Source organism: Rhagoletis zephyria, unplaced genomic scaffold (genome assembly GCF_001687245.7).
Source record: "Rhagoletis zephyria isolate East Lansing unplaced genomic scaffold, Rhagoletis_zephyria_1.1 Rzeph_scaffold_00111, whole genome shotgun sequence".
Taxonomy (NCBI): Eukaryota; Metazoa; Arthropoda; class Insecta; order Diptera; family Tephritidae; genus Rhagoletis; species Rhagoletis zephyria.
In genome coordinates this window covers 399,810-519,970 of record NW_016157195.1, presented here as the reverse complement: position 1 = coordinate 519,970, position 120,161 = coordinate 399,810, and the positions used below count along the sequence as shown (strand labels likewise).

At 35.0% G+C, this 120,161-nt stretch overlaps 1 protein-coding gene across 2 annotated transcripts; it reads left to right on the top strand.

Annotated features, from left to right (window-relative positions):
• Positions 1 to 10,018: 10,018 nt before the first annotated feature.
• Positions 10,019 to 61,507, top strand: salm (spalt major). Of its 2 annotated transcripts, none has more exons than XM_017634104.1 (6): positions 10,019 to 10,773; positions 10,895 to 11,108; positions 50,767 to 55,422; positions 55,736 to 55,872; positions 56,079 to 56,155; positions 61,165 to 61,507. In XM_017634104.1, the coding sequence occupies exons 2-6, from the start codon at positions 10,958 to 10,960 to the stop codon at positions 61,166 to 61,168; spliced, it is 5,025 nt and encodes a 1,674-aa protein (XP_017489593.1). In that variant the 5' UTR covers positions 10,019 to 10,773; positions 10,895 to 10,957; the 3' UTR covers positions 61,169 to 61,507. The 2 variants fall into 2 exon arrangements, with proteins under 2 accessions (XP_017489593.1, XP_017489587.1); XM_017634098.1 differs by having other exon boundaries at positions 56,079 to 56,159.
• Positions 61,508 to 120,161: the final 58,654 nt, after the last annotated feature.

Here is a 120,161-nt window from a genome sequence, read left to right as displayed (position 1 = left end):
TCAATTTGGCTCGTAGATATCGTCTTTGGTTTCATCTTCAAGTTAAAAATAATTGTTATTTTGGATTTAAAAAATTAATGTTAGAAATAACAGTTATCTAAGGAGTAATAAAATAAAAGTCAAGATATAATTGTTAAAGGGCGATGTTTTTAATAAAATTTGTAATGTTACGGTCCCTGGGTAGAACGCTTGCTGGAGATAGTCAGCCCTTTCATTGCCTTCAAACCCCTTCATGTCCGGGGTGAAAATTGGCAGACTTTTTCTGAATCTTGGTCCAAATACGTCTGCCCAAATACTCTCGTCGTCCATCTTTGATCCGTCGTCGGTATACCATACTTGGGACCCTTCGTCAATCAATTCACAGCAGTCCTTTTCAGGAATTCCGACCTTGTTGGGTTTATAGAAGGATAACTCGAGATTATCCAGGAATGTCTTTAGAACAGACCTGGGCAGCGTCTGCTCGGCGGGCGTCGTCGCGTCGTATTCGCGTATACATATACGCTCTGCTTGGAAAGGCAGCGACGGCTTCATTCAACTGCACGACTTGCTCGCACGCACACAGTGACATCAATTGCACGCATACCACAAAAAAGCTCTGCCGAAGCTGCCCCCACCTCTGCTTTAGAACCACCAAATGACCCAGAAGATCTCCAATTTTTCTTGCTGATCATATTGGGAAGAAACGTAGGGCCCTCCAAAAGGTCTCTTTTTCAAACAGATTAGAGAAAAGAAGAATACCTTTAATGAAATAAAGGGCACCTTTGGACAGGTGCCCATATCTCCTGTGATGGCCACGCGGACCAGAAGGCCCAGCTTGATCAAGGTCGCAGCCGCCTTTATTTGCTTAGCTTTTGGCTATCAGGACAGCGCCAAATATGTTACAAAACGGGCCTTACTACCGTATTTTGGTGGTATTCCCCAAGTCTTACCATGAAGTCTCATGCCGGTGGACACGGTGGACTTCAGTGAGTTTATTAACAAGCCATTTTCAGCACACCAGCCTTCAGGACATATACATACATAGACGTGTGGTTTCTAGTTGAGTTCAATTAAAACTAAGTTGTAGGCACATAAAGTATATACCTTGGATGTGCATATAGTGTATTGGCAATATTGTACTTACGAATCAGGTATGAGGGAATTTTTGAATTTCCAAGTTTTCCCAAAAAGTTTCGTACAATCAAAGAAGAATCTCATCGCCTTGTTGACGGTTGTTGACTGGATCCCGGTGAGTGTCTTAGCCAGCATCACCTCAGGTATTTTGCTTAATTTGAAACACTTTTCTAGCGCCGCCCAGGGTAAATTCAGTCATGGATAACTGTTTCCTCCGAGTAAACGGAATCAGAGTAGCTTTAGTGGGATTAATTGATAATCCTTTAGCAACACACCATCTTTTGGCAATGCGCAGGGCTTGTTGCATCCGGTTGGAGATTGTTTCGCCATGGACCTATGTACATATGTACCTGTATAAATATGTCTTGCTAATTTACTATTAAGACTTTATGCTTATTTGAAAACCATTGACTAGATACTTTTTTGGATTTGCGAGTGAGATTAAAACACCAAAACGCCCCACTCTTCGCTGGGTATGCCAGGCGCATACTAAAAAGTACTAAATACTACATACATACATAGATACATACATACATACATACATACATGAATACATGAACATTAGATGAGCGAATGAAGTCATTACTCTTTGAATTTTTTTGCACAGAAATCGACACACGCGCTTGAATTCTTGAATACCATTACTAAAAATTTCCAAGCTACTCGATTTCGCAACTTTCTCGTAGCTATAAATTTACAAAAGTATTTAATTTAAAATTTCACATAGTACAATTTTATATTCCAATTGTGTTTGGTAATGTGTTTTTAATGCTAAACAAAGTTCAACGCAATAAAAATAAATATACATAAATATATATATTGTTTTTTTTTTTTTGAACAAGTAAGCTATGCATAAATATGTAGATATGTATGTATGTGCATGTATATACATAGATGCATATATGTACATATGGGGTGTTCCATACCAAAACGGATGGGGTTCGCACTTCACGATTTTTTTTTACGCCGAAGTGGAGTACAAAACAAATTTACAAATGGGCTACAAAACTGCATACTCAAAAAATTAAAAAAAAAAGAAAATTAAAAGATTTTTAAATTTGTAGATAATGTACTCATTTTACTCAACTTCGGTGTAAGAAAAATTCATGACTCAAATTATTGTAGAGTGCACTCCATAACACTAAATATTGCGCCGAGCTACCATTGCAATTTTTTTTTTTAATTTTTTGTGAGATGGCATATTTTCCAAAACTATTTTTTTCTTTTTAATGTGTATGTGAAGAATTTTTCAAGAAAAAAATTTTAAAAATATTTATTTTCATAGAGAATTTTGATGTGTGTATGTGTAATTTTTTTTTCAAATTTTGTCCTCGTCCCGTTCTCGAAATATTTGGAAAACTATTAAATCAATTTGTTTTTATTTTCGAGCTGTAAAATTTTTAGCTCAATTTTATATTTATTTATGCAGTGTGAATCCCGTCCGTTTTGGTATGAAATGCCCCATATATAAATACATAAATTATTTATATGTATATTTAAACATTACTATGCAAAATGTATAGAAAATTTAATTTACTCTACAATTTCAAGCACTTTCTGCTTAACGGTACTTTTATGGATAGCAAAACAGATTATTTTAAACAAATCGCATTCTGCGAGCGTTTGGAATGAAAAATAAAAAATAAATTAAATAAAAAATTTAAATCAGAGTCAACATAAAAATATGTACATACCATGTACTTATAGATACTAAATATGTATATATGTATGTACATATGGAGCAGCTAAAATGTGGCCGTTTAAAATTCAAAGTAGGTACATACAAAACATTTCTGGGTAAAAATACCTACACAGGTGCTACAACCTGGCAAAAATGGTATTAAAGGCATTGTTGGATGGGCAAAAATGGAAGAGAAGAATGAATGTTTTTTTTTGTTATATGTACCTATGTATGTAGATATGTGTGTATGTACATACCTAAGTGATTTTTGCACTTATAAGCGAAAAAATGAAAATGAGCAATGAAGCAAATCTGAGAAGAGAAAAAAAAACAAAAACTTTGCACAGCCAATTGGCAAAAAAGCAACAACCGAAATATACATACATAAAAAAAAAATAAAAATAATAATCAAGAAAGTGGCGAACAATTAAGAAAGTGGGAGTTACCTTTTGCGCGAGCAATGAAGGTAGAGCAAAAACAACAACACTGATAAACCAGCCACAGCCAGCACCGAAGCAACCTGTATAACAAACGTACAACCTTTGTGCTGTTGATGGATGGCTCATAATATTCATATAAACAGCACAATAACAAAAGCAAAAACATGACAACAAACAACCTGCACAAGCTACAAACGCATAACACAAACAAAACAGTGGACTGCGCTGCTAAAACACAGCCAACGGCAGTGAGCGCCGAGTTGTTGAATGCAAAATGAAATAATCAGAAGAAAAAAAAACAAATGACTTCAACATTGTTGTTATTGCTTTTTTATAGCTAGCTGCGTCTCAAGACAAAAATCTTATAAGCCGAATTATTAAAAAAAAAGAGGAAAAAGAGGAAGAAGAAGCAGCAGCAATCCACAAGTTGTAGCGCTAGCAAGAGCGCACAAGAGAGAGAGAGAGAGAGAGAGCGCGCGCACAAATAGCATGCGCTCTCACTCACTCACACTCACACAGCGACAACGACCGATGTTGCGCCAGGAAAGAAGGTTGGGCGCGCGCATACAAACGGTAAAACGGAACCTGTCTGCCTGCCTGCTAGCCAGCGAACCAGCCAAGTCAAGGCAAGCCGCCATATGTGTGTGTGTGTGTGCGTGTGGGTACGTGCGTTTGTGTTCTGCGCCTGGCGCATAAGACATGATATGAATGAATTATGATAAATTATTAATCGTAGGGCGCTACTGTGCGCATTGGAGTGAAAGAGTGCGAGCAATCTATGAGTGGCTGAGTGAGTGAGTGAGTGAGTGCTTGCTGTATGCTTGCTGGTGGTGGTCGGGTGCCGATTGTCTGGCCGTCGCCGCCATTGGGCCACCACGAAACGTGTGTAAGCGAGATGCGAGAATTTAGGAGAACCTCAGCTTTTGTTGTAGGTATGAGTATGAAAATGATGGAGCCGTTAAAAAATGTTTGCTCAGAACATTGGAAAACATTAAGGAAATATGAAAGCGCTGCAACAACAACAACATACACACACAGCATTGCGCTGTAGTAGTAGATATGTATGGGATGTGAAGGCAGTGGCTGGCTAAGGCAATGCCTGTGGTAATGGCACCAACGGCATCAGCGACTTCAACAATGCAAAAGCCAATAAAAATAACTTGTGGATTTTTTCGTTCCTTTGATGCATTGGTAGGTAGCTACCCGGATGGAGGCTTGAATGTGGAGAACTTTGCAAGCTGAATTATGCTTTACAGTGTGACGGAAATTAGAAAAGTGAAATCTTTATAATGGGATGCCTTCAAATGAAATTCTCTTAAATTACATTACATACAAATTTGTGTTTGTTGAACTAACTGGGAGGCATTGTTTCTACGGGGAATTATTTATCCCAAATCCCAATAAAAATTGAAAGTTTCTCTGTTATGTAAGAATAGGGTCATTTATGACACTTGGTACCAATGCACAAAAAGTATTCCAATTACAATGTAAAATTCGATGGAAAAGTAAATTTTTAAATTTTAGCAGACAAAATTAAAATAAAAAATTGGTTTGATCGTGCTCAAGACAAGTGAGAAAATCGGAGTAAAGATTTAAAAAGGTTCATGGCACGTTTCAAGCTTTGTAATAGTGGTACAGCGCACTCTCGGAATTCGCGAATGATGGAAAAACAGAGTTGTCGCGCACACTGAATTTTCGCAATAACCGAATCCATAATTTTATTGAAAAAATTGTATTGATAATTGATAAAATCAAAAATGTTTTTATTCACACATTTGTGAAAATTTTAAATGTTTTTAAATTAAATTTTTCATAGATTATTTTAGTTTATCAAAAATCTCTAATTTCCAAGTAATCCTTGTTTCTTAAATTCTTTAAACTTCTCCCATATTTAAATATGCTCTGCAAACACCACAAGAAACAGTAACAATGTGATAAAGTGAAACACTAAATTCTCCAAATAGGATCGAATCACGAAAAAATCTGAGCATTTTCGTTTGTTACTGCTTATGTTTAGACAGAAAAAAATGCATAGCATTGCAATAAAACCAGTGAAGAAAATAATAAAAGTCGCAAGGATGATAATACCTACAATGCTAACGCGTACACTGTACCAGAGCTGTGATAAAACAACAAAAAAAATGAAAAATAGGAGGACAGAAGAATAGCTGAAGCTTAATAAGGGTCACCGACAGGGACAATAGGGGATATTCTTAAAGGGCCTAGAGACTTCTACTTTGACTTAAATTAAAGGTCTTGAATAGCAATAAAACCAACAAACAGTGGACTCGTTTTTCTCGTCTCAAAATCTGTAATATTAGTAAATTAAAAATACAATTTTTTTTATTTTTTTAATATATCCGTTGGATTTTGCATTTTTTCGAAGAACACAATTTTTTTAAGGTCAGGGAGTGATTGTGGCTCAATGGCAATATTTTTCCGTTAAAGGCAATTACATTAGCTTTCAAATCCAAATCAAAAATATTTAACTCAAAACATATGATTTATAGAAATATAACTCATTTATAAACAATATATAATATAATAAAATAAAATGTCTATCATACTTATACAGGTCTGCAAAGCCACCTTTCTTTTTTGCAAATGTTCCATGGTTTAAAATCCAACATTTTACAACAATGCCACTTTCGCCACACTGTACATAGAGCAATATGAACGCAGTGCAAAAGAGCAAACACGAATATGAAGCAATGTCGACAATTGTAGATATTCATAAAGCGCTGCTGCGCGACTCAAACACCACCATCAGGTGTAATAGCAACAACATTTATCTGCGCCAGGCTAGCCAACTCATTTTTGAGAATTCTCCGATTTCGGCAATGAAATTCGCCGATTTTGCCGGAAATTTCGTAAAATACCCCACCCTTGGATATCTTCTTATTTACAAAAAAAAATAAAAAATTGTGTGTATTTATTGCTGGTCTGTCGGTTTTTACTTTAATGTAATTCGGCTATGTATGAATTCATAGAACAAACCAAACTTTTTATGAAGTTAGCTAACAAATAAAGAAACAAATTTACTTATCAGAGTTTTAGTCGCGCCAAATGTTGACAAGTTATCACAATTGTATTTTTTTGTTAATAATTTGATTTATTTTTTTTTATAAAAATGTCGACCCCTTGCGCAAAATTATCGTATGTTACAAAAACCAAATTTTTCAGGAAAGTGTTCTTTGTATATTTCTCTGCGTTGGCTAGCACCAGCAATACTAAAGTTTAGATTTGCTGAGATAATTCAGAAATATAACTAAACGCATAATTTTTTCTTTGTAGAAAGGTTTTCACATTCTAATTTCTTAGCAAATACATGCGATAATTTCGCCCAGAAGACAAAATTCATTGTCACATACGATAAAATTTACAGTCAATTTTTTGGGTAGCTATTGGGATTTATGCTGTGCTATTTGAACAGGTGATGCGTTATGGGGTGTAGAAAAAACTTGCATCAAAAAGTGAATTTCGTAAAAAATTTAACGTACGATGCTTTTGCACAAAGGGGTCGATATCGTTAATTCTATAACAAAAAACCGTATCTATAAATACAAGTTTCAAACTTTATGTAATACATATCTATTAAAAAAAAAATAAATTCTACAAACTTTAGTAAAAATTTCGAGCTTTTTAATGAGATTTTCTATAAAGATTTTGAGTATGCAGTTTTGTGGCACACTCCATGCTAGTAAGTGCAAGTTTCATGTGGCTAAAAATTTTCGTTTTAAATTTTTTTTTCCGAAAGTGTTGCGGTTTTCTTCCACATAAAAAGGTGTGTTTATTCGTTATACCTATGAACGCATGGGCGACATAGAAATTTTTTAAATCAACGGTAATTTGTGTAATTTGCATGATTGCATAATCAGTACTTTTAGTTGCAGTTGCATTTCTTATGTGTTTTTTTTACCTCATTATGAAATCAGTGAAGCAAAAAAGAATAAATAGTTAACACCTAATTCCCAACAAAAAGCAGTTCATCTCCCTGAAATTTCCTCCCTCCTTCCCTCCAAAAAACAGTCCATGCCCCACTCAAAACCCAAATGCTCCTCAAATCGGTGAATTCCCCACGAGTTGGCTACCCTCATCTGCACAAACAACAACAGCAGATCCAGTAAGAGCTAAACACATTGAGGGTACTGAGCAAAAATTTGCAATATGTACTTTTGTTGTATGCAGTTGTAAACATTTTTTAAAATAAGTGGATGGGCATGGAGCAGAGAGTATGCGATTGCAAGCGCAAATAAAGCCAAGTAACACCAATCCAAATGAGCAAAAGTAACAGCGAGAAAAAAAATCAACAACTGCGCCAGGTACAACAGAAAACGGCTGAGTAGATAATGTTGCGGAAGGAAATACGCGTAATGGAGAGCTATAGAGCAGCACTGAGGTTAGTACATAGATAAAACAACAAAGTGGTTACATACAAAAAGATATGTATATACAGCGCTGCCACTGCCTGCTCCGACTCATAATTTACAATGAAAATCATAAATGTAGGCGAGGCAGCAGCGCCGATGCTAACAACAACTGTCTACAGCTACAGCGCAGTAACAGCGCCCGCCGAGTACAGGTAAATGCTGTTAAACGAATGAACTTGTCGTGCAATGCAGCTGTTGTTGTTTTAGCTGCTCTTGATTTTTTTATTTTGCACATACTGCTGATAGTTCTTTTTTATAGAGAGAGAGAGAGCAACAATAACAAAACTACATTAACAAAAGGTGGTGGGTGTGAGCGAAATGTTGTGTTGTTGCTTTGGCAGGCTGCTGACTCTGACTTGACTGATTGCCGTCGGCTTGGTTTTCTACAACAAACAGCCATGCACACAGCCAGCCAGCAATGTATCGATGTGTGTGAAGGAGCGCGCATGCTTAACAGTTGCACTGGTGGTATGCGAGAGTGAATGGAGCAACAGTAGTGCTTTATGAAAAATATTTGTAGCAACAACAAAACACAAGTACGCGTTGAGTAGAGTAAGCGCAAGTGTGTGTATGGGTATGTGTTTGGAGAACGGGAATTATAGAAATAAAAATATGACGATGGTAGAGAACACAGCGCCAACAACAGCAAGCAATGAATGAATGCGGCCTCAGTATTAAGCGAGAGATAGTGTGTGTACCACCACCACCACCACCATCAGCACCAGCATCAGCGCCAGCACTAGCTTTGTGTGCCGCCGTCGTGCGTATTGGGTAAAAAGAGTAAGCGAATATGAAAAATATTATTGAAACATGTAGCGAAATATGCAAGTGTGAGGTGAATGAATATGAATAAAAATTGGATTAGAGAGCGAGCGGCTGAGTGCGAATGAGCGATGGTGAGAGTGATTTTTTGGGAGCCACATTGGGTGTGTGTGTTGGTGGGCTGAGTGGAAATGCGGAGTTAAATGCTTGCTTCATACACCATCTACCTACCCACACAAACGAATGGGCGGCATTGAGGTAGTAGTAAAAAAGTAAGTAAGTAGTATGTAATAATAAAAATGTTGCAAAGTAAGCACAGCAGCAACGTGAGCGCAGTGCTGTCAATGAGTGACGCAGCAACAAAGGTGAGCAAAGGTACTGCAAGTGCGTGTGTGTGTGTGTGTGTGTGTGTACGCGCATTGACGTTTAAATGATGCAGTATATGTACACATAATAGGCAACAATAAGACTCGTTTTTGGACTGATCTGTTTCCGAACAGGCAATAAACTGTATGAAGTCAGCGACGTTAGCTGCGCTGCTGGCACTATATATGTATGGCTGTTGTATGAGACTTTCTTATGGACGTCAGCGCACGCTGCGTTGTACAATTTTGTATATTTTTGTTTGAGTGACTTTTTGGTCGCTCGATTATTATTGTTTGTGTCAGTGCTATTTTGACGCGCGTGCTGAATGTTCGTACGCTCGTAGTGTGGTACGGAGAGTTTGCTAGATGTTGAATGAGGTGTTTTTTCGCGTGTAATACGAAAAAGAACAGCGGAAAGAAAAAAAAAGTTTTGTATCGAACGTAAAGCAGCAATACTTTCTAAGTACTACGTGTTGCGTCCAACGTTTCGAGTGAATACCTACCTACGAACGAGGTGGCTGGCTAGTCGATGCGCGGATTGATAAATGATTGATAGAATTACATAAATTGACTTGTCGATGAAAGTGTGAATTAATGGATTGAAAAGGAAAAAAATAAAAATATATTTTTTTTTTTTGTTTTGCGAAGAAGCGAGCAGACACAAGACACAGCGCAATGGCGAGTGATTTAAAAGACATAAAGTGTGTGTAAATACATTGCCGACGGTAAAACAAAAAAAAACTCCCAGCTGAGTAGAAAGCAATAAAGGCCTAAGACAGCGACTTAAGCTTAAAATTTACGTAATAAAGTAAAGCTTGATGAAAGAAAAACGAAAAATTGTTTAAATTTCTAAGTGTAGGAGTTGAGCAGCTTCAAAAAATTGCCGGCAATAGCAACAGCCTTGCATGCGACGGCAGCAGCAGCGCCCGCAGTTAGCTTTACAAAAGTATCAAAAAAAAAATAGGCATTGCTTGCGCTCACACACATGCGTTTATGTAGGCGCGTGCGTGAGTGTGTGTATAATAGGAGTAGCGCTTAAAAGTCAGAACCAGAGGCGCATAGCCAGGCAGCAGGAGAAGCTAGCAGCAGCGCAGTAAGCAGCGCAGCAGCGACGCAACGGCAATACAATTTTTCATCATCAGCGTTGGAGCAAGAAAAAAAAAAGAAAAGCTGCAACAAAAAGCAAAAATAGCAGCAATACCCACAACAACAACAAACACACACACACACATGTAAAATAAAAACAGTTGTTGTTGTTTGTAATTGAAAGCAACAGCAGCGACGTATGTAGCTACGAATTTATTGATATTACACATTATGAGCGGTGGCGAGCATTATTAAAGTTTAAATGAATATGATGATGACAGTTGATGACGGTAGCGTGTAGCGTAAACAACAAGGTAGCAGCTAGGCCAGCAAGCGAGCAACTCTAGCCAGCGAACAATCGAACAACCGAGCGTGTGAGCAATCAACAACATTAAAACGGTACCTACTACCTATATCACATACTAAACGCCGGCGGTTAATACAAAAAGCGCAAGGCTCACGCGACTGTCTAAATTCTAAAAAAAAAAAATTATAAAAATTAATAAAGGAAAATTCGCGATTTTTTTTTAAATCTCCTAAAACGAGTATTTACTGCATACTACAAATAAAAAAAAATGCAGCTTTAAAAAATTTTTCCAATTTAAAAAAAAAATATTAAAAATTAAAATTAAAAAAATTTAAAATTTGGTACTACACCCGCGCTTAACTAGCAACAAGCAATTGGAGAAGCGCGCTTAAATTTTTACCAATTTTATCTCACCTACAAAAAAAAAAAAACACTCAACGTGTCAATGTCGCGCCTAATACACATCGCCGCAACAAGAAGCTACGCCTTCCAGTCGCATTCAAAAACGCGGTTTGCGAAAAACTAAATCAGACTTGTAATGGCAAATGAAATCGTCTGCGTTTAAATTTTGTGTGCTGGAAATCATTTTGTAAAACAAATCGTAACAACAGCATACCTACAATTAAAGCAAATTGTGTAAGCAAAAATCAACTCCGTAGCTGAAATTTCGCTTATAATTTTAGAAAAAATTTCACAAATAAAATATTGAGATTTCCCGTTCGAGCTGGATGCTAGGCTTAAAAATAAAATACATATATATACATATTTTTTAAATGAAAAATCATATATCAACTGTTTTGTGTGAAATGCGTAGTGATTTCAAAGATAATCATCAAGAAACGATCAATAAAATGATACAATTTGGCACCGTTAAATATGGAATCGTCAAACAGCTGAAAGATCGTGCGCGTAGCGCTGAAAAAGGTGAGTGTGTTGAAATTTTAAATTTGTAGATACTTAAAAAAACGAGTAGAAAAATAGGAGTCAAATAAAAAGCGGTGCCTGAATAAAAATTTAATTGTGAATTATCAATTAGAGTGGCAAGCAAACTTGTTTTAAAATGGAAAGTGTGGCAAATCAGCGAGCGTGTTGGAAAAATTATTATTTTTTTTAAGTGGGATTTATGAAAACTTAAGCTATTTTTGTTTACTAATTTTTTTTGTAGACGTGAGTGGCAAATCAAAATATGTAGTTTTTAATAATTTTTTTTGTCTACTTGCTCTCTATGATTTTATAGGGTTAACCAGCAGTGCACATGCGATGCCGTAGCCAAAACTTTTTTTTGTCGCTATGAAAAGCATGTTACGAAATGTCTTGTACATTTAATTAATTCGAATACACGAAAGTTATTCAAGTGAAAGATGGTAAAATAAAAAATAATTTTCCATTTAGATTGCTGCTGATTCTTAAAAACAAAAATTAAATTAGATCTACTGTAAAAAAAAAAATAAAAAATAAAAAAATAAATAAATTTTTTTTTTGCTACATACTACGTATAATTTTTAATCTATAAAAGGGCATCGCAATGAAAAAGGCTTCGGAAACATTAAAATTTTAGCACGAGAATTTTACTTGTTTACCTATGCTTCTATGAAATAGATTTTTCAATTTAGAATTTTTCAGTAGTTAGATATCTAAACTTTTCATCTTAGCCGCCACCATTTAACTATCTATGTAATTGTTCAAATGTATTAAATGTAGTATTTTTTGAACCCCGATTCTTTGGGTTTTCACTTCCCAATTCACAAATTTTGAAACAGTTGCTGCGTTTTTTTATGTTTTTTTTTTTTTAGGAATTCTAAGACAACGCAAACTTCTGCAGTCGGTTGCATTTCTCGATACATAAAGCTTCAATTTTTGTTTTCGACTTTCGAAAAGAGATTTATAAAATTTGTCAACTTCAACTTATACGTCTCCATAGAGAAAAACATGTCATTCTAAAACCATTTTCAACTGAGATAAAATTTCGATTTTTTCACCTTGAGATTTTTAGAATATAACACAAGACTGAAACAGGTTTTTGGTCGAAACCAAAATTTAAATTTAATTAAAGATTGTAAATTTGGTTTTAAATTGCTAAAAATATCAGTGAGTAGCTGTGAGTAGAATTTTTGGTAACGGAAAAAATTATTTTGATATCAAAATTTTATACACCGTTTAAAAATATTTGAGGTTATCGGCCATTTGTAAAAAATATAGTTTTGGGCTTTTAAAAGTATATTTTTTTTCTGAAATTAGCGATACTCCTTTTTACCTAGTGATTTCTTAATTTCTTATGATATTTTTTAGTTTGATTTAAAAAATCATAAACAACTGCGCTTATCGTTGATTAAAGAACAAAACCGCGTATACAAAAAAATGCAAAACCGCCTATGAGAGGTTGCATAAATTATTTTCTAGAGAGCAAAAACACTCATATTTGAAAAATTGTTCTCTCTTTTATAAAGCAATCGGATTTCTGGCTAGTATATTTCAGAACGAATGGAAATGGAAGGTTTGAACCAATCGATTCGGTGAGCAGATCCAATTTTTGGCAAAAAATGTAGATACGCGGTTTTGTACTTTAAACGGCGATATGGATTATTATTTTATTTCCTCAAAGTTGGAAAATGTATAACGTAAGTCTTACACCAAAAGTCCTTTGACTAAAGCACCAACGCATTTTGAGTTGTGACGGAATCTTATCTTGATTTAGTTTGGAAGTTTGGTTTGCAGACAAACCGGTTTCGGCGTTGCGCCATCGAGTTTATGTCTTATCTTCTTGGGGCCACAAAGTCGCAATTTCCAATAGTGTTACATAGGTGTATTGACATGCCAATGCTCGATGTATATCCTCCACGCGCCGAGATTAAATATCATAACGAATTCTATAAATTGGCACTCAACGGTTTTCGTTAGGTATAGCTTAGCACTTGCCGTGTGTACTGGTATCTCAAAGGACTAATGCTGATTATGGTCCAAGTGTGCCCCTGTTTAGAGCAACCACCTTAACCCGTTGTGTCCAAAAAACACGCTGCGATTCATGCATAAAAAGTGAAGGCAACATTTTTGCACTGATGAAGTGAATTACTCGCAAAAATCGAGTCGAAGCTTAAACTCAATTTTTCAATTTCTGGTTTTTCTTCCTTTTAAATACTTTAATTTAAAATCGCACTTTGTGCGCTATGTCTGCTGATATACATAGCTTTTTTCACTCCTGATTTTTCTGTTAAAATGTCTACATAGCTCCTCTTGGGCCAATCCCAAAGGTGGAAATGGATGCCAGTGCCAGCTGGGAACAGCAGTTTTTCAGTATTTTATAAAAATAATAACTTTATAGCTTACTCATAAATAATTATTTATTATTTTTTATTTGTATTTCTATTTCCATTTCTATTTCTATTTAATTTTTAATTTTAATTTTGAGTTTATGTTGCTTTCCATTTGTTTTATTATAATTTATTTTTATTTGCATGCATTTTTTAGTTTTTTTTTTAATTTATATGTTTTTACTTTAATTCAACTTTTGTAAACTTTTTTAAAACTCTTGAAAATATAGTTTCTAATTTTTAGTTTATTTTTGCTTTGGGTTTTTCTATATTTTTTCAATTTTAATTATTTTTAATTTTAGTTGTAATTCTCACTTTAATTTTTTTTCCGGGAGAAACATAAGTTAGAAAGTAAAGAGGCATTGCAAAATTGGCATTTAAAATTTTTGAATACCGAATTTGCGTTACGTACCCACTTTATTAACATTTAAAAATTATATCAGCAGAGTTTAACTAATAAAAAGTTGAATTTAGGCAGGAACTTTGCTTCATTTAAAGCTTTCAGTTTCCCAAATCCATTTGCCCTTTTTGCCGCCGGCTTTTGTTTATTTTTCTTCATAAATAATAGGGTTCGCTACTTCGAGCCTTCGTTTATTTATTAAAAATTTGGTACTTTCCTAAAATTTTTGGAAAATCAGAGTTCGAAATGGAACTAAGCCACAGTTAGCCACTTCATAGGCACGCAATCTAACCACGCTGGCATTGGATAAAAAAGCTCTCTTTTGCCAAGTAGGGAATTTTAAATTTTCTAAAATAAAAAAATCGCATAAGGGCCGCTTTGGTTTCCACTACTTTCTCAAATCGATTTTGAGCTGGAAATCGTACGATATATTTGGTTTTGGTGTTATATTTCAACTCATTTACGGAGTAATACTGGAATTAAATACAATGAATTTATTAGATTTATCAGATTTGCCCGACTATCCAGCCAAATGGAATTCGACAAATTTACTCGTCGAAACTGATGCAGTGACGAAAGCAAAAGTATTTAAGATTGATGTTGTTTTTTTATTTCCTATGTCCACCCCACCAGAGAATATATTTTAGTTTAACTGTAATATATATTTTCACTTACTTATTAATTTTAAATGAAAGCCGTGAATAGACTTAATCAAGTACATACGAATATTGACTAAAACTAGTAAACGCATTCCGATTTAGCTACAATTTTCTATACGCACTTCGGAAAAGAGAAATATGGAAAATAGCAAAGATAAGATATGAAATTTGGCGTACATTAAGCTAACTGCATGTCGCCTTTAGCTTACACTATAAAACTATAGAACTAGTATGTATATAAATCGTTAGACTAGGCGAACAAGGAATATTTAAATTTTTTTTTTTTTAATTTTTGTGAGATGCACTTTAGGAACAATTCACATAATTTTGACACATTAGAAAATTACAGGAATGTTTCATAATATGTTAATATATTACAAGCAATCATATATTACATTATAGATTTGAAAAAGGGCCATTGTATGAAATTAATAAAAATTAATCAATGTAAAGAAGAATAGTCAAAACTGGTCAAAATGCCACCCTGCTATTATTTTGCACGTAGATATATGTGCGAACATGTCCGAATAGCTATATTTTTCTTCAAACGCTTTAAAAAAAAGCAATTTTAATTTTGTGGTAAAAAAGCTATAAGCTAAACGGACTTTTCTGGCCAAACCGAAATAAAAAAATTTAAATCTAGCCAGAAAATAGCTAAATTGGCATCACTGGTACTAGATACCACTCCGTAGGTCCGTAAGACCTGGTTTCGGTCACTGGTCTGTGAAACATCCGAATTAGGAAAATGTAAAATTCAATAGAATTTGTCGTCAAATACTTAAGTCAAAACAAGTGGTAGCCAGTATCGATATCAGAACTCGATTCTTAAAAGGATCGACAGTACCTGATTTTCAAAAGTATCGATACTGAGTATTAAATGGTATTCAGTACTCACAAAATAACTCAAAAGTACTCAAAAATACTCTGTTCTAATCCTCACCTTGTTACTTGCACTCAGGATCGTTTCAAAGTACTCAGTATTGAGTGTCGAATAGATACATAAAAGTACTGAGTTACATTGACATCTACTGGTATTCAGAAATGATTGTATGTACTAAATTTCAAGTTTCAATAATTTTGAAGTTTTTAATTTTTAATTTTCAATTTTTACTCAGTACAGTTAACCACTCATTTGACGTAATTTGGGATTAATATACTAATTTGAATAAAAAGCTGCCAGCTTGTGAGTTTTTTACACATGTGTATAAGTATTTAAATAAAGTACTAAGTACTCTCAAAAATAACCCATCCTTAAAAGTATCGATACCAAAGAACCCGATCCGAAAAAGTACCCGATAATTCTAAAATTGTTTAATTTTAAAATGACAAATTTTTCTAACAAAATTCTGCCATTTTAAGTTTTGTCAGGCTAATAAATTTAAAATTGCTTGGTGCAACCGGGCATCAGTTTATTCTCCAAGAGCTAAAATTAAAAATTCAATAACTTCATATTAAACCGAACTCGGTTTTGTTTTTCGATTTCTAAAATTTTTTCTACAAACACTATTTAGATATGTATGCATTTAATTTTTATTACATACATACTGTATATATGCGTTTCCCAAAATGTTAAGAGTTTTAGACAAATTATACTCATAAAATATGTATTTTAATTTGTTGTAAAACTTAATTAAAAAAGCCATAAAAGCCAATGTATGTAGCTACTAAAAAAAAAAAACAATCACAAATAATGATGAAGATGGCAGCAGTGAGCAGCAACATCAGTAATGAAAAACTGGTAGGAAATGTAAAACTAAAAAATTTACAATAAATGGTATGCACCAATACATATACCACTATGCACATAGTTACATACACACGTACATATATATAAAAATTTATTTATGATAGGTAGCCGCACAAGCAACACACCTAATATTTGGTTGTACATACATATGTATGTATAAATATTGCCTTCAAAATCAATTAAAAAATTATAAATGTGAAACTATTTTGGGAGCGCAGGCATTTAAATGGACAAAAAAAAAAGAGCAGAAAAAAGTTAACGATGTTGATGATGCGCCATAAACAATCTTCAGATTACACACTGACATATATACAAAGGTACAACATACTTACTTAAAAATATGTAGGCTTGTTCATATGTATGCATTTATGTTTCTATGTTGTTGGCTTAGCTTTTGATCAACTTTTTTTTCTTTCTTTGATTCACGTGTTTTGAACCGGTCCACGTCCGCAGTGCGGCATGAGGCACTGAGCCACTCTCCATTGGCGGCGATTGATTCGCTTTTGTTGTAACTCAGGCTGTGTTTGTTGACGGTATGGCTGCTCAGCTGCCGGCATTGGTTTCCGTTTGTGGGTTGGCGACATTTTTTATTTTTTTTTGTTTATTTTTATCATTACTATTTCTACTAAATTATATTCAATTTTTGGCTATTTGATTAATCATAAAATTCGCTTTAGCGCTTAATAATAATCCATAAAAAGCTAGAAAATTGAATTAATATGCGATTAAAAATAAATACACATTTATATGCGTGTGTATGTGAGAGAGGTTTTAAAAGGCAGCAAAATAATAGATACACACATGTATAAACATGTTCATGTATGCATATGTATGTAAATATGTTTGTATGTATATTAGACAAATTATGAATTTTTGAATTTTTAAACTACTTTTATATCATTTTTTAATCAAAAACTAAAAGCATTTGAATTGACTAGAAAATCCTATTAAATACATAATTTATATTTTATAAGTGATACTTAAAATGCTTTGACGTAAGTTGAACAAGGCGTAAAACCAAAAGCGCTTAATGGAGTAACTTTGAATATATATCGCTGATTTGCGGCAACAATGCGTCAAAATGAAATTTTTTTAAACTAAATATACGGAAATGATCATCGCCCTTCCTTTATTTTGTGTCAAAAATTGATAATTTGCAATTTCATAACGAGAATTTGTATGTTCGTGTAGTACAAAAGTTTTAGATATAGAAGCTTTAATTTTCCAAAATTTTGAGTCCGAGGAAATTATCTTGTAAATCTAGGGGATATTTTTTTTTCTTGAAAGTCACAAAGAATGAAAATAAATCGCAAACTGTATGTGCTGGAATTTTGCAATCAATATTTCACCAACTTGCCGATGAGCTAGTGACTTTAAACTTCAAACTTTGCTCATAACCCGATAACAATGCAATATGAACGATGAAATAATCCAATAGGTGGCGCAGGAGTCGATATATTTTGGAAACCCGTATTTATGGTCCGATTTGGTTCATATTTAGTAAATATAGGTACTATTTATATGTATTGTGTACTTAGCGCCGACAAAAAATATCTATAACTACATATATGAAAAGGAATAACCCCCAAAAAATTTTGCCGATAGGTGGCAAAGCAGTCCGATTTGGTTCATTTTTGTTTTAGAAATATATTTTTGCTATTAACTTATTTTTATTTAGGAATGTCAAAGGAAATATTTTTTAATAAAATTTGTTTTTTTGATCAATAAAACTGTGCAATAAATTTCAAAAAGTTGGAAGTGATGGGAATCGGATCAACAGCATTTGCTTAAGCTGGTCAAATAATGAAAAAGGTCCAAAGGATTTGAAAAAGTTGGTCACCATTTATTTTTTTATCTCAATTTGAAGCTCACGAAAAAAGATCGCAAATGAGAACGTATGATTTTAAAACATATTTTCCAAAATTAACGGATTTTTTTTTGTAAATTTTTTTTTATAAAAATACCGTCCAAGCTTTAACCAAAACCATATAAATCACAGTTTCAAACTTTATAGGAGATTTAGGAAAATTCAACAAATAGATACTCATTCAAATTTCAACTTTTTAATCTGACTCTTTATAACATGCATATATTTGGGATATGCAGTTTTATAGCCCATACAATTTTACTCTAATGAAGTGTANAATTTCAACTTTTTAATCTGACTCTTTATAACATGCATATATTTGGGATATGCAGTTTTATAGCCCATACAATTTTACTCTAATGAAGTGTAAGTTTCAAACCGCGAAAAAATTCCGTTGATTTTTAAGATTTTTTTTTTTTGGAGATGGATTTTTGACCTTTTTTCAATATAATCAATAATTTCTTATGAAATAATGTGCGGTAAACCGTTAGCAACAACATTCAAAAAAATTAACGCCAGTTTTTGTAAATGGCTTTTGTTATATATAAAAAAAAAAACACGCAAAAGCAGTCTAAAAAAAAAAATCTCAAAAGCCAGGAACCAAAACTTCGTGTACAAGAGACACAGGGACACAGTGCTTTCCGAGAAATTTTTTAATTTAATTTAATTATATTTTCAGTGCCTGTAAGTTTATTTTCTTGCTTTAACTAGTTATTAAGTGTGTGCATTGGTAACTTTTCCAAAAAATTTCGAAAAATAAAAAAGAGACTAGGATTCTTGTTCAAAAGGTCCTGAGATGAAAGGACTTTTGTAAAATCGAAAAAATAAGTGTCGTTTTCGGTCCCTTGTTTATAACTAATTGTACGCTTTTCATGCACAAATTTTATAATTCCTGAAAAAAATTGCCAGCTATTAGGGTTCTTTCAGTCTTGTAATGGGTGCTTCGACGTTGATATTTACTTTAAGGATGGGTGCATGATTCGCGATATTGGCACTATTTTTCCAATAAATATAGTATCTAGATATACATAAATAAATATTAAAAAAAAAAATAAATATTATGAATTACATAAGCTGAATCCATTTGAAACTACTTCAAAAAATAAATTATTTATAAATAAAATTAGTTTTTAAAATATTTTTTTTTTCCATAAAATTACCTCAGATGATGAAGTGTTTAAGTTAAGAAAATGTTTAAAACTTTATTAACGGAATAAACATATGTAGATTTTAGGTGGTATTTTAAAATCAGTTCAGCTCAATCTAAAATTTTGTTTCGAAATAAGTATGTATTTTGGCGGAAATTTCAAAATATAGTAAATTTTATAATTCCGGTAGAAAAAAAACGCAACCATTTTTGATGAGGCATTATAATGTACCTACAAGGGACCTAAAGTTTGACGCCGTCGCCGAACGCCTAACGGTTTTAATGATATGATATTTTCGTGACAGAAGTCCACTTGGCGCTTTGCAGATGAGCGACCGCTAATATTTTATTTGACCAATGCGACAACTATGGACCTAACTTTGAAGTATCTATAGAAGAAAACGTCAAAAACCAGCAAACTAATTTCATTAAAAAAAAAATCTGGAACTGTGAGGCTCGCCAGTGAGATGCACATTCTATTGGCATTATTTCACTATATCCAATTTTTTGGGCGCCTTTGCCACACTGTTCGGCTGTAGCGCAACATTTGATAAATTACCGCTGATCCATTTGATAGCTGCAGCGGTGCGCGCACCAAATTTTTCTGCTGCTGCTGCTGCTGCTATACGATAAATATTTGCTGCTACTTAGTAACTTGAAATAAAAAAAGCATGCAGATATAACAAAAACCCAGCGTGCTTGCAACAATGTATAAACAAACACAAAAATAAATAAGTATGCATGAATACAAATATGCTTGGTTGCTGCCTGGCTCTAAGGTTTATCTTTAATACATTTAATTAATATTAATAATAGCAGCTAAATATTTATGAAATCAAAAAAAAAAAACAAAAATACATAGATATTATCTATGAGAGTGAAAAATTGCTGCTGCATGCTATTGCTGCTGCTTACTCACACACACACACACACACAAGCACTCAATTCTAGCACAAAGTTGCTATATAGATTTTTCTTCGGATTTCTTGACTTCTTTTGTTGCTAGATACTATTTTTTTCATGATTGACTTGCCCTTATTGTTGTTGCTGTGTATGCCTATTTTGTTGTCTCATACATACCTACCTACTAGGTGTACTACATATATACATACATATGTTTGTATATTTAGTATGTGTTGCCATTGCCGCGCCACTTGTGCCTTTCTTGTCCGCATCCATTTTTAGACACGATCTTTCTGTATCATTTAAAACGCTTAGTTTTCGATGTCTGGCACTAAGCAGCAGCAGCAGCAACAAGCTATATATGTATGTCTGTTTGTAACCACACGCCTGAACTTGTGCATGTTTGTTGTTGTTATGTAGATATGCAAGTTAAAATGCGTTTTTTGAACTCATCATCATCATCATCGTCATCGTCATCGTCATCGCCACCACCATCAACATTGCCGGCCGCGTCTGTCAGTGGCTGCAACTATTCATCCACATTTGTGCATATATATATTTGTATGTATGTATGTATGTACATTGTACTTACAAGCAGCGGCAAAATAGCCTTTAGTAGCCAAAAAAAGCCTTAGTATAAGGAAATAAAAAGTTTGGCGCTCAAATTGTCTGAATTAAATACTGGCGCATAAATCTATTTATATTTGTTCTGTATGTATGTATGTATGTATTAATTTGTATTGTATGTATGTAGATGCACTTATTTTAAGTCGCGTGGAGTTCTTAGTTTAGTTTAGCGTCGCATTTAGTTGCTCTCGTTGTTGTTGTTGTTGTTGTTGTTGTTGTTGTTGTTGTTTTACTTCTTGTTTTCAGTGCGTTTTTATCAGCTGTAACGATTAATTAAAGCATATGAGCTACACAGTGGTCGCTAAAAGGCCCATAACTCATCGAGTGCATTTTTATTTACATACAGTGTGTTTGTTCATACATATCTACATATTAGACTGCATCACTCCCCACCAAAAAAAAAATCGGTACTATTTTTCCATTGGAATTAGAGAAACTATTATATTTTAAGACGTCCACCAAAATATTTCGGAAAAATGTTAAGATTTACGTGAGCTGGACCGATTTGAAAATTTCTCCAAAAATGGAGTTTTTTAGAAATAAAAATAGTTTCTTAAAGATTTTTTTTTTTGAAAAAATCCCCTCAAATGACTAAACGGTTTAAGCTTAAAAAATTTGCATAAAAAATTAAAAAAAAAAAAATTTTAAATTTTAACGGAATCCTAGTGATGAGATTTTTGACGCTGTTTTTTTTAACTTTTTTCAAAGATTGGTATAAGAATAACTTGAATAGCTGAACCTAAACTCTGCCGATTTAGACTTAAGAGGTGTCATTGCAAAGGTACTTTCTCACTATTTTTATTTCTTTGCTAATACACTCATTCAAAGAATGAAAGAGAAAGGATGAACGAACGTCATTCAATGATGAATTATGATGCGTTGGTATTTAAAAAAAAAGGGACACGAATGACTTTTTTTGGACAGAAATAAAAATAGTGTGAAAATACCTTTCTACTGAGAGGCCACCATCAGACTACAACGAAACGGAAGTTGGTCTAACACTGAGTGCGCCGAGTAGGAAGTGGCTGGCGGCAGGGATCTTGGACTTGTTTCCCTTCAATGCCACAAGATAGTTCGCCACTATTAGCTTTGCTGAATGGATTCCATAATGTTGAGCTGCTTGAGCCCGGACTCACAAAACACCGGGAACTATCCTGAATTGGCGGTATTAAGACTGCCACTTCAAAATAACCCAGCATAAACCTGAAGAAGTCGATCTGGCTAAAGCAATAATAAACGCATCGCTGGCAATTTTCCATTTTGAAAGCTTCGTGTATTAAATACGCGTATTTTGAGGTAATACAAACAACGCAGAAACGCTACGCTTGGCACGAAGCTTATATAGGCTAAAGGAAACTATTTTGAACCCCAAAAACAATGCTTTAGACAAAAAGTCACCCACTTATTGAGCCACCCTCGTTTCTTAAACGTATGAGAATTAATTAAGCGCCCCTGCTGTGTTCGAGAAATTTTTATTCACAATTTGTTTATTAATTTTTGTTTATAAGTTTGTTTAGTTTTTCATGCCAATTCATTAGATATATACTTATTAGTATTTTTCATTAATTATTTACTTTTTTTACTAAAAAAAAAAACACATTACTCAAAATCTCACGTGTAGCGCTGCCAATTAATTAATTGAGCTAACATTTCTAGCAATTTTTTTTTGTGTTAAAATTTCGCACCAATTTGCTTTTCTTCAATTAGTTCTTTCCGAATGATGCCCTCGGTGCCAACATACTTAGATAATATATACATATGTACTTATGTATGAATGGATGTACATAAGGGTGCATCACTTTCCATACAAAAAAAAAATAATAAAAAAATTGGTGCTGTTTTTCCATCGGAAATATAAAATTTAGTACCTATATATTAAGACTTCCGCCAAAATATTTCGGAAAAATATTGAGATTTATGTGAACTAAACCTATTTAAAAACCCCACCAAAAATCGAATTTTTTTTTATAAAATAGTTTCATAAAATATTTTTTTTTCATAAATTTTTTTTTTCCAAAAAATCTCCTCGGATGATAAAAGAGTTTGAGCTTAAAAGGTCTGCATACAAGTTTTTAAAAATTGTATCAATGGAATCAAAATAATGCGTTTCATTAAAATAGTTTTTGCAAAAAATCTCCTCGGATGATAAAAGAGTTTAAGCTTAAAAGGTTTTTTAAAATTTTATCGACGAAATCAAAATAATGCGGTTTTTGGACATGTGCTCAAATCGACCCAGCTCACGTAAATCTTAATATTTTTACGAAATATTTTGACACAAGTCTTAAAATATAATAAATTTTGTAATTCCGGTGGAAAAATCACAACTTTTTTTTGGTGATGCACCCTCATCATTGTATGTACATATCTTTCTGCCGGCGCCAAAATCAGCGTGTTAATTATGATTTTGGCGAAAGTCGAAAATTTTGGAAAATGTTCACCCCGCAAGTTTTGTGCGATTTTCTGCTCATTAAAGTTTAAAATTTAAAATGGCAATTACATTTATGAAAAGCAGCCTTTTCGAACTTTATGTGAAGCGCATGTGTATCTACATAATTACATATATACATCCATTGCATATATGTATGAAAAGCCGATACAAATAAATATGTATGTATGTACATTAGACCGCATCAGAAAAAAAAGTTCGCCGTGCACCTCTCAGTATTTCATTTTCATTTATTAAAAGAGTAATTAGGGTAATAAGATATAAAAGCTTCTGCAACACAATATACAAATATTAAAAGAGGAGAAAAAATACAAAATTTTTGCAAGGAAATTATTATTTTTTTGTTATTTTGCCCTACGTTGGGTCGCCTTTTTACATTTTTAGTTATATCTTCGGTATTTCTAGTCGGTTCTTAATGTAGGATATATCGCTGTTCTTGCCTCGAGGTGACACATTTTTTTCCAAAGTTCATTGGCCTTAAGTATTAAAGTACTTACGCTCCAGATCTCAATTTCTACCACCCTAACGTACCACCCTAATTTTGCTCAGGAAAAAAATGTATTTGGAATGTAGGTGTCAACGAAAATTGTAAAATTTCGGCGAAAAAAATGTCTCCAATTGCGTTGACAAATTTGCTTTGGACTCAAGTGTTTTCGGCGATATTTTTTTTAGTTTGCTTGTTAGGTTGTACGCCCTAATGTATTCGACAATATGTACAATGGCTGGTACAATTTGCCTACTAACCTGCCTTTTTCGGAAAATTCAGACCATTCACTAATTATGAAGCTGTTTAATTTTTCGCGAACTTACGTAATCAAAAATTTTTTAATAAGTTTATTTAGTAAACACTTTATGAAAAGTGCGAAAAATGCGTTCGAAAATACTTGATAAAAAAATAAATGGATATTTAATATTTGAACCTTTGTAGAGTCGCCTTTTGGGGAAAGTTGAGTACGAGAAAGAATTTATGTTGAAATGTTTCTCAAATACAAAGGAAAGTAATAAATCAGAACGCAGCAAAAAGTATCGAAAGACAGTACAACAAATTAGATTTCTCGAAAAACTTAAAAAAAACTTAAAAAACATTCAAGTAAACGAAGCTTGACTGCACCTAAGCTATAAATTTCATTCACTCTATTTATAATTGTTCACCACCTCACTTATTTAGCGCAATATTGACCATCGACAACAAATTCATTTTACGCTTAATTATTGCAATACGAACTTTGATTCACCATTGTCTTTATTGTTTGTTTTGCATTGCATGCAATTTCTACCTTTGACGGTTGTGACTTACACTATATATCTCGATAATATTTTAATTGCTAACTATAGAACTCATTGACGTTACGACATGGATTGTACATAGGACTTGTAGTGCCTTGTCCCACGCATAATAAGCACTTAATCAGTCACTCATAACTGCATGTGAACGAGTATACATACATGTGTTGTGCACTCTTGCCAACTCACCCCAACTCAGGCCACATATTTACTAAATTTAAAACCTCTTAGCTACGGCCGAGCTATGCGAGGAACTTATAAGCAAGCTGATGTAAGTAATTAAATTTTCAAAAAGGCCGATACCTTTCTAACAAATTTGGTAGTACTATGTATCCTATGTTGTTTGTTCTAGATCTGTTAGAAATCATCTTTTGTAAGTAGTGTGCTCCAGAAATTACTTTTGCTTCTCACGCTTCTTGCAGTCATCAGCTGCTAATCCAACATATTTTGAAGGAATATCGAGCTAAAAGATTGTGATCCGTTAGGTCTACAACCAAAGCCTAGAGACTTTCCTTGTGATTAAAGTATGGCCTTGGATACATAGCAATTGCTTTTTTGTTTCCAATTTTTATCTGTTGCGTCTGGTTGGAACTTATCTCAATCGCAATTGATTGCCAGATCCAGATTTGAATCACAGCTCACCACAGCAGAGTCCTGCCCCTATGCGCTCGAGTATCTTTGAGGTATAGTTCGTCTCTAACCTTTTGGGACTTTTCTGTACATTTCTGGATTTATTCGGTAGTTTCTGGATTTTTTCAGCATCTTTCGGGGTTTTTGGGTAACTCTAAAGTCCAAAATTGGTAAGAACCAATGAATACTTCTAGTTTTCAATACCTGTTAAGATTTCCTCGGATCTTTTGAAGATTCCCTCTGGATTTTTATCGGCACCGTTTAGGCTTTTTGGATATTTTCAGGATTTTTTTGAGTTTTTCCTTTCGCATTTTTTAAGGCTTCTCTAATTTTTTCTGGACTTTTTCAGGATTTTTGTGATCCCTTGGGTCATGTTTTTTAGGGTTATTCGAGATTTCCCAGATTTTCTCAAACGCCTTGAGGGATTTTTCGGGATTTTTTTGTGCTCAACTTTGCGTATCTTTTTTGGTTTTGCTTTCATTATACTTTTTTGGGTTTTTCGGGACTCCTTGGTATTTTTGGGAATCTTTCCGGCCCAAATGTGGTTAGGGTATTTTTCGTGTTCAGCATTTCTTGTAAGCCAAGAGGCTCTTCAATAACTTCTTGAGATCTTATGGTCCAACTTTGGATTTGTAGAAACTTCTGAAAAACTTACCCTTTACTTTTCTAGATCTGCGCGGAAGTTTTCGGACCTTTCGGAAATTTCGGGAAATTTCAGTACCAAAAGTGATAAGAAACACCTGGTTATACCACCTCTAGCTCGGGATTTTCGATGCCTTTTAAGACTGTTTTGGAAGTGTTTGGACCTTTCTGGGGGGTTTCGGGAAGTTTTTGGTGTACTTTCGGAATTTTTCGTGAAGTTTTGAAAATTTTCTCGGAATTCTTATGCTCTCAGGTTTCTTTAGGTATTTTCAAGATTTATTGTTTTTTTCGGATCCCTCTGGGATTTTTTAGAAAGTGGTAAGAACAAATAAATTATTCTACCATTGGTTCGTGATTTTCGGGGCGTTTAGGGATTTTGCTGTATTTCTTCGATTTTTTTCGATACCGTTTAGAATTTTTCAGGGACTTACAAAATTTTTTGTGTTTAAATTTTTGGGTATTTTTGCGTTTTTCATTTGGGTGTTTTTCATTTTGGGACCTTTCCAAGCTTTTTTTTTGTCATTTTCGGGCCCCGTTCAGGATTTTTCGGGCTGTCTGAGAATTTTTCGCTTTACTTTTTCGGATTTGCTTTGAAGCAGGGTTGGAAATTTACTACGATTGTAGTAGATTTACCACGACTTTCGTTAAAATTTAATGCGTTACTCCGCGTTCCCCAAGATCTACTTCGATTTGCTTTCATAATATTCAAGAAGTCTTATTGCATACTGTTTTAATATTTACAGACACATATTTTAGGTTATTCAAAAAAGAATTAAGTACATTTTCGTATTAGCTAACTTGTATATAAATTTGTTCATACATACATCAAAAATATGTAAACAAGCGATGTATAAAAAGTCTACTTCGAAACTTTATTTTCTACTACGATTTTCCCCGTCGTTTAATCCAATTTAGGCTTTGCTGTAGTTCTAACCCTGCTTGAAATTTTTCGGGAACTTTCGGAGTTTTTGGCAAACTTCAGTACTAAAACTGACTGGACTTTGCTGGCTCATGGCTTTGCGGGTTTTTCGATGCTTTTTAGGATGGTTTTGGATTTTTCTCCGGCTTATTCTAGGTTTTCAGAGTTTTTGGTAGGCTTTGTGTTTCGGATTCTTTTGAGCTTTTACGCAAGTTTTCGGGAGTTTTTTGTGAACTACTTTTTGTTAGTTATTCGTTTTTTAAATTTCTTGGTTTCGGGATTTTTTTTGATTTGTTGAAAATTTTCGGGTTTTTTTCCATTTTTCAAGGTGTTTAGTTTTATATTTTGCGATACTTTTGAGATTTATTTTTGAGATTTTTTTAAGAAAATTTTAAATTTAAAAGTAGTTATATTTAAATCTAACTTCGCCTTTTTTAAAAAGTCTACTACTCATTTTTTGCTTGAGATGATTAAAGTCAAAAGTAATTATTTTTTTTTTTTTAGAAAAGTTAACTAATCTTGTTTACATTTTATAATAAGTAAAATACAAACTCGGTACGGTTTCCGGCTTATAGTTGCCAAGTATAGTGTTAACATTGTGTGATATAATAATTTTATACATAAATTTGCATATACATATGTACATATGAATGTATATACGCACACACATTCTTGCCCTTTGCCTATTCTTCTGCTACATATTAATTTACCCTACTTGGTGGCAAAGGTTGCTATTTACTCCCTGGACTCTTTGTTACTCTGGGGTTTAATTAAGTGATACAACATACATACTCACTCATACCATAGAATTTATTTAATTCGATGCGAAACGTATGCATTAATTTGACTTATGTTATTTAAAAAACGAAATGGAAATTTCGAATGAAAATGAAATTAATGTAATCATTATTTTCTTATTCAAATATTCTGTTGTTGTTTACGCAACTTTTTTTTTTAATCATATACTCATATGTATGTATATTTTATGCGCATACGGTAACTTCTTCATATATATGTATATATGTACATATATTTAGTATACTATACATATCTTATGCATAAAGGGAATAAATAAAGCATATCTGCTATAAATACGAGCATTAAATAAATGTGTACGCGTTGCTCGTATTTCATTTCTTTGCGGTTTTTGTGCTTTTTAGTTTTTTAATAATATATGCCGAGGTTAGATTGTGTTGAACCATATTAATAAAATATGCAGAATATATTCCCAATGGGGTTATCAAAGAAGAAGCGGATGTGCCTATGAAAATGTGCATATATAAATTATACATTTGTATGTTTGTATGTATGGACATAGTACATTTGTATCTAAATATGAGTACAGGCGTTAAAATTTTTGCTATTCACTCGGTGTAAGGAGTTTGGTCTTCAAGGCAAAGGTAACGCCGGCAATTGATGTTAGATATGTATGTAGATCAAATAAAGCTCTGGTTGAGGACTTCTTTACATTTCTACATACTTTTATATTTATTTATATTAGATGCGAGTACACAATTTTATATGCTCAAATATTTTGGGTAGATAGATACGTATATCTGTTTGAATGCGTGAAAATGAATTTGCGTGATTTAATTAAATTTTTTTATTTTTGGTATATATTTAAAAAAAAAATGGTTTTCGCTCCGCCGCTCCCCTGGAAACCATTGCCGGATCTGGGAGCTTAAAAAAATTAATTGAGCGTTCATCATCAAGCTTCGACACTCCGCGTAGAAGTTCAGTGGTGCCTCCACCCAAACCACTGTCTCCTGTTCGCGCAGTGTTCCGTATTATTAGGGCTAAAGTCGAAGCATTCAAGCACATAAGAGTATTCACATTCCAAATCAGTTAAAGTTAATCAAATTTTAATTTACTTAATTATTTGTCTTTCATAGCTTTTCAATTTAATATTAACATAGATATATTTTTTAATTTTCTGCCAAAAATTAAACAAACCGCCAAACACCTCCTGCCCACTTTTCTGCGCAAATTATGATTTATATTTAGCAAACGAAATAAATTAAATGCTTAAATGAAATTCATAAACACGTCTACAAACGCACACATTTGTTGTTGCTTAGCTGCCATTTGCTGTTGTGTGCCATAAAAATATTAATGTTATATGAATTCAGACAGCAGCCAATCCGGCTAAGCTGGGTCACAATGTGGGCGTCTAACAGCTACCAAACGAATGAGAAAAACAAAAGTGGTTAACGAAAGCCACAGAAGGCAAAACGACCAACAAACAAATATGTAGGTAGCTAAGTTGGGCTGCTGGCAAAATTTTTCCATTTGTCTTGAATTTTCTTCAACATACCTACATACATACATACATATGTACAAAGCTAAGCATGTTTAATTCCCACCGCCAAAAATTTATATTTATTAAGAATTTTGCCCGCTTTTATTTGCGGAACAATTTGTCTTCTTCGAAATTTTATACATATCTGCCAAGTAACTAAAAATCTTCCCTGTATAAATGGCAAGTATATTGATTCAAACAGTTAGCGAGTAGCTGGACGCGCGGTGGAGGTGTGGCAAATTGAAATTAACATGAGGAAATATAAAATTAATGTGCGAATGTATGATAGAAAAAATTATTGTTGTATCTATGAATTGCATTTATTTATTCAATGGCCCGTTGGCCGCTCGGCGTTGTTTTGTGCGTTGGATTCGATGGTTGGTTGGTTGGTTGGTTGGTTGGTTGGCTTGTCGTTTGCTGACAACCCAACTACTGCACCACACCTCTGCACCGTCTGCTGCTTTAGAGCCGATATGTAAAAGCATCTATAACAGACTGTACATAGCGCGGTTACGCATGGCTTCAGTGAAAATGAATTTATGAGTCGCCGGTTGGGTTAATATGTAGGGGAATAACTACAGATAGAAACAAAGAATTAAGAAATTGTATTTTTCTTTTACTTACATATATATATTCCTACACACACAATTTATTATTAGTAGACAAACTAACAAGCAGCATTATTTCAAATTTCACACAGTATAAGTACAAAATTTAGTGTCTTGTGGTTTACAAATTTAAATTTAAGTAGCCTACCTTTCGACTGGAAAACCACCTTAAATTGAGTTCAAATTACACGTTTTAACAATAGATAACATTTTTTTTTTCAAACTGAATTTATAATCACTTCGATTACGAGTGCAGGAATTGCAGAATATACAATTTAATGTTATCAATTAAATTTAAATAAGTACTTCCCAGGCGCGCACCCAGGAATATATTTTAGGGGGGGTTTTATATTTCTGAAGATATATCACCGGAATAAACTGAAAATTCGCTTCAGATAATACGCTCTTTGCAATACATTTATGCAAGTTTTATGTACAGTATGTAATAAATAAATAAACGGTTTAAAATTCATAAACTGCACTTTATTTACAAAAGATTAACAGAACTCAAACATATTTAACCGACTTCAAAAAAAGGGGAGGTTATCAATTCGTCGGAATACATAACTTTGGACCACGTGAACCGATTTCAATAATTCATTTTTTATTGGAAAGATGACACCTCAAGGGTCGTCCCGTAATTTGGTTTAGATCCGATGATTGGATCATGAAGAAACTAACGGTACACCTAAATTTGTATATGAGAATTGAAGTCGGTTGTGTTCTTTCCTTAAAAACTACTTGTTTAATAAAAAGTTCTATAAACTCAAGATGAGCTCAACTTACAAAAGTACCTAATAAAAAACTTTAAAAAACAGTCAGTAAAAATATATTTTTTGATTCCAAGAAATTTTTACACTTTTATGTTAATTTTTTCGATTTCTGGTTTCTGGTTTTCGATAGAGATGGTGATTGTGATTCACGATTGCCAGATTTTTTTAATATTTCGAATACCGAAAAATTATCTGAACTCTTAAGAAAAACGAAAAATTCATATAAAACGACGGACAAGAAATGGAAAGGAAATTTTCTTCTACCAAAATTTATTAAACCAGTTTGCAGCTCTCAAGAAAAAAATTGTTGTATATTGATTTTCTCATGAAAATTTACAGCAAAAGCAAAGCGCTTTTATCAAGCAACAGAAATTATAAAAAAAAATATTTCTTATGATTTCCTTGAGAGCTGGATTCTTAGCTACAGTTTGTATTTGAGGTTATTAGCTTTAGGGGGGGTTTGAACCCCAAAACCCACCCCTTGTGTGCGCTAATGGTACTTCCACATATGCATGTATGTATGAATACTCTATATGCTTAGTAGCTCATCAAAAATCATGTTCGTACATTTGTATTTGTACAATATGTTGTTTAGCTGATGCATATCACGCACAAATTAGGCCAAATGTTTATTTGTCATACATAAGCATTTACTACGTCCACTGCTTAACAGTTAAATTTTAATTTGCAACAAAAGCAAAAACAATGAATGCCCATTGCCGAAACAATTAATTATCTAATTCGCAAATTCATTCTTTTTAAATTGCCATCATTTGATTTTTTTTTTAGATTTTAATTCTTAAATTTTATTACAGTTAATAGCCAACTAAATGCCATATAATACACAATTCAGCAATAATTAAATTAAGATAAAATTGCAAAAGTTAGACAAGTGTAAATACCTAAATGCCAAAAGTAGGTAGATGATATGGCATCTGCACTGTAATGTCAAATTGCTTAAATTTAGCTACGAATGTGTAAGCATGTGTGTGCATACTTACATATGTATGCATGTACATATGTATTTGGTTACTTATAATAATGTTAGTCACATTTAGTTGCAATAAAAAAATTTCACACACCAATTGCATTTTAACTTGTGAAAGTGGATCTCACGCTCCAAATTTGTTAAATGGCGAACGTGCCTTATTTCCTTTTAGCTGCTTCGGTTAAAGATATTTTTTTAATTTCCGTTTCTGATAAAGCAATTTCATTTCATTCCATTTCGCTTCATTTTTTATATTTAATTTTATCTCATCTCATTTTGCATTCTATTTCGCTTTTTTTGTGTATTTCATTTTATTTTATTGTTTGTAATATTGTTTTATTGTATTCTAATTTCTATTAAATTTTTCAATATGAATTTGATAAATTTTTTTAAATTCAATTTAATTCAATTTTATTTATTTCTAATTGAATTCTTTTTTTTTTTGTTTTATTTTACTTTATTTTATTTTATTTTATTTTATTTTATTTTATTTTATTTTATTTTATTTTATTTTTTATTGTTTCTCCGTTACGGGTTCACATCAAGTATTGGTTGGTATACAACAAAATACTTAACACTATTGATTATAAAGTAGTATAAGAGAAATATAATCTTCAGATTGGTTACAAACGGATATTGACAATACTACACAGTTGCAAGCTTTTCTGTTTCTTAATGCTAATTTATATTCAGAAATTTACGAACTATCGATGATGTAGATAATATCACAGATTTTTGTATGGCCCTTCGCTTTTCTACCATGTTGAGTTTTTCCAGGCTAGTGTTCAATGATTTTGGAATAACTCCTGTTGTCGAAATTATAACTGGAATCACCTCTACTTTTTCTAATTTCCACAAATCCTTGATCTCGTATGCTAAGCTCTGGTATTTTCTGTATTTCTCCATATAACAATCTTGAAGATTGTGAGTATTTGGTACGCCTATATCTATGAGGAACGCTTGATTCACTTCTTTTTCGACCACTATTATGTCCGGCCTATTGTGTGGCATTGGACGGTCCGTCAAAACTGATCGGTCCCAATATAGCTTGCTCGTTCTGTTTTCAATTACAGCGTCTGGAGTATATTTAAAGTACGGCAGCTCTTCCGTTACTAGCTTATGTTGTATCGCTAGACTCTGGTGTACAATTTTTGCCACCTGGTTATGTCTGGTTAAGTATTCGGTGGCTGCTAACGTGACACAAGCTCCTGTGATGTGGTGGATGGTTTCTGTTTGCTTTTGGCATCGTCTGCATAGGTCGTTTTCAACGGAAGCACGCATAATATATTTCGAGTAGTTTCTAGTCGCAATAACTTGATCTTGTATAGCGATCATAAAACCTTCAGTTTCGGCGTAGATGCCGGAGTGAATTAACCATTCGTTGGAAGCAGCGTTATCTACTTCAGGAGCGTCTAGAGCATGTGGATATCTGCCATGAACCGCTTTCATTTTCCAGTCTTGCATGAGCGACTGGATATGTTGCGTTCCTGATATTAATTCGATTGCAGAAAATTCACTAAGATTTAATGGTGAATATTTTAAATCGGCTTTGCACACGGTTTGGAGTAGGCTGTTCTCTTGGTTGTGGAAGTATAAACGAAGGCTTTGTTTACACTTATTATGTAATTGCTTAATGTCTACCATCCCTCGACCTCCCTGTCGACGTGGCAAGTAGAGACGTTCTACTGCCGATTTTGGGTGATGCGTGCCATACTTTGTCAACAATGTCCTTGTTGCTCTCTTGACGTTTTCCAGTTCTGTTTCGGACCATTTTACTACACCAAAGGTGTATGTTAAAACCGGTATCGTAAATGCATTAATGGCTTTAAAAAGGTTATTCCCATTCAAGCATGATTTCAGCAAGCTCTTTACTCTTTGGAGGTATTCACTAGTTATGGCTGAAACTATTTCACTGTGCTGCATCCTCCTAGCCTGTAAAATACCAAGGTATTTATATGTGTCGTCTTCTGTCATCGAGTCTACAGTTTCATGAGTCATTAATTCAAATTCTCGCCTTATAAGTTTTCCATTTTCCACACTTAATCTTCGACATTTTTCTACTCCAAACGACATTTTTATATCATTTGAAAAATCTTCTGTTTGTTCCAGTAGCGTATTCATTTGACGTTCATTTGCAGCATATAGCTTTATGTCATCCACGTACAGTAGGTGTGAAAGTCTATATTGCGATACACGCGGTGCTTTTAAACTAAAGCCGTAGTTTGACGCATTTAGTATCGAAGAAAGTGGATTTAGCGCCAGACAAAACCATATCGGACTCAAGCTATCTCCTTGGAAAATACCTCTTTTAATAGGTATGGGAGCGGTTTTTATGAGTCCGTTGTTATGAAATAGTTTTAAAGTAACTTTCCATGAGTTCATAAGTTGCTGCATAAGACGTTTTATGTTCGGCGATATTTTATAAATGTCTAAAACCTCCAAAAGCCAAGAATGCGGAACAGTGTCAAAGGCTTTTTTGAAGTCGATATAAGATGTATAAATATTTCTTTGATTATGGTATGCTTGCTCCATTATGACTGTATCAATTATCAGCTGCTCTTTGCAGCCTTTGCTGTTTTTAACACATCCTTTTTGTTCGATGGCTAGAATGTTGTGCGTATCAAGATGAGTACATATTTTTTCGGCTAAACAAGATGTAAGAATTTTATATAGGGTACATAGGCACGTGATGGGGCGATACTTAGAAGGGTTCTTCGTATCTTTTGGGTCCTTTGGTAGCAGATATGTACATCCCTTCATTAAGAAGTTCGGTACTTGGGATTCATGTTTGAGGAATTTTGTAAAGTGCTGAGCTACCATACTGTGTGTGCATGTAAACTTTTTTAACCAATAATTATAAATACCATCTGGCCCTGCAGCCCGCCAATTTTGAGTGCTCTCTACAGCTTTTTTGATATCGGCCTCACTGAAAGTCGCGTCTTCCATAGCTTTTATAGATTCCGTTCTCTTGTACTCATCGTGGATCCACGCTGAATCGGTTGCATGTTTCGTGCTGGTTGACCATATAGACTTCCAGAAGCTTTCGATTTGCTCGGCGCTAGGTACTTCGGTTATATCTTCAGTCTTGTTGCGTTTAAGGTTTCTATAAAACCCTCTTTCATTTCGCTGAAATGATATGTTTTGTGTTCTTCTCTTTTCTGATAGAGTATACCTACGCAAACGGTTTGACTTAACAGCTAGTTTTTGGCGGATAGTATCTAGGTATTGTTCAGCTGTTTCATTCGACGGATCATGTTTGGAGTGCTTTTTATTTTCGAGTTTAAAAGTTTCATACCAGTTACGCATCTTTATTTTATTTTATTTTATTTTATTTTATTTTATTTTATTTTATTTTATTTTATTTTATTTTATTTAATTTAATTTAATTTAATTTAATTTAATTTAATTTAACTTAATTTAATTTAATTTAATTTAATTTAATTTAATTTTATTTTATTTTAGATTAGTTTATGTTATATTATTTTATTTTATGATATTTGATTTAAATTCATATCGTTTCCCCGCTTTTAATCCTTTATATGAGTAAACTGATCGCAATTGTTCGAGCATGTTCTATGAATGGACTAATTGTTCCCTTTTATACCTGACTGGATAAAAAAGCGACTAGTCGATTTAAAAAAAAACGACTAGTGGATTTTAAAAAATGCGACTAGTTACTGCCCAAATGTGCCCGATTGAGAATAATCCCGGATATCCTATTTAGACATTCGTCTCACTATTTTTTGCAGGGTACATGTATGTATGTATATGCATAAAAGTGTTCTAGAAGCGTTTTGGAGCTGAAAGCAAATTTTTTTTAAGAACGTTTGCGATGTATGTACATATATTTATCTATGTACATACATGCATACATACATATGTACATACTTTACTCACTTAAATATTTGTTCTTCAAGAGGCAACTCAAACGATTATGTTGTTGCCACCCTCTCGGCGCTGCATAAGACACACGTTGGACAGCAATAAATTTCAAGCTCGCTAATTATTCTCTCAACGAGACTATATTTCTTCTACTAGAAAAATATTTCAAATTTGGTTGCTATTTTTTCCTTAAATTTGGTAAAATGGCTTTAGCGCTTAAGGGTAAACAAGAGTTGCATGAAATAATCAAAATTAAATAAATCCACGAAAACTACTAAAAAATTGTAGACATTGAGTATCATTTGTTAAATGTTGGCTGAAATTATTTATTCATTAATAAATCAAGGTGTATTTGCCGTAAAGTGTATTTTTCTTTCCCTTAAATAAAATAGACGGTTGCTGTTTTCTTAACGGCTGAATAAACACTGAGGAAGAAGAAAAAAGAGGACGAAAATGGAAGAAATTAAAAAAAAGACAAGTTTCATTTTCCATTTGTAATTGCATTGGTTTTGAGTTAATGACTCAACTCAAACCAAAACTTAAATTTTTATAAAATGCAATTTTTTTTACAAGCTTTTTTTTCACTTACCATTTACTCTTCCTCATACCATGTTTGTAATTGCATTACAATATTTATTGCTATTATAATATTTTTCTTGCATTTCACTTGCCGATTAACTTGCTCCTCTTGTTTGTGAAGTCTGCCGCCAACACCAATGCCGCCGACATGCATTCAATTATTCAATCAAACTACAATGCTGCGACCCTGTAGGAAAAATATGAGACCAATTTTCTAAAATTTATATACAACCATAAGGATAAATAGCTGTTTTTTAACTATACTAAAAATAGTCTTAAAACTGAAAACGTTGTAGTAAAAATGGTTCAAGTGTATTGCATTTTGAGGACATCGATTGTTATGCTTAATGATCAATTCTTTGTGTCTGTTTTGTAATGTAAAAATATCCGTTCGACTTGTTTCTGGTTGCAGTGATATGCAGAAGCGACACATTTTTTAATATTATTTTAATTATTTTTTCTTTGTTTATTAATTTTTTTGCAATTCTTAAATTTGTTTATGCTAAAAAAAAAGTATTTTTTTTAATTTCCCAAAATTTTTGAAGACTTATTTTATAGGTACATAACATTCTTATTTTATTTATTCTTTTCTTTTTTAATTTAACCTTCTTTTAATTTTTAAATTTTATTTTTTGAAAAAGAAATTGTGTTTAATTTCATAAAATGTTTAGAAAATTATTTGTTTTCGTTTTTTATACAATTTTTGACATAAAATTAGTTTTTAATTTGAGATTTTATTGTTTTGAAAATAAAGTTTTTTTTTAATTTTATTTATTTTTTATAAACATGTTTATTGTTTTCTTTTTTTATTTTGTTTTTATTTACTCTTTTAATTACATTTTTATTTATTTTTAGTTTCAATTGTATTAAAAAAGTATATATACTATATATTTTATTTCTTTAAATTTTTAAAAACTTATTTTATATTTTTTTTTATTTAGTACATTTTTTTAAATTTAATTCTCTTTAAATTTTCAGACTCGCGATTTAAAAAGAAAAATACATTTTAAAAGTAATTTAATTTTAGAGAAACGTTTCATTAATAATTCTTTTTAATTATTTAACTTTTTTTAATACAATTTTCTTTAGACTTTATTGTTTTAAAAATATCTTTTTTTAAATCGTTGAAGTTATAGAAAATTGTTTTAGTTCTTTTTTTTAAATAATGTTTTATTCAAACTTTAGATTTTATTGTATCAAAAAGATTTTTTTTAATTTCACAAAACTTTTAGAAATTCATTTTATGTACTTGCTCTCTTGTTTATTTATTTTTTCTTTTTTAATTTAATTTTCTTTTAAATTTTTGATTTTATTGTCTTAAAACGATTTTTTTAATTTAATTTAATTTTTATAAACTTAATAATTTTTTATTTTCTCCACATTTAATTGAATTTCTAGAAACTAGACTTATTTATCTTTTATTTTCACAGTCATTTCTTTTCTTTTCTTTTCCTATTTTAATTTTCGTTTAGTTTTTCGTTGTTATTGTTTTCATTTAAAGTAAATTTTATTATTTAATTAAAATTTAACAAAAATGTGTGCTCAAAGACAAACAAAACAGCGCTAAGACCTTCTCGCTAGCAGTTCTTTCAACTTTCCATCAAAAAGATTGCGGTGAGTTGAAAGACAGTTGCCAAAATTGCCTTCTCAGTCTAATCCGATATCCTACGGGGATGATCAGTGTAAACAACATGCCAGCATACATATGCACATGCATTCCACTAGTTATTTTAATGCACACTAGCAACAAACCGCTAAAAATTGCATTTGCATTTGAAATATTTTAAAAAGTGAACTAATTGCATTTTTGTTGTGCATACTTTCATAGATATTCCTGCGCGCATAAGTTACGTACATATTTATATTTGTACATAGAATACATGTGTATATGTATGTATATCCATCACCTAACCCAATCAAAAATTGTATTAATTATAATTATAAATATTTGAAAAAAAAAATAAAAAATTCCGCAAGTCCTACGGAGGCCGTTCGTTGCATGCTAAATACTAGTACTCGTATTATTGTTTTGATTTGAAAAATCATAGCGCGCAAATGCTATTAAAAAATGATTGTCTGCTGCACGATTTATTCATAAATGTTTTGTTGTTTATATATATACTTATGTACTTACTTACATAAATATGTAAAATTGTGATGTACTGCTACATATTTATATGCATACTTACATAGGTACTTGTATAATGCATACCGTGCGCCTAGACCTTCATAATAAATCATCTAAAATTTGCATATTCACATAGTTATGCACTCAAAAGGCAACACTACATATATGCGTCATATTTGTACAAATAACATTTCTAATACAAAAATACGATAGGTTAATTGAGGTGTGATCGAAATGAATATAAATAGTTCGGTAGGTTTGCAAGCTAAATATTTAGTTCATTTGATTGCGGAAATAGAGAACGTATTGAAATACATAGCTTTGAGTGATTCTAAGCGGGTTATTTGGGACCAAATTATATCAGAAATTTATTGAGTCTTAGATGAGACTATGTTCTCAAAATCTTAAAAATTTTTAAGCTACAATGCAACGGCATCAAATTGATTTAAATTTACCCTTTTTTCCAAAACTTACTAAGTTTTTGTATAGTTTTTCAAAACTTAAAAAAAAACTGGCTCAATTGTTTACAAGATCCATTCATATCACAAAATAGTTTGATAGTCGGATGAGACAGCCAACTTATTTTAACCAGGGACGATTTTGTTTGTAACATAATTCTATTTGGTTACCTACAGGCCGTCTACTTGTATCAAGAAAAATTTCTAAAAAAAATTCGAATCACTTGTACTTCCAAATACTGTGATCAAAAATAGCAAAGTCTGGGCCTAGTAACCGTTTCATGTGGCACATAATTTACTCTTTGATTTCCAGTTGCTTGCGGCCCAATATACAGTAGTCAGAGTGAGCAACTACCAGGCTTGACAATGACTGCATTCGCCTGTAGTGGCCAGCAAGAAAATGTTAAACAATTATAATAATTAGTGCCCAGCAAGTTAAAGGATTGCATTGATTCTCTTTAGCAATATCTCCGGAATGAAGAACTCGCTCAACAAAATTGCGATTCCATCTTCTTCCAAATATAATAATTTTGCCTAACGGAAATCCTTGGCAGACCGATGAAGGGTTCCGCTAATTATGAATCCCAGTGCAGCCCCTTTCCAGTAATATCTGCCACTTCATTTATCATAATTTCGACGTGCCTCTGTGTCTATCTTTGGGACCATCAATAAGTACACCAAATGCGTTCATTCTTCCGTGGTTTTAGGTCGTTCATTCTACTGGTTGGTTCTTTTATCCAAAAATAGCTTGAAGTGACTTATGAAGTTGTACCTCTTGTTTTATTCCACGTTGTCACCAGAATGGAATCTTTCTGTAAATAGTAGAGCCTATTAATTGATTACAAGAATCGCTGCGGTTGTTGGGGTTTACTGAGCTTGGCTTGCTTTGACTCTATTGCTGCCTTCTTCCCCCACACGCGCCATGAGAGCCTGCCACCTTTTCTCCTTGAAGAAGTCGGTCTCCGTGTTATCGAAAGAACCATCTACGTCCAGAAAACAACCTTAGGCCATTTCATAAATGGGCTTTCTCAAATAGACGCCATTTTTTATAAGTTATAGCCTCTGCAGTCAAACCAAAACTGAACAACTTCTCGTGGGAAAGGAAATAGTCGTATGGAGATAAATATGGAACCTAATTTTTGCAAATTTTCCGTTGCGATTGCATTGCCTCGATAGAAGAGCACTTCCTTCTATCCAGTAATTGAGTATAATATTCGGCGGTGATCGTTTTACCCCTGCCATGGTAGTGGATATACTCGTAAATAACAGCGCGGGAATTATAATGAAATTGCGGCTACTTCCCGACAGACCCACCTTGGCTTACTTTGGTTTGCAAGTTTGAGCAATCGTGGCACTCATTGCGTAGAAAAATTTGTCCTATTCATGTCAAAATATTTACGTAAAATGCGGGCTACTCGCTCAGTTAAAATGACTTAATAGTAAGCTAACTCATATATATATTTCTCGAAAGTCTTCCGGAAATGGCGTAACATTTGACTAGATTGTGTCGAGGTGTCTCTGTGGGCTAATCACAGACACAACGGAGATCGTTTTATCGAACACCTAATTTATGCAACTGATTCATCAATTCACTGTCTCCTGTACGCGATCGCCTTTGACTCTACTTAAGTTATTCTTTAGAAGACTGATTATAAGTTGGAATATTGTTGAACTAAATATATCCCCGAAGTAAGCAGTTTGGCTGGTGTAGTCCTGTTGAGCGCTGCCAGTGCTGTTTGCTCATTAGGGTGGTCCAAAATAAGTATAGTCGGAGTTTTAATGCTTTCACCCCCTAGGATCGTTCTGTGTCGAAAAAATATACCACTTTTTTTTATTTTGAAAGCAAAAAGTATTTAGATGTCGCTCAAAGTTTTCCATATATTTTATATGAAAAAAACTACTTTTCCTAGAAATGGTATGGAATTCTTGGAAACCAAGATTTTTCGTTCGGAAACCTCTGGTTCTCTTCAGGAGGCTTCCAATAATAATACCCAATTGTTTATTTAACCATTTTTAATACTTCATTCTGCTTTGCACCATTCGATACTCACTCTTTACTTGTTTAGGCTTACTCTTATAAAATCAAGTAAGGCGTATTTTATTAGAAAACATGTAGCCCAATACACAACTTCCAATAAAGAATGCCAAATAAATTATTTTAAATATTCAAAGCCGTCGCTAAATGGCGTTTGCATACATACAAACAGACATTTATAAGCATTTACCATATAAATAAAAAATATAAAAAAAAAATTCCCGCGGCCATTTAACAACAGCCAAAAATGGCTAAATATTATTTGCCATAACTTTTCGCTTAAAGTACTACGTGTATAATAATATTTTAGAAATTTCAATTTTAAATTTTATTCCACTTTGTGCGCATTAAAGTGTCACCATACATTTAACAAAAAACAGCACACAAGCCGGCGCACATGCATTTGAAAAGAATAAATGCTTGCGCATACTCATTGCACCAAAAAAAGCCGCGCTTTCAAGTTAAGAAAACAAAGCTTTTGTGGTTGCCGCCGCTGTTTAATAAATTTTGGAAAATACATATTTTAAAGGCATATAATTTTTGCAAATTAAATTAGCTGTTAATCTGTGCGCAATGCAAATTTGTTAAGCAGAACTTTACGTTTTTACTTTTTTACTTTAAGAATGTTTTTTTTTTTAGGTGCCATGAGCTACATAGCAAGCGTGGGACTCACTACTAATAAGCTGCGGAGTAAATTTTTTGCATATAAAATCGAATTCAGCTTTACTGCCCATTTGCAACACTTCTTAAAAGCTTTTAAACCGGATTTTTTTTTTATATAATTTCAAACGCTTTAATTCACCATATTTTCTATAATTTAATTAGCCGCTTCCTTTGTTACGTGCGAGCGAGAGTTTCGTTTCAAGTGAATTATTGCTGTTGCATTCAACAGATATTAAATAAAGCTTATCTTATCTTGCGCCCAAATAACAAGTTAAGTAAATTCGTAAATGCAAATAACCGTCTGTGGATAGCCGAAACAAGAAGCTGTCGCAAAATTACCACTTGTCATTTAACGGCCCCAACTTGAGCGGCGAAATGTGCGCGACTGAGACACTTCTTTGTAAAATGTCCATTAATTGTGATTTGATCTTTATTGGCTTTGCACTCATCTCATCTTTGCTGTGCTAATCATTTTGTGACCAATAACACGTGTTGCACCATTGCCAAAGCCAATTAACAAGATGCACTCCCCCTGATAAAGTGATTCTCAATGGCAATTCGATGACAATTTATTTATTACGAGCATATTACGCTCGATTATCGCTACTAAACTCTGATCCAAGTTTTTCGTTCCTCAATTGTCTTATTTTTTTCGACTTGTTCTTCTACAGCAACACTTTGATAGTGCAGCTGCTTTTACTGATTATAATCAGTTGTGGTATTTTGTCATCAGAACACTAGAAATGTTCGTAGCTATTTAATCGGTTTTTTTTTAACGGCAAATGGTCTTCATTGAATTTAATTTCGGTAGTGAAGGCGGCGTTGTGATCGTGGCAAATTGGTCTTTCAACTTACATTTAGTTGTGGAGAAATTACAAATGGAAGCTTTGCATTGCTCATTATTGATGGCAGATAATATGGCTTGCCATTTTGTTGTAAACTCTACGAATTTTTTACAAATTAAGTGGAACACAAGGCGACAAGAAATACCTAAATAACGGGTGATTTTTTTGAGGTTAGGATTTTCATGCATTAGTATTTGACAGATCACGTGCGATCTCAGACATGGTGTCAAAGAGAAAGATGCTCAGTATGCTTTGACATTTCATCATGAATAGACTTACTAACGAGCAACGCTTGCAAATCATTGAATTTTATTACCAAAATCAGTGTTCGGTTCGAAATGTGTTTCGCAAACCCAATTGCTGCGAACGGCGACGAATCGACATTTCACGGTCTTCAGCAACACTCTCAGAAACAGACGCAATATTCTCTTCTGTACGCACTGTACGCATTCGTGTGGTTGGTTTAATGTCCAATAAAGTAAACTGAGTGCGAAACTTGGTCACAATCGCATTAATTGTTTGCTCACTTGGTCGATTATGTAGACCATAAATCGGACGTAAAGCGAACCGAACACTGATTTTGGTAATAAAATTCAATGATTTGCAAGCGTTGCTCGTTAGTAAGTCTATTCATGATGAAATGTCAAAGCATACTGAGCATCTTTCTCTTTGACACCATGTCTGAAATCCCACGTGATCTGTCAAATACTAATGCATGAAAATCCTAACCTCAAAAAAATCACCCGTTACTATTGGAAGGCAATTATTTATTTTAAACTAGGCAAATACACGGCGTGCTTCACTATGCCTTGAACGTATTTTTGTCTTGTTACTCCCACCCAAAACTCGTATGGCCTCTCTCATAAAAATGCAAATAGCGTCGTTAACGTATCTATTTCTATGGAATTTTCTGTAGTTAAGTTTAACTAATGATTTAAATATATACACTCTATAAAGTAGATAAGTTAACGGCCCTTAAAGAGCTTTATGGAGTGATATTATCCAAAAAATTTCGATTTATGAAGCATTTTCTATTTTTATGAATGTGAGTGTTAAAATTAATGTGTTATCTGCTATATTTTCAAAGATAATTTTTTATTTATTTATTTATGGCGCACTTTCTCCAAAGTGGTATTACTTCAATATTTATCTTACCATATCAATTTAATTGAATACAATTTTTTAAACAGGTGGCAACCCTCCACAAAAATATTTTCGGCAGTAAACTCTCTTTAGTTTGATAGCCACATTGCAATTTGTACCAATTAAACTAAATGAAAATTTTCAAACAGGTGGCAACTTCCACAAAAATATTTTCGGCTGTAAGCCTTTTTTAAACCTTTTTCTTTTAACAGTCATATTGCAATATTAACTTTATCTTATCAATTTACAATCTTCTCGAAAATAGCAAAATATTGCTTTTTTATTTTTTAGACCTAAACAGATACAAAAATTAAATGCTTCGTTATTATTCGTATTTTTCCGAGGCTCTCAAGATATTTTCTCAAGATATTCCTCGTCGCCATTTCAGTGCCTTTTCAGATTTATTTAACGTTTTTCCATTTTTTCCTGCATTTTATCGTTTTTTTAAGGGTTGGGGATTTATGTCCAAATTCCTTTCTGCACTTTTTCGGGAGTTTTCAAGTCAGCATAACCAGTCCAGTCAAGTCAGCATAATCTAACTTTTGTTGATATAAATTTGATTTTGATTTTAATTTTCGCGTCCAAAATGCTCCACTTATTTTTAAGTCAGTTGTTTGAATACTTTTGTCATTGAGCTTATTTTCATGCCAAAATGTATCATATTTTCAAGGTCAATATTTGCATTATATTTAAAAATTTATGACATGAATTCCAATCGAGAATACTTCTCGGTCGACAATAAAGGAAATATTATTTTGATGCGAGCAAAATTTATTCTACTTTTATAAAATCCATAAATCATCGCGATTTTTATTGCCGCTACAAATATAAATAAAGCAAAAGGAGAAACAAAAAACAATAAAATTTAAAATCAGTTATTATTAAGGAGAACGTAAAGTGAAACGAATGCACGTGTATGCAAAAGTAGCAAGCTGATTTAAATAGGTAATAAAAAAATTTCTAGATGAAGATGAGAACTACTTAAATTACACAAAAACCAGAATATTGAAATTTATAAAAAAAAATAATAATAAAAATTAATGGTAGCATATTTACTAACACGCTCAGCTCTTTAGAAGTGTAGAAGCACGGCCTAACACGTAGAAAACATTTAAGCGCCAAACATTTATTTATTGAAATCAAATATGATATTCTGTTCGTACCCAAATAACCTAGGACATAAATTTAAAACTATTTAGGAGTTTCCCTCAAACTGGAAAAGGCCTTGCAAACTTCGAAAAATCTTGAAACTTTAATGGAGAGTTCAAGCTTGTATGAAATGAAAAGACCGTTTTTTTTTCTATAAAAAATTCGGTTAATTCGATATTAGAAAAGTCAAGCTTTCAACAAAAAGGAAAAAACGCTTATAGATATCAAAAAAAAAAAATGGCGAAAACCGGTTTGGAAAATTGTATTTTTGTTAGGATAAGACTTTTTCATAACCACCTCGGGAATAGCTGGACTAATTCGGTATCATTTCATGACTAGCTTCGACCTACCCCGAAATGATTAATGGGTATCGCCGATCTAGACGGGGTTAGATCGCCGAAACAACAGCCCTTGGTCGGGTGAAAAGCAGTTTCTTGTGGGGTGTCACAGAAGTGAACACCCCAACAGACCACTGCTGGAGGAGGAGTCTCCGCCCAGGCACGTCAGGGGGCACTTATTCATGTACAAGGACGCAGTCCAGACCTACACAGACCAACCACTGGACCCAATGACGTACAGACGAGCGATTAACGACATTCATAGGGAGTCTGTCTCCACCTACCTCGACTCCCGGCCTAGGAATGTCGTTATCGGAGCCCAATCACCACCTGTGGAAGAGACGGAGCTTCAGTTACCTAGAGAGACCCGCGTTACCCTGGCTCAGTTACGGTCTGGATATTGTAGCCGCCTAAACAGCTACCTGTCCAGACTCGACCCAAACATCCCAAATGAGTGCCCGGCATGTGGAGACTCCCCCCACGACACCAACCACCTCTTCACATGCCAGCTCAATCCGACTCAACTAACACCTCACTCCCTTTGGTCCGACCCCATCGAAACAGCTCGTTTCCTGGGCCTACCGTTAGTTGAGCTTGACGATAATGATTAAAAGTTGACCCGAAACAGGCGGGGCTTAGTAGTGCCGCTACAACAACAACAACAACCTACCCCGAAATGAATCCGCACTAGTTCCAAAATTATCCTTGAGTGGTTCTGAAAAAGTCGATAAATTGTTCCGAAATAATCACGAACAAGTCTTGAAACGTTCCCGAAAAGTTCACTTATTAGTCCTTCAATGATCCAAAACTAGAGGTAAAATGGGCGTTAAATAGTCTTGAACTAGGCTCGAAATAGTCAAAAGCTAGTCCAAAAATAATCGAGAACTAGACCTGAACTGGTTCTGTAACATGCTCGAACTTGTCTCGAAACTATGCCGAATTAGTCCGGAAAAGGTTCTCAACCGGTCCAGAAACCGACCGAACTAGGACCGAAATATCTCCACACTTGCCGTGAACCAGTCCGGAAATAGTCCTGAAATAGCCCTAATCTAGTCGAGAAATGTTCATTTGTACACATAAGAATCAATTACAAATTTTCTGCTGGGTTAATGCAAATTTTACCCACACCAAAATGTAACCTAATAAGGTAATAAATACATCAACTTTTTCGCTAATCTTTCGCTGAATGTGGCTACATTTTTGAAGTGTGAAGCATTTGAAAGTAATTAAAACGGAGTTGAACAGACAGAAAAACAGATTTATTTCTAATTTCAATTAAAGAATCGTCTCTTAATTGCTCTACTGCTAATAAAGCAGTGAAGAATTAATCAGAAAGCTGTGACAAGTCAATACAGTGACTTCCAAGTAAATACACTTAGACAACAACAAGAAAAAAAAAACAAAAAAAAAAACAAATGCTATGCTTGCTGCTGGCAACTGAGACACAATAGTAACAACAACAACAACAACCACTAGCATGCAATAACAAATGCAGTATGTACAACAACAAGTCACAACAGCCACACAAACCCCACTACTCGTTGTACACTCCTTTTGCTTTGCTGAATGTCACTTCAGCACCTGTTGTTGTTATTATTAGATACTGTTGTTGTTTAGCTTCTATAGTTTTCCACCGATTTTACTTGCATTACTTGTTGCATGCATTAGTTGTTGTATTGTTTGTTGTTGTTGCTATTGGCTTGACTTGACTTTGCTGCTTTTAGTGCTGCCGCTTGGATTAGTGAAAGATTTTTATGCGATTATGGCGCGATCACGCCGTATGCCTGTTATGCGCTATGAAATGCTCGCTGCAACCGCATGCCGCATGCCGCATGCCGAATGCCAAATGCGCGCGACAAACATGTTGCAAGGCTACCACACCACAGCCCAGTCTTCTAAAGCTAAACCGAAGCGAGTAGCACCATAACGCAGCTGGGGGCCATCCAGCGCAACAATGGCTTAGTACTCGTATGTAGCGGCAGCAGAAGTGGCAGCAGCAGGTTAGCAAACAGGTGTAATGGTCACACCAAACGGGCTGTGGGCTGTGGGCTCAGGTGCAAGGAACATGAGTAGCTGCTAGGCAGTTTTTTGCTTTTTTAAGAAGAAAAAATATTGCATTGGTAAAAAACAATAATAAAAAAATAAAACAACATCTATTTTTATAGCAATTTTTAGCTAAGACGCGCAAGCACAGTGGAGTCTTTCGTAAGACTAAGTATTGTCAATTCTGGCAACTTGTATTTTGAAAGCTCTTTACTGTTTTTCGAAAGACTATTTGAAACATCTGGTAACGAGGAGGCCTTAGCGTTATGGTGTTCAACTTTTAGCAATAAGATTTTTAAAAATTCAATTAAATTAAAAAAAAATATATATATACGAAAAATGACACTGAAGATGGCACAACGCCGAAACCGGTTTGTCTCCAAACCAAATTTGACAAGGGATGACGGAAAATCGTTCCACATTACATCACACTCCTACCCTGTCGGAAATACCAACAACAAAAATGAGAATATATACTTTAAATAATAAAAACTAATAAATAAAAGAAAAAAATATAAATATAAAATAAAATGCAAATAAAGCAAAAGTAAAAAAAAAATATTAATAAAAATTTAAGATTTTTTTCTTAAAAAAAAAAATAAAGTCAAAAATTAAATTAAGTGTCAAAATAAAAGAAAATAATACTTAAATCTTAAAAAATTAATATTTTAAAACCAAATCAAAAATTAAAATAAAGTTAAATAAAAGCAAAAAAAAAAAGTGAAATAAGATCCTAAAAATTAAATTAAATAAAAAAATATTTTTCTTAAAAAAAATAAACCTAAATTAAAAGAAAGTGAAATTAACAACAGAAATACAACTTAAATGAAAAAAAAAGAAAAAAATTAAAATAGCGTCTAATTGATTAAAATTTAAAAAAATATTTTTTAAACAATGAAATCTAAAAATTAAAAGAAAACTAAAAAAAAAATTATTACAAAAGAAAAAATATAATAGATAAGTTCCTTAAAACTAAATGAAATTAGGGTAAAATTTCTTTTCAAAATAACATCCACAAATGTAAATAAAATTAAATAAAGAAAAAAAATTTAATTAAAATAGATAAATACAAAAAATAAGTTTCTAAAAATTAAACTAAATTAAAACAAATACAAATATATTTACATATAAAATTAGAAAAAAACAACTTAAATGAAAAAGAAAGAAATGAAGGTAATTAAAAAAAAAGAAAAAAATTCGCTGCGCGAGACTCGAACTGGAAACTTTCAACTGGAAGACCTGTGGTTTGTTCACTCGGTTATGTGCTTTCTCCCAAAATAGATTTTCAGCACGAGTGGTGAATGAGAGAGCTTTTTTTCTAAGACTTTTGTTCTAGAACGACAAAGGTCTTTAGAATTATCTTACCATCTGTCGTTCACTTGCCTTGCGAAAGACTTTTTACTATCTTTGCCAGAATTGCCCTGTTAGAGTGCGATGGAGAGGACTAAACTTATTGTATTCACTCACTCCCCAGGAGCTATCCTAGTTTTCAAGACAAAGCATATTGTGCAAATTAAAAAAATATATTGAGCGAATATGATACATATGGGCTTAGGAAATATGGTAAGAAATTCATAGTTTCCTCCTCAAAACACTTTCTCTTAAAATTGTCATCTTCTTTTTCGATCAGTCATCAGTTTGTAATTTACCAGTTAAGATTTCTTTGACGTTTTCCTTCAAAATCTTGTTATTTTGGTTATCTATCTACGATTAGCTCCAATAAAAAAAGTGTGGAGAGTTTTTTCTTCGAAAGTTATTCGTTGCTCTTGGTTCAATATTAGAAATTTTGTATTCAAAAATATTGTTTTCAGCCAAAATTGTTCAAGCGATTACCGAACCAATAAGGAAGATGAGGCATGTTTGTCATCTGTAGGCGTTCACTATATTTTGATCTATTTCCCAGTCAACAAAAACGATTTGCTTAAATTTCTCACTTTTACCGATTGGTTATCTACCGGTTATTTACCGGTTATGGCTTGGTTATTTGATGCTCTGAATTTTTCTATTTACAACGCAAAGAGCTCTATTTAAATTTACCTAATTTTAGCAAACTATTATTCTGATGTTTATATGTCGGTTATGTACCGGTTTGTTATCGGGTATGCATTGGTGTTCAAACGTTAAGAAATCTTTTCTTTAACTTTATCGCTCGGTTATGCAGTGGTTATTTATCGGCGCGCTTTGTTGGACTCGGCCAAAATCACTTAGGCGTATACAGCGACGACAAAGAAGCAGAATAAGAGTTTATCGGTTACGCACCGGTTACTTAATGGCAATTTAGGACTCGGAAATTTTTTAAACTGCAAAGATCGTTGTTTAATTGTTGGTAAATTTTTCCGACAGGGTTGGAAGAAGATTTATTTTGGAACGAATTTTTAAAGGAACGACGAAAACTTGTAAAAAAATCATCTTTATTTAATTTTACTCGGTTTCACTGATCGGTTATTCACGGTTGAATCACCGGATATGTATAGGTTACGCATTGGTTATTTAATGGTTATTCGATGCGCTCAAATTTTAGTTTCAAAATAGTGTTTTAATATTCAGTTTCATCAATCGGTTATCTATGGGTTATGTACCGGTTACTAGTCACTTATCTACCGGTTAATGATCACTTATGCATATGTTAGTTATTTTTTTTTTAAATTTAAGCAGCAAAGAAATATTTAAGACTTTTCCATCCGTTTGTTGTCGGGTATTTATCGGTTATGTACCAGTTACACGTCGGTTATACATATGTACATATATATATTGGGTATTTAGTACTCTTTTTTTTTTTATTTAATCCTGCAAAGCCAATGGCCTTGAAATATCTTTCTTGTCGCTCGATTATTTGTTGGTTCCTTAACGGTTACGCATTATTTAATCATCGGTTATTCATGGGTTATTTGGTATCGGTACTGCATCTTTTATTCAATCTACAAAGCCATTACTATTTAAACAACGAATTTTATCGGCCAATCACTTTCAATTCTTAAATAAATCGCAGTGTTTTCATGTGAATTAAAAATTTAATATTTTTAGAAAAAAAAAATTTGCAAAAAATGCCTTACACTTTTAAAAATTATGTACGTTTTAAAAAGCCGAATTGAAAAAAATTAAAAAAAATTTAAAAATTTGACTTCTTCTGAAACACTGTACCTGTCCATCGATTTCCTTTGCATTCCCATGATCATTAAATCCTGTTCGAGATTCGCATGAATCGCCGTTTAAAGGCACAGCGCACATTGTTAACTGTAACATATGTTTAATCATTAACAACAACAACAACAAAAACAATAGCAACAACTCCAGCAGCTAACAAAAAAGCCACAATTTATTGAATGTATAAGCACATAAATATGGCACGATTATGACAAGTCAATATGGCAATGGCAAGCAGTTAGCGTCTGCGCAAAACGACGAAAAAACAACAAATAAAAAATGAGCTTTAAGCTTCTTTGTTTCTTACACTTTAGTTTGTGCGATTCTTCTTTAAATAAACTCTTTTTTTTCTACCAAACGCTTTGTCTTTGCTGCTGCCACTATACGTATAAGTACTGCTGCTACCTCACTTGCCACTGCTGCCAACTCTTCATTAAATGGCGAAAAGCATGTGGACACGAAAGCAAGTTGTTAGTAATCGTTGGTTGTATGTGGGCACTTGAGAGCCTGAAAGCCAGTAAGTCAACCGCATAACGAGCCAGCCACTTGCCGCCTTAGCAGCGCTGGCAGTCAAGCGATTGCAAGCAAGCGCGCGGTCGCGCCTCATCGGCGGCAGTGCGGCATTAGTTAGTTAGTTCGTTACATGCCTCTGCAGATTTCAGCTTACAAGTACTGTGCTGTGGTTAGTCTGTGTCCGCCACGCTTTTCGCTTTCCGTTTTGCCGATGCTCTACGCTGAGGGACCTCATTTTCCAGCTTGTTAGGTTTTATGTCCGTGGGGACGCTCATTTACACCTGCTTTAACATTTTTTCCGTGGCGCGCTAAGCGTTACGTTGTAAGATTTCCAATTTTTCCATTTTATATTAAACATTATGTTTTCTTCTTTCTGCTTCTTCTCTTTTTTATGCTCGCCATCGTGCAACTTTAGATGATACAAGCGATCAGGAGGAGAATGGTGCTTGCTGTTCACCCATTGCTAGTCAAGAAGTGGCTAGTAACAATACAACAGACCCTGCTACAACAGCAACAACAACAATGACAGCTTTGGATGTGCTTGCTACGCCGTTGCACAGCGCAATTGGCAATGATTTGTCCGTTGCGGCGGCACAAGCGCAAGATTGCACACAAAGCGCAGCCGATGTGGCTGAAAATAGCACAACAACAGAAGCCGATACGGCTGCTGCCGCTGCTGCTGCTGCGCACGACGTTGCGCTCAACGAAGATCACAATCACAACAACACCAGAAACAGCAACAGCAATAGCAACAGCAGCGCCAATAGTGTTTTGATGTCCGGTGCATCGCCAACGCGACTAGAACAAGCGCGCGGCACAACGCCTGTGGAGCGCTTACTACAGCTGAAATCGCTTGCCGATGCGGCGGTGGTAGCGAAAACAATGGCAGGTGGCGACAGCGCAGCGTCAGCAATTAGCGCTGCCGGTTCACCAGCATACAACACATATCCGGCAGATAACGCTTGTGTTACAAACAACAGCAAATTTGATTCACCCACACACATGGATGCGGAGAAGCAAGCGAGAGCGCAGCTTTATGTGGCAGTAGGCGCTGCGAAAAAGCGGCGCGCGTCAGCGATGGAAGATGAGGACAACAATGGGAATGACAATGAAGAAGCAGATGGAGATGGAGCGGAAGAAGCGCAAGTAAAACCAGCTACAGAAAGATTGGCGGTGAAGCAGCTAACCAGCGAATCGCCAGCTAATTTAGCGACACCAAAGACCAGTGGCTCGGTGAGCAGCAATGCAGTGGCTGCTGGCGAGTCAGATGACAACTTAGCAAAGCCCATTTCTGCATCACTAACGCCCACCTCAAGCGCGCTCGCCGCCGCTAGCGCATTGCCACAAGCCGCTGCAGCCGCTGCCGCTTTTGGAGCTGCGCCCGTCAATTTGGAAGCCATACAGAATATGCAAATGGCTATCGCGCAATTTGCGGCCAAGACGATAGCGAATGGCGCGCAGGGTGGCGATAATGATGCAGCGATGAAACAATTGGCATTTTTGCAGCAAGCGCTTTTCAATTTGCAACAACAACAACTCTTTCAAATACAACTCATTCAACAGCTGCAATCACAGCTGGCCATGAATCAGCCGAAGGGGTCGAGCGATGGAGCAGAAGCTGGCGACTGTGAGGAAATGGAAGAGGAACGCGAAGATGGCGAGGAGGATACGTATGAGGAGGAAGAGCGCATTGCCGAGATGGAATTGCGTCAGAAGGCGGAGGCGCGCATGGCTGAAGCAAAGGCGCGGCAGCATCTTATTAATGCTGGTGTGCCGCTGCTTGATGAAAACGCCGGCGGTACGACAAAGCCAAGTACCTCAGGCGGAGCGAGCGGTTCCTCCGGCGCGGCAGAGTCACTCAAGCGCAAGCGCGAGGATGATGAGGATGCGGACGCCTTTAGCGTTGCTACCAGACGCATGAGCGTAGAGGTGACGACGCGTGCAAGCGCAGAAGGCGCGCGTTTGAGCGAACAAATACCAACATCATCGGATGCGCTGAGCAAACTGAAAGCGCTCGAGAATATGCCGCTGCCCTACGGTTCGGATTTGGCGTCGACCATTATTACCAATCACGATGATCTGCCCGAGCCCAACTCGCTGGAGATGTTGCAGAAGCGCGCGCAAGAGGTGCTGGATTCCGCCTCGCAAGGTATACTCGCGAACAATATGGCCGATGAGTTTGCGTTTCGTGATAAAAATGGCGATGGCAAGAATCGAAATGAGCCATTCTTTAAGCATCGTTGCCGCTACTGCGGCAAAGTGTTCGGCTCTGATTCGGCGCTACAAATACACATACGTTCCCACACTGGCGAGCGTCCATTCAAGTGCAACGTCTGCGGCAGCCGCTTCACCACCAAAGGTAATCTGAAAGTGCACTTTCAGCGACACGCACATAAGTTCCCGCATGTACCGATGAATGCCACGCCCATACCCGAGCACTTGGACAAGTTCCACCCACCGTTGTTGGATCAAATGTCGCCGGATAGTTCGCCGACGCATACGCCGGCAGCGTTGCCACAACAAATGCCCCAACAGATGCCGCCAGTATCGCTGCCGTTACCTTTTCCGCCAGGCGCTGCCTTTCCCGGACTTCCCGGTCTGTATCGGCCGCCAATGGAGCTGCTGAAGTCGTTGGGCAACGCGGGTTTCCCAAATCCATTCTTTCCGCATATGCCGCCAGTTGGGCAGTCACGCGCGGAAACGCCAGCGACTCGGCATGCATCCAAGGAGAGTAATCAGGATATGCCAACTGATTTGCGTAAGTCCTCGGCATCTAATTCACCCGGACTGCCAGTCAAGACTGAAATCACAGAAGAGGAGAAAAAAGAAGTTCGAGCGGAGGCGCAAAAAGCTACCAAGTCACGGCCGTCGGAAAGTGCAAATGTTGCCACACCGCAGGACGCAGCGCCGGCCTTGGACATAAAAATCAAAGAGGAACGAATCGATACGGATTCGCAAGACGAAGAGATGGAACGCGCAGACACACCACCTGCACAGCGTGCGACGACACCTGCACGTACCTCCTTATCACCATCTCAAAGATGCGCCAGTGCGCCCTTCACACCTCCAACACCCACATCCAGGCCATTGACGATGCCACCTGTTGTACAGCCAGCGCAACCACCCATGTCTAGGCATCCGCATCCCTCGCCGGGCGCCCACAACCATATTGATCACCTGCCCACACCCGGTCAGCTGCCGCCATCTTTGCATCACCGCGATGACTTCTTTGCCGAACGCTTTCCACTGAATTTTACCAAAAATCTTTCGCCCGAACACCATTCGCCCATACGCTCACCCGCGCACCTACAACGCTCGCCATTCTTCAACCCCATCAACCACGAGATGGCGCTGCTACCACGCCCCCACAGCAATGACAATTCGTGGGAGAACTTCATCGAGGTTTCGAACACCTCGGAGACGCTGAAACTGAAGGAGTTGATGAAGAACAAGAAGCTCAGCGACCCAAACCAGTGCGTCGTATGCGATCGTGTGTTGTCATGCAAGAGCGCGCTTCAGATGCACTACCGCACGCACACTGGCGAACGCCCATTCAAGTGCCGCATTTGCGGACGCGCTTTCACCACCAAAGGTAATCTGAAAACCCACATGGCAGTGCACAAGATCCGGCCACCCATGCGCAATTTCCACCAATGTCCCGTCTGCCACAAAAAGTACTCGAATGCGCTGGTCCTACAGCAGCATATACGGCTGCATACCGGCGAGCCGACTGATCTCACACCCGAGCAAATACAAGCAGCCGAGATACGTGATCCACCACCGTCAATGATGCCGGGCGCCTTCATGAATCCCTTCGCAGCCGCGGCTTTCCACTTCGGCGCCATGCCAGGCGCTGGCGCCGCCATGAGTCACCTGGGCCCACACAATGGCACACTCGGCTCGGAGTCATCGCAGGGCGACATGGATGATAACATCGACTGCGGCGATGACTTCGACGATGATATATCCTCAGAGCACATGTCCAGCGCGCACGACTTGGACGTCGGCGATCGACCGAAATCCAGCGATGACTTCAAAGGCTTGCTCTTCGAACAAAAGCTGCGCATCGATGCCACCGGTGTCGTGAACACCACACCGCGTCCGCGTTCGACTGCCAGCAATGCCAACTCGGTAAACTCGGCGCCAACCAGCCCCAGCTCGGGCGCGCCGCGTCACTGCTCCACACGCACCAGCTCGCCTGCGCGCTCCATGTCCGAAGCATCACAAGGTGCTCTAGATCTAACGCCACGCGCCATGCCCATGCAACAAAACAACAGCAGCAACAGCTCACGTTCGCCAGCGCTGACGTCTGCAGCTCCTCAAGCTGTGGTGGGGGGTCGCAAATCGCCCACGCCACCGGTGCGCAACAGCAGCGCCAATAGCAGCACAGCACGAAGCCCCACATCGGCGCCGACTCAAAAGTCGCACCCACAACTGAGTCCCGCAGCGGCGCTTACCTCACCGCTGGTACCCCCATCGGCTGTCGACTGCCTGCCGCCGGTGCTGCATCACCATCTGCAGCAGCAACACCAGCATCTAATGCAACAGCAAGCGGTAGCAGCAGCGGCGGCGCATGCGCAAGCTCAAGCGCAGCACCATCATCAACAGTTGCAGCAGCATGCCGTCGCTTTGCATGCCGAACAGCTAAGGCGCGAACACCAAATCAAGCAAGAGCAGCATCAGGCGGCGCATCAGCAACATATGCGCCAACAACAACAACAGCAGCAGCAACAGGAAGCGGCGCATGCGTCGGCACATTCACCGCATCAGCTTTCGTTGCCGCCACCACACTTGGCGCATCATCTGCAACAACAGCAGCAGCATCAACAGGCGGCGGCGGCGGCGGCGGCGGCAGCAGCAGCGGCGGCGCAACAACAACAGCCCGCAGGCTCGCTACCACCACAGGGACCACAGCCACCCAATCCATTGGTTGCAGCGCGTCCGCCCTTCGGCATGTTTCCCAACCTGCCGCTCTTCCCGCCGGCCACAGCGCAAACGATGTGCTCGGCAATGAATACGATTGCGCAGTCGGTAATGCCGGCGGCACCGTTCAATCCACTTGCACTTTCCGGTGAGTACCTAGTTTTTAATTGCTTGCTCTATGCAATACATTGACCCACTTTCGGGTGTTTAGCATTCGTTTTTTTTTTTAGTGAAATTATTTATTAGCTATGCTCAGTTGCGCACGCGTAACTGGTATTTGTGGCTATAAATTTGAGTTTAATTAACTTCATCTTTTCAATTAATTAAATGAGGATTTTGCTTTATTACCATGCATATCTGTGTGTGTGTGTGTGTGTGTGTCTGTATGTACGCTGCTTGGCCTTTCAAGATTTTAATGCGTTTTCAATTTTCTTTTTTTGCGAAAAAATTTCGCTTTGTAGGCGTGCGAGGGAGCACCACCTGCGGCATCTGTTTCAAAACATTCCCCTGTCATTCAGCTTTAGAAATTCATTATCGCAGTCACACTAAGGAGCGACCATTCAAGTGTACAATCTGTGATCGCGGTTTTACTACAAAGGTAAGTTTTTGAAAAAAAAAAAAAAAAAAAATAAACAGATGAAATTTCCTAATTTGATATTTTTTGTTGAAAATTTTACTTTGCTTGGCTTTTTAATTTGATTTTTTTTAATTTCTTTTTTTGCTTTTTATTTTAAACTCTCCAAACAAAAAACTAAAATTTACCAAAATTTTTTTCCGTTCTTCTTTTTCTTTAATTTCCCGCAGGGTAACCTCAAACAGCATATGCTGACACATAAAATACGGGATATGGAGCAGGAAACATTTCGGAATCGTGCTGTAAAGTATGTAAGTGTTCCAATCATACACTCCTTCATTTTTCATACACACATATCGTACAAAAATAAACATTTACATATACATAAGCACATAAAGAACACATCGATACCATCTTACACTAAGAAATGGCGTTAAATTTAACCCCTCAATCAGAAATCTAAAAACTGGTCCTAATTGATTGACAATTTAAACTTTAAATTTAACTTTTAATTTCGATCACTTTAAAATCGGACATAATTTTCTAGTAACATAAAAATTAGAAATCAGTTTTTGGCCATAAAAAAGTGAACATAAATTTTTCTTGTTTCAAAACACTTTTTGATCATTTAAAAACTGAATGTAAATATTTGTTAATTAATAAGTTGTACACACATTTTTGGACATTAAAACCTGGACATAAATTTCTGATTAATTAAAACTGAAAACAAATAGTAAATTAGTACGTTGGACATAAAATTTGGGACATTAAAAGCTGGACATACCTAATTTTTTGGTAGTTTAAAACTGCAAGTAAATAGTTGTAATTAATTTTTGGGCATACAAAAGTGGACATAATTTTTTGGGTGATTTGAAAGTAAATAGTTTCTAACTAATAAGCTGGACATACATTTTTGGACATTAAAATTGGCAATGATTTTTTTGTAGTTTAAAACTGAAAGTAAGTATATACGTAAACACGTTAATTTATAACGTGGACATACATTTTTTTTCAATAAAATTTGAACACAATTTTTTGGTAATTTAAATAATAATAAGTTGGATATGAATTTTTGGACATTAAAACTGTATACGTATAATTATTTTGTAATTTAAAACTGGACATAAATTTCTGGACATTAAACATTGGACATAATTTTTTGCTAATTCAAAAGTAAATAGTTTTTAATTAATAAGTTGGACACACACATACATTTTTGAACATTAAAAACTGAAAAAAAATGTATTTGGCAATTTAAAACTGAAAGTTAATAGCTGTTAATTAATAAGTTGGACATACATTTTTTGGCAATAAAAGCTGGACATAGATTTATGCAAATTAAAAACTGGATCTAATGTTTAGCTTATTGAAAAAAACTGAAAATAAATAGTTGCTAATTTATAAGCTGGACATAAATCTTTGGACATTAAAAACTGGACACAAATTATTTTGTCTTTTAAAATTGCACATAGATAAAATAAATGTAAAAACTTGGCATGAAATATTAATTTCGAAAATTCGTAAAAATTTTCGGTTACAAAAAAATGTACAAAAACTTTTGGTCATTTAAAAACGTAGTATAAATATTTGATAAATTAATTACCGTAAATTTCAGTATCCATTTTTACTCATTTAAAAATGGACATACATTTTTGGTCACTAAAAGTTGGACAAAAATTTTTGTGGCCCTTAAAAACTAGATCTAGGTTGTTGGCCACTAACAGGAGGACATAATATTTGTACATTTAAAAATGCGTATACATATTCCAAACTTAAAAACTGCATATACATAAATTTTTTATATTTATTAATATTTAAATATTTGCCTACCTATCGCAAATGAAATTGAGGCGGTGCACGAGTCAGTTGATTCTTCCTCATTCTTACTGCTGAAATTTCTGCAGAGAGAATTCTTTGGCATTCGCTTCGCTAAGGCATCAGGGTTGCGGTTTTGAGCTTTTCATACGAAAATTGGTAGTTTTTTTCTCGTTGGTAGGATGGTAGGACGATTAAAATTTTAGTAGGTTTCTTTGCCCATAAAACAGAAAACATCTCTGGTATGTTGTAGTGTGTCACTTTGTCAGTTAATCAAGAATATAATATCAGTTATCAAGAAGAAGTTAATGGCAATCACGCAGCGCGCAGATTTTTCCTCCAGCCCGGCGGCTCCTAGACCCGGACATTTGGCAAGCCTAACCGTGAGGCTTATTTTTACCTTACTTATTTATGTACATATACAGTCAGCGTCAAAAATATGAATACCCAGATGTTTCTTTATTTATATTTTCCATACCAAATGTTTTTTTTTTCTGTATAAAAGTACAGTTAGTTTAACAGTAAAAACCAGCAGAATCAATTTTATCAATTTCATATATAATTCGGGAAAATTCAAGAACTACCAAAAAATTGTCATCAAGACTTTCAACTTTCCAGTTCCATTTCCTAGGTATGCATTCTGGCTATTCTGTTTTGTAGCCCATTAAATTTTAGTATAACAAGGTGGAAGTTTCAAGTCTATAAAAATTACCGTTGATTTTTGAGAATTTTTTTTTTTGTCGAGGTTGTTGCAAATTTTGTTCCATATAAAAATAAATTTTGTTCATGCGTTATATGGAAAAAAATGTAAAACACATTGCAAAAAAGGAAATCAAAAATCAACGGTGATTTCTAGAGACTTGAAAGTTGCGCCTTATTATATTAAAATTGAATGGGGTAGAAAACTGCGTACTCAAAACTTTTCTAAGAAATCGAATTGAAAAGTTGAAAATTGTGATGGAAATTTTTTGGTATTTCTTGAATTTTCCAAAGTTCTATGTGAAATAGAAAAAATTGGTTCTGCTGGTTTTTGCTGTAGAATGAATTATATTTTTATTAAAATATAAAAAAATTGGTATGGCAAATATAAAAGAAGAAAATCGTCAAAACGCAGGGCATTCATATTTTTGACGCTGACTGTATATACTTCGTTTAATCCGAAGTCTTTATTAAAACTCTACACTATGCGAATTTTTTGTAATTTTTTCGGTCTTTCGCAATTTGTCCGAAATTTTGAGGGCCGAACGGACCTCAGATTCGGGTTCAGCGGGTCCAATTTCATGTCGGTACGTGGGTCTGGTTGAAAGCTCACATCACTTTTTTTTTGTGTGCTATGTATATACTAGCTATTATTCTGATCTTTTTATTTACCTGAAAATTTTATATAAAGTATAAAAATCAGCGAAAAAAAAATTATTTACCGCCGTCAAACGCCATTTTCTTAAATGGTAGGAAAGAAGCCATTTCGGTAGGGTTTTGAACCAACTTTTGGTAGGAAAGAGCGTTTTTCAGTGGTAACCATGTAAGGCATAGCTTGCCGGCTTCGTTTATTGGTACATATCTCAGCTTGCTCCTTTCCATTTGCTATGCATGGGAACGCAGCATAGAGTGACGTTGGCATGTCCCAGTGATGCCATCGAGGCGCCACATTTCCCTTCAACCCCCAATTTCACTACCCAATTTTGCACAGGGCGAAGACGAGTTCGAAATCAGAAAATTAAGCTCTATTGGCCTTATTAATAAAAAATAAAGTGTGTGGGTATGAAGTTTCTCTTAAATTTTGTACTTTTACTTTAAATTTGGCATACATTTTGAGCATCGTTTTGCAGTTTTCTGGTATATCGTTTTTGCGGGCTGCAGGGGAGTCGTTTTTGCAGCCCGCCGGCGAATTGTGCTTTTCATCCGACGGCGTTTGCAACCATCGCCGGCGAACAAATTGTTTGCGATCTCATAAAAATTGTCGAAGTTAGGCAACTTTTCTTAAATACGGCCTTGAATTTCTATTGTTTATGTACCGGAATTTCAGACTTTTTTTAGCAGTGTGACTAAGGAATTCATCAATATTTATTAGAAATTGATATCAAACGCTCTTGAGCAAAGAAGTGGGTTTTCAAGAAATTTTAGGAAAGTGGGGGTGGCACCGCCCACTTATATGATATATGCGTATCTCAAAAACTACTTGAACGATCTCGACCAAATTTGGTATACACATTGCACTTAAACTCCTTTAGTACCGTCTTGAATATTTAAAAAAAAAATATTTTTAAATTTTTTACTTATACTAAATTTGCTCAAATGTACTTATAGTAAATCAAGCACTTGGCATAACTGGGCACTCCAATTCAGTGCAAATGAGTAAGATGAACTGAGTAAGGAAATGTCAGCCTGCGAAACAATTTCAAATCTTTCTACTGAAGCGCTAACCGAAGAACTAGTATGTCCGGTTGTGAGGTCTCTGGTATTCTGTAGGATTTTCATACTCCGCGTTTGGTTTACCGCTCAGTAATTTGTGCTTTGGAAGATGATCTGCTAGAATACAGGAGATTTATGGACCTCTGCGTGTAGCCAGATTAGGCTTTTCCATACTTTACTATACCTCCTCCATTATCTATTTACTGTTCAGGCTTAGCAGGAAAAAGAGCTAAAGTGCTCCAAAAACATTTCTTCGAAGCGGTCGACGGTATCGGATGCAAACGTATGGGCACTACATTAAGTTTATTCGACTTCAAACTGGTTTTAAGGACGGTTAATTTCCTGGTGGAGGCTAATAGTGCCCCTCTTTTTGAGTAGTTGCCTACTCCATTGCTTTTAGACCACGAAGCATAGAGTGGTTTTGATTTAAATAGAACATTATGTTCTTTTGTAGTGCAAATTTGTTCTTTTAAACAGCAAAACAGATTGTTATTTGTAAGAGAGTAGGGAACAATATTAAGTAGTTTGATATTCTCTCCCAACATAAACGCTTGAAAAGCATACAGTTTCGTATATCGTAGTATTGTTAATAAATTCTTCTAAATCTTCATACATTTGGCATAGCTTTTTAGTCTTAAAATTTCAGTAAACAAAAACTCCGATGCAAGGAGCAGCACAAATAAGTTATTCTAAAAAGTTTACCATTAAAATCGGTCCAGTAGTTAGAGAGTTTAGCACGAACAAAAAATTATTTTTTTATTGCCTTATCTCGTATTAAAAGAGTTTATGAATTACTGTATGTATTGCTTTCTGTTAATCTTTTAATTTTTCGTAATCAAGATTTGTAAGATTAATTTAATTTAATTTCGTTTCTTATTAGCAACGAAATATGTACTTTCTTCATTTCAATTTCGTTTAATAATAATTAATTTTAAGTAGGTATTCATAACCTTCATGTCCAACTAACCATTTAATCACGAATTGCACAGACACACACAAACCACATATATTTTATTGAATATTTATGATTTTTTTCACCTTTAACCTCACTCACCTGTATATCCGTTCGCGTTTCTTTACTCTTTCCAGATGAGTGGCTGCAAAGAAGGCTATGAGTAGTGAGACCATTGCGTTCGCTTAGAAAATACCAAGCAGCAAGCAGTTTAAATGAAAAAAATAAATAAAAATTAAAAATAAAATGAAAAACATTGCAGTTAAACCTGGTCCACGCTACCACTAATTTACTACCCACAAAAGTCACCAAATTATGAAGGGTGCGCGCTCTCTGCTGCGTCTTACTATGCACCTCGTCGCTCAGAGTGCTGCGTTTGCCGGTTTGCCGCTGGCGACTTTTTGGTTGGAATGTACGCGTAAGTTATGAGCTTAACTAAGTTTTTTTTGTTTTTAAATCTCCATGTAAATATTGTATGTTGTAAAGAGTTAAATAATGGAACATTTTGTTTATATCGCTTAGTAATGATCTCAGCATTGGGCCGGCCTGGTTGGCTGCTATGAAAATGAAATGAGCTTAAAAAGTTGAGCTATGAAATATACAAATATCTTATATATTTATACATACATATATGAACATAGATAATTGTTTAGCTGGTTCTTGACGGCGTGTGTTGACTGTTGATTTCTACTAAAAAAGATGAATGAAAATTTTTCAAATTGAAAAAAAACATAAAACTCATTTCTACCTCTGGCATTTAAAGAGTGCATCGATTAGTTTAAAAAGCAGCACAAACAAAAGTGAAAGAAAGTTAAGCAGCCAGCAACATAAAATCTAAAAAGAAAATTCATCTGCTTGACTGCGATAGTCTGGATTTTTGTTGCCAATGAAATATACAATGAAAATATTTTGATTATTTTTTTTTTAAGAAAACAAGAAAAGGAAATTAAAAAAAGGCTAATATTAAAAAAACAACAGCCATGTGGGAAAAACAGCTTTATGGCAAGTGTTTGGGAGTCAGGTGCGCTGATGTGTTGCTGCTGTCTGCCTGCCTGCCTGCCTGCCTGTCCGCCAGCCAGGCATCTTAGCTACTCAGCTTGCCTTCATTCATTTTAATTTTGCTGTGCGAACTCTAAAAAATTTATAGTTTTATTGATAGCTGTTAACGGTGTATATTTTCCTTTCTTCTATTTTTTATAGCTCGTCGTTGTTGCCTTGTTACTATTTAGAATACATATACATACATATGTATGTACATATTTACTAGCTGTTGGCTGTTGCAATTGCAGTACGCTGCTTTATAGTTCGTTTCATTTTCCAAGCGTTGGTCCTCAAATATCTCTTTTATTTTATAAAAATACGTATGTATGTACATAATTGAAAGCATAAAAATAATTTCCAACTACAAACAAACTCATATCTACACAAACTGTGAATGAAATTTAAAAAAGGTAAACTGTTCAAAACGAACCGTATCCAAAGATGTTGTAATCGAGATTTGTACGAATGTTTCCCTAAGCGAAACAACGGCGAGGACGATGGGGCGTAGTACAAATGCCTATTGTTTATGGCAAAGAGACTGATTTCGTTTCAATAAAAATATGTAAAAAATGAAGAGTAGTAAATGTACACCATTAAAATTATGCAAAGGACAAATTTAAACAAAAAGAATTTTATAAAAAAGAAAAAAAGTTAAAAAAAAATAAATCAAATATAAAAATAATAAAAAGAGCTGAAGAAAAATTTATAAAACTAAAATCAAGTAGAAACAAAACAGACTAAACTAAAAAAAAATTAAAAACAATAACTAATTAAAACAAAATAAAAATTTATTGAAACAAAATTTAAAAAATAATAAACATCAAAATGAAGCAAAAAATAAAATAAAACCGTAAAATAAAGCTATAAAGGTACAGAGTAAAAAATAAAATTAAATGTTATAACAAATTTGGCAAATTAAACCAAATATTTAAAACAATACGGGATAAAAAAATAAAACATTAAGTAAAATATACAAATAAAAATAAATAAAAAAGTAGAAATGAAATATGTAAAAATAAAGCAAATAACAACATGTTAAAAAAGTTAAAAACAAAATAACAATAATAAAACATGAAATTATATAAAAATAAAATTAAGGTAAAATAATACAAAGCAAATTATAATGGGCATAAAGAGAAACATAAATGTTAAATATAAAATTAAAATGTAATAAAATAACAAAAAAAAGTTAATTCAAATGGAAAAAAAAATATTAAAAAATAATAAATAATTAAAATAAAATTAACTAAATTAAACTGAAAAAGTATAAATTAATATAAAACAAAAAAAATAAATCATAATAAAAAAATGAAATAAATAAAGTAAATTAAGGTATCAAAATAGAAATAACATGTAATATTGATTAACACAAAAAAATGAAATTAAACGAAATGAATGAAACACGTAAAATAATATTAAATTAACTTTAAAATAAAAAGTTAGCTAAAATGAAAAAAAATAAAATATTAAAAAATTAAAAGCAATACAAAAAAATAAATAAATTAAAAAATTAACAAAAATAAATAAAATAAAATAAGGTGAAATAAATTAAAAAAATAAAGATTTAATAAAAACAATAAAATAAAATGTGATAAACTAAAAAAGAGAAAACTAAAAATAAAAAATCAACAATAAATTGAACTAAAAAATTTTAAGAAATCAAAAGTAGAATAAAATATAATTATATTAAATATAGCAAAACAAAGTAAAATGAATTAAAAGAAGGAAGTTTTATACAAATTTTAATAAAAATTGTAAGAAGTGAAAAAAATAACAAATGATTTCAAAAAGTCCAAATTTCATAAAAGAAATGGAATAAGTAAAAAAGTGTATTAAATAAAATAAAATAAAATAAAATAAAATAAAATAAAATAAAATAAAATAAAATAAAATAAAATAAAATAAAATAAAATAAAATAAAATAAAATAAAATATAACAAAAAGAAAGGAATACCACAGTATTTGAAGGGATTTTAAAATACAGTGTGTTTCAAAAAGGGACTAGGTATGTTTTCCTCTGCAAAAGTTTAGAGAATGCAACTTATGATGCTAAACGGGTAATTGAATGATGCGCGATTTTCTCAATTTGAGAAATTATTTTCCGCAAAAAACAGCTCGGACAAAACTTTAAAAAATTAAAACTTTAAAATTCCTATTACTAACAACCATCTCCGGACCGCGAACCTGCAGTAAAGAAAGATAATGTTTTTTTTTACTTTTTCCAAAAAATTAATAATCATAATACCTAAAATGAAATTAATAAAACTCTGAGGGAAAACGGATCCCTTGTTCCTCAAGGAGTTAATGATCAAACACTTATACAATCTTTAGCACTCTTCCGCTAGTAACAAAAGGCCGGAACATTATATTAAGTCCGAAAACATTATCCCATTAGCTTTTCCATCGGAGGCGCAAGAGTTTTTGTGACTTAAAAGCCGGGTGGGTCTCTTCCGGAAGAAACTTTTTAAAGCTTTCTAGAGATTTCATACTAGTTCGCACAGAATAAAATCTCTCTCCTATTGTCGGCACTTTAAAGCAGAATTTGGCGCTTCATAAGTATGTATGCTTTTCTAAACTTATCCAAACATAGCATTCAGCGATAGATGCTTCTTAAACCCTTCAGAAGGTTTTTATACCACGCTCAAAGTAAAAGCTCATTCTGATCTTTATTGTATAAAATCAACATAAACCTTCGAATTCGGAGTACTTCTTTTTATCGTAATGGCCAAAGAGCGCTTTCACCATGTGAACACTTCTTCAAACAAGCTTGCAAAAGCTCTGCATGTGGGCAAAGTACCGCTCATCACTGCTTTAAAGAAGCGATGCTCAGAGAGAGCTTTTTCTCTGCACGCGCCTATAAAAAATGCACAGAAAGCGCGGGCAAGGCAGTGCCCATTAGTGCTTTAAAGCCAAGTTTGAGAAGCAAGTGCTCTCATTCCTTTTTTTATATCTGTATGTAGCTGCAAATTGATAAAAACTGCCTCTTACCAGCACTCCTTTGAAGCGCAGTCGAATAATATTCATCAAACTTTCAGTGTCTAATTTCCAACAGCCTTTTAGAGAATTTTCATGAATATTATGTATTGAAGAAACCACCCCATGACTTTTATTCTTAATTTCAATTACAATGGCATACATAGACGATTAGAGAGAGTTTTTACTCTGTGCATGCTCTTATACAACTCTAGAAAGCTTTAAAAAGCTTCTTCCGGGCACTAGCTTTGGCCGTGACTGCTTAAACAGCAATAATTTCCTACCAATTAAAGCTAAAACTGGAGAAAATAAAAGTATTTTTCCTAGAAATATTGATCGCGTCGTAAAAGTTTCGACATTCTGCAACATTTCATATTTTCAATTTTTATTATTGTTCGTCAATATTGATGTCTGTGCGAAATGGAAAATTTTGTTTTCTTAAGTAAGCTTTATTTTGCTATTTGTTTTTGGCAAAAGGCAAAGCAGATTTTCATTCACTTTTTTATAGAAATTTCCAATCATCTGCGTTTATTGAATAAAATTAAATAAAAAATCTGCGAACAATTTCATACAAACACACAAACATATGACTCAAACAAAGTAAAAATGCTATAATAAAAATCATTAAATTCGTAAACAAAATTTAAAAGCATTATAAAAGTGCGATACAAAGATAATAAAAACTTGTAAATAGAAACCGAGTAAAACATAGATCAAAAATCGAATTAAATAATAATAAATGTTGCGGCGTAATCAATTTGTCTATATGTATGTAATAAAAATGTATTTTATGTTTAAACATAAACATATGTACATATATAAATATATATGTACCTATGCATGTGGGTACATATAGTAGATACATATGTCCATTAGGATGCATCACCAAAAAAAGTTGCGGTTTTTTCACCGAAGTTATAAAATTTATTATATCTTAAGATTTCCGCCAAATATTTGGAAAAATATTAAAATGTGTCTTAACTAGACTGCTTTGAAAACATCTCCCAAAATCGCATTTATTCGATTAGATTGACCAAAGTTTTTAAATATTTTTATGCAGACCTTTGAAGCTTGACTTTTTCATCATCTGAGTTGATTTAAAAAAATATATATATATGTTCAAAAACAAATTTTAGAAATTCATAAAAACTAGATTTTTGGAGGTATTTTCAAATAGTTCCAGCTAACGTCAATCTAAATATTTGTCCGAAATATTTTGGTGGAAGTCTTTATACGTAATAGATTTTATATTTTTCCAACGGAAAAGCAGTACAGATTTTTTTTATATTTTTTTTTTTGTGGGGAGTGATGCACCCTAATGTACATATGAATTAAATAAACTTTGTGTGTGTAAGAAAACAGCTGTTTTGCGGCCCAAAAATGTACATGGTTACACACATAGTTATATGTCCTATGTACACATCAATTCAAAATCGAATACAAATCATTTAAATAGTAGGAATCAGCGAATTGTGCAATAATAAAAATGAAAAAAGTAATTGCATAAATGCATAAATCAATGTAAAAAATGTTTGAGAAAAAAAATACTCGTAATGAAAAAATTTGAAAAAATAAGAAAAAAATTTAATAGAAATCTAAATATAGGGTTTTTTGTAAAGTTTAGCAAGGCTTACGTTTCCTATTGATGTAAAATAAAAAATAAAAAATTTTTATAAATTTGTAAATATTTATTTTAGCTTATAAGAGAGAACGATTTTGTTAGACTTAAGTTGAAATTTAGCAGATAAATTTGAAAATATCAAAAAAAATTAATAAAAATAAAAATTTGTGATATTACACTAAAAACCGATGGGCGAAGGAGGCGAATATAAATTAATATTAAAAACGTGCAAAACAAGCAAAATATCAGGATCAAATCAAAAATTTAAAATAAATAAATTAAAAAGCTACAGACAAATTTTGTAGGTGCAAAAAACGCAACTATGTAATACATAACACAGCTGTTGCCAACGAACAGCTGCTAATAACCGTTAGCAAACAACGATGAGCTATTGAACAAAACAAAAAATAAAATAATCAAAACAGTACACATTTTCCTCTATCAGCTGTGTGCTATTCAAAGTGTGCTAAATTTTTAGGCAGACCTACCTTGAAACTCATTTCTAAGACAAGACCACAAAGGTGAGCACGACTTTTACTTAACAACAGCAAAAAAAAAGTTGTATTGTAATGTTAAAAAAAAAAAATATAATATTTATACATAAATGTAAACTGTATGTAATAATTAGGAATGCATGTATGTATGTAGCTCGTAAATGTAATCCTATATACATACATACATATGTAACATTTAGTATAAGTAATTTATTAGTAATTAAAAAAAGAACAAAAACATATACCAACTAAATATCTAAATATGAAAAGCTATAGCTATTATTATGTGTGTAAAAATTGATGTAGGCTAAGATCAGATTAAACAGGTATAAATAAATTAATATGTATAATTAAATATATATACACAAATACACAAAGAAAAATTTTAAGTAAAAAATAAGTCGGAAGTCTTTTATTTAGCAAAAAAATAGAAAGAAAGCTTAAAATAAAAGGTAAGTTCAGATACAAGAGAATTAGTGACGATATTTTTTCGCATTATTCCCCTGTTGTCAATAATGGCTGGGCATATTCTGGTACAACTTTGGCTCGATTCTCTCTCCACAACTGTTTTAGTGCTAAAATTAGCTGCTTCGTTGTTGCTATTTTTTTTCCTCTAAGCATTAGCTTCATTAACCCTTTCGGGACCCTAGGCCTACGATTAAATATACATATATACGACGAAATGATAACCTTCTGCTATTTTGAAGTCGATAAAAAGTTAGATTTTCTTCTTAAAGAAAAGATAAGGAATCTTTTTTACGTCTCAATTTCTTTAGCCTTTTTCCCAAATTTTTTTCCAAGACATTTTTTCCCCGTTTGGTTAATTTTTTCTGCATTTGGTAAAAAGTAATTTTTTATGAATCTGTTTTTTTTCTTAAAGAATGAAGTCGATAAACATCTGGTTCTTTTCTAAAAGAAAATATAAGAAAAAAATTATTTTTTACACTTCAATTTAGGCAATTCTTTTTCCTAAATTTTCTCCCAGCAATTTTTTTTCCGTTTGGATATTTTTTGCTGCTTTTGCCAAAAATATTTTTTTTCCAGAACAGATATCCTAAAAGAACTTTCCAAAGCTTACTAATTTTTCCTAACAATTCTTTTTTCCTAAATTATTTTTTTCCTGCATTTTCTTCCTAGAGTTTTTTTTCGTTTGGATATTTTTTTTCTGCTTTTGGCAAAAATATTTTTTTCTAAAACCGATCTCCTAAAAAAAAGTTTCCAAAAACAAATCTTTTCTTTTAAAAATGTATCCCTCAAGTGTGCATTTCTTTTGATGTATTTTTTTTCTTTTTCTAAAAATGTTTTTTCTGTAATTGTCTTTTTGTTTCTGAAAGTATTTTTTTCTAATTTGTGGTAAATATATCTAGTTTGTGTAAACGTATTTATTTTTAATTTTATGATAAAAAATTAACGAAATGGAGGCATATTACACAAAAACATAAAGCTTTAAAATTACGTACAGAGTTTTCTTATGAATGGAAACATTTTTGAAAAGAGAGTCTCCCTTGGTCCTGAAAGGGTTAATGGGTTATTTTTAACTGGATTTGCAGCTGGACTTTGAGATGGCCAATCAAGCGGATTCGATTCATTTTTCTGTTTCCATACCGAGCAAAGGCAACTTAGGTCGTCGTTTTCTCATAAAATCCAATTAATATTTTGCGATCTATACAGCATTTTAGCAGAGTTAATTAAATAACCTTGACGTAATTTGACCATCTTTTCAGCCTGAAAGTTATGAGTAAAAGCAAATTAGCTAACCAAATCTACATGAAGAGAAGTATCCACAAACATGGACCTTTGCGTAACCTCTCACACTTGTTTTGACCAAGCTGTATTTTAGGAGTTAAAAACTGCAAAAGACGATTCATCTGTGAATATGACGTTGCTACAAAATTCTCTTTAGCCAATAGCGGTTTTGAGATGGACAATTTCTAACGATGTTTAACACTTCAATTCCCTACTGCGATAATTTCTCTCACGCACACCTCACGCCACCCACACAGCTAAACTATTGCCTTATAATCTTTTTTCGAGTGAGTCTCTTTCTGCCTCTCCCTGGCTTATCAAAAACATTTCCGCACTTATAAAATATATATATTTTGTGGCTTGTGCGGGTCTAATTTTTGGACCCCGTGGTTGCTCCAATGAAGTGAAATACGATTACTTTGGTTTCGTTTTTGACAGATGACTGACCGAGTTTTGACTGGAGCTTAAAATAATCCGAGAAGCTTGAAATTGTGTAAAAAATTTTCAACTCGTCTCCATACCAAAGAGATTCGGAGAAGTGAGAATATTGAGATATACATATCACTAATAGAGTAGTGAAGAGCAAGCAAACGAAAATAGGTATTACACTGAGTAACACTGGAACGTCGTCAACAACGAGTACATATTTACAATGAGAGGGATACGAACAAGGTCGCAGCCAGGTAGCGGCAAGGGGGGCGCCATAACGAAGGAGGAATTTTCAAAACTCATCAAATAAAACATACAAAATTGTAAGCGTAATCGAATACGTAATTATGCTCTAAATTTGCACATAAGGCCTACGTTTTTCATCGTTGATACAATGAAGTAAACACAGCGTTAAGCATTGAATTGGTACAGAGTTGAATGAAACACCCATTTGAGTTTCTTTTACCATTCTGTGATGAACAGGATGGAAAAGCCCAACGACAAAAACACTTCCTCTATTATACTAGATTACACCCATTGTATTCGATGAAATGTTCCCGTGAAGAGGTACAAATGAATGAGAAGCATTTTCAACCGATATATGTTCTAGATATGGGCAGTGAACTCATTCTTTGGTACAGTTTATGGAAGAAAGAGAAAAATAACTTTTCCGAAGAAGATTTGTAGGATGTTGAAGTGGTTAGATCTATTTAAAGAAGAAAACGAATTTTTACCAGCGACAAAATAAGTGTATTTCCATTTTGAGCGCTTTTCCACGCACAACAGCAACTGTGAAGCGATCGCTTAGTACACTTCGTAAAGTAGAAACCTGTCTCAGAAGCACAACATGAGAAGAAAGGCTTTTTGGGGTTATGCCTCATGAGCGTCCACAGAAAACTCATTAGCGAAGACCGCAATGATTAATTCAAGAGGAAATAATCGAAAAGTTTACTGAAAATCCGAGACGTTTGTTATTAGCGTAAAAATTATCAAAAAAAATGTATTATAAAAATTAACAAGTATATTTCGAAATATTGAATTGATCAATTCAGGTTTTGCAGAACCGCATACTTTAAACGAGATATAGATATTCATATTCAATATTTGGCTAAAATCTTACATTAATACAAGCATTCTTTTGAAGGCACGTTCCGATAACACTTCACATTTTTTTCTCTTGAAACTTTTGCTTATTTGTTCGCGTGTGGGAGTACTAATTGCTACCACTGTTGCATTATTTTATTGCCGTATCGATTACACAAGTAAGCTTAGTAAACTTGCCGTTTGAAAGCGTGCCTTATTATATTGGGGACTTGAGAAAAGAAAAACACTCTATGTCTGTATATGTGTGCTTATATGTGTATGTATGTATATGCATTTCCTCGTCGCTTGGTGTGCAGAAAAGTATTGATATTGGCACGGCAAAAAGTGATGACACGTGTCTAGCGGAAGCATTTTGCAAACAAAATTGCTAACGAAAATCCTTCAATCAATCTGCTTGCGGTGAATATTTGCAAAACTTTATGAGTAAAGGGAGTTTACAGCAGTACACATTAGGGTGGTCGTTAAAAATATTAAACATCATGGAGCAACGCTATATTTTGTTCTAAGTACAAAACAAAGAAAACAACAAAAATTTCAAAATTTTATATTGAAAAAAATTTCAAAAATTCTAAAAAAAAATTCGCTTTGACACACTGAGTTATAACAAAATTTCGCCAGATTTTTACGTTTAAAAAATATTAATTTTTCAAGCCCTAAATCTTTTTTAAAATTTTGAAATTTTCGTGGATGGCTTTATTTTGGACGTAGAACAAAAGAATGGGGGTGCCCCTTACAAAATTAAGATGTTTTTGTTTCAAGGACCACCCTATTTTAAATGTATGTATATATGACCGATCGTAGATATAGCATTTTCATACCTTTTATGCTAAACTAATCCAGAGGAATTATTTTGCGAAGCTTGCAGCTCAGGCTGCAAGTGCTTATGGTTAGCAGCTGGCAGCTTTAGTGGGCGGTTTATTGTTATTGTTTTTATTTTATTTCTTCGGCTTACTTTATGTTGCTGCCTCGTTGTTTTTGTTTCAACGCGCGCGTGTCGTGATGTTCTCATGCAACGCGCGTCTAATAAAAATAACAACAATCACAACACTCATACAACATGCATATATATCTTTGTGCATACATATGTACATCTACATATATGTATTAATATATTTATACAATCATTTTTGATATCTAAAGTAACAAGAACAATAACAATAGCATCTGCAGTAAACGTGATAGGCTGTCTATATGACGGCCTACAGTAGTAACACCGAAAATTGCCCTTTATTGCGGTTGCAGATATAACAAACAAATTTCAATGGGTCTTACAAACACGCATATATGTACATACATATGTACATAGGCACATCATGCATACATATATTTCACAGTATATTTTGCGAGCTGGCGCTAAATACATATTTGGGTGTCGATTTCCACACCGTCACCTTCTAAGCGCCTGCTGCCAACCAATCAACATACCAAACACCCGCAATCGCATTGGCGTGGTGTATCTATTTGTATTTATATTTATACATACATATGTATGGCGCTGGTGGAGGCAGCTCAACAGTTCAGCGGTTCATCGGTTCAGTGGCTGTGCAGCAATAACCATTTGCACACCATTTTCAATATCTCTAATACACAATTTCAGATATGCCTTTACGTCGTATCGGACATAGGCACTGGCGGGTGCGAAAATTTGTTAAAAAGGGGGCTAGGCCGCAATTTTGATTAGGCTAATGACGTTGTTTTTTTTCAAAATCAAAAAAGTTATGAGCTCATAAATGATTGAATTTCTTAAGTCTGTGGGTTTGCTAAATTCAAGTACCCTTCTCGAGCTTACATACATAGGTACATATGGCAAATGTTTTTCAACTCACTACAGTCTTTCGAATGGCAAACGAAAATCAGAAGACTATTGTCAATTCTGACAACTGTCAAGAAACGTCTTTTTTGACTTTCGAAAGACTAATTGAAAGATCTGCAGACTAGGCGGTCTTAGTGTTATTCTCTTTATAGGAATAAGGTTTCTCAAAATTGAATGAAATAAAAATATATATGTATATGTTTTTTTAAAAGATAAACACTGAAAACTACATGAAAATTAAATAAAAAAACTTAAAAAAAAAAAATAAAAAATAATACAAATCTAAAAACTATATGACATTAAAACATATTTATTTTTGAAAAAAATATTATGATTAAAAAAATAAGTGAGATTAAATAAAAAAAAATTCAGAAAAAATAAAACGGTAATTTTAAAAATGAAGTGACAATAAAACCATTTTTTTTTTTGAAACAATAAAATCTAAAACTAAAAGAAAAATTTATAATTGAAAAGTATAGTATATTCTAAAAAAATAAAAAAACTTTATAAAACAAAGAAAAAAAAAACAAAATAAACTCCTAAAAATTCAATGCAGTTTACAAAAATATTGTTCTTTTTAAAACAATAAAATCTTAGTACTGAAAAATACTAATTAAACAGACAAAAAAAAAATAATTGAAAATAGAAGAAGAAATATGTTTCTAAATATTAAATGAAATAAAAAAATAGTAATAATAATAATAATAAGGGCAAAAAATAAAGATTTAATAAATAAATTAGGCGCTTAAAGTATAATAAATTTAAAAATTTTTATGTATTTTTCTTTTTAAACCAATAAAATTTCAAAATTAAAATAAAATATTAGATTAAAAAATAATTATTAAAAGAACCAATAAAATTAATAGAAAAAAATTATTTCAAAATTATATAATATAAAATTAAAAGAATATTAAAAATAATTCAAAAAAAGGTAAATGAAACTTAAAAAAGATTATTTACAAGACAATAGAATATTAAAACTGGGAAAAAAATAATTTTATGAAATTAATTGAAAAAAGACCGAGCTTCCCCTCCGATTTGTGGCGTGCGCCTTGATGTTGTCACACAAAGGGGAGGGAGCTACAGTTGTACGCCGAACGGCGATTGTATTTTTATGAGAAGTTGTTTTTCGTGGCAGAAATGGCAGAAAAAACCTTTCGGAGGTTTGCCATTGCCTGCCGAGGGGCGACCGCTGTTAAGAAAAAAAACTTTTTTCTAAATTTTTTACGATGTTGCTTTGACCAGGGCTTGAACCCAGGCCCTGCGGAGTGGAAGCACGCACTGCTTACCACTACACCACAGCGGCCGAGCGAAGGAGAAGCTCGGCCGAGCACTAACAGATGTGCAAGCGCCAATCTATTATTATTATTAATTGAAAAAAGGAAAATACATAAATTTCTAAATCTAAGAATTTAATTAAAAAGAACAAAAATACAATTTAAATTTTGATCTGAAAATTAAAAGAACATTAACAGCCGGTTTCACCAGCAATTCAAATGGAAAATTATTTTTTATTTTCTGTCAATTTCCATATAAAATACAAAAAAATTAAAAGCATTAAATCGCTTAAATTGTTTTCGTGAAATTGGTTGTAAAAAGGGGAAAGTATGCAATTAGTTCTTAAAAATTAATTGAAATTAAAATCAAAAAAATTCTTTTTAAACCAAGGAAATCTAAAAGCTAAAGGAAAATGAAATTAAGAAAAGAAAAAAAAGTTTATTAAAAAAAAGAAGAAAATATACGTTTCTAAAATTTAAGTAAAAATAAAAAATATTTTTCTTTTTAAAACAATAAAATCTTGAAAGTTTAATTGAAAAAATTAAAAAATAAAAACAAATAAAAACAAAAAATTAAATAAAATAATTTTCTAAAAATTAAATGAAATCAAAAAAAAATTATATTAAAAAACAATAAAATAAATAAATTATAAAAAAGCCGACGCCCCAGAACTCGAACGTTGCATCTCTCGCATGGCTCGCCAGTGCTTTGTTCATTTGGCCATTGCGGATCAAAATTATATAGAAGTGCTTTCTGTCGAAAGAGCTTTTCTTCATAAAAGTTGGCATGACAGCTTTGTTGGTAAGACTTTCCGTTTTTTAAAACCATCTCGCCTACGAAAGGCCTTCAATTACCTTAGCCAGAACCGCGCTGGCAGTCTCATAAAGGAAGTCACATTTACTGCCTTCAAGCGCAACCACCGCATACTAGTAGCAGGAGCCTAAGAGGTACTACATACATACATATACTCAGAACGAACCTCAATGCCAAAACCGGTTTACCCATTAACCTAAACTATTTGCGATGGGTGGATGAAGAAGGATCTCCGAGATTATTGGAGATAAATGGAGTGCTTGCGTAGCACATTTCATCTGGCAGAGATTGGGTCGCTACAGCTACCACATATGTATGTATGCAGACTGTGTCACTGTGAAGCTCTCACCAATTTGGTATTTGGGAGGCTATAGACCCCGAACTGGCAGTCTATGTGCTGCCACTGAATTTATTATATTTGCAATATTCTGCGCAAATCTACCTACAAATATATGTAAAAACACATGCATTCAGCCATTTACATATATGTACAGTCGATAGCTTAGCCAAATATCTATCAGTTGAAATTGGCTTTGTTTTTAGTTGCAAATATGCGCTCATGCATGCCATGAACAAACATATTTATGTACGACTATGTACAAAGTATGTGCGTAAGGACATAACCGAGTATGTATGAGTTCATATCGTTGTGGATTAGTGCGCTAACAGGAAACAATAAAAATGTAAACAAATCGCTGCGATAGCAAGCTTTTTATATTTAACCTATACATACAACGAGTATAGTACTTAGATATATTCGATATCTGGCTATAACATGAATGGCGCTGCCCAAATTGCCACTCAAACACACATACATACATACATCTAAGAAACTCCCACAACTATTTGCTGGCAGCTTTACAAGGCAAGGCAGTGGTGGTGCGGTAAGGTGGTGATGGGGGTAGACAGGGTTTATGATGTTTTGCGCGTTTATGTTGATTGTTTTATTTTAATTTTATATTCGACTATCTGCTTTTCTCTACGTACTCGTATTATTGCAGTGAAATTTTCGGCATAATCTCTGTTAGCTGATATGAACTGTGGGTGGGTGTGGCCAATGGTAGCATATCCGCGGCGGTCGCGTTGCTTTATCCGATATGTAATCTCTTATTATTTCTTGGTTTGTTAAAAAAATTGTGAGGATTTCTACATTTATTGAAGACTATAAAATGTTTTGCATGTTGCGGAAATTATTTGTGCAAAAGGATATGTGGCGCATGTTGTTAAATAGGCAAATACAAATACAAATACATATATAAACAAATGTTTCTTTTGTATGGGCCTTCCTTGAATGAATCATCTGCTGGTAATTTGCAAAAATGGAAAAGCGATTGCATTAATTTTGAGTAAGTAGAAAACTTGCAACTTAGAAAACATTTCATAGTACTCGTACGGTAAAAGTTTCGAGGCTTTCGAGTCGTTTAAGGCTTTTCCAAGTTTAAGGGAATGCTTTAAATTTTTGTTGTAATTGTCACGGCTATTACATATATATATATTCTTTTTAAAGTTTAATTTTTTGGTCATTTGGGTAACTTTAAAAATAATATTTTGAAAATGAATTTAAAAAACTTTGGTTTTTGGTATCTTAAAATGTAGATAAATTTCACCCGAAAAAAACGCCGAAGCATTCATCTGGCATATTTTTCAATCAATGGAGCTCCGGAAACAAGTATCTACAATAAAAAATAAATCAAGTATTTGAACAATTTTAACCCTAAAACGTTTATTTATGCGAAAAAGTACCGAAATAACTTTTTTTTTTCATTTTCACTCGAAGAAACATAATTGTTTTTTTTTTTTAATAACTTTGGGAAGTTTTAAAATAGAATGTTTACATTAAAGGCAATGGACGTTGGCATCAAAAACAACATTTCTGTAAAGTTTCAACAATGTGGCATCAAATAAAAAAAAAAAATGAATGTAAAATATTTGTCCCAAATATTTTTAAATTTTTGCAAATTTTACAATTTTTTAATTTTAGTAATTCAAGATATTTCAAAATGTTAAAATTAAACGGTGAAAATGTACGTCTTGCCAAACGAACGATTCTTATGTAATAATAATAAAATTTGTGCGCCAGCAAATAAAAACAAAAAAAAAACACCTGAGTAAAAGATGACTATTATTTGAGAAACTAAAATTCGAGTTTTAACGTTTTTATTGACACACTCGATTTTCATTCTGAAATTGTTATATACATACGTGAAGAAAGTTATATATATACATATGTATGGCATAAGGAAAATTCCGCGATCGAATCTTTTTCTTTATGCAAAACTCAAGTTAATGCAATGCCGAAGATAAGTGTGCCACTATTTCAAACCAAGCGTGTGGAGTTGAAGAACTTAAGGCGTTGCAGTGCATTAATATCACTTATTTGTGGCTTGTGTAAACGGCTCTTAGTCAAGATATATATATAAGTTTGATAAGAAAAGCAGTGCGTTTTGCGCAGTAGGTGGGCCAAAGCCTCCCTACAGGATTGTAGGCCTTTCCACCTACCGCTAGCCACCGTTTTCCAGTGCTGAGATATGCGGCCCTTGATATATATAGCTCAGAGGTACAAAAATCTCCTCTGCCTCTGAGATATCCAGAGTAGATCAATTCCTGGCCAACTCGTCAGCCATCTCGTCGTTGCCATGAATTCTGCTGTGCCCCGGCACCCAGTTGAGTGCAACAACTTGCCTATCAGCTAAAGCCATAACGATCTTCCTGCACTGTTTTATTATGCCTGGAGGTGACTATCTCAGAAAATAGCAATGCTGGTGCTCGCTGGCTTCGCTATATGGACTTCTATACTCATTTATTTCAAAGTTCTGAATAAAACGATTGTCACATCGTTCGTCAGCTCGCTCCATATCATTTGTGTCTTCCAGAAACTTTCAAACAGTCGGTTCGTTGTTTGGTCTTCGGAGCTAAATAAATACTTCACAGGTAACCAGATTGTTGCGACTTTCTTGTAAAAATCTCGAATGCAGGGTACGAAGTTCTCGAAGACTATACTACAATTTTGTGATGTTACTTGTGCATATTTATATCGCTACCTAAACGCGAAAAAGGTGCCCAGTCCACTTGCAGCGCAAAACTACATCGGTTTCTCGTCTCTCCTGAACAATTTCAAAAAAATTGGGATGCTGTTTCAGCGCTAATATTTAAAACTAGGATCAACCTGTAAGCTTTCTTGGAAAAAATTAGTCAAATTATGTTTTATCCCACATTCAGCTGCCGTAAATATGGTCAGCGTTGTTATTATAGACGTTCATCCATCAATCAGTTACGCGTGCAGTTGAATTCTAATTATATTCTGATTGTATTTTATAAGTTATCTGAATCGTAATCGATATCGTAACCAAATATTATTCAGAAGGTATATCAGCGCTTGGCAATGAAGCTCTGCTTGAGCGTTCGCAGAGTTATTTTGCTTATGTATCCGTTCCACGCCCACTTCCAAGAGGAATTTCAATGGAGTGCATACAGTGTTATTTCATAGTTATTTAGATATGCAATTCTATGTGTGTACAAACATACACATATGTATGCATTTATAATCGCCAAACACCACTGCGCATCACAGCTTTCGCATTTACCGAAATGCGTGCGGTATGCGCAGAAAATTGATTCTCTATTGACATGCCAATATTGATGTGGTTCTTAGTACACACATAGTTGGTGTTGTTGTTTTCACATTGTATTTGCGTACTCATACTTGCAACCACAATGTTGCATTTACTACAGCAACACAATGCCTTTCAAAGGAAGAAATGTTTTGCAACATTGATTTTGGGTGTGTATGCAACGAAGTATGTAAGTAAGTATTTTCTAAGCAATAAATGCACATATCTACATACATACCATATTGCACACGAACATACATATGTATGTAGGCAGAAATGCTGTGTAGTACTCCAACGCTTTCACATAACTCTTAAAATAAACAAAATTTTTTTTATTTTTATTTTGTTTCGCCACATAAAATGAAAGATCCCAAAGTTTTATGTCGAATCCCGTTCGGCGATTAAGTTTTTATGAGAATCATTTTTGTAACAAAAGCACATTCGCAGGTTTGGAATGGTCACCTGAGAGGGTAAACATTTCCAACATTTTCGCTTGCGGTTTATCGCAGGGCTTTGAAAATTGCAGAGCATAGCGAACCAATAAAAAAATCCAAAAAAACTAAAAATTTTCTGCAATTTCCGAAACAGAAGGAGGCCACACGTATTCTATTTATTGAAATTTTTCGATAGGAATCGAAATAAATTCAGTCATACAAAATTTTGTTATCGAAAATTATCAAGTTATCGAAACATATCGAATTATTGAAATTGATCGATCTTTATTGAGTTATCGACATGAAATTTATGGCCAATTATCGAGGTGTAAACACTTATGGAATTATCGATATTTGCCAAGTTAACGAAATGTCTCAAGTTGTTGATATTTATTGAATTATTATTACTTATAGAGCTAACGAAATTTATCGAGTTATCGTAATGCATCGAGTTCTTTGAACTTATCTCGTCATCGAAATTGATTAATTTAGTGAAATTTGATTTATCGAATCGAAGATTTTGGAATTTTCAAAATATGTCGAGTTGTCGAATTTGCATGGTTATATAAGTTCATCGAGCTATCACTGCTTATCGAATTTTATTTGAGTATAATAAGTTATCGAAATTTGTCGATAGCAAAGTTATCGAAATTTAGAGAGGTATACAAAGTTTATCGAGTTATCGATTTATATCGAAATATATACCTTTATGAGTTATCGAAATTTATGGGTTCTTCGAAACGCACAGTTATCGAAAGTTATCGAACCGAATCAAATTTTTTTGATTTATCGGATTTTAGTATTTTTTTAAGTTAATTGAATTATCGATATATATCAAATTATCGAAATTCTCCGATTAACTGGAATGTATCGGGCCAACTCTAAGTCCTGCCAAAGTCCTCCAAAGACCTTCAAAGTCATAAAAAATTGTTGTCATGTTTTAGTTCCAAAGCAGGAACTTTTCCGGTAAGTAACTGGCTACCCTAGTATCATTTATAATGCGTTTGATTTCATTTTTCAGCACTCTACTCGTCTCGGGTTATTTGGCATAGACCATAAATTTCACGTAGCCTCAGAAAAAGAAGTCCAGTGGTGTCAATTCGCAAAATCTTGGCAGCTAGTAGGGTGTACAAGAGTTGGTGTCAGCTCATACATGGCCCAATTGAGCTGAAGCTCAGCCTTTATGAATCTAAAACGTTTTGGTGAACCTCTTCCGATTTTGTGCCTGCGATTTATGAAGTATGTAGTCACACTTCGTTATTCATAAAGATAAATGTTCACCACGTATGGGATCTGATTTGAGCATGAGTAGTCTGTATAAATTGGGATGGACATTTAAGAGCTCTACCCTCTTTTATTATACTCAATTTATTTCGGTAACTTCTCGAAGATGGAAGTATCGCCTCTCCTTTTGTGTGCATTAGAGAATATGGAGGAGGTGACTCCTCCTCGTGAGGTGCCCTGTACATATGTATGTGTCCGTCGGTCATATCATACTACCGCAGATTCCTTTGTGAGTCAAATTGTCTGTTGTCTTTCGGCCAAATGGAGAAGAAGTGTTGCCGCAGCCTAGTTGATATCATTTCTTAATGCAGATTACCAAATTGTCGTTTGTTGGTGGTTTTGGGCGTCATATGAAAGTGTATGTAGAACCTGCTTTCTTCAGCCCATCTCTACATACCAAAGAATATTCACAAATAGTTTTAAATATCGGCCGAAAAATTAATAAGAGAAAAAGGCCGAGACACATGACATTTATTGTAGAACATGTTTATGACAAACAAGGGTAAAAACAAATAAAACATACGAAGTAGCCTTTTAAATGACATTAGCTGCAACACTGGCGTCAACAACAACAAATCGTACAAGTGAAAACTCGATCACCAGGGATCACTAAAAACAAAATTGCGCCAAATTGCGGAAGCCAACAAACTGGGGTGCCGCCGAATCAATCGACGCTGGAGCTACCTCTGTTGCCAGTGCCGTGCAGCAGCAACATTTAATACTTTCTCTCTTTTCGGATGTTTTGGCTGAGCCAAGAACAAGTGCGTGTGTGCTGCAGTGACACGCAAACTATGTTAGCGACGCACGGACTGACATGCAAGCGGACGTTCATGACACAGCGGTACGGGCGCAGTTTGTGCAACGGCATACCGCGGAAGCGCGCGCGCACGTGATGACAGCTATGCTCAATGGTTATTACATGCCTCATATGAAAATGAATGAAAGCCACCACCACCAGCTACTATTTAGTAGAGCGGTAGCAACAACAACTTAGCCAGTACAATCAGGCAGCTCAGGTTGCCACATCCATTAACTGGTCGGTGTTGATGAAGGCAATTTGATAAGCGGCTGTGACGATGGATAGATGCGTCGTTGCTCATAAATGAAATTATGCAGGCGCACCACAGACAATTTGTTGAACCGCCCCTAATTTGTAATATTTTTTCGCTCTTCAGCGCTTTTTTGTATTTTTGTGTGCAGCAGTGACGTTGCAATGTGTGACGTTGTGTATTAAATATTCTATTAAAAGGTATGACAGCATGAAGTCAAAATATGTTAAATGCTGACGTTTGACATGACATGCTGCTACATACATACAGACTTACATACATCTGTATGTATGTACATGAAGGGTATAGTAGTGTTGACTGCTGATGGGGTAATTGGTGGCACAGGTGAGTTGGTGGAAATGTGAGAAGTGTGTATCCTGAAAACTATCCTATACATATTATTTATGTTTATTGCCTAGAAATAATATTTAACGGCTGCAATGGAAATTGATGTTATGATAAGCGCAAATATTTATTACACAATTGGCTCATAAAATTAATAAAACTACGCCTGTTTGTAGTCACCTTTCAGGCGTTTAATCAAGCGTATTGGCTGTGGGAATATTTCGGAGAGAAAGATCGATAAACGCAAATGGGTGCGCGCTCAATGGCAAGGGAACTACTTAGTTGCAGTTCCCTGCATTAAATTGCACCATTTCGAGGCTAGCTAACGTCTAGGCTCGAACTAGTTCGAGATCATTTAGGGAGGTTCAGGACTATTTTAGGACCACTTCGTGTCTAGTTCACTATTATTAGCGGATCATTTTCTAGTCTAGTTATGGACCATTTTCAGCCTACTTCAGAGCTATTTCAGGATCATTTTGGGACTAGTTCGTGATAATATTGGGTCTTATTCAGGACTATTTTAGGACCAGTTCGGGATTGTTTTAAAACTTCTTAGAACTTATTTTGGGACTTGATCAGGACTATCTCGTGACCATTTCGGAGCTATTTCAGTACCATCTCGGGTTTTAGTTCTGGACCATTTGACCTAGTTCATTCCTAGTTCCGGTTCATTTCGGGCCTAGTTCAGGACGATTTCGGCGCTGGTCAGGAACACTTCAGGGCTAGTTCGGTATTATATTAAGACTAGTTCAGGAGCGTTTCGAGACTAGTTCGGGATCCAATTGGGACTAGTAAGGGACCCTTTTGGGTCCGTTTCAAGACTTGTTCGAGATTATTCCGCTACAATTTTACGACTTTTTCAAACCACTTCAGGAATAGCTCAGGACAATTTTGGTACTGGTTACGGATAATTTCGGGGTTGTTAGAAACTAGTGGTAGTTTTTGCTTCAGAACAATATTTGTCTCAAATCCCTAAATAATATTCGCATATGATCACTTTGCCCTTTTCAAGGTAATCGATGTGGATGGCACCACATGCATACCAAAAAAAGTCAGCCAGGACCTTAGTGGCCTACATACACAATTTGGTCTTCTTTTTTCCACATTCTTTTTACAAAACGGCACATAAATTCCTTTGGATTGCGCTGAACATTGCCAGACACTCTTTTGAAGTTACGCTTATCCTTAGGACGCACACCACAAACTGGAGGGGAAGCTTGGCCTAACACGTAGCAAAAGTGTTAGCTCCAAAAATATGAGTATATAATGTTGGTTAGTAGGCAAATAAAGTCCTTTACTTCTTCCAAATTTTAACTGCCAACAGTTCCGTATGTCCCAATACACATAGGCTCTTTATGTGCAGCCAGGAAGAAGTTAGTGTTGTTTTCGGCCACCGATAGGCCAACCTCTTTGCTTCCAGCTTCAAGCTGGAAATTGCTCCGCTTACAGCTCTGGTGTTGAGACCGTTGATATCAATGTTATCTACTCGTTCCGTAAAGGTTCTCTCCGTATAGGTAAATCAGTAAGATTTGCAACAGATTTAACAGTCGTTGGTTCAACACTCTGAAACCAAGGATTGACGTGAGGTAGGAGGAAGAGGGGCCAGCAAGCGTCTCCATGTCTTTCAAAATCATCGGTTGTACAGCCTTAAGCCTGAAGTTGTAGCGGTAGCCGTTTTTGGGGTATCTTGGAATCGTTCATCGGTTCTTCAGGAATCGTTCATCGATTCTTTTCGAATAGAGTTTCGGTTTTTTAGACCCTTTTTCCGGTTCCTAAAAGGCGCGGACCGTTCGATTCATTAGAGGACCGGGGTTTCTGAATTCAGTTCCTCGGTCCTTATCACTATATGTAGAAGGTAGTCTTACTGTGCCTGACGTACAAAATCTCGAACTTAGCTGCTCAGATCTCATTGCAGCCATTGTGAATTTATATAACGAATCCTGTCCAGAAGTCACTAGGATTAACAACCCACAGACTCCATGGTGGAATAAAAAAATTGGCTAAACTAAGGGCAAAGGCCCGGAAGCCCTTTAACAGAGCTAAAAGAATCATGTGAATGGGAAGCGTATTAACTTACCCTCACCAGGTACACTAAAAAGATTAGATGTGCAAAAAGGAACTCATGGACTCTTTTCCGTACAGGTATAAAGGGCCTTACAGGAATCCACAGAGTCCTCGCAAAGACGTGCACTAATGAGTTAGGGTTCCTAAAAATACCCGATGGATCCTTCACGAACAGTTGCATGGAATCCCCTAACTTGCTAGCCGAGGTGCATTTTCCTGACTGCTTGCCGACCGTTCCACAACCAGAGCCGTTCACATGCAGAGTGGGATAAAACGCCCCTGCGCAGAGGATTGGAGAATCGCCAGAGGACTATTCGACGAGGATAGATGAAGATGGGCTACATCTGCCTCAGCGCCGTTCAAAGCACCTGGAGCCGATGGAATTTTCTCAGCTCATCTTCAAATGGAATTTCCTCACTTTCTACCCTTCCTGATACCACGTTTCAGAGCACATTTTGCGTGGGGGTCCCTTCTCCTCCAATGACAGGAAGTGAAGGTCCGCTACATCACAAAGGTGGGGGGAAAAACCAGCGGACTAACCAAAGTTATACTTTCCAATAAGTTTAACGTCCTTTCTACTGAAAAAATGGAGAGAATCGTAAAAAGACATATCAGGGATAGTTTCCTTACCGGGAACCCTTTTCACAGACACCAATATACTATCCTCGCTCTTCGGGGCTAACAAGGAAAATTGCGAAGTCCTTGGAGGACAAAAAGGTGGCGGTAGGATGTTTCTTGGATGTTTCTTGGATGTGTAGGGTGCTTTCGATAACACGTAACACTCTCTAATAGACAATTGCGTCCGGCGCAGAGGGGTTGATCAAACCAAATGTCGCTGCACAGCAATCGTCCTTAAATCCAGCACCATTACATCCACTCGAGGGCAGGAGAGAGTCAGATACTTAGCTACGAAAGGTTGCTCGCAGGGGTAGAGTGATCTCCCCTCTGCTATGGTCCAACGTAGTAGCCATTGTCATCCTACTCAGTGGAGGTTCAAAAATACTATCTCCAACCTCCTGCAGAATGCTCTGAACACAGTCGCCAAGTGGTGTAGTACTAATGGTTGAAACGTAAACCCCAAGAAGACTAACATAAACATTTTCCCCACAAAAAGGAAAAGGAACAAATTAGTAGAAGCATTTCATCTAGGTGAAAAGACACAGTTCTCCAAAGAGGTTATATATCTAGGAGTTATCCCTGATGACAAGCACTCACGCCTAAGTAAAACTACTCAAAAGGCTAGGGCCTCTATCTGGGCCTGCCGGAAACTTATGGGACGGAACTGGGGCAATAGACCTAAACTGGCAAGGTGGATGCATGTATGCGTGGGTATCACTGGCGCGATGAGAACAACACCAGAATTGATAACTCTGCTCAGTGCTGGTTGTGCAACGAAGAACAGGAAACAGCAGAGTACATTATGTGCCACTGTGAAGCTCTTACCAGGACCAGACTTCGCTTACAATGATCCCCGTTCCTAGAAGGACAGAACCTAAGCGGCATTCAGCCAGAGGACCTCGCGAGCTTTCTTAGCAGTACGTGGATCAAAGATGACCTGTAGTTGAATAGAGGTTTGTTACAATAGATCCTTTCGGTCGCGGTGAGTAGGTGACCTGTTCCCTCCCTCCAAATCTCATCTAATCTAGATACATAAGACCTGTAAACATTTTTATCAAATAATAATAAAAAATACCTTATTTGAATTACTACGGTTTTGAAGAAAGTTTGTGTTATATTCTCACTTTAAGGTGTGACTGAAACCAACCAAAATTCTTTCTAAACTACATATCGCCTACCAAGAGGAAAAAATACTACCAATTTTCGAAGGAAAAGCCCAAAAAATGGCAATACTGGTCATTTTCACTGAGAATCTGGGAGCCAAATGGTGAGCCCTAGGTTAAATTATACACTCCTTCGAAAGCCGTTAAGATATCAGCCAGCAAATCCGCCCATTTACATTTTAATAGTTAAACTCCATTTCTGATATCTTGAAAGATGTTTATAAATTAAAACAATTCACAAACGTTAGCCCAATTTTTACTTTAAATCAAATCGGACCGTACTACCTGCATATGTATGTGTCAGTCTTCGATCGCTCATTGCCCTCATGGCAAGTAAGGCACCTTAGGAACTCCAATGCGCCCAGTGTTTTATGCGCCTGCCACACACACACACATATATACATGTTGCTGTTGTTGCATTCTCTATCTGCGCCCTGATTTTTTGTTTTTTTTTTTTTTGTTTTTCAAACGGACATACCGTTTTGGCCATAATCTGTAATAGACCAATTGCGCTGTTGATGATAAACCATTTATTTTGCGTTTACTTACAAAATCGTTGTTGCTGACGCTATTACCAGTATTGCCATGGGCCCTGCTGACTGCATAACTGTTGCTAGCTTGTATCATTTCTTCTTTTTTTTCTCTTCATTTTTGTTGCTATTTTGTTGCCAGTGCATTGCATACATTTATTCATCGGTTCCCTGTGGGCGTTGTGCAATTTAGTGCTGCTATCAAAGGCGAACAGGCTGGCACAGATGGACTCAAAAACACACACACACGTATGTATGTATGCTCGTATGTAGCGGTGTGTATGTGCAGCAGAAAAATTACTGAAACGGGACATGAACGACTGACGACGTAGCCAGGGTTGCCACTGAAGGAAAAAAATATTTACCATCCACTTGAAAAAAAACCTACCAAATCCAGATAATATATACCAATAACTTCTTTTAGGTATTTAAATAAAAACTATAGACTTGTTCTTTTTTTCGAGTTATTTCAATAAAAATACATTTTTTTTTATTAAGGAATATTTTTTTTTTCAGCAATGTTATGATATTTGAGATATCATACAAATGGCATCTTCCTGATTTCCTTTAACCAAAAGCAAAAATGATGACTCAAAAAATGGCTTTTTATTTTTTTAATATTTACAATGCTTTTCAAATAAATATTTATTATACTGACTTTTTTTTGTAGAAGAATGTTGTTTACGTTTAAATCAAAATCATTAAAATCAAGGACTAAAGCTATATACCTAAGACTTAATTTTTTTTTGGCACCGGACTTTTGTTTTTTTTTTTTTTTTTTTAATTTAATAATTCCCATTTATGATTGATTTATAATTTTTTTTTTCGAAAAATCATAATGTGTAATTACGTGCCTGTTAATTTTTTAATTTTATTTAAAGAATCATTTTTCGCAAAAAAGATTTCAAAAATCAATTATAAATGGCAATTGTTAAATTAAAAAAGAAATATAAAACACAGAAGTCCGGTGCCAAAAAAAAATTAAATCAGCAGGAATTTTCCAATTGGTCATAAAACACAACATGTGTTTCAAAATTAATGCAATTAAGAGGACTATACTTTTAAAAGGAACTTTATAATCAGCCTTATCCTGAGTTTCATTTTCCCCGAACCGGTTCACTTTCACTTTTGGTTTCCATGTATTTACTACGGGCGGAGGAAAAATTTTCGGGTGAATTTTTATTCGGGCGAAACTCAGGATAAGGCGGAATATAAAGATAACTACAAAAACTATAGCCAGAATAAAAAGTTTTAAAGTTCACACAAATTACGTTAACAAATATCTACGAAAATTAAAACAAATTTACCTTTCTACCAACCCAAATTATTTCTACCCCAATTTTGGTAATAATTTACCGAAGTGGCAACCCTGGACGTAGCCACTAACCGGCCAGCCGACTAGCGGATCAGTCATACTCAGCCCCGCCAACGGCAAATTCAAAAGTCAGCAAAGGAAGGAATGGCCGAACGAGTGTAAGTGGTATGGCGAATGATTGGAAATGAAAAGTGGTGGTGGTGGCAGCAATCATTGCTTGGTGTGGCTCTCCAATGGGTGGGTGGTACGCTGCTTGGATGCCAGGTATGTAAATGGAGTGGATGGTGGTCGCAAACAATAATGATGTTGATGGCAATGGCGAGCGTTGGCGATGGTGACGGTGACGGTGACGGCGATGACGAAGCTGATGTTCATGATTTGCTGGAGATTTCGTTAGCTGTGTATGTATGTACGCTTGCTTGAAATGATAATCACGATCGTTCAGTCGCTCAGCTCAGTCGATGGACATATTCACATTTTCATGTCAAGTCAGCGCGTTTTCATGCATCTTTGCTGTGTTCATTTCTACAGCTATGATTACTATGGAAAGCAGTCATGCTTACATACGAGTTTCAGTACAAAAAAATAAATAAATAAAAAATGTGGCTACATTCGTATGTTTGCTGTTTTTCTTGACTTTTCTTTTCTGTTTTTAATGTTGCAATTTTGTCATACATACATATATCAACAGTACATTCATATGTATGTACATCGAATAGAGTATGGACTTCAGCAGCCATTGAATATTGACAAGAGTACCATTGCTCTGCAAAATTTCTTCGTTCGTTGCACGGAATTGACTTACAACACACTGTTTCATAAATGTATACCTGAGCGCGAATATGGTTTGGGAGACTGCCCAGCACCATTGTGAAGTACAGAGGAGTCTTTAAATCTGTCTGTACATGTCTTAAAGCTTAAACAGACGGCAGTGTTGATCCGGACTAACTCGGACTTAATCCGGATCAACTGAAGTTAATTCCCGAGTTGATCCAGATCAACACTGCCGTCTGATTATGCTTTTAAGCCTACTTGATATTCTGTTGAATCCTAACAGACTCTATAGGGGAATTTTCTTAAGCAAACTAAGTCCTCGAAAAAATAGTATTTTAGAGATTTAAGGCGTTCCTACTCGGCTTTTGAGAGTCTCTGGAAATTCCGTGTGTACACACACGGTTCATCGGTGGCCAAAGTGAGCGCGATATTATGCATGTGTGTATTGTAAAAAAAACTCAAACAAAACAAGTGATTTTTCCAAAGTTAGGTGCGTTGCATCAAAATCTTTGAAATCATCAAGAAAAAAGATGTTGCTGAAAATTTGAGAGCAATCGGTCATCCTTTAGGGGTTGCTCGCATTGTAAATTATTAGGTGCATACGAACGAAATACGTACTCGCAATTTTAAGTATAAAAAATATATATTTTTTTTCAAAATAATTTATTGTTAAAATTTTTTTTACACAATTTTGTTTAGAAAAAATATTTTTTTTTTAATTTAAAATTTTCGGTTTATTAATTCTGTTCTGCCGACGAAGCATGCTGCGTAAGGGTTTTTCGGTTAAACATAGTTGTTTAAAGTATTTAAATTTTTTCTTTTTCATTTTATTTTTATTCAAATTTTATTAAAAAATTTTTAGCAATTGTTTGGTTTTTTTGTGTTCTAGCAGAAATCTTTCACTTTGCGCTTGCTTAAAAAATTTGTATGTTTTATGTTGTTTTTTTTTCGATAGCAAAAAATTAGCTGATTTTTTTTAATTCTTGAGAAGTCCTAAATCTTTTTTAAAATCATTGCTTTCGATATTTGGTTAAACGTCAATTTTTTTCGTGATATTTAAAAAAATGTAAATTTTAATCCATTTTTTGATGCGTATATTTATAAAAATTAAAATTATGGGACTTCTACGTTACTCGAAAGCATCACTAATATTTTTTGGACGAAACAACTCTCTATTTAAGTTTTTTTGGGATGTTTTTTGTACCAGCACTTTTTACCAATAAAAATGTTTACAAGTACATATTTATTTTGGTACATTTTTGCTGCGAAAAATAACTCAAATGGGCACAAAAGCTTGTGAAAATTGTGTAAGTTTTCTTTCCCCGAAATAATCGCTAGGACCTTTTTACTGCAAATAAATTTTCGTATTTTTTTTCAGAAAATCCAGTTTTTTATTTGTTTCAANCCAAAAAACTTACAATTGGGTAACGCCGCTTCGAATTTTTCACAATTGAGCAATTGTCAAAAATCTGCTTTTTAATCAAAAAGTTGTTTATTGAAACTACCTTCTTTTTTGTATCATGAATGAAATTTTTGTATTCTGTTTTTTTTTTTTTAATTTTGCTCACTTCAAAATAAAACGTATATTTCGTGGTTTTAAGCATTTTTGGTGTTGGTGTTTTTGTTTTTAAGATATGTGTGGGTTGTGGTAACTGTTTTTTTATTTGACACCTATATTTTTAGTTTTAAGAGATTTTAAAACGTTTTTTGTTTCAAAACTTTATTTTATAAACAGCCGGATTCACCAGCAATTTAAATGGAAAATGATTTCTTTATTTTCTGTCAATTTCAATATAAAATTAAAACAGTTAAAATCATTTTTCAGTTACTTAGATAGCTTTCGTGAAATTGACTGTAAGTTTTCATAGTTATTTAAAAAAATTTACTTTTAAATTGCTGTTTTCGAATTTCGAAAGTGTATTTCAAACTTCTTTGAGGGTGTTGCGTGAAAGTTTTTACTGTTTATTTCTTTTAGTTTTTTATTCCTTTTTTAGTATTTCGTTGTCCTCTATAGCCCTAAGTTTCAGAATTTTCTTTTTTATTTTGTTTGCAATTGCTAATTACTTTAGATTGTATGCCTTGAAGGTCTTTCCAGAGTCCTATCTCAGATCCTTTTCTCGTGCACTTATTGCTCACCCGTAAAGCCAGGTCCGTCTAGCCTGGGGTGGACCAGGGACACCCAAAGTAGCTCTTTATGGTTGCAAAGCCTCTCCTATCGAGGGTGGGAAATGTGGATTAACCACAGGAACTGAAAGAACTTCAATCCTTGTTTCTGCGAAGGACCCATACAGCTTGGATGGGTTTTTAAGGACCTTCACTAGCCTAGCTTTTTGATTCAAGATATTAAAATACCAGTGCCCTTATAATGACAGCAAATCATTTTTGCTTCAAGTACTGTACTCCTGCGGTTGCAGTAACTTGCAACCCGGTGCACGCATTTCGCACATCCATATTAACTGCGGGCCCAACAGAGCTCGCTCTAAAAAATATGTAATTGCAACACCGAATGGTGGTGGCACTGTTTGTCGGGCGGTATTTGGTTTGTTTTCGTTGCAATTCCGGGAGAGTACTTTCTAAAACCAGGAAAAGCAATATATAAACCGTAAAAAAAAAATTAAAAAGGAACAAACCACCAACAATACTTAAAATCACAAAAATGAGGAAGAAAAATAAATGTTACACAAATAAAAACAAAAATTAACCGAAAATACTGGGTAACAATTGACCATTTAGTCGCGCTGGCGCGCCATTGCGCTTTTATATGCTCCTCACAGCATAATATTCTATCGCTTATGCTAAATCAAACAACAGTTCAGCCGTTATATGTTTTTTTGGCCAAGCCAAAATTACTCGCTCCAATTTATTTTCGCATTTTTGCGCGCAAAAAATTTTGTAGCGTTAGCAAAAAAAAAATTTCTTTTTTCATTTTTCTGCTGCTTAGAAACAATCTCTACCAAATATGTACATACAAACATGCATGTATGTACATATGTATGTATGATAATTGCCGATTTGTAAAATTTCACTAAAATTGCTGGGCTATTCATTGAAGTTGGCATTGCATTGAGGGGGAACAGCCACTACCAGCTACATATGTACATACATATATTTACATAGTTCAATAGCGGTTGTTGGGTTATTGGCGTGAAGGGTATGCAAAATTTGCATGCTCTATCATGTGAATGAAGGCTTCTGCAGTTGGTTGTTGTTTGCAAATTTTAGAAAATGCTTGTACCCACACACAAACTCCATGCAAACATATGTATGTATGTAGATACATATGATCTATGCATATTCATGGTGCTATCTATGTATGTACATTGCGAATGTATGAAGAGTATGTAAGCGCTCATTCAAATTCAAGTATATTTATGGTTGAAGCAACCCTGCAGGAAATGTTTAGTTACCCTTACTAAAGTACTTTCAATGAAAATTTTTAGAAAAAAAAATTATTTTAAAATTTTACTACTTTGGTAAAAAATCCATGTAGAAACTTTTTTACTCCATTTGAGTCGCAAATGGATTGCTTTTTTATTGTTTTGCTTATCCTTTCAAATTTGACAAGTACCATTCAAAGATTTGAAACTTTGTAAAGCTGGAAATTTTCGTATCATGAATTTTCACCTCTTTCGACATGGGACTATAAAATGCAGTTCAAGCAATCCTTATTTCCAAGTCCTTGTTGGCTCTGCACGCCGTCCAAGAAATGCTTGGAAATTAGCCAAAAGAATGCTTGAAAAGTGCACTGAGATGATTTAAATTCAAAATTGACGAATCGAGAATCGTGTATGAGCTTAAAACAAAACACCCGTAAACTTTTTAGGTATTTCAAAAAAAAGCAGCGACGACTTGGCAACCAATTTCTACGTTTGGTTCCCTCACATTAAGAAAGCTTGTTTAGACAGGCTCAAACATGCTCGGAGGACCCGAGAGTCCTTAACAAAAACTTCGTTTCAGAGGTACATACGAGTGAAAAGTGGGAAAACCTCTTCGAAAATTGATTAAAACAAATGCAAAGGTGTATACATCCTGTTGGAGGATATCTTGAAAAACAATATCGCACACCGTCTTCAAAAGAGTCAAAACTCAAAATTTTCCATTTTTGAGATTGGGCGCTAAAAATGTACGCAGAGCTTTTATTTACCTTTCAGCAAGAGCTGAAGCAAATTTTTGTTATAATTTGTTTAAAAAACCTAAAATATCTCCAAAAGTGAAGAGAAAGTCTCTGAAATTCTAGAAAATTGCTATGCCAAGCCTAGTCTGACTAACCAGAATTGCCTCGAAAAGACTTGATTTTTGTGGCAATTTCTGGTATATTTTCAGCAGAAAGAGTCCTGAAAAAATCGGAAAGGAGAAACACGAGAAATCCCGAAAATATTGTAAATAGTATCAAAAACATCTTGAGAAGATTCGAAGTTTTCCAATTTTTCTAGCCAATTACCGGCTTTGATCTGCTCAAATAACATCATTTATTTTCGAAGATTCGAATGGCATTTGAAAAAAAACAGTACACAATTTTATTTACTCCGCCGTTTTGATTTCAAAAGTACTTTTATTTACAGTTTTTATAAAAAAACTCTAACAGTGAGAAGGAAAACCCTTGGAGAAAGGAGCGCATAAACTAGCCTAGGAATCAGGTGTATCACCCTCTAGATTTAGATTTATATTTGACTTAAAAGGATCGACTGTGTCCTCTACTCATCCCAATTTTTCGTCCAATCCTGTATTCTTACTCTTAAGCTGTAGCCGATTCGCCAAAGCGATAGAGATCATTTGACCAAATCTCTAACTTAAGCAGATGGCTTCTTAGGTTTAGGCTTAGGGAGGTTAATTGTATGCCTGTACCTCCTAAGCTTTCACCCGCTGAGGACAAGTACGCTGCTAATTAGGTAATACGCGGGATAGCCAAATTCTAGAGCCATATATGCCAATCCTAATGCCTTCTCGCGTCGTTAAGAAGGAACTATGTCGATTAAGGATTTCGAAGGCGTATTTTTGGCCATGTGGATCAACTACATACTCTACCCCTCAAATACCATGCACGTCTTCGTGTACATATACCTTGGGTTTTCATTGTGATTTCCCTTCCTACGAAAAATCGTTCCTACAGGGTCTCCCGTCCCACACCCATACACACACATCATCCTATAACAATAGCAACATTAACATTACACTCCTATGAATTTCGTGAACATTTAACCATTCTCGCTTGGGGGGTTCACGGCTTGATAATTTGAAAATTTGCAGTTATAAACCCAATTGCTGCAACGGTAAATTTGTCGGCTGTCTGTCTCACTCACTGTCTGTTTGGCATTGCGGCTTGATGATTTTCCTTCCTGTTCCTACATGTATCTACCTCTTGAGCCGCCACCACCTACCATTTCGGCAATTCGGCCTGCTGCAAAACATTATTCCCATTCTTTGCTATTCCCAAACAACTTCTATGGCTTTACAAATTCCACTGGCTGTCCGGGTGAATTGACCCGAAATTGCTGACGAAATATGCAATTATGTATTTTTGTTGAACTTTGATTTTGGCGTTCTTTGACGCATAGATTTTGTTTTTTTTTGCGAATTTTTTTCCTTGCGGCTTTGTTGGTAAATGATTTTCATTTTGCTGTACATTGTTGGGCCGTTTGCTATTGTTGGTGTTGTGCAATTTTCACATCAAATTCTTGTTGGCTTCTAAGCTTTTTGGGAGGTCAGAATAATTGCTACAGGAGGATATGTATGTTTGTAAATAATGAAAGGTTTTTTTTGTACTTTTTTGTTTTGCTTTTATACTGCCAATTTTGAAATAAGTTTGGAGCAAGAAAGGCGTAATATTAAAGGAATTTTATTTAGGTCTATATGATTACTTTAGTACAAAGGTATGTACGTACATCAAATTCATCAATGTCTGATACCGTATTTAAAAAAAAAGTACTTCTTATAGACCAGTTTTGAAATAAAGGACAAAATAGATTTTGAGAAAAATAAATAAATTGAGAAAAAAGACTGTCGATTAAAACGAACAGGCGATTTCGGGAGGGACACAAAATTTTTCCGAACCTAGGGGTCGCCATTTTTTCGGCAACACCTGTGTACATTTAACCGAAAAAGTATTTTTTTTATCTTATTTTCTTTTTTCCAATTAAAAAAATATATATATTGTTCATGACACAAAAAATTTAATTCAATTAAAATTAATTTCTTTTCGCCAATTAAAAAAATATATATATGGTTGATACTATAAAAAATTTTGCAACCAAAAAAAAAAAATCAAGTCAACCCAGTCATTGCCTCAGCGCAAGGATTTTTCCAAATTAAATGCAGTGCATATCAATAGGCGTTTTGCATATTTTTTACATATCAATTTAGCGCCCGCTGACTTCTGAACGATAGCTGTCAGCAGTCGATGTAGTTCAAAGCTGAGTGTGAAACTAGCCATCACATGACAATATATATATGTACAAACGTACATTAGGGTGGATGACTCCCCATACAAAAAAAAAAATATATATAGCCATACTGTTTTCGCAGCGGAAATATAAAATATACATACTACATATATTTTACGACTTACAACAAAATATTTCGGAAAATATTAAGATTTACGTGAGCTGCACCTATTTGAAAATATCTCCAAAAAATTTTTATAAACAAAAATATGTTGTTTTAAATTTTTTTCTAAAATATCAATTCAGGTGATAGAAGAGTTCAAGCTTAAATGAGTTGCATAAAAATGTTTAAACATTTTATCAACGGAATCACAATAATGAAATTTTTCGAAGTATTTTAATTCAGTCCAACGCACGTAAATCTTAAAATCTTTTTTGAAATATTTAGCAGTAGTCTTAAAATATAATAGATTTTTTGATTCCGTTGGAAAAAACGTAATTTTTTTTTTTTGGTGACGCACCCTAATGTACATAGTTTTATTTTGATTAATTCACTTTTGTGTCAGTCAGGTTATTGAACTATGGTAGATTTAGCTTATAGTTTGACGGGTGACGTAAGAGTTTCTAAAAATAAAACAAATATATTTAATGCTTTATATGTATAAACGAGGAAAATATAAAAACATTAAAAATAATAAATCTTCTGAAATGCATAGATTTCTTGAGCAAAACAAAACGCCACATCCACTTATCTCTTATTTTAATTTCTAGTTTACTTTAAAACTTTTCTCCTACTTTTTAATCTTCCATTCATTTCGTTGCTCTTCTTTCTTCCTGTTGACTTTTATTGCTTTTGTCCATTGACGCCATTGGTTGTTGCATTTGGCTGCATCTCAATGGCAGAATGGCTGAATAGTCGCCGGCCTGACTGACTGGCTGCTGCTGCTGCTGCTGCAACGATAACAAATCGCCGATACATAATTAAATTACAGCGTTTTAATTTCTGTAATTAGTCACGATTTTGCCAGTTACAAATTCAGTTGGCGCTGCAGTCAACAACAGCTAAAGCAGCAAAAGCTACAATGAATACGAAGATATATATGTATGTAAAAGAACAACAATAAAAACTAATAGTCCACCACTGCAAAGTAGAAGAGCATCAATGTTAGCTTTAAAGTTTAGTTTTTAGCACTTTCGAAAAAATCCTTATGGTTGCTTTTGAGTACAAAAGATATGTCCAAATAAAGTCATTGTTTTTTTAAAATCTCCAAAAAAAATAATTAAAACAAAAATCGATTTCCTCTTCTTAAATGGTTTTCTATTACATATTCATGTATGTAGGTGAATTTCTTTTTATATATTATTGAGTTAATATTATGTATTAGTAGATAGCATTTACCCGCAGCTCCGCCTGCTTCAACGTTATGAATTCGAACGCTAAACAGGGAAATAAATTACATAACTCAAAGTAAAAAATAAAAAAAGCCAATTCTCGAATTTCAAATATTTAAACAAGTGACAGCTTCTTTTATATTTTCGAAATAAGACCTTTTTCAACTTGTTTTGATTGACCATATTGATTAAATTTAATTAGACTTTTAAAGAGCTGGCAACACCTTTTAAAAATATTTTCGAAATATGTGTAACCCTCTTTTACATCTCTCGATATCATTTTGTTAAAACTAATAAAAAACTTGGATTTGAATTTTAAACAGGTGGCAACTCTCTTCAAAATATTTTCAAAATAAAGCTTTTTTAACCCACCCATATTGCAATCTCTTTTTCATTTAGATTACTAATAAAATGTATTTGTTTTTTAAATAGGTGGCAACCTTCTAGAATTTTGTTTTTCCTAATACACATATATAGATTTCTTAAACCTAGTTCGTATGGCATCCATATTTTTTTGAAAGAAACCTGGATGGCAGCTTTCAGATTGGGACAACCTCAAGACCTGCCTTGGCCCAAAGTTCATCTTGGTTGTGGACGCAGTTCCTTAGGAAGCCTAATGGCTCCTTGTTACCATACCCTGCTTCATCAAACGTACCAATGTCAATGTTATTGGTACGCTGGTCGATCTTAAGTGGTGCCCTCATAATCTTTTCATCCAGGAGCAACCATGTGTCCTTTGGAATTTTTCCTTCGGCGTGATTCCGGTCTATGATTGCCAACCCGGAGTTCCGGCGCCGAGCATAAGGTTGATGTTGGCTTTTACCTGATTCGCCTGAGGCTGCGCTACGATCTGCTTATCATACGACAATTGTCTCTTTATATTGCGTGCAACCGGTAACCACCGGAGACAATAGCAGCTGCCGATGTCGAGGACCTCTCATCGTCCATCCGTGGCGGTTTTGCCGAAACTTTGAGGCCCCTTTCATGCGATCCTAAACTGGGCTGACTCATCGGAAGGGAGTCCACCCAATTGCGATCCTTCTCATCCGAGTATATCAGTGGTTGGTTATGAAGATCCTAAGAGGTCGAGCCGTCGCATTGGGAGTGACATCATGGCCTGTTGCCATGACTCTAACGATAGGTTCTCAGAAGATTTTAGAACTTTACTTTCTATAAATGCCGAGAACGTATGTCTTATTAATTTTTACTTATATGTACTTTTGTAAAGTACCAAATGTAATTTAGCCACCCAATAAATTTCTCATCATTGAATGTATCGCCAATTCTACTCTCCTCTCTATGATTTGAGGAGAAGGCTTGGCTAAACAAACAAAGTTGGGCAGATATATTTTAGGTCGCACATCCCTTACTGTTTGGTTGTCGCTTAAGACCTCAGGCATGCAAAGATCTGGTACGAATCATGGCTTGTAAATACTTGAGGTAGTTAACAGGGATATCATAGTCTTTAAAGATCAAATTGAAATTAAATGCCAGCAATTAAACTATTATTGGAACTCGTAAAGTACTCTCGTGCCCGACACAAAGGGAATTCAACTATTTGGACCATCACTCACTTTTCCTAGCGCTCTTATGAGCCAAAGGCGTATCAAAAATGATCAGAACTTGAAGAACACGGGCAGAAATATCAAAACCTGTGTCAGCACAAAATTCGTTCTATCAGACCTGTGATATTGAGCACAGCGATCGTTCAGTACTTGGTTCAATTAAAACTTGCGAGTCAATGCAAAAATAACATCTCTGCTTTAATATACCATTAAAAATCTATGCTGCATTAAAAAAAAAACAATGTTGCTGCAACTTGCGTACGGCAAAGAACAACCAACCCGACGTCTTGCACTCCTCATCCATCAATCTGGTTGCTGCTGATGCAGCTTCAAATGTGGATTCTTATTTACTTTAAGCTCGTTTTGCTACTTGCAAACATCACAAGACAGCGCTGCAGATATCAAAGACTACAACACCACAGCCACCAACTGCTGCCAACAGCACAAATAGTCGCACCATAAATTGAGATTTATTGCCAATAGTGTGAAATAAATATTATTTTGAAAGTTTTGTAATTCAACCATCAAAACAAGTTCAATTAGGTACGACTATGATACATAAATATTTTACTAAAGTTGTTGTTGTTGTTGTTGTTGTTTTGCTGGTGGTGTTGAATTCGCGTCCACTGGCTGGCTGTCGTAATTAGCGCAAATATTTACCAAAAGAAAAAAAATATACAACCGATCGTACTATTAAAAATATTTTTTATATGGCAAGCGTGGTTATGAATGTCCATGGATTTACTTAAGCGTATGCATTAGGGCGGGTTGATTTTTTTTTTTATCGTATAGCAAAAACGTAACTACATAAAATTCTAAGAAAATTCTCCGAAGAAACCATGTATCCAAAAAAAATAAAATCCTAATCCGCGCCTCTCGACTTGAAAATTTATATGGCCGCCTTTGCCAAAAAAATAAATGTTAGAAAAAATAGGTTTTTTCCAAAAGGAAATCGAATTTTCTGAATAAAATTGTTTAGTAAGGTAGTTCTTTTGCACTTTATATTTTTTCTACACTCTAAATTTTTTTTCATTAAAAAAAATATTCCCCCAAGTAAAAAAGTTTGTATATAGTTTTATATTTAATATTTTTATAAGGAACATAGATAAAAAAATTTCCTTTCATAATTTAATAAGAAAGATTGGAAATGCAAAATAAAAAAAATTGCACTCAAAAAATTGTTTTCAGTATTTATAAAATAACCTTCTTTTGTTTCGATAAACAATTCTTATTTTATAATGCAAATAAAAACAAACTAAAAAAGTGTTTTCACTCAAGCAATATTTCAGCAATTTTTCAGTAAATTGTTCGCAGGTTTCAATTAATTTCGTTAATGTTCCACTAGAAGTACGTGGTCCACTTGTAGTTGACATTTCCAAAACATTGAATAAATGCCGAAATGGAAGCTCACTGAAATGGAGCAAAACGAACCAGTGTAATGGAAAAAAATTTTGAAGTCGAGAGGCGCGGATTAGGGTTTGATTTTAGACCCATGGTTTCTTCAGAGAATTTTCTTAGAATTGAATGTAGATTACGTTTTTGCTATACGATTTTTAATTTTTTTTTTCATCCATACAAATCAACCCGCCCTAGTGTGCATGCATATAAATATGTACAAACTTGGATAACTTAAAATAATAATAAATTAAATATAGATTGAAGAATTTTTTTATGTCTAAACCTGTGTTGGGCAAAATTGCATTTACTAAATATTTCGAGATTTCCGGTGCCATTTTGGGTCGTTGGGCCGTTGGGTAGCATGGCCGCTTCCATTGTGGATCTCCCGTTCCTGAAGCCAATAGGGATGGAAAAGTCGACTCTGACTTTAGTCATAAATTGACTTTTCGCTGAAAATACTCGACTTTGAAAACAGTCGACTTCAGTCACCTCAGTTTGACTAGAATCGACTCTCACTCGATGACTTTTCGGCTTTTGTTTACTAAATATTCAAAATAAGGCAATATAATATTTCAATAAATGGAATTCAGCAAGAATGGCTCAAAGTTTAATATTCATTCACTGCTCAAAAATTTACAACTCAATCGCTGAATATATGTATGTGGCTTTCTTAGATATTTAATTTTGATATTTAATTCTAAATTTCAATGCCAAATCGTGTGCTGTCTGTTGATAAAATATAACTTTTTGCGTTGTTCAAAATAATAATTTTATGTTTTTTACTTATTAAAGGTAGGTGTTATTTTTTTTTGTAAGTTTTAAAAGTAAATTTAAGTCATGAAGTCGGCAATCAGAATCGATTCTGTGTGCGGCTTTTCTATCCCTAGAAACCAAAATGCAAAAAAAAAATTTACAAAATTCTAAAGGATTTACAGCAAGTTCTGAGGTGCAATAATAGCATTTAACCCTACAAAAACCAGAGCTGTTACAGACCAGAACGATGACAAGTTTTGAAACTTTGACTGCAAATTATTTTCATACATAATTGAATTTTAGCGAATGAAAATTTTTTATGATAAGACAAAAATACAACTTTAAATATTAGATGTTTCATATACAGTGACTCAAACAATTGACCACATGTTGATTTTTTTTTAATACTCACAATATTTTTCAAGTAAATTTTTTTCTATCAAAATATTATTCAAGCTTTAACAATAGCCATATAACCTAAAGTTCCAGTCATTATGCAAAATTTAGGAAAATTTCAAAATTTGTAATATGAAATTTTCTGCGTATGCAGTTTTATAGCCCACTCAATTTTAGTATGATGAAGTGCAACTTGCAACCAGTTATAAATGAGCCTTGATGTTTTATAATTTTTTTTTGTGGATTTTTTTGTATAACAGGTGCAATTTCCAAAAACTGGCGTTGATTTTTTAAATTTTTGTTGTGCACGGTCTCCCGGATTTTATTTCATAAGGAATTCATGCTTAAAAGAAAAAAGTTGAAAAATTGTCAGCAAAAAAAAATACTAAAAAATTGTTAGACTAAAATTGTATGGGCTATAAACTTGCATACCCTTAACTGTTGTAAATATTAAAGATTCAGATTAAAAATTATGAAAATTTAATGGAAACTTGTTGAACATTCCTAAATTTTGTACAAAGCTTGAAACTTTTATTTGTATGGTTTTTATTAAAGTTCGGACAGTATTTTTAAATAAATGATTACAAAACAAAAAATTAAGTTGAAAACATTGTGAATATGCATTAAAAAAAAATAACACGTGGTCAGCTTTTTGAGTGACTGTAACTAACTGCTATTTCTGAGATCACCACATCTTGTCATCAGACTTCTGCTTTAAGTTCTCGGTGAGTAGTCTGTTAGGGTGATCTCCGAAATAGCTGCTATGTATGTATGCTCTCCATTAGGGTAGTCCTTAAAAATATCTACATCTGAAATTTCTAAGGGGCACCCCTTTATTTTGTTCTACGTACAGAATAAAGATATCCACGAAAATTTCAGGACTGTGAAAAAATTAATGCGTCGCTTCCAGGGGTTGAAAAATTAAAATTTTTAACCTTAAAAATTCATTAAAAATTTTGACTTGGAATCTGGAAAATTTAAGAAATTTGCAAATAATTTGACTTGAAATCTGATAAATTTGATATATTAACGCAACTCAATCATATGAAATAATAAACTTGTTTAGTTTCAACGGGTCAAAATTAATTTTTTTTAACAATTTTCGCGATTTAAATAAAAATAATTCATCATTTTTATATGTTTAACAAAATTAAGGAATTCGCCATGATGTTGATATTTTAAGGACCACCCTACCCTGCCTGGGCAAATGACATCGAGTAGTTTTTTCATATAGAAAATACATTTTATTTTCCACAAATATGTATTGATGCTTATTCTTGACTTCACATGCACGTCCTTGATTAGGGGCTCTTTGCACCCCGGACATAAGCAGCGGCCAGTCAGTGCAACCACCTTCGTTACGTTTGCATTATCAGCAAAGCCATAAATTCAAACAACAACAATAGCAAAATCCATGAAAACATGCGCAAAATAAAATAACTGGTATAAACTGAAATAAAATGAAAAGATTTTTAAAAAATGTTATTTTCAAAATGGCAGCAAAAGTTTCTCAACAAAAATCAAGCAAGAATGGAGAAGCAGCGTATACCATAAACGTAACCAGCCAAGCAAACCGACTCGAACGCTGCCAAGTCAAGCCAACCAATCAGCCAGCCACTGAGGCAGCCAACGCGAGCCAGCCAAGTAGTCAGCTTCAGGATGAAAGCACACACACACACACACACGTACCCATGTGCGCCCACATAAATGGATGAATATCTACCGAAAAAGTAAAACTTTCAGCAAACAATAAAATCAAAAATTTCCACTTTATAAGTTGGTGGCAGCCAACCCAGCCCAAACTGTCTTAAATGCACATACATACATACCCTCACTCTCACTCACACAGTCACAGCCAAATTTACAGTTACAGTTCGTGTTACTACACTTACAGTTACAACAAAAACTGAGCCAACCTGTGCACCTCAGCGTGACCCTTGCTAAAGCGTTGTTGTTGTTGTTGTATGTGTGTGTTGCGGCGCATTCTGAAATTGCACGAACACGAATGTCGAGCGCAGCGCAAAAATTGCATTTGATTTATTATCCTTTACTTACTTTGTTTGCTGGTTGGATTCTTCGCCCACCCCCCTTTTGTTTTTCACACGAGTGACACACGTATGAAAGCTCTTATGTATGTATGTGGAGATGTATGTACCCTTGTGGTCAGCTGAATGAGTCAAGTGCAAGTGACATTCTGTCTAGTTTTGGCTATTTTTATTTTGTTTATTTAGTGTTTATATTTTTTTTTATAAAAGCCTAGCACTTTACCTAACCAGCCCCACATAAATCAATATTTCGCACTTCGTACAAAAAAAAAAATTAAATTTTGCATCCGAAAATTTCAAAAATTTTTTGCAGAGTTTTTAGAAAAATTTTGGGTATGCAGTTTTGTAGCTTTATTAAAAATCAACGCAATTTTCAAGGGTTTTGAAGTTTACACTTAATCCTACTGAAATTTTTCTAAAAATTCTTAATAAAAAGTTTAAAATTTTCGGGTGCAAATGTTAAAGTTTGTTGAGTATTCATAATTTTTGTACGAAGTTTCAAATGTGGATTTATGTGGTGCTAAATTTTTATAAAAAAATTCAATAAAAAATTAAAAAAGAAATGCCAAAAAATAGTCAAAATGTCACTTGACTTAATCAGCTGGCCACAAGTGTATGCACTTACTAGTGTGTGTTACTTCCCCCTTAAAACATTTTCCATTTTCCAGCCAAGCATTCTTACCTTTACTTAGTCTTTGCTCACAGCTTACGTACGTAAATATGTAGCTGCATTTTCCGGATTTTCGTGGGCTCCTCAATTCCTTCTACATACGTTTACTGCCGTCATTTTACAACACCGCTCTCACTCCTTACCAACTCGCTTCGGCTCGACGTGAGTTCGTGCGCTCGACGTTACGTTAAAACTGAAATTCCATAAATTACACGCCGTGCGAAATAAAACTTTGCTTCATTGCATAAATCACAGTTCTTTTTACATAAATTTATGCTTTCCATTCGCTGTTACATTTTTATATGCTACATGAGCTCAAATAAAATCTTTGTCTTCGCTTGCTCGTTGCACAAATGTAATTCGCATATTTTGTGTGTATCTTCGCATGTGAATGGATCACACAGAGTGGAGGAGAGGTTAGTTAGATACCTTAAATCTCTTTTATATCTCTTAAAGAGAGAGTCCCTTCTTCTTCTGTAATTAATCCTTAAAACGCCTTGGTAGGCGAATCTTTTATAACAAAGAGTTCGACCATTAATTAATCTTTATCTGGCCAAAGCCGGAGAGGGGCAGAGAATATCCTCTGAAGTTTCATAGTCATCATCTCGCAATTGGTTGTGACCAGCCAGTTAAGTATCCAGAGAGTAATCTGATCGTGATTTCTATTCTCTAAAATAATGACGTTTCTGTTGAAAGGGTAGCCGAAGAGCCCAGCCTGTCTAAGACCCCCACCTCTTTCAGGTACTTACTGCGTTCAGAGTGTACCCACTCAGTAATTATGGTTCTCGAAGAGGATCAACTGAGTCCACAGAATGGTTCAGATCCCGAAAAGGCAGTTAGCGATCCTTCTCGTGCCAACTCGTCGGCGACCTTCTTGCCTTCGATTCCACGATGGCCGGGTACCCTACCGGAGGGGTTACCTACCGGTAGGTAATACGAATTTTCTTGATTTCAGTATTCGCCTCAGACATTCAGATCCACTTAGGTTAGGTTTACTGCACGCTTGATTTGAAATTATAGTTTAAATTAATTCACTTCAACTGCATTCAGAAAGCTGGATACTTGCAAATTATGTGCTCCACTTTTTCCTTGCGATAATGGCACTTTCTGTCTAGCGTCACCTGGGAAGATCGTTGGTCGTTAGTACGTGCTACCTCGCCGTTTTTTGGGTAGTTCATCAGTTTTTAGTTACCTTCCACGCCTTTGTGCCCTGCGATCCATTATACGAGGCAATTGAAAAAGTCCGTGACTTTTTGAATGAAAGATATATATTTTCGGCAAAAAGCGTTTTATTTCACAACAGAGACTAGTGTTTTTTTTTGAATTTTTAATCTAGCGTTTTTTTTTAATTTTTTAATTCTTTCCAAACAATAGGTTTTTTTTTTCAAGGTCTTCAAAATAAGCGCTTGGCTCGGTGATGATCTTTTCCTTCGACCCAAATCTCCAAACACCCAGCGATTTCTTTGGTTTTGGGTACTAGGAATAGTGGCTGGGGGATAAATTTTGTAAATGGGGTAGGAGTTCGTAGCCCAGTTGAGGGATTTTTTGTAGAGTCCGACCGAATGAAAACCACTATGTGAACAAAGTTATAATACCCTTGTGCACAAGTCCGCTCGGGTATAAAAACAGAATTTCTGTACATTTCCAAGGCAGTTAAAAAATGCTTATAATTCTCATCACGAAATTGGTATCATAAGTTTTGTGTTTCTACTTCAGCTTTCGTCAGTCGAAAATTTTACCTCAAAGAGGTGTTTTATGTGATTTAAATACATATATCCGAACTATTTATAATGGGTAAATTGGGTATTTGGAAATAGTTATTTCTTACACGGTAGTATTAATAGCTACGTTTCGCGTTGGTAGGATTTTACTCAGTTTAAAGTAATGCAAAAATTTCTTGTAAATATATCTCGGTATGAACGCTTTCAATTTCAACCTCTCAATGATTTATTTTCTCACATGCATGTATATGTATAAGTTTACATATTTACTTTACTTTTGGGTTTCCTTAATATCAAAGGCACTCAGTACCACAAACATGCAGGTGAGCTGTAGTAAATATGGGTATTTCTCAGGAATGGTAAATAAGCATGGAGCAACATTGTTGCAATAGCTCCAAGAATTTTTAGACAATATTTAGTATGAAAAGAGGTAAAGAAAGAAACTTATTTTGTAAACATGAAAAACTATATGTGCACATAGTGGGAGTATATATGTGTGTATATGAAAGTACGTACAGATACTTTTTACTTTACAAAATAAAAGCATATGAGCAGCAAATGTACATGTATAAAAATCAAAAGGGCAGATAAATGAAAACGTGGATATAGTGCATACCTTTGGGAGTCTCCCAAACAAATAACTGAATTGAAATCACCGTCATTCAGTCGTTTGAATGGAATAGAAATCAAAGTAAAAGCTATCCTGGGAGGATCGAAAAATAAATCAGAATTTTAGGAGGAATCTTTCGGATGCTAAGTTAAGTTACTAGATTGATAGTGGTAGTATGGTTTTCGCTAGAGAAACTCCTAACTCTTCGCCTAGTTTGCACCGCACTGTCCTTTGCTTGGCCGTAAAGCAGAAGGAATTTTCACTCAGCCATAGTAGCTCATTGAGACCAACATAGATAAAGATAGATAAAGATATAGTAAAAGGCAGGTGATACGCCTCATATCGTGGGGTGACAGGTAAAACTCATTAAGTATACTAACAAAGAATTTGAGATATTAAGGTTTTAAACACTTTTTAACGTCAAAATTCAACCAGACGCTCTAATATCTTCAAATTTTCATGGCGTTAAATCTAGAGAGGTGACAATACGGCTGCAAGCTTATTTTTTTAAGAACTCAGCCATAATCTTCGTTATTAACAAAACTGTATTTAGTGACTTTTTCCTGTCCAAAAATTTGTTATAGCTTTGTAAAAAATTAAAAAATAAACAACTTTAGCATTCAGAATTCCCTTTATTAATGTAAATACATGTGCACAATTTTAATTTTCATCTGATTCGTCATCGCTTCTTTCGTNTTAATTTTCATCTGATTCGTTATCGCTTCTTTCGAATAAAGGCAAAGATTCCCTTCCGGTAAATGTTGTTGATGGCAAGTTCTTATACCATGGCACCATTTCCTCTGGTATTTGTCCGGCATTGCAAAGTTTTATAAGATCTGCTTTTTTTGCTGCAGATATCGGAAGCATCGCTTCATACGCAGGGCTCAGATTAGCAGAACGCGTTCGAGGTCGACCTCTCCCTGCACTGATATTTATTTCTTTGTAGTCACTAGTGTGATCATATCTGTAATATATGGTGTCAGGTTTGGACACTTCCACTTTTATGCATTTAATTTTCAGCCAAGAAACTTTTACGCCCTCTTTATCCTTGTTACGGTTTTTTATTGTTGCTAATGCCAATTCGTGTAAATTGTAAAAATCGTTATACGTAAGCATATGTACTTGATACTTATTTGTTCGCTTTCTTCTAGCAGATTTGAAAATTTCAGCCCAATCATTCATGCAAAATGCAAAAATCGTTTTTATATAAGTCATGCATTTTTGAAATAGTTAAATTTGAATCTAGATATAATTGTTTGGTAGACTGTCTTGAATAATGGGATTCCATTACAGGAAAACTCTCAATATGTTTTTTTTACAAGGGCAATATCGTTTTCGCTGGTTTTATTACCAGGAGCTTTGTGACCTCTTCTATCGCCGTTATCATAACACCCACTTCTATTACGGCCTCTGAAGGCTGTGTTTATTGGTCCGTTGGAAATACACAATGTCTTCTCGAAAAATTTTGCACATACACGTCTTCTGCCCTTATCGGTTTCTAAATAATATGACTTAGATACGGAACGGGCTCGCTTACTATCAATAGATACTTTTCGCCGTTTCACTCTTTCATAGTAACATATTTGAGAATAAAGTCCTTTTGTCGATTATAATTAGCAAGCCCCCAGTACGATTTACAAATATCTAATCTGTCTTTATCTGAGAAGTTGCTATTGCATTTAAAGGCGCAATTCGAGCAATTAACTTCCCTTGGTACTTTAGCGAGACATTGTTTGTATTTATTTTTATAGGGTAGACATTTGGACCGTCGTGACTTAACAATATTTACCTTCCAGGCGCGTTTGTTGCTTTTTTCGCCTAGTTAAGTTATGGGCACTACTAACCTCATAATCCGAAAATTCAGATCCGCTACTTGATGGTGAATAGCTCGTGTCAGAGTATAGACTGAAGGTTTCATCACTTTCGCATTTATATGGCACAAGCTGAACAGTCTTATCCATTTTCTGTTGAAATTTGTATGCATTCAATATTATCTTTTTAATTACACAGCACCACAAAAAAAAAGTGTCGGGGTGGGGGATCAGACCACGCTTTCCCTATGTACTTTGATGCGCTGACCACGCATCTGGTGTCCGTTTTGATCCAGCACGTCTGGATTTTTTTCTAACCTCAAAAACCATGTCAAATATTTAGGGGTATAGGAATATTTGACATGTTTTTGTAGGTTAGAAAGAAATCCAGACGTGCTAGACCAAAACGGACACTGCATTCGTGTTCAGCGCGTCAAAATACATAGGGTAGGGGTGGTCTGATCCCCCACCCCCGACACTTTTTTTTTGTTTGTGGGGCTGTGTTATTAAACCAAGTTCTATTTTGTGAGCAGTTACTTACCTATTAATTGCTCTTTCCGATTTTTACTTAATTAGGGATGAACCTTGTCAATGTTTAATTTTGCAAATATTTCCTTTATAGCTTATTCCGGAAGTATAAGAATATTGCGGTCACCAATTATTCCATTGAAGGTTGAAATTGCTTTCATTGATTTAGCTTTTAAATTTTTTAGCAAGAAAAAATTGTCTGTCAAATGTCACCAACTACAATGAAAAGCCAATATGGATGGCAAGAAAAATTCATTAAATACGGTAATGAGTTTTACCTGGCCAAGTTTTATACAAATTTTTAGATAATGATATTTTAATTTTTGCAAAGGCCGCCTGCTCTAAGTTGGGCAAATATTAAATCATTTTTCAAAAAGGGCAGTGAAAAATAATGTGATTTATGCAAAAAACGGGGTTTTTCCAAAAACTGTACTTAATGAGTTTTACCTGTCACCCCACGATATAGTCTGGAAACTTACAAGACTCTTCTAAAAATATTAGTTGTTTTTTAGACGAAGGATAACACCGTGCGACAAACACCCAAAAATTTCAAAACACACGAAGCAATCGATATATTTACGAAACTAGGAGTCAAATATGGCAAGGTTGCGTTTTTAGTTTTTAGGTCTTTGAAATTCCAGAGATACGGTTATTTCAAAAAATTCAGTGCAATGTAAAATAACAGTATGGGTACCAATGAAAGGAAAAGTTCTGTGTGGAAAAAATCAAATTTTTTGGCTCACAAGGACGAACAGGTATTGAAAATGAACTTTCAAGAAATTTTTTATCTGAAATTCGAGCATGTTGTCGCGCATATTTTGGTTCTTAACGCATATTTTTTCAAAAATAAATATTGCAAATTTTCAAGGAGGCTCAAGAATAAATTCTTAAAAGGACATTGTCAAGACCTATTCGTCCTTGTGTTGATGTTTTCCAACCCTACAGAATTTTTTCTTTCATTTGCTACCCATATTGCAATTCTAAATCTCCTTAAATTTTTCAATAATTTTTTCAGTTAGTTATGTTTTTGAAATTTTAAAATCCTTATAAAAAAGTCCTGACGTTAGAGTAAAGAAGAATTAAAATGCAGTTTGACTATGTTTGGCCCATAGCTTTTGGAACCAAATATTTGTTTGTAAATTTCACTCTCGCACCGTGTAATAAATAAATCTCATTCATTATCCAATACATTGGTGCCAAAAATACACCACCTTAGACTAACTATGGCCGTAAAGCTCCGGAGAGAATGCTCTGCTCTATCGTCATCCTCCCGGCCGTCCATTATACCTTTGGTAATCATGTGTCTGCCCCATGGGTTATGTAGCGTAATCAGTTCTATCAGGGTTCGTATCTCTCCATTTCTCTGTCGGAGAAGTAATTTCGTCTGGCCTTTTAGGAAAAGTTCTTCTTACTGGACTCTTCAACCATTTGTCGTTTTAAGCCGGGATAAACAAAGAATCGTCTACAATTGTCTCTCCCCTTTCCGAAGTTGCGTCAGTTGCTCATCCCGTGTGCCGACAGGTCTTTCAAAATTTCCAATACAGTGCCATCGTAGTATTTGGTATGGGCATAAATACGTGCTTATGCCCATGTCGTTAAAAAGCTCGTACAGTTCGTCATTCATTTAGGTATCAGCAGGGCCTGCATTTTTCAGCAGAATTTCCTTGTACACCCAGCATAGGCCCATATGTATGGACCCCAACTCTCGGCTGCCGGGATTCCCTCCCTCCTGGGTCCCCTGTCCATCAGCATCAGAACCAAGTGGACTTTGGCCTGCAGCGCGCGTGAAGTGTTTGGTGGGCTATCACGGCCGCAGTTTTTAGGCATCTTTGGTGCGCCGTCGGCATTGTGGGTCGACCGCTGCCTTTTGGTGACCAATTTCCTCTCCTTTATTCGTTACTGACTTTCAAGAGACAATGCCCATTACCCATATTAATCACATCCTTAAAATTCTTGGAAACCGGATCATCCCCGATTCGCTCGAACTATTGGGACGTGGGTTGCGCTCGACCAACTGTGAACTCGCAAGGCGCATTTGTTCGGTACTCATATTGCCCATGCAGGGCTGCCAAGTGCTAGAAGCCCCGCATTAGCTGCCTGCCTCAGGGGTGCCATTCATTACATCTGGTTCCTCGGTCGCATACTGAGCCAAAGCCAACGCGGCGACCGAGCGAAAAGGTAAGGGGAAAGTATGGTCGGTCACAGCAAAGCCTCGTGTTGTAGTAAGCCCACTGTTACTCGCGGAGGCGGCCAGGTATGCGGGAGGCTCCCATAATAAATTGCTGCCGACGGGCCCAGATCCACAGTGTCTGGAGAAAACAGCGTTACCTAGCGAAGGCTGTGATTCTTCAACGGTCCTCATGTAACAGAGGTTAAATACCCAAAAGCTTGGGCCAGCTCGGTAACTGCGATATGCTTCATTCATATCCTGCGCGATTGCTCGATTCCGAATAAGGTTGTTAAAAGTTTAGTTAGTCTAGTTAAGTGAAGCTAAGTCTAGATTTAGTAAGTTTCAAGGCATCTACATTTAGTAAGGCATTTTTACATCCAATTATCTTAGACTTTCAGAGGTAAGGACTGTTTTTCGAGATAGAAAAGATGTTTCAGCATTAAAGGTAAATAAATTTTTAAGTGGCGAATAATATTTAAATTCCTTCTTCCATTCCGATACGAAAGTAATTATCCTTGCTAGTTTTGTAACATTAGTCAGCGCAGAAAATGTGCTCCTAGATGATTGAGGCGACGGGAAAGTCCCAAAGGATTATTCTGTTTTTTTCTTCAAGCATATTTTGGACTTCATAATAAGAAAAGATCAATAACGTTCGCCAGAAAGTTTCCTTCAACAACACTCAACTCCACGCATATTTTACTTTACACTTTATATCTAACCAAAGTTCATGCAACATTTATTTACAGTCGAATGAAAACTTTTAGTTTTTTAACGAAAAACTTTTGACCTTCACACGTTGCATGCCAACAACAAAAGCATATACCTACGTACATATATGAAGAAACATACGTACATATGTGACCAAATGGTATCGCCCAGTGGGCGGTTTGGCCTTCTTATAACTATGGATACCATGGAGGTGACAAGTTCTGCCAGTGTGTTGGTGGCATTAGCACTACTCGCATTATCCTTAATTTAGCTTTGCACGTGATATGTGCTGGCTTACTTTGTTCTTGTGAATTTTTTTGTGTGTTTTTTTTTTTTTGTTTTTGAGTGCATTGCAACACATTTGTGCAGCGGTTCATGAAGCATGACTTTTAATGTGCAAAGCGCATACACATGGACAGCTAGCTGCTCGGCGTGCATGTGTTGATACATACATACATAAGTACGTAGTACGGCAGTTGGGTTTATGTTTTTATTTGAAATTCGCTCGAGAGTGCATAGTAAATTTCCACACAAAAAAAAAACGCATTCTTGCAGCACAAACTTTGCGCGTATTGCAGATTTCATAATGTTATCGTAGCCTGCGAATTATCTATGGCGGATGCTGCTGGCTATCGGCTAACTTCGCTGAAAAGTTTGCAAAATATAAGTAGCAGATAGTAAACGCATAATTTACTTCAAAGATTGGAAAAACACTGAACTCAGCACTTTTTGAATGAAATTTATTGATATCAAATTTGTATCTTTTTAGTGAATTAAGGCACGCGAGTACATTGTAAAGCGAGTCTTTTGTCAAAGCTACAAATACACACCGGACGGAATATAAAGCTGATACTTTAAAGCTGGTATCTGGTGGCATTCATCGGATAAGGGAGAGCGAAGATCCGGAATCCAGTGCTTGTTCTAAAGGTAAAAGTACCGGACGTCGTCAGTGACTTCCACAGTGGTCGAAATGGGGAATACCTGGGAACCAAGAAAACCTTTGAGAGGATTAAGCAAAGACCGGACCTTGACATGGAAGGCAGGCGTAATTTTTGTCCAATTTTGCCCATTTCCAATACCATCCTTCCTTGGTGCATAGGAAAAGATATCTCATACTGCGCGATCTTCGTCAAAATAAAAATTTCAAAGAGCAACCGCGTTGGAATTCGGTAACCAATACGACGATTACGACGAACCTGAATGCCAACAAGAATACATGGACAAGGACGCGTAGGAAGATTAATACGGTGAAAAATACGAAGGCGAATATAAAAACGAATCGAATACGGATAAGGACATAAAAACGATGACAAATATGAAGGCGAGTATGAACACAGATACGAATACGAACACGAAGATGCATATGAAGACGAAGACGAGTTGGAATACGAATACGTAGTTCAAACGAAGACGAATAGGAAGGCGAATTCAAGTATGACGACGAAGATGAATACGAAGACAAACACGAATACGAAGACGATTGCGAAGAATAACACAAATACAGTACAGAAATGAATACGAAGACGAATACATACTTATATATGTTTATATATATACGCAGATGACGACGAAGATGAATACGAAAGAAAATACGAGGACGAATACGACGAAGAATACGCATCGGAATACAAATTAGATACGAAGACTAAAACGAATAAGAAGGTGGATGCGAAGATCCAAAAACGAAGTCCAATACGACGGGGAGGTCTGAGATGAATAAAAAGAAGAATATGATGCCGAATACGAAGCCTAATGCAAATGAACACAGCGATTAAAACAAAGACGAAGAGGAAAAAATCTTCGGGAACCTCAAACAAAATATATGTATATAGAAAAGCGGCCAAATCTCGGCAGTAACTAGCACTTCTTGTAGGCATAAATATTCTTAAATAATATCTTGCATTAATTCTAAATTATCTTTTAAAAATTTTACCGTTTTAGCGAAAACTGACGGCACGATCAATGGAATTCTCAATCACCTTGGTTTATTTGCAGAGCTTGTCCTTAGTTCAAGTGGAGATGTCAATTACTCTTCCATGTTAATAACACGTCTACGACATACAATGTTGCAACAGATTTATGGCAATAATTTTAACCTCCACCAAAGTCAAATGCATTTCAATGCATCAATCGTAAGGGCGCTATAAATATGCAACCATAAATTGATGCATTCGGAGAAACAGTGCAAAAAAAACTCAGCTTGCCAAAGGGTTAGCGCTATGCTGCATACAATCGCCATAGAGCAGCAACGTTTGCAACCAATGCATTTTTTTTTTTTGACAAATTGCCTGCATTTAGATGTGGAAATGCAGGCAGGCCGACGACAATTGAAATGCAAGTATAGTGCGAAAAGTAACAGAAATCAAAAATATACATATACATATACATATGTATGACAGAAGTTAGGGATGAAAGTTAAAGCCTCATTGTTGCATGAATTCATTAATGGACAGAAATGAAATGTTGAAAAAGGTGAATTACAAGAAAAGAAAAAAAGGGCCCCATCTCCTAAGCCTGACAAAAATTGCGTATCCTAGCACTTTTTTATACACTCACACGCTAATGATGCTTGCAAGATGCTTGGCAAGACACAATTACAATCATCAGCAACAACAACAGCAACAACAAATGTAATATCTCATCCCACTAATAGCCGCATACAAAATCATTAATGTTGCACAGCCAAGGCGCAACAACAACACTTTCCATCATAAACGCTCATAAAATCAACTCAAGCATAGTAATAAGTAATTTCTGCTCCCATTTAGTCAGGTTAAATGCCTACGAGTATGTACAGCCAGTGAGCCGCAAGCAAATGCCACACGCAGCAGCTCGTCGTTAGCTCTTCTTAGCTGCTGGCCTACGCAGCAACGGAAAGATGAGGTTTTCATTGCCGAGTGAGAATATAAATAAATATAAACCAATTTTCCTAATTGCCATTAGGCACTTTTTGCTGCTCAACTACTTTGCTTAATTGAGTTGGATGCTCATTAAGGTGGCAAGCGCGGCGGCAAGCTCGGTGGCTAATGTGTTCGAATACCATGGAGGGGAAAAGGGGGAAGAAGGTGGGAAGCTGGAAGAAATGGTGGGTGGGCAAAGAGTAGATAGGTATGCGAAGAAAAAGGTGTAAGCACTTTTTGCCCGAATTAAGTAAAAGCTAGTAGAGTGCTTGCCTGCGGATATGAAGCGGAGGCTCTGCTGGGTGGTTGAAAAGAAGGATTTTCTAAGCAGAAAATAAGCAAATGCTGATCATTTTCCTTTGGCATAATTTTTTTTTGGCTTTTATTTCTTCTGCGCTTGTACGTTGGTGCGCGTGCTTTGGGGGGGGGGTGGTGTGGCACAAAAATTCCATAGCAGCTGATTAAATTCACCAATGAATTATGGGTTGATATCAAATTACCTGGCGTAATGTGAATACATATTTTGTCTGCCGAAGGTTGATGGGAATTTACGCCAGTGGGCACATACATAACTCTTTCGGCGAAGTTGTAAATCAAAGGAGCGGAAAAATATGTTTCGACTTAATATTGTTAGGGTGATATGTTGTATTAGAATTTTATATGTTTAAGCACAAACAAGCAAAAATCCTATGTTTTCGTTATGTGAAACATGTTTTGCTTAATTTGGAAAAAAAATGAAATGTAGAAAAAATTAATTAAAGAAATCTCGAAAGACCCTCAAAAAACCCAATGGTGCCTTCAAAATCGAAAAGCTTTCTGATCAAAAGCTTTCATCTCATCATGTCTTCTCCAATAAAAAGGTTTTGCCGTAGCCGTACGCTCTGTTGCCTTTCACAGCAACATTCAGATTGAGTCACTAGTTGAGCTGGGAGCATGAGTGGATTTCATGCATTTTCACGCACGCTCATGACAAGTGATTCTATAAATCACATACATTCTCAATTTAAGCTTAAGTTTTGAGTCATGGCCACCAATGATCTTCCTGAATGCATCGCAACCTAATCGTAGTATCATATTTTGAAGAAGAAAAAAAAGTTAAAAAAAATATTTAAAACTTGGAAACCAAACCAAAAAGAAATTTATACATCTTAGTGGTATTTGAAGAGAGTTGCCAACTGTTTACAAATTTTAATTTTAATTATTCAATGGGTTAAATTAGAAACTTAAAAATGGGTGCGAATGGAAATGACTTTGAAAAGGCTTTATTTCTAATTTTATGTTAAGGTTACCACATGTTTAAAACCTCAAATTCAACTTAATTTTGCACCTAATTGAAATATGTAGCATAATTTCAGACGAAAAAGATTTGAGAAAGTTTTAGTTTGTAAACAATTTTGAAAAGGGTTGCCAGTCGTTTTTCGGTTGAAACTTTATAATATTTTTTTAGTGTTTGAAAAGGGTTACCACCTGTTTAGAAAGTTAAATTCAAATTATTTAATATGTTAAATGAATTACTTAAATATGGGCACCAATAGAATTGAGTTTGAAAATGCTTTATTTAGAAACTATGTATAGCAGGGTTGCCACCTGTTACAAAATAACTTTCTACTTAAATAATTTATCACTTTAATTAAATATGTATGTATCACAATGTTAAAGTGATTTCAAATGGTTTTAGTTTGAAAATACTTTGTCAAGTTTGATTTGGAGACAAACCGGTCTCAGCATTGTGCCAATTTCAGTGTAATTTCGTTCTCCAAACCAAATTTTACAAGATATGACGCAAATTCGTTCCAAAATAAATCAGGTTAAGTATATAGTCCTTTGGTCTGCAAACTAATGGTGCCGTGAAAGAGCAAAAAAACCAGAGCGAAGGTAACTGAGTCGGGATCTTCTAAATGCTGTTCTTGTTTGCCTGGAGAGTTATGCTCGACACATGTAATGAATTTTTCACTCTGTGTCAGTCCAAACTTCATTGCCATATTGGTAAAATGACTGCTTGGTAGATCCGAAGAGTGTGCCGAGGGGTATTTCCCATCTACTACCGAGCTGAGTTGGTCGAGCCATCGTTTGCGAGAATCTCTCAAATTATATATCTAGAATGATGGCTTCAGTGTTATTGCTGTCTATTTCATTCCCTAAGTGGAGCTTAACCCCAAAAATGTCATTTTAAAGGGCTAAAAGAAGCCTTTTTTGGCTACTTCTCGAAAGTGGCAAGAGACTTGGTAGTTGGGGCGCGTTATAAACATGTGTTTATGCTAAATTCTAATGTGTTTTTGAAACAAGGTGCATCGGATGCGGTCAATGAAGCGCCTTAGCCACAACTATAGGTAAACAATCATTGTCCTTAAGATATTTAAACAGTGGACTCAGGAAATTGTCAGTTATTTAGGGACTTCAAGATGATAATGTCCGCATTTTCCTCTTACCAGTTCTGCCTTTACGTAGCCCAGGCTAAAGTGTCTTCCACCTCTCATTGCTTGAGTACACCGAAATTATCCGCTTGCGGAAGCTCTTAGTAAGCCCAAAAGCTTATTATCCCCATATACTAGTTTTTTTTGTCCGTTCAAAAACCACAGTTACTCTCACGTTCCCCTTTTCTGGGGCCTGCTGAAGCATTCCCAGCCACCATAATAGTTCTCGTCTCCGATAATTATTCTAATAAATTCGCAAATATGTAGCTATAAAGCGTCTTTATTTCGGTCCTCTTTCTCATGAGCCTTTCAAAGATTGGGCGCGCGTTGGACGTATTTTGTGTCACTAAGTCACGTAGAAACGTGTCTCTGCTGAGTTTCTGGACATAGCGACATAGACACGGCTCAGAAATACTGACTAGCGAAGCGGATAACTCCCTACTGCTACCGATTTCTTTGCTGCAAAGGAGGTTTAAGAATACCCGTAACTAATGACCTATGTATGTATCAATCGGACGACTGTGAGGTCTCCAGATCCTTTTGTCCGAAACTCAATAAGAGTCGTACTGAGGAACTATTGACACTATCACCACAGGGCACTGTGCTAAAGCACCAATACTTCAGCAATGGCGTATACCAACAACCTCCCTGTGTAGAAGTTGTCTAAATGAGGATGTGGAGGAATCTATTCACCATGCCCAGCTCTCCAGACAAGACCATTCCAGGGGACTCCGTGTAAACAGAATTACGGGCTTGATAACCCCGGGGAACCCAGTCAAGGGCTGTCTGTACTTGAGTCGAATGGAGACCCAACTGGCAGAGGTCTTCGGCGTTCAAAGTCTGACCAGAGCCTTAATTCTGGTACCACGGGGAACAGAATGCCCCCATAGTGTGCTCGCGGGCTAGATAAGCAGGACAAGCTAGATGTGCACGAGCAAGACGAGTAAGACAAGCGATACAAGAACGATTGAGGTGAGGTTGTTTAAGGTAGGAGAAACAACAGAATGAATGTCTGCAAGTTGAGAAAATCGAGCGAGTTGGATAAAGTCGAGCTAGCCGAGCAATCACTCAGGCCTCGTGAAGCTGTCTATAGTAAGTTGACAGTACAGGACTGGAGTGTGCTCAAGAGTAATATGTGTAAGACGAGCATATGAGAAAGACAGCACAGGAAGTGTGTTGAGAGAAGTTGTTCTGAAGAGCGAACAACACAGGAAGGGGACAAAGTGTGAGCAAATCGAGCAAGTTGAGCAAGTCGGGCAAGTTCAGAAAGTCGGGTGAGTCGAGTAGATCCAGCAAGTCTGGCGAGTGAGTATTACTCCGGTCTGTTCTTGGGTACGGCCTTTCGGGGACTAACGTGGTGACCGTGGTTTAACACCAAAATTCGGGTTGAGCCAGCAATTGTTCAATGTGAAGTTCCATTGCAACCGGGTGCCGGACAAACACGGAGCCCTACCAAGGTAGTTAGTATGTCCAGCCCAAACTGCCAATTGATACGGAAGTGGTTGCATTTTAATGCGCTGATCAAGGCATTTGAATTGATCCGTTGTGCTTTTGAGCACCGTAAGATTAGGTCATCTTCGACCGGTACTTACGCTAAACCTCACACACATCTGCTGACAAGGCGTCTCAAGCATTTGGGATCACGCTTTTTCAATAGCTTGGTGGAGATAAGGGAGGTGAAAATATCGAACTTCCACGGCTCCATCCGGAATAGTAAATCGTTTGACAGACTCTATAACGGTTATAACTTCGGTTAGATGAATGTGCTTACCTCCGAGTGGGAGTATGAGTCATTCGTACGCGCCCTTCTAACCTAACCTAAATGAAGTCTGCTGCTTTAATTGTTACAGGATTCCGCCACGGTACTAAAATTTAAAGCTTTCGGCTGCCATTCTTGTCGGCGAGCATCTCAAACTCTTTATACTCCCGTTTTCCAGATTTTCTTTTCTTGCTACCGATTTTAGCACGATGACCATGTGGCTGCTGTGACAAGGAGGTCTAATTTAGAAAGCAAGAGTTCAATAAGGGGACACAATGAAATAAGTATTACTGCTATCCGTTCTAGCTCTAAACCTTGACTTTTCTTGTCTATATTTTACAGATTCTGCACTCAGGTCGCTCCCCGGCTGCCACTGTCAAACACTCAAGAGTACTTTTCTCACGAAAAAGCTTCCTATAACAACTAACTATTTGCCTTTCGGATGCGGCAAAAGACCGTGTAGCAGGGTAACGAACATCACAAATTGTCTTGGGAGCTTAGCACAATTTTCATGGATCTCATAATTAACTCATTGAACAATGACTGCCCCTGTCCGAGCAATAATTTGTAGTGCATTCAAATGCATGCAAACTCACAGTTCCGGCTACGCATTGCAGAGTAATTTTAGCTGCATGGGAAATACCTAAGAGTCCTGTATACATACGTGCCGAATGCCGCGAATTCTCAACGAAAAAAATTGCCTGAATGCCTAAGTCGATCCTTAAACAATATTTTATTTGTACACAGCAAAGACAACACTTAACATATTTTAAAAATTGCATAGGTACTTACATAAAATAAATAAAAAAAAAAAACATAAATATAATTTCAAATTGTCATCACCTACAAATAAATACATCATTGCATTGGTGGTTACCGCGCTACCCAGGCCTGGGATGAACTAAACGGTGGCAAAGTGTTGCGTCCGTACGAGTGAGATATAGTTAGAGGTGCCGCGCGGCTTGGTGGTTGCTGTCCGACGGCTATTTGAGTGCTATGAAAGAGCTGTCATCGTCAATTAGCCACTACTGGCGCAGTAGTAAGTAGTCAACGCTGAAGTGTTTAAACTCGCACGCATATCATAAACTTCGCATACGCCGGGAAGAAAGATAGAAGAAATAAAGACAAGTAGCCATCATCGCAATGTCGGCGGAGCATGCGGCTGGTGTTGCATATTTAATAACAAATAAATGAAATAAATGCTGATGGCAATTTTTGTGTAGAGCGACTGAGCGACCGTCGGGCCATCGGGGGTGGTGGTGGTGGCGGTGCTGCTGGCGGTTTCTGGTAAGCAATTGCCGTAGCTCATGCGCAAACGATGTAGACAAGGCGCGTATTCAAATTGGTGGTAGCCGCGGCTATTTAATGCTAAATTTTTTATATTTCTTAAATATATATCACCACACTTTTTACTTGTGTGCTGTTATTCATTCAAAGCGTTCGTGTTGCACAAGCAATAAGGAGCAATAAAAGAGTAAAAAAATAAAAAAAAATAATTAAAAAAAAAGTCCACACATGTCAACTTAATTTATATGTGACTCAATGCACGCATAACATATAGCGGCAGACAGCGGCGCTACTGTCGCAAAATCTTCGCGCTTGCTCAACAAGGCTTCCCAGGTCTCTCGAACTGGATCAACGTGCGAAAATTGCACGAATGTTAATAAATAAAATTTTGGAGTAATAAAAAGAAAAAAAACAAAGATGAAACGAAGAAATATTTATGCAGCAACGTTGTCTCAGCGTGCGCGTTAACGCGGCTAACAAGCTAATTTATGTCTTTTAAATATGGAAATAGTTCAATACGAAATGTGGAGCAAGCTCGAGCGGTGGCTAAGCAGATTGGTGAGTTGAGCTGGCTTTTGGCAATGTGCGAGTTGGTTCAGCTTACACACTTGGTTGGTTGGTCACATAGAAAGTGATATTCGCATAGTGAGTTAATTGAAGGCACTGGTAACCGGCAGAAAGAAATTCCTCATCGACCATATTCGATAAAAAACAAAATGATTCGATGGATGTTAAAAAAGTATTAAGATACTCGTGCGACTTCTGCATTTAATATTTCTTCATTTTCATACAAAATATTCTCATATTTTTACGCGAGTGATGACGGATTAGTTAGGCGTCTCGTTATCCAAATGCCAGTGCACAGTGATTCAAACCTGGTATTTAGTTTTCAAAATTTACTGGAGCCTTCATATTTCACTAAATTTTAGTTGTTTTTTTTTTAATGAAAGCCAGTCAATTTTGCAAGACCAAGTAAGCACGATTTTCGAACTTTTGTTTGCATTAAATTTTTTTGTGCAAAATTAAGAATAAGTAGACATTTTGTAGAAAATCCAGTTAATAAATGTTGGTTTTTATAGGTAAAAACAATTGCAGGGGTCCCCCAAAATAAAAAAAAAATATTTCAAAAGAAAAATTTGAAATTTTATAAAAAAATTTACACCAAAATTAAAAAAAAAAAATTTAGTTTCTTGAAAAATGTGGGTTAAGTGGCTAAGTGGTCGCGTCGATTTTTAGTAATTTTTTTTCGCAAAATTTCAAGCACATCTGCATGGCAAATGGAAAATAAAAGCGTTTGTTATGTTATCAACGCGAACTCTTAGCCACTTGCAACTTGCACTTTATTCTACAAAAATTTAATGATCTATAAAACTGAATTCCGAAGATTTTTATAAAAACAAAAAAAAAATAAAATAATAATTTTAGTGAAATTGTTTTTACAAAATTAAAATTTACCTTTAATTTTTTTCATTTTGGAAGAACCCTACAATTGTTTTCCACTAGTTTTTATTATGTAACATTTATTAACTGGAACACGAGAATCGAGTTACTTCCAACTTGCTACTTTTTCTGCACTTCGTACTAAAAAATTTTAATACAAACAATTAAAAATTCAAAAATCGGGCTCAACCCGTCACTTGTAAATTTGATTAGCTTTCATCAAAAAATAAATAAAAATAATTAAATTGGGTGAAAAATGAAGGCTCCAGTGAATTGTGAACACAAAATGCCAATTTCGAACCCCAGTTCAGTGCCACCATGTGCAGCGAAGTGTAAAGGTCTGATTATGGCAACTTAACGTAACTTAGAACTCATAAAATGAAACAGATTTCGAAGTGGCATTAAGTTACGTTAGGTTTCGGCTGTTCAATTACACTGTGAGACAAATGGTAGGGGTCAGTGATCGGGAAGGGTTCAAACTACCGGGGAAAGTTATATCGGTAAAAAAGAAGTTATACGTGTCCCGGCGTTTCGCTGGGTCACGTCTAGGAATCGAGATATATCGATTTGAAGTTAGTAAAAGGGAAATTGTCACCTTTAGGGGGTTTTTTTTAACATAACTCGAGAACCACTAGTCCGATTTTGCTTAAACAAATTTAAAAAAATTAAAAATTACAATTCCTTTAAT

Coding starts and splice junctions, on each gene's coding strand:
- salm (XM_017634098.1), top strand. CDS start 10,958: ATGAAAAATCATATATCAACTGTTTTGTGTGAAATGCGTAGTGATTTC. Junction 55,423..55,735: donor CAATCCACTTGCACTTTCCG/GTGAGTACCTAG, acceptor TTCGCTTTGTAG/GCGTGCGAGGGAGCACCACC. Junction 55,873..56,078: donor ATCGCGGTTTTACTACAAAG/GTAAGTTTTTGA, acceptor AATTTCCCGCAG/GGTAACCTCAAACAGCATAT.